Source organism: Bombina bombina, chromosome 3 (assembly GCF_027579735.1).
Source record: "Bombina bombina isolate aBomBom1 chromosome 3, aBomBom1.pri, whole genome shotgun sequence".
Taxonomy (NCBI): domain Eukaryota; kingdom Metazoa; phylum Chordata; class Amphibia; order Anura; family Bombinatoridae; genus Bombina; species Bombina bombina.
The window spans coordinates 426,746,439-426,890,617 of NC_069501.1; the positions used below are offsets into that span (position 1 = coordinate 426,746,439).

General features: G+C 40.2%; 1 protein-coding gene across 2 annotated transcripts; it reads right to left on the reverse strand.

Moving 5' to 3' along the window:
- Positions 1-40,819: 40,819 nt before the first annotated feature.
- On the reverse strand, positions 40,820-101,583 carry LOC128651680 (uncharacterized). 2 transcript variants are annotated; one of them, XR_008401159.1, is made up of 4 exons: positions 101,518-101,583; positions 42,347-42,724; positions 41,567-41,699; positions 40,820-41,023 (listed from the first exon to the last, which is right to left on the reverse strand). XR_008401159.1 is itself a non-coding variant. In XM_053704674.1 (3 exons), the coding sequence occupies exons 1-3, from the start codon at positions 42,744-42,746 to the stop codon at positions 40,900-40,902; spliced, it is 657 nt and encodes a 218-aa protein (XP_053560649.1). In that variant the 5' UTR covers positions 42,747-42,756; the 3' UTR covers positions 40,820-40,899. The 2 variants fall into 2 exon arrangements, 1 of the variants encoding a protein (XP_053560649.1); XM_053704674.1 differs by lacking the exon at positions 101,518-101,583 and having other exon boundaries at positions 42,347-42,756.
- Between the last annotated feature and the right edge of the window lie 42,596 nt (positions 101,584-144,179).

Genomic DNA, 144,179 nt, shown 5'->3' on the forward strand with positions numbered 1-144,179 from the left:
CGTTACTGAAAGAGACTGGAATATTAGAACTGTATAATTTAGGTTATTTTCTGCTAAATTGTATTTAGAGAGTTAATGTGTAAAGTCTGGGTTTTTTCCTTGGATTTTCCCTTTAATAAATTTTAAGTTGTGGCAGTATTGGAGCTATAGGATTGTTGGTTTAGTGTGGGTGACATTAAAAGGGAGTTTCGGGCATTTCTCTTACGTCTAGTACAGACTAGGGAGTGTGGTTAACCCTTGCACCCACTAAACTTAATCACATGCTTGCCTGGTGTAGCTAGATTGTGACCTATTGGTGACAGTAAAAGAGGGCTGATAACCCTTTCTGTGCCAAATAAGTGACTGGCGCAGGCCGTAGTGATGTCACGAACAGTTCGCCGGAGAACAGTTCCCGGCGATCTTAGCTTGTTCGCGTTCGCCGCGGCGGGCAAACATATGCGATGTTCGATCTGCCCCCTATTCGTCATCATTGAGGAAACTTTGACCCTGTATCTCACAGTTTGCAGACACATTTGAGCCAATCAGCAGCAGACACTCCCTCACAGACCCTCCCAGCTCCTGGGCAGCAGCCATTTTAGATTCATTACGATCCTGCATTCTTAATGAGAGGAGGTTTAGTGCTGCTGCTTGTTATTTTATAGGGAAATTGATAGCTAGGCTAGTGTATTCAGTGTCCACTACAGTCCTGAAGGACTCATCTAATCTCTGCTGTAAGGAGAGCACCCGAAAAAGCCCTTTTTAGGGCTAGAACTTAGCCCAAAAAGCCCTTTTTTGGGCTAGAACTTCAGTCATTTTTTTTTTTTTGCATTTGCCAGCCTGTGTGTGAGGCTCACCGCATATACTGTGCCTACTTGCTCACTGCCACCACTCATATCTGGTGTAATATTAGTGTAAATTTAAAAAAAAAAACTTTTACATCATTTTGCTAGTGTAATCTAATTTCATTTTCCATCAGTCCTGTGTGCCAGGCCCACAGCATATACTGTGATTAATTGCTCTGTGCCACCACTCATATCTGGTGTAACATTAGGGTAAATTAAAAAAAAAAAAAAATTACATCAGTTTGCTAGTGTAATCTAATTTCATTTTCCATTAGGCCTGTGTGCCAGACCCACAGCATATACTGTGATTAATTGCTCTGTGCCACCACTCATATCTGGTGTAACATTAGGGTAAATTTAAAAAGAAAAACACTTTTACATCAGTTTGCTACTGTAATCTAATTTCATTTTCCAACAGGCCTGTGTGTCAGGCCCACAGCATATAATGTGATTAATTGCTCTGTGCCACCACTCCTATCTGGTGTAACATTATTGTAAATTAAAAAAAAAAACCTTTTACATCAGTTTGCTATTGTAATCTAATTTAATTTTCCATTAGGCCTGTGTGTCAGGCCCACAGCATATACTGTGATTAATTGCTCTGTGCCACCACTGATATCTGGTGTAACATTAGTGTAAATTTAAAAAAAAAAACTTTTACGTCAGTTTGCTATTGTAATCTAATTTCATTTTCCATCAGTCCTGTGTGCCAGGCCCACAGCATATACTGTGATTAATTGCTCTGTGCCACCACTCATATCTGGTGTAACATTAGGGTAAATTTTTTTAAAAAAAAGCTTTTACATCAGTTTGCTATTGTAATCTAATTTCATTTTCCATTAGGCCTGTGTGTCAGGCCCACAGCATATACTGTGAATAATTGCTCTGTGCCACCACTGATATCTGGTGTAACATTAGTGTAAATTTAAAAAAACAAAACTTTTACATCAGTTTGCTAGTGTAATCTAATTTCATTTTCCATCAGTCCTGTGTGCCAGGCCCACAGCATATACTGTGATTAATTGCTCTGTGCCACCACTCATATCTGGTGTAACATTATTGTAAATTTTTAAAAAAAACTTTTACATCAGTTTGCTATTGTAATCTAATTTCATTTTCCATTAGGCCTGTGTGTCAGGCCCACAGCATATACTGTGATTAATTGCTCTGTGCCACCACTCATATCTGGTGTAACATTAGTGTAAATTTAAAAAAAAAAAAACTTTTACATCAGTTTGCTACTGTAATCTAATTTCATTTTCCATCAGTCCTGTGTGCCAGGCTCACAGCATATACTGTGATTAATTGCTCTGTGCCACCACTCATATCTGGTGTAACATTAGGGTAAATTAAAAAAAAAAACTTTTACATCAGTTTGCTACTGTAATCTAATTCCATTTTCCATCAGGCCTGTGTGTCAGGCTCACAGCATATACTGTGATTAATTGCTCTAGGCCACCACTCCTATTTGGTGTAACATTATTGTAAATTTAAAAAAAAAACTTTTACATCAGTTTGCTATTGTAATCTAATTTCATTTTCCATTAGGCCTGTGTGTCAGGCCCACAGCATATACTGTGATTAATTGCTCTGTGCCACCACTGATATCTGGTGTAACATTAGTGTAAATTTAAAAAAAAAAACTTTTACATCAGTTTGCTACTGTAATCTAATTTCATTTTCCATCAGTCCTGTGTGCCAGGCTCACAGCATATACTGTGATTAATTGCTCTGTGCCACCACTCATATCTGGTGTAACATTAGGGTAAATTAAAAAAAAAAAACTTTTACATCAGTTTGCTACTGTAATCTAATTTTATTTTCCATCAGGCCTGTGTGTCAGGCCCACAGCATATACTGTGATTAATTGATCTGTGCCACCACTCATATCTGGTGTAACATTAGTGTAAATTTAAAAAAAAAAACTTTTACATCAGTTTGCTACTGTAATCTAATTTCATTTTCCATCAGTCCTGTGTGCCAGGCTCACAGCATATACTGTGATTAATTGCTCTGTGCCACCACTCATATCTGGTGTAACATTAGGGTAAATTAAAAAAAAAAACTTTTACATCAGTTTGCTACTGTAATCTAATTTCATTTTCCATCAGGCCTGTGTGTCAGGCCCACAGCATATACTGTGATTAATTGCTCTGTGCCACCACTCATATCTGGTGTAACATTAGTGTAAATTTAAAAAAAAAAACTTTTACATCAGTTTGCTATTGTAATCTAATTTCATTTTCCATTAGGCCTGTGTGTCAGGCCCAAAGCATATACTGTGATTAATTGCTCTGTGCCACCACTGATATCTGGTGTAACATTAGTGTAAATTTAAAAAAAAAAAAAAAATTTTACATCAGTTTGCTACTGTAATCTAATTTCATTTTCCATCAGTCCTGTGTGCCAGGCTCACAGCATATACTGTGATTAATTGCTCTGTGCCACCACTCATATCTGGTGTAATATTAGGGTAAATTTTAAAAAAAAAACTTTTACATCAGTTTGCTATTGTAATCTAATTTTATTTTCTATCAGGCCTGTGTGTCAGGCCCACAGCATATACTGTGATTAATTGCTCTGTGCCACCACTCCTATCTGGTGTAACATTAGTGTAAATGTATAAAAAAAAAATTTACATCAGTCTGCTAGTGTTATTTAATTTTAGTTGCCAGGCCAGCCTGCCACTAGTGCCAGCCTGTGTGTCAGGCTCCCAGCATATACTGTGCCTACTTCCATCCTCAGTGACACCACTTCTATCTGTTGTAACATTAGTGTAAATTTTTTTAAAAAAACTTTTACATCAGTCTGCTAGTATTATTTAATTTTAGTTGCCAGGCCAGCCTGCCACTAGTGCCAGCCTGTGTGTCAGGCTCCCAGCATATACTGTGCCTACTTCCATCCTCAGTGCCACCACTCCTATCTGTTGTAACAATAGTGTAAATTTAAAAAAAAAACATTTTACTTCAGTCTGCTAGTGTTATTTAATTGCAGTTGCCTGCCTGCCAGCGTGTGTGCCAGGCCCACTTTCCAAATAGTGTCACCAATCACATTTGTTAAAACAGTAGTGTAAATATTTAAAAAAAAAAACTTTTTTGACTGTGAAACATCAGTCTGTTAGTGTAATGTAATTGAAGTTGCCTGCCTGCCAGCGTGTGTGCCAGGCCCACTTGCCAAGTTAGTGGCACCACTCATATTTGTTGTAACAGTAGTGTAAATATTTAAAATATAAACTTTTTTGACTGTGAAACATCAGTCTGCTAGTGCAATCGAATTGCAGTTGCCTGCCTGCCAGCCAGCGTGTGTGCCAGGCCCACTTGCCAACTAGTGCCACCAATCATATGTGTTATAACAGTATTGTAAATATTTTAAAAAAAACATTTTTGGACTGTGAAACATCAGTCTGCTAGTGTAATCTAATTGAAGTTACCTGCCTGCCAGCGTGTGTGCCAGGCCCACTTGCCAAGCCAACTACTGCCACCAATCATATTTGTTGTAGCAGTAGTGTAAATATATATATAAAAAAAAATTTGGACTGTGAAACATCAGTCTGCTATTGTAATCTTATTGCATTTGCCTGGCTGCCAGCATGTGTGCCAGGCTCACTTGCCAAGTTAGTGGCACCACTCATATTTGTTGTAACAGTAGTTTAAATATTTAAAAAATAAACATTTTTTACTGTGAAACATCAGTCTGCTTTTTTGTGTCAGGCTCACAGCGTATACTGTGCCCACTTGCCTAGTGCCACCACTCATATCTTGTTTAATAGTAGTGTAAGTGTACATTTAAAAAAAAATAACTTTTTGGATTGTGAAACATCAGTCTGCTTTTTTTGTGTTAGGCTCACAGCGTATACTGTGCCCACTTGCCCAGTGCCACCACTCATATCTTGTTTAATAGTAGTGTAAGTGTACATTTAAAAAAAATAAACTTTTCGGATTGTGAAACATCAGTCTGCTTTTTTGTGTCAGGCTCACAGCGTATACTGTGCCCACTTGCCCAGTGGCACCACTCATATTTTGTTTAATAGTAGTGTAAGTCTACATTTAAAAAAAAAATGACAGGCAGAGGCAGGCCACCCCGCAGGTGCCGTCGTGGTCGTGGTGCTGTGATTCCCTTTGACCCTACAATAATGCACAGTGTTCAGAGGCCACGTGCCATGAATGAAAAAAGTTCTGAGGAGGACCTAGTTGAATGGCTAACACAGGACACCCAATCTTCTACAGCTTCCGCTCCTAACCTTGATGCACCATCCACCTCCAGCTTAGCTGCGGGCACCTCTCAAGTGACCAGTGCCACTCGCCCGCCTGCCGCCACCACCAACACTAGCACCACAGCCGCTTCACTTGATCTGTCAGAGGAGTTATTGACACATCAGTTGGAAGAAATGAGTGATGCGCAACCATCATTGACAGAGGATGTAGATAACAGTGATATGTCTCAGTCAGGCAGCATTACAGACATGGACGTATGGTGTGATGATGATGGTGATATTGTACCCGCTGCTGCTTCCTTTGTTGATTTGTCAGATACAAGTGAAGCGGTTGATGATGAGGCGTCCGTGGATGTCACTTGGGTGCCCGGTAGAAGAGAAGAAGAAGAGGGGGAAGTTCAGATGGGGAGACAGAGAGGAGGAGGAGGAGACGAGTTGGAAGCAGGGGGAGGTCGTCGCAAGGAGCTAGTGGCATAGTCAGACAGCATGCATCTGCACTCGGGGTCAGCCAGACAGCACGCCAATCAACGCATGCTGTTGCCACCACCAGAATGCCGTCATCGCAGAGCTCAGCAGTGTGGCATTTTTTTTGTGTGTCTGCCTCTGACAACAGTGATGCCATTTGCAACCTGTGCCAAAAGAAACTGAGTCGTGGGAAGTCCAACACCCACCTAGGTACAACTGCTTTGCGAAGGCACATGGTCTCACATCACAAACGCCGATGGGATGAACACATGAGTAGAAGCAGCACACAAACTCAAAGCCGCCATCCTCCTCCTGGTCCAGCATCTTCAGCCACATCAACCACTGCTGTCCTCCTTGCCCCCTGTCAACCATCCACCACTCAGTCTCTCTTACGTAGCAGTTCCTGGTCATCTGCCCACAGTCAGGTGTCTGTCAAGGACATGTTTGAGTGTAAGAAGCCAATTTCCCAAAGTCACCCCCCTTGCGCGGCGTCTGACAGCTGGCTTGTCTGAACTCTTAGCCCGCCAGCTTTTACCATACAAGCTGGTGGAGTCTGAGGCGTTCAAAAAATTTGTATCTATTGGGACACCGCAGTGGAAGGTGCGAAAGGAAGTAATGGCATGTCTGGCACACAGCGTTGGGGCAAGGGTCCATCTGACCACTGATAGCTGGTCTGCAAAGCATGGTCAGGGCAGGTATATCACCTACACTGCGCATTGGGTAAACCTGCTGACGGCTGACAAGCATGGAATGCGGTGCTCTGCAGAGGAGTTGGTGACACTGCCACGACTTGCAGGCAGGCCTGCTGCTACCTCCTATACTCCTCCTACTCCATCCTCTTCCATAACCTCTTCCTCGGCTGAGTCCTCTTCTGCTGCTGCGTCTTGCTCCACATCAACGGCACCCCCCCAGCTCCCCAGGTACTATTCAACATCCCGGATACGTCAGTGTCACGCCAGTTTGGGGTTGACTTGCCTGAAAGCCGAGAGTCACACCACACCAGCACTCCTGTCCGCCCTGAACGCACAGGTGGATCAGTGGCTGACTCCGCACCAACTGGAGATTGGCAAAGTTGTTTCTGACAATGGAAGTAATTTGGTGGCGGCATTGAAATTGGGCAAGTTGACACATGTGCCGTGCATGGCACATGTGTGTAATCTGATTGTACAACGCTTTGTACATAAGTACCCAGGCTTACAGGATGTCCTGAAGCAGGCAAGGAAGGTGTGTGGCCATTTCAGGTGTTCCTACACGGCCATGGCACACTTGTCCAATATCCAGCAGCGAAACAACCTGCCAGTGAGGCGCTTGAATTGCAACAGCCCGACACGTTGGAATTCAACACTCCTAATGTTCGACCGCCTGCTACAACAAGAAAAAGCTGTTAACGAGTATTTGTATGACTGGGGTGCTAGGACAGCCTCTGGGGAGCTGGGGATTTTTTTGCCACGTTACTGGACGCTCATGCACAATGCCTGTAGGCTTATGCGTCCTTTTGAGGAGGTGACAAACCTAGTCAGTCGCACCGAAGGCACCATCTGCAACATCATACCATTTGTTTTCTTCCTGGAGCGTGCCCTGCAAAGAGTGCTGGATCAGGCCGTAGATGAGCGTGAAGAGGAAGAGTTGTGGTCTCCATCACCACCAGAAACAGCCTTATCAGCATCGCTTGCTGGACCAGCGGCAACGCAGGAAGAGGATTGTGAGGAAGAGGAGTCAGAGGAGGAACGTGGCTTTGAGGAGGAGGAGGAGGAGGAAGACCAAGCACAACAGGCATCCCAGGGTGCTCGTTGTTGTCACCTATCTGGTACCCGTGGTGTTTTACATGGCTGGGGGGAAGAAGATACCCTCAGTGAGATCAGTGAGGACGAGGAACGGGACATGATTAGCTCGGCATCCAACCTTGTGCAAATGGGGTCTTTCATGCTGTCGTGCCTGTTGAGGGACCCTCATATAAAAAAGCTGAAGGAGAACAACCTGTACTGGGTGTCCACGCTACTAGACCCCCGGTATAAGCATAAAGTTACTGAATTCACGCAAGTCGGAAAGGATGGAGCAGTTCCAAAATAAATTAAAAACTATGCTTTACACAGCGTATAAGGGTGATGTCACAGCACAATGGGAATCTAACAGGGGAAGAGATGAAAGTAATCCTCCTCCCACGACCACACCGGCAAGGACAGGACACTTTTGTGTCAACGTGTTGTTGATGGAGGACTTGCGGACCTTTTTAACTCCTATGCATCGTCACAGCCCTTCTTGATCCAGCCTCAGAGAAAGACTCAACCGACAGGTAGCAGACTACCTAGCATTAACTGCGGATCTCGACACTCTGAGGAGTGATGGACCCCTTGACTACTGGGTGTGCAGGCTTGACCTGTGGCCTGAGCTATCCCAATTTGAAATCGAACTTCTGGCCTGCCCCGCTTCAAGTGTCCTGTCAGAAAGGAAATTCAGTGCAGCAGGAGGTATTGTCACTGAGAAGAGAAGTCGCCTAGGTCAAAAAAGTCTTGATTGTCTCACCTTTATTAAAATGAATGAGGGATGGATCCCGAAGGGACTGACATTGTGCAATACATTAGAGTAAAAAAGGCCTGATGAGATGAGCTGCCTTGGGCTACAAATGGTACACACGCTGCTGTATTTTATCTTTGAATGGCGGATGACTTGCGTGACTTACCCGCCAACAACTAGGGTTCAAGCCGGAATGTTTTAGGGCACTTTCTAACTGTCAAACAAACATCAATTTTTCAGGCCGCTGCTACAGCAGCGGCTGCAACAATACCTAATTTTTCAGGCAGTTTTACATGCCTATTTTTTCTGGCCTCTGGTGCTGCACTGTGGCTACAAAACCCAAACCAAAAAAAAGGCACATAACAGTGATTAAACTGTTAAGAATAGTACTACTTAACACAACCTTACAATGGGTCCCAGACCGCATGTCTTATTGTTATATTTTGTAAGGGTCATTATATATCATGCAGGTCATATAGACCTCCCCCGATAGGGGGAGTAAAAGGGATTAAAGTGCTAAGAATAGTACTACTTAACATAACCTGACCATGGGTCCCAGACCGCATGTCTTATTGTTATATTTTGTAAGGGTCATTATATATCATGCAGGCCATATAGAGCTCCCCCGATAGGGGGAGTAAAAAGGATTAAAGTGCTAAGAATAGTACTACTTAACACAACCTTACCATGGGTCTCAGACCGCATGTCTTATTGTTATATTTTGTAAGGGTAATTATATATCATGCAGGCCATATAGACCACCTCCCCCGATAGGGGGAGTAAAAGGGATTAAAGTGCTAAGAATAGTGCTACTTAACACAACCTTACCATGGGTGCCAGTCCGCATGTCTTATTGTTATACTTTGTCAGGGTAATTATATATCATGCAGGCCATATAGACCTCCCCCGATAGGGGGAGTAAAAGGGATTAAAGTGCTAAGAATAGTACTACTTAACACAACCTGACCATGGGTCCCAGACCGCATGTCTTATTGTTATATTTTGTAAGGGTCATTATATATCATGCAGGCCATATAGACCAACTCCCCCGATAGGGGGAGTAAAAGGGATTAAAGTTCTAAGAATAGTACTACTTAACACAACCTTACCATGGGTCCCAGACCACATGTCTTATTGTTATATTTTGTAAGGGTAATTATATATCATGCAGGCCATATAGACCACCTCCCCTGATAGGGGGAGTAAAAGGGATTAAAGTGCTAAGAATAGTACTACTTAACACAACCTTACCATGGCTCCCAGACCGCATGTCTTATTGTAATATTTTGTAAGGGTAATTCTATATCATGCAGGCCATATAGACCTCCCCCGATAGGGGGAGTAAAAGGGATTAAAGTGCTAAGAATAGTACTACTTAACACAACCTTACCATGGGTCTCAGACCGCATGTCTTATTGTTATATTTTGTAAGGGTAATTATATATCATGCAGGCCATATAGACCATCTCCCCCGATAGGGGGAGTAAAAGGGATTAAAGTGCTAAGAATAGTACTACTTAACACAACCTTACCATGGGTCTCAGACCGCATGTCTTATTGTTATATTTTGTAAGGGTAATTATATATCATGCAGGCCATATAGACCATCTCCCCCGATAGGGGGAGTAAAAGGGATTAAACTGCTAAGAATAGTACTACTTAACACAACCTTACCATGGGTCACAGTCTGCATGTCTTATTGTTATACTTTGTAAGGGTAATTATATATCATGCAGGCCATATAGACCATCTCCCCCGATAGGGGGAGTAAAAGGGATTAAACTGCTAAGAATAGTACTACTTAACAAAACCTTACCATGGCTCCCAGACTGCATGTCTTATTGTAATATTTTGTAAGGGTAATTCTATATCATGCAGGCCATATAGACCTCCCCCGATAGGGGGAGTAAAAGGGATTAAAGTGCTAAGAATAGTACTACTTAACACAACCTTACCATGGGTCTCAGACCGCATGTCTTATTGTTATATTTTGTAAGGGTAATTATATATCATGCAGGCCATATAGACCATCTCCCCCGATAGGGGGAGTAAAAGGGATTAAAGTGCTAAGAATAGTACTACTTAACACAACCTTACCATGGGTCTCAGACCGCATGTCTTATTGTTATATTTTGTAAGGGTAATTATATATCATGCAGGCCATATAGACCATCTCCCCCGATAGGGGGAGTAAAAGGGATTAAACTGCTAAGAATAGTACTACTTAACACAACCTTACCATGGGTCACAGTCTGCATGTCTTATTGTTATACTTTGTCAGGGTAATTATATATCATGCAGGCCATATAGACCTCCCCCAATAGGGGGAGTTACAGGGATTAAAGTGCTAAGAATACTACTACTTAACACAACCTAGTTACCATGGGTCCCAGACTGCATGTCTTGTTGTTATACTTTGTCAGGGTAATCATGCAGGCTATATAGACCTCCCCCCGATAGGGGGAGTAACAGGTATTAAACTGCTAAGAACAGTACTACTTAACACAACCTAGTTACCATGGGTCCCAGACCGCATGTCTTGTTGTTATACTTTGTCAGGGTAATCATGCAGGCCATATAGACCTCCCCCGATAGGGGGAGTAACAGGTATTAAACTGCTAAGAATAGTACTACTTAACACTTAACACAACCTAGTTACCATGGGTCCCAGACCGCATGTTTTGTTGTTATACTTTGTCAGGGTAATCATGCAGGCCATATAGACCTCCCCAGATAGGGGGAGTATCAGGTATTAAACTGCTAAGAACAGTACTACTTAACACAACCTAGTTACCATGGGTCCCAGACCGCATGTCTTGTTGTTATACTTTGTCAGGGTAATCATGCAGGCCATATAGACCTCCCCCGATAGGGGGAGTAACAGGTATTAAACTGCTAAGAATAGTACTACTTAACACTTAACACAACCTAGTTACCATGGGTCCCAGACCGCATGTCTTGTTGTTATACTTTGTCAGGGTAATCATGCAGGCCATATAGACCTCCCCCGATAGGGGGAGTTACAGGGATTAAAGTGCTAAGAATAGTACTACTTAACACAACCTAGTTACCATGGGTCCCATACCGCATGTCTTGTTGTTATACTTTGTCAGGGTAATCATGCAGGCCATATAGACCTCTCCCGATAGGGGGAGTTACAGGGATTAAAGTGCTAAGAATAGTACTACTTAACACAACCTAGTTACCATGGGTCCCAGACCGCATGTTTTGTTGTTATGCTTTGTCAGGGTAATCATGCAGGCCATACAGACCTCCCCCGATAGGGGGAGTAACAGGGATTAAACTGCTAAGAACAGTACTACTTAACACAACCTAGTTACCATGGGTCCCAGACCGCATGTCTTGTTGTTATACTTTGTCAGGGTAATCATGCAGGCCATATAGACCTCCCCCGATAGGGGGAGTAACAGGGATTAAAGTGCTAAGAATAGTACTACTTAACACAACCTAGTTACCATGGGTCCCAGACCGCATGTTTTATTGTTATACTTTTTCAGTGTAATTATATATCTATCAAATGTATCTATTTATCTTCTATCGATTCTATCTAACTATCAATCTATGTATATCTATCTATCAAATCTATCTATCTCATGGCCGGACTGTTTTGTGACAGCCACTGGTGTTTCGGCCAAATTTGAAGTAGGAGGACAGACCAATCATCTTCTTCCATCTCCCTGTTCCGAAAATCAAGGCCATATAGAACTCCCCCGATAGGGGGAGTAACAGGTATTAAAGTTCTAAGAATAGTACTACTTAACACAACCTAGTTACCATGGGTCCCAGACCGCATGTTTTATTATTATACTTTGTCAGGGTAATTATATATCTATCAAATCTATCTATTTATCTTCTATCGATTCTATCTAACTATCAATCTATGTATATCTATCTATCTATCAAATCTATCTATCTCGTGGCCGGACTGTTTTGAGACAGCCACTTGTGTTTAGGCCAAATTTGAAATAGGAGGACAGACCAATCATCTTCTTCCATCTCCCTGTTCCAAAAATGCAGCCCATATAGACCTCCCCCAATAGGGGGAGTAACAGGTAGTAAACTGCTAAGAATAGTACTACTTAACACACCACGGGTCCCAGACCGCATGTCTTATTGTTATACTCTGTCAGGGAAATTATATATCTATCAAATCTATCTATTTATCTATCGAATCTATCTAACTATCAATCGTATCTATCAAATATATATTGCATCTATTGATCTATGTAATTCGTATCTATCAAATGTATATTGCATCTTTTGATCTATGTAATTCGTATCTATCAAATGTATATTGCATCTATTGATCTATGTAATTCGTATCTATCAAATGCATATTGCATCTATTGATCTATGTAATTTGTATCTATCATATGTATATTGCATCTATTGATCTATGTAATCTATGTATCTATCTATCAAATCTATCTATCTCGTGGTTGTGCAAATGGACTGTTTGCGGTTGTTTGCGGTGCGTTACACGGGAGTTTGGTCTGTCACTGTGAAGCGGGCGTAACCCTTACATTACCTGATCGATACAACATCATACCTGATGTTTTAAAGCATGTTATTCCAAACAATTTAGGAATGTTAGGTGATTTAGGCCCTTTATGGGTTAAAACCAGACTCTGCATCAACTATATAATTTTTCGTGGGAGTTTTGCCATGGATCCCCCTCCGGCATGCAACAGTCCAAGTGTTAGTCCCCTTGAAACAACTTTTCCATCACTATTGTGGCCAGAAAGAGTCCTTGTGGGTTTTAAAGTTTGCCTGCCTATTGAAGTCAATGGCGGTTCGCCGTTCGCGAACAGTAGCGGAATTTCGAGTCCGCCGTTCGCGAACCGAAATGTTAAGGTTCGCGACATCACTAGCGCAGGGTTGGATCATCTTGGTTCGTCACAAATTGGTGGGCAGCATGGTAGATCTTTTTTTTTATTAGATTTTAGTGCTTGTGGATTTACTAGTGTGAAAATCCCGGTACTAAAAGAAATTGTTTCTTACAATTTCCAAAGGCTAAAACTCAGTGCATTATATAGTCACACATTGCAAACAGTCCCCTTCCCTATTCTCTGTTTTTCTTTTCTATTTTATTTTTGCTATGGAGGCATACGAGCAACAGAGTAAAGAAATGTTGGCACTCTTATGCCAGGAGCGTGATATTCCAAAACGTGGAAAGAACAAAGAAGTACTAATAAAAGCTCTTGTGGAATATGATAACAGCCAAATCACACCAGTTGAGGTCTCAGGAGAGATGTCTGCACCTGGGGGCAGCGATTCATCAGGATCTGGGGATCCATTGGACTGTTATTTGCAAACTGTTCTTAAACATATGGGCTCAGTGGATGCAAGTTTGCGCATGGAACTGATTACAAAGTTTTATGAAGGACAGGCTGCTGAACGACAGGCTGCTGTGGCTGAGAGACAGGCGTCTCTGGCAGCTGAGAGACAGCCAGCTGAAAGACAGGCTGCTGAACAACAGGCGGAGAGAGAGTATCAGCTACAGCTTGCACGGTTGGAGAAAGGGATGGTCTCCCCTGTTGTTAGTGAACCTAGAGACCCACCTGCTCGCAGAGTGCGTGCAGAGAATTTTCCCACCCTGGAGAAAGATGGAGATGTGGATGTATTCCTGCGTAGCTTTGAGAAAGTTTGCAGACAGTTCCAGTTGCCAAGGGAGCAGTGGGCCAAGTACCTTACCCCTGGCCTGAAAGGTCCTGCACTGGAGGGGTTTGCTGAACTACCCCCAGAGTTTTATCAGGACTATGATTCCATTAAAGCTGCACTGCAGAGGAGGTATAATCTTACTCCTGAGGTGTACAGGAAGAAATTCCGTTCTCTGCAGAAAGGTTTGTCAGAGAGCTTTACTACAGATGTTGGGAACTTGATGACTTTAAACAGTGGGTCAGATGATTAAAAGTTGCCACTATGGAGGAGCTGGAATATTTGATTGTGAAGGAGCAATTTATGCAGCTGTGCCCAGCAGATGTTCAACAATGGGTTTTGGATTGGAAGCCCATAACAGCATTGGAAGCTGGCGAGCTGGCTGATCTTTACACAGCCAACAGGTCACCAGAGAATGGGAGAAAATCCTTTTCTAAGGGGGGAACCAACTGGAAAGGAGCTGCTGTACGACCCCCCTTCACAAAACCTGCTGTGCGTTTGTTTCCTATGTCTATTCCCTCTGGGAAAGGAGGGGCAAGTGCTGCATCTAGGCAGGGGGATACCCGCAGATGTTTTGCTTGCAATAAAGTGGGCCACATCAGCTCCACTTGCCCAGAGAGGATTAACTTGGAGCAATCAGCTGGAGGCAGTAATCCCTCAGAAGTACCAGCATCTGTTTTGTTTGTTACCCGTCCAGAGGAAAACAACCATGAGAACTTGCAACCTGTGACTGTTGGACATAAGGTAACATTGGGGCTTAGAGACACATGTGCAGAAGTGACTATTGTGCATCCAAAGCTAGTGAACTCTGAGAACATTATCCCTGGAAAGACTCTAGCAGTTAAAGGGATTGGGGGAATGAAACTTGCAGTGCCTATGGCACGTGTATATCTTGATTGGGGAGCGGGGAGAGGTTTAAGAAATGTGGGGTTATCTGAAAATATTCCTAATGATGTTTTACTGGGTACTGATTTGGGTAGATTGTTATCTCTTTATGTGCCTGACAATGCTACATGTGACCTAGTGACATTAGTTGCAGACCCTTATGTGGAAAGGGCTGTGTGTAAAAATGCTCAGAGACATTATGACTAGGGGGGAGGACAGAGTACATGTGTGCAAAGTGCTGTGCCTGAACTGGGGGTGTCTGTGCTGAGAGGTGAACCTGTAAGAGAAGAGACCGACTGGGGAGAACGACAGACAGACGGTGTGTGTCTTCCTGTACTTAAACCAGCAGTATCTGCAGAATTACAGTTAGCTGTACAGGGTGAGACTGATGGGGGAGAAAGGCAGATAGACTGTATGGGTCTGTCTGTGCCTGCACCGAGTTTAGCTATACAGGGAGAAACTGTCTGTGAGAGGAGGCAGATGAGTGGTGCATGTCTGTCTGTGATTGAATCAGTGGATTCTATAGAAGGAGGTGAGATTGATGGGGGAGAGAATGACTGGGCGACTGGGCTGCTGGATGATGTGTGCCAGTCTATGCCAGGGCAAATATAGGACAAAATATTTGGGATAAATGGCAGAAAGAAAATGTGTGCTTGTCTGCACCAGTGTCAGAAGGATCCCAGATTCTGTGTGAGGACGCAAAGTGGCAGACTGACTGTGAGAGAGAGCAGGGGGGCAAGCTAGCCCACTCTATGACAGAAGCAGCAGAGCCACAGATTTCAGAGTGTGTGGCGGAGGAGGGTACAGGATACTCTTTGAGGGACCCCCAGAGTGAGTGTGAAAGATTGTGGGTGACATAGACCCCAGTAACCTCAGCAGTGACCTATAACCAGACTGCACAGACTAGGGGACAGAGACTGACACAGACTGCAGGCACAGGGTGGGGAGTACAGAGAGTGCCAGTCAGCAAATACAGTGATAGGCGTGCAGCATCAGAATCCCCAGCAGGCTCAGCAGCTGGGACCCACAGTGAAGAGGAGGGGGGCAGTTAGTCAACCCCCTACCAACTATAACAGAGTGCAGGAGTACAGGAATTCTACTCCAGTGGGAGGGCAAGAGCCCATAGTAGTTAAGCAGCAACTGACAGCACACACTATGTTCAGAGAGCACACCATAGGTAGCAAGACCCTAGGTTTCACAGGCACCTCTGTAAAAGGGGATGATGTGTTATTCAGGGATAAGATGCAAGCCTTATTGGGGGAGGTACCTGCAAAACCCAGAGATGCCATATTCCCACAAAAACAGTTGCAGGATTTTACTGCCAGAGAGGGAGAATATGAGATGGAGCAAAATGTTCTGGTACTAACACCCATGAGGCAGAACCAGCTACAGGCTGTGTGGGAGGGGCCCTGCAATATATTCAATCAGTTGGGTAGAGCAACTAGTGTGTCACTTTTAAAAGGAGGGCATCCTGCTGGCAAAACTGCTATGTGCAATTTGTCTGGCAATGGCGTTATCACCGCAAGGGGAAGCTCCCTTTGATACGCATTGGGAGTGGCTTGTAGCCACCCCCTTTTGCGTCTCTTATTGGGGGAGGTGTCACGAAAACCTCAGGATTTAGCTAAGAAGGGGTTAATTCTGTGTAGCTTGAACTCAAAACAGTTATTTGTTTTTCAAGAAGAATTGTGACTTGTGTTTTCTTTGAAGTGCCAGGAGCCTCCTAAATAGCTCCACCAATTGTTATTGTGTATGCATTGAGTCATAAAGCCACTCAAGCTCTTAGTTTCAGAAATACACAGGATAGAGTTTATGGCTTAGGCTGTCAGTAGAATGCATGATGCAAAACAGGACCTCAGTCACAAAAAACTGACCAGGTCACTGAAAGGACATTGGTATATTATGTACATATGTGTGTGAAACTGTTATGACATTAAATGAAGGGAAATCTGTCATATCTGGTGTCAAATTGATTCTCCCAATGAAACTAGGAGATTCCTGATAGGTATATATGGAAGTGGAGTTACCTAGCAGAAATTATAATGGATTGTATAATTTCAGGCAAGAACTTAGTCTATTGAAGGTCATAAAGACAGGGGGGTTTCTTAGCCCACCCAGGAGGGTGTGGTCAGGCAACCTGATCTATGGAAAAGAGGTATTAGAATCTTTTTCAGCTATGAGATGTCATTCTTACAAGGGGAGCTGTTCTACAAGAGTAAGAATCCATCGCTTCATGCCAGCCCATGGCACAGATCTTGAAAACTAGGAAAGTATTCAATTCTGTTTTTCTCCTTTTTATTTTAAAACACTGTTTGTGTGTGTAATTTTATTTGTAACAACTTTTTATTAATAATGCATTGTGCATAATATTTTTGGCATAATAAATAATTCCTTTATTAAGTTTGGCCTTTGTCTAATAATTGAACCACGTTACTGAAAGAGACTGGAATATTAGAACTGTATAATTTAGGTTATTTTCTGCTAAATTGTATTTAGAGAGTAAATGTGTAAAGTCTGGGTTTTTTCTTAGGATTTTCCCTTTAATAAATTTTAAGTTGTGGCAGTATTGGAGCTATAGGATTGTTGGTTAAGTGTGGGTGGCATTAAAAGGGAATTTTGGCCATTTCTCTTACGTCTAGTACAGACTAGGGAGTGTGGTTAACCCTTGCACCCACTAAACTTAATCACAAGCTTGCCTGGTATGGCTAGATTGTGACCTATTGGTGACAGTAAAAGGGGGCTAACCCTTTCTGTGCCAAATAAGTGACTGGCGCAGGGTTGGATAACCTTGGTTCGTCACACCGCCATTACCCCGAATCATTTTAATGCCCCAATAATACATGTACATAATTTAGTCTAGAAATAATTCAGTACCTACCACGGGAGCAGATTTAATTTATATTTGAAGGAGACAAACTAGAAATGGTTAAATTGGTGTAAAAGCCTTTAAAGGGACATTGTACACTAGATTTTTCTTTACATAAATGTGTTGTAAATGACTGGATTTTTATATCAGTAGCTGCACATAATACTCTACTTTATAGTAGTGTTTATTACATGCAGTTAAATTAAAATTGGTGCATACTGTCCCTTTAAATATAATTTCTAAATCTGGCACAGTCAGCTGTAGTAAGTAGTTGTAAACTACTATTTCGATCAGTACAGCAGCCGTCTTGCTCAGAAAGGAAGTGTCAGGCTCTGTGAGCTAAACTGGGTAGTAGAGAAATAAAGCAGAATATCTTAGCAGACTATTTGCTAAGATATTCTGCTTTATTTCTAGTGCACCGTGCACGTCTTCCAGTAGAAAACACGATTAAAACTCGGCTATAATAATTATTTATATGCTGATGAGAATCCCTCTAAGTCTAATGCTGTGTACATTACATGTGACTCAAAAAGAGTTTTATCTCATGACTCGTAATGAGTCTCTTGCCAAAGAATGCCAAAGGAAGTGCAGTGCCAAAAACCTGGGGGGCCTGACATAAGGATATCACTATTGTAAATTTTTTATGTAAACCTATTTAGCAACCTAGGCTAATGCTGATTTTTAACAATTCCTTTTTCTGTGTCACTCTACTTACTGACCCCATTGCAGAAGGTTTTGATTTGCTGATTGTTTCAGATTAATGCATGTAGACTAATATGTTTTGTTCATGTCACAGTCGGCCTGGTCTGGTGCAAACAGGAGCCACTGCTGTCTAAGCCTTCTTCTCCATAAAATACTACACAGCACACTGATTCTCCAAAAATGTAACTAACAGTGACAATCAGTGTCAGCTCAGCTCAGTAACAGTCAGATTTATATTTGCACTGCCACTTACCTGTAACCTTAGTCGACTCGTCAATGTCATTGTTGCCTCTAGACCCGCCTGCCTGACTCAGTCCTCCGCTCTTTAGCAGCTTGACTCGACGGCTCCTAATCACGTGTGGCCACTGTCTGTCTGCTGCAGCTGCCGCCTAAGTCTCTAGTGCGCAGTTAAAAATTTGTGCCCATGGCGTATGGAGGCGGAGCTGAGCAGCCAGACAGAGCCAGGGTAGCTGATGTGATCATTAATATGTGGACCACCAGATTCCGGATTTATACCGGACGGTCCACATATTGTAGGGCAGGCTGCCGCTTACTACACCGGGCTCCACGCTCCAGTCCAGTCTTTTCATTACCTAGGCTTACCAGCTCCTGCTTGAGCTTTCCTGGCTTGATTGAAGTTGACTTCATTGATTCACACGACGAGTGACGCACGAGTCACGCTCACGTCTCCTCCACCACCACACCGGGGACCCCCCCCCCACCCCCTTCTGCAAAAAAAAAATCAAAAAAATATTCAAGGCAAAAATATATATATATTAATAAAAAAAAATAATGGAAAAAAATGCAGCATCAGTATGATGCATGGGGCCCCTTTAAGAAGCTGGGCCCTTGGGCCAGGGCCGATGTGCCCGACTTGTCAGTCCGCCCCTGACTATTCAACTAACCTGTTCACAAAGCTTGGCTCCTGCATAACGGCGTTCTACTCAGAAACGTATTCAACTCTTGTTAATTCAGCTGCACAATCACAGATGTTTCCTTTCGCATCAGACCGCAAGTATTGTTGCTTTACTTACTAACTTGGGACACTGTGAGATACTGTTGTTCATGCCTTATTTACAAGTTATATCTTAAGAGGTGTTTGGTCTACCTTTATTCTTATGTGCATTACTGAACCGAGCATAAATCTACTACATTCTTGAAGAGGCATTGGAGCTGTCTTGTCCCAACGTAATGAATTAACTTCTAAGAAACACCCTATAGGTTACTATTCCAGGACTCTACTTCTGGCTGAATGTAACTACAGTATTGGAGATAAAGAATTACTTGCCATAAAAAATTCCCTAGAAAATTGGAGACATTTATTGGAAGGATCCACAGTCCAATTTCTGGTATATACAGATCACAAAAATCTAGAATACTTAAAAAGGAGCAAAACCCTGTCTTCTAGACAAGTAAGATGGGCTCTATTTCTTGATAGATTTGATTTTCAAATTACCTACAAACCTGGATTTAACAACATAAAAGCAGATGCTTTATCCAGAGTACAAGATCATATCCCAGATAAAGACCCTCTAAGTATAATAATCCCACCAGAAAAATTATTGGGATCTATAAAAATATTTGAAAAAGAAATACTTGAGGTGTTAACAAGTGGTGATATACAACGTGAAGACTGTGTTAAAGACTCAACTTTTGGCTTATATTATCATTCAAAGAATTTGTATGTACCCCAGAAATTTAGAGATTTTTTGTTAAATCATTACCATGACAACGCATTATCTGGTCATTTAGGTGTACAAAAAAAACACAGATCAAAAGACAATTCTGGTGGCCCCAAATGGACCAGCACATTAAAACTTATATATATTCTTGTAATATTTGTGCAAGGAACAAACTTGTTCACAAAAAAACCTATGGGATTTTTAACATCTATACCAATTCCTGATGTACCATGGTCTATGATTTCAATGGATTTTATAGTTGAACTTCCTTAACACAATCCTTGTAGTAGTAGACCATTTAACCAAGTTATCACATTTCACACCATTAACAGGTTTACCTACTGCCAAAACAGCAGCCAGAGTTTTCCTTAATTCTATAGTAAGATTACATGGGTTACCCAAAATTATAATCACAGATCGGGGAACACAGTTCACCTCAGCTTTCTGGAGATCACTCTGTAAAATATTGAAGATAGATACAAGATATTCAACTTCTTATCATCCACAAACAAATGGTTTAACAGAAAGAATAAACCAAACATTGGAACAATACTTAAGATGTTACGTATCACATCTTCAGGATGATTGGGCTTCATACTTACCAATGGCAGAATTCTCATACAACAATTCCATTTCTTCATCATCAAAAATGTCCCCTTTCTTTGCTACTTATGGATATCATCCATCAACATTAATGATTTCAAATACTACAGTCAACTCTCCTGCTGCTACTGATTTTTCTATGTCTTTACAAAATAGACTAAATATTATCAAAACACATCTCACAAAGGCAAAGGAATGACAAAAGAACTACTATTATTTAAGACACAGACCAAATCCAAATTACAATATTTGTGATTTAGTTTGGCTCTCAACCAAATATCTCAAACTTTGACTACCTAGTAAGAAATTGGCTAACTAATTTATTGGACCATTCTCCATTTAAAAGATTATAAACCCTTCTGCAGTTATCCTGGACCTACCAGATTCTTATAGAATACACCCATCTTTTCATATCTCAATACTGAAACCCTATATACCTAATACAGACTCTCAACAACAGATACCACCCCCTTCAATTCTCGTCTATGGACAAGAAGAATTTGAGGTGGAAAGGATCCTTGATTCTAGAATTAGGCGCCGTAAACTTGAATATTTCATGAAATGGAAGGGTTACGGTCCTGAGGAGAATTCCTGGCAACTCCATTCTGACATTCATGCTCCCCTACTAGTAGAAGCTTTCCATTGCAGATACCTGTCAAACCCTGGATCCCCAGAGGTGATCCCTTGAGGAGGGGGATATGTAATATACCTTTAAATCTTGCATACCTTTTGGAGAACTCTCCAACCACTACCTGATTTACAGGTATTTATTGCCGCCTCCCTCTTACTAGCATTGCCTGATTATTGAAGAAAGTTTATCTCTCTAAGTATTGCTCTGTGTTTTTGGGTTAAACTAACTTTTATTAGTAGGACCTATTTTCAGCTCTAACTTCTTCACATTGTGAATTATACTCGCTACCAGATTGTAACCAAAGTTTCAAGAAACTTAAATACTATCAGGATTGCATTCGCAAACTTTCTGTGTCTTTCTGATCATCACTGCTCACGTGCAGACTCATTGCATAACAGCTCATCAAGACTATTCAACTAACCTTTGTTTCCGGTAACGCTGTTCACAAAGCTTGGCTCCTGCATAACAGCGTTCTACTCAGAAACGTAATCAACCCTTGTTAATTCAGCTGCACAATCACAGATGTTTCTATTCGCATCAGACCGCAAGTATTTACTTACTAACTTGGTACACTGTGAAATACTGTTGTTCATGCCTTATTTACAAGTTATATCTTAAGAGGTGTTTGGTCTACCTTTATTCTTATGTGCATTACTGAACCGAGCATAAATCCTATATGTCAAAAAGTTGCAATCCGTATCTAAATATCCCTTTAACAAACCTTAAGACATTAAGGCATTACTCTGCAACTAATATTGAGCTTAACATATTCCTTTGCTCATATATGTAGCAGATTCATTTCTCTGAGTATATTGCTCTATGATATTTAACCCTCTAATTAATGGAAATGTATTATTTTTGTTAATATATTTCAAAAGCTACAAACACAAATTTACATATATTGGTAAATCGATGACACCAGATCTGTATAGCCTCGGCATGCTGCTTAACGAGATCTAGCAGCCTCTTGTATTCCTCGACTAGTGCCTCTTCTTGGTCAGTAATACAAATCCAGATCGTCTAGTAGCCAGGACTCCTCCAAGAGATCCAGCAGTTCCTCTTGGAGCCCAGAGATATCCTCCAGACCCTGGTCTGTCTCGCTCCCAAAATCTGGGTCCTCTGTCCTTTATGTAAATAGTAATCCAGGGCTGCCGAAACCAAAGCCCTCTGTGGGGGAGCCATCCTCCAGCCATGGCTGCGCTTGCATAGCGAGCCATCAGAGAGCCCGGTAGCCGTCCTCCGCCCACATCTCTTTCTGGACCAGTCTATGTAGGACAGATAGCCATTCCTTCTTTGACTGTTTTCCCAGGAAAGGCACTCGCAAGGTCCGCCAAACCCGGAACCTCGTGTCATTCGTGGGGAAGACCTTTCCATCGTCCCATTCCTGTTGAAGAGTCTCCCACTAGAGGTCCCGGTGGATCAGGTCCCTCTGTTCTAGCTCGTCCTGTAGGTAAATAGGAGCATCCAGCTGTACTCTCCTTAGAAACTCGGCTTCCATAGTTACTGGCTACTGTGGCACTTCTCCTCTGTCAGCAGGAATCGTGTGGAAGAAACAGATCCCACCGCTGCCAACCAATGTGATGGATACCCCGGCTACCCCGACTGGGTAGCTCCGCCAAACGGGTCCTGCTTCCTCCCTGCCGACTGCAGCTATGTAGCTGGCAAGTGACCATCAGCCTCTAGCCACCCCTGATGCCCGACAGCACCAGTATTCAGGGTCCCACCCTGTGGTAGACTCCGGCTACCCAGACTAGGTAGCTCTGCCAGAGGGTCCTTCCTCTGCCTGGAACAAGCTGTTATGTAGCCCAGGAAAGTGATTTTAGCAGGAGCCCACCCAACTAACTATACATACTAGCATTCAGGTGAAACAGGAACAGATTTTATTAGGAAACACACACTCCTCTTATACACACAGCTCATCTTGATAAGACACTGGAAAATCTAACAATTTTCCAGCCATTCCCGCCCCTCCAAACAGACCGGCGCCTCCATAGCAGCCCTAGTCCCACAGAATCCCAGCACTTCCAGGGTGTCATTTGAAAGTTCTTGGTCCCCAGATGCCACAGTCCAAAAAATGGCGTGATTCATTACTGGGGACCGGAGATACAGTCCTTTGAAGTTATGGGGGTAAGGGTGTCCAAAGCCCCCGGTTCCCAAAGGAGATCCCCTCCGGTAATTCCCCCACCTCTTGTCTTCCTTAGGGGCTACCAATCCCCAAATGAGCGGAGCTCTGGAGAAAAGGGCCGCTAAAGCGACCAGGGGTAAATTTAACGTGCGTCCTGCTGTTCTGTGGCCGACCGGGAGTTTCAGGAGCCGGCCAGTCTGAAAGGGGTTAAGCGGGTGTCCATTGTGAGACGGCCGACCTGGATTTCCAGTAGCCCGACTAGCCTAGGAGCATTTTTCCCAGTCATAGATCAGCTTTTCCATGACTATGTGTACACAGCAACACAACATATAGCACGCATCTGGGAGATCCCGTAAGCCATGAAATAGCCAAATTTAATGTAATAGGGAGTGAGCCATGTAGTAGGGGGCGGGGGGTAGCCTTGACTGTCTGGTATCCGTGACATATACTATTCACCTTAGACGTAAAGAGTCTATACACTTCCATTAAACACAAAAGTGGTATAGGGGTAATCCGTCAATTGTTATCTATGGACATACAGAATAAGGCAAAACATATTTTTTTTAAAGAACTGCTTAGAGTAGTGTTGTATTACAATCATTTTCTATTCATGGACACTTGTTACATCCAAAAGAAGGGAACTGCTATGGTGTCTAACTTTGCCCCATCATATGCCATTGCCAACCTATACATGAATCACTTTGAAGAAAAATTTGTTTATAGTAATCACTTATTTTTACAATATGGCGCCACCTGGTGGCATTTTATTGATGATGTATTTGGCATACGGTGGAGCAAGGATGACATCTCCGCTCCCTGAGAAACTGTGCTGCTGCTGTGGAGGGAGACCGGCTGTCTCCGCTCCCTGGAAGGTGTGCTGCTGTTGGGTAAGGAGACCAGCTGTCTCTGCTCCCTGGAAGGGGTGCTGCTGGTAGGGATGGAGACCGTCTGTCTCTACTCCCTGGAAGGGTTGCTGCCACTGGGGAGGGAGACCGGCTGTCTCCGCTCTCTGCAAGGGGTTCTGCCGCTGGGGAGAGATGCCAACATCCGTCTCTCCCTGCAAGGAGTTCTGCCGCTGGGGAGAGAGACCAACTGTCTCCTTTCCCAGAGAGGGATTCTGCCGCTGGGGAGAGAGACAGCCTGTCTCCTCTCCCTGCAAGGGGTTCTGCCGCTGGGGAGAGAGACCAACCGTCTCCTCTCCCAGGAAAGGGTTCTGCCACTGGGGAGAGATTTCGATATCTGTTTCTCCCTGCAAGGGGTTCTGTGTAAGGGGAGGGAGGATGAATACCTCTGCTCCCAGGGGATGGATCTGCAGCTGGGGAGAGAGACAGACTGTCTCCTCTCCCTGCTCCTGGCTCTGCCGCTGGGGAGAAAGACCGACTGTCTCCTCTCCCAGGAAGGAGTTCTGCTTACGGGGCATGGCTCTATTGCTGGGGAGAGAAACCAACTGTCTCCTCTCCCTGGAAGGGGTTATGTGGGTGGGGAGAGAGGTCGGCAACCTCCACTCCCTGGTTTCCTGGAGCTGTTGCTGTTAGGGCTCCTGTCTAACTGTATACTTCTCCTTTAAATCAGCTACAAGCTTCAATTGGTCCTGCCCATTTTACTGTTATAGGTAGCTTCCTCTCTCAGCATAGTGCTTAGTGTTTTGTTAGTTGTGCTCTTTACCAGCTCTTTACCTGGTTTCCTGGAGCTGTTGCTGTTAGGGCTCCTGTCTAACTGTATACTTCTCCTTTAAATCAGCTACAAGCTTCAATTGGTCCTGCCCATTTTACTGTTATAGGTAGCTTCCGCTCTCAGCATAGTGCTTAGTGTTTTGTTAGTTGTGCTCTTTACCAGCTACACCTCCTTGAGCCTCTATCCTGGATTACAAATTGTGATGATATCGAAGCCCTAAGATATCTTATAGCATCTACTTCCTTATATTGAGAGCACTTGTTACTTGTCTCTCTAAACTACAGCCCCTCAGGATCTGATCCGCCTTCTGTTGCGGATCACAAAGCGCTACTTCTACTACGCTCTCAACTGCAGCAAAGAGGACTATACTTATCATCCCACTATGTGATAAACAGGTACAAAGTACTTTGAACTAACCATACTGCTGTGATATCTCTCTCAGTAGAACAGTCCAGTCAGAACTTACAGTCGATTCTTCAGCTGGTGATGTCACACAGCAACCGTAAAACCGGAAGTTGCTGAGTCTGCATGAAAACTCCTCCTACCATTGCTTTTACTTTCTGCAGCTTGTCGCAACCGGACTCAGTAAGTTCTCTTTACATTTTGCTTATCACCTTCATCTGGATAAATACAAGCATTGATTTCTTGTGACTGGGGACTTATGTTTATTGTACCTATTGCTGCAATCTTAAAAGTAGTCTAATACATTCTATGAACTAATTCCATATATTCATAACTTGGCTTCTCTGGGTACTCCCTCTCGCCACTGCTAGACACTTTCTGGCGATTCTGATAAAACTCACTCCTTCTGAATATTACTGAAACACTTTCCTCATCCCCATAGTGTTTTCAATCAGAGGAGTGAAACATACAAACTTTAATATAAATCTACAGTTGTGTTCCACTTATCCCTCCACTGCATATCTTGACAGTTGCAGGTGCTGGGCAGAAGCCTGTGGCTCTCTGCCCTGTTGCCAGCACTTCTGCTGGGGTGGCTCCCTGGTCCAAGACCATAAGCTCTGAGCCAGACTGCTGGGTCCCTGTTTATTTGTTGCCACTTCTCCACGGTCGAGCTCCATGAATCCCAGAGGGCTGCACCCCAGATCTGTATAGCCTCGGCACGCTGCTTAATGAGATCTAGCAGCCTCTTGTATTCTTCGACCAGTGCCTCTTTTTGGTCACTTATAAAATCCAGATCGTCTAGTAGCCAGGATTCCTCCAAGAGATCCAGCAGTTCCTCTTGGAGCCCAGAGATATCCTGCAGACCCTGGTCTGTCTCACTCCCAAAGTGTGGGTCCTCTGTCCTTTTTGTAAATAGTAATCCAGGGCTGCCGAAGTCAAAGCCCTCTATGGGGGAGCCATCCTCCAGCCATGGCTGCGCTTGCATAGTGAGCCATTGGAGGGTCCGGTAGCCGCCCTCCACCCACATCTCTTTCTGGACCAGTCTATGTAGGACAGATAGCCATACCTTCTTTGTCTATTTTCCCAGGAAAGGCACTCGCAAGGTCTGCCGAACCCGGAACCTTGTGTTATTCGTGGGGAGGACCTGTTCATCGTCCTGCTTCTGTTGAAGAGCCTCCCAGCAGATGTCCCGGTGGATCAGGTCCCTCTGTTCCAGCTCATCCTGTAGGTAAATAGGTGCATCCAGCTGGGCCAGCGCCTCCTGTACTCTCTTTAGAAACTTAGCTTCCATAGTTACCAGATACTGTGGCATTTCTCCTCTGTCAGCCTGAATTGTGTGGAAGAAGCAGATCCCACCACTGCCAACCAATGTGATGGATACCCCGGCTACCCCGACTGGGTAGCTCTGCCAAACGGGTCCTGCTTCCTCCCTGCCAACAGCAGCTATGTAGCTGGCAAGTGACCATCAGCCTCTAGCCACCCCTGATGCCCAACAGCACCAGTATTCAGGGCCCCATCCTGTGGCAGACTGGCTACCCAGACTAGGTAGCTCTGGCAGAGAGTCCTTCCTCTGCCTGGAACAGGCTGCTATGTTGCCCAGGAAAGTGATTTTAGCAGGAGTTCACCCAAATAATTAGACATACTAGCATTCAGGTGAAACAGGAACAGATTTTATTGGGAAACACACACTCCTTTTATACACACAGCTCATCTTGATAAGACAATGGACAATCCCACAATTTTCCTGCCATTCCCTCCCCTCCATACAGACCAGCGCCTCCATAGCAGCCCCAGTCCCACAGAATCCCATGACCCAGGGGTGGCGGTTTTGGGGTGATTCCAGGGGAGCGGCAGCACTTCCAGGGTGTCATTTGAAAGTTCTTTGTCCCCAGATACCACAGTCCAAAAAGTTGCATGATTCGTTACTGGGGACTGGAGATACAGTCAGTTGAAGTTATGGGGGTAGGGGTGTTCAAAACCCCCAGTTTCCAAAGAAGCTCCCCTCCGCTAATTCCCCTACCTCTTGTCCTCCTTAGGGGCTACCAATCCCCAAAAGAGCAGAGCTCTGGAGCAAAGGGCGGCTGAAGTGACCAGGGGTAAATTTAGTGTGTCTCCTGCTGTTCTGTGGCCGACCGGGAGTTCCAGGAGAATGGCCAGTCTGAGAGGGGTTAGGCGGGTATCTGTTGTGAGGCAGCGGACCGTGAGTTCCAGGAGCCCGGCCAGCCTAGGAAGGTTTTTCCCGGTCATAGATAAGCTCTTCCATGACCAAGTGTACACAGCAACACAACACATAGCACGCATCTGGGAGATCCCGTAAGCCAGGGGTGGGCAAGAGGTAGATCATGGTCTACCAGTGGACTGCGAGGGAATTGCAAGGTGACCGCCTGGAAGATTTCAAAAGTCTAATAATAATAAGAGAAACATTTCTCACACATCTAGGCTGAGATGCTGTTCAGTATCCCTGGGTTTGGCAGTTCCAGGTCCTGTTCTGTCTGATATTCTGCTGCTACTTTCTAGTTCTGTCCTCCGTTTCTTGTCACCAGGCTCTGCTGGGTGAATGGTCTGGTGTTTTTTTCCCCCATGGTCTGTTACTCCCCCTCAGGTTCTTTTACTTACACTTTACCAGGCTTTGATGCTGCTCTTTGATACTTTCTCTGAATCACTAATATTAGCTATACTTTGTGCTAGTTTCTGCAGCATTCTGTCCCCAGAATTTGTTGTCACCAAATTGTTCAGGTCAGTGCTGTTGCTGCCATACTAGTCTCTGGTTGCTGTGTAAGGCGGTCAGGGCCGCCACTAGAAATTTTGGGGCCCCTGACTCAACCATTGATCAGGGCCCCCCCTCCTTTGACATGTGCAATTTTTGACGAAGTGACTAAAACGTATATGCACTTTATTCTTAATTGTCTATTTAAACTTGGAAATGTTGTAAAGGTAATAACACACACACACACAGACACACTCATACACTGAAACACACAAACACACTCACACATAAGGATTCACATATAGACACTCTAGCAGACACGCAAAGAAACACACACAGACACAGACACCCAAACACTAAGCACTTGTTTACATTGACCTGACAAGTAATGAGGTAAACTACAGTTTTGTAAAAAAAAAAGGAGATTTAGAAAACAAAATATGGAGTTCTGATTATCTTTTTGTAAAGGAAGATGACAACTAAATTATGACAACAGCATGCTGTGGCTAAAAGGAAGGGCCCTGAACTGCCTAAATAATAATATAAAGGTTAAATGGTGGATTGGTTACTTCCAGAAAGGTCTTGTTAGTCTCAAAGTCTGTAGAAAGATGTGAATAATTAGTAGTAAGGTCAAAATGTCCTACAGACAATGGACACACACACACTCACACAAACTCAAACTTGCACATACACCCAAGGAAACACCAACAGAGACAGCCTCAGAAAACACACAAAGACATACACACACAGAGAGACAACCACATAAAAAACACAGAAAGACATACATACACACACTCTCACTGAGACATCCACAGAAAACACACAAAGACATCCACACACCCACACAGAGACACCCACATAAAACACACACCCTCACAGAGACATCCACAGAAAACACAGACATACACAACTACCCTCACAGAGGCATCCAGAGAAAATACACAAAGACAAACATACACACACCCTCACAGAGACACCCACAGAAAAAGCTCAAAGACATATGCACACACCCTCACAGACATCCACAGAAAATGCACAAAGACATACACACCCACCCTCACAGAGAGACCCACAGATAAAAAATACATACACACTCATAGAGACACAAACCAAAGCACAAAGACATAAACACAGACACCACAGAAACACTCACAGGAGGAAACATTTATGCACCTTGCATCCCCTAAATTGCTTCCGACTACTAGGCGACGAATGAAGGTTCCTTTAAGGGACGTCATCCAAGATGGCGTCCCTCGAATTCCGATTGGCTGATAGGATTCTATCAGCCAATCGGAATTAAGGTAGGATGGAAGAACATAGAATATGCCGCCTGGATGAAGATGTTTGCCGGTCCGGATGTCCTCTTCTGCCCGCTTGGATCAAGACTTCAGCCGGAGGATGGATGTCTTCAGCCCCCCGCTTGGGCTTGGATCAAGACATCAGAGCCTGGACCGATCGCTGATACCCGGTGTGGTGAAGATAAGGTAGGAAGATCTTCAGGGGCTTAGTGTTAGGTTTATTTAAGGGGGTTTGGGTTAGATTAGGGGTATGTGGGTGGTGGGTTGTAATGTTGGGGGTTGTATGTTTTTTTTTCCAGGCAAAAGAGCTGAATTCTTTGGGGCATGCCCCGCAAATGGCCCTTTTAAGGGCTGGTAAGATAAAAGAGCTTTTCTATTTTAATTTTAGAATAGGGTAGGGCATTTTTTTATTTTGGGGGGCTTTGTTATTTTATTAGGGGGCTTAGAGTAGGTGTAATTAGTTTAAAATTGTTGTAATATTTTTCTAATGTTTGTAAATATTTTTTTATTATTTGTAACTTAGTTCTTTTTTATTTTTTGTACTTTAGTTAGTTTATTTAATTGTATTTATTTGTAGGTATTGTATTTAATTAATTTATTGATAGTGTAGTGTTAGGTTTAATTGTAGATAATTGCAGGTATTTTATTTAAGTAATTTATTGATAGTGTAGTGTTAGGTTTAATTGTAACTTAGGTTAGGATTTATTTTCCAGGTAATTTTGTAATTATTTTAACTAGGTAGCTATTAAATAGTTATTAACTATTTAATAGCTATTGTACCTGGTTAAAATAATTACAAAGTTGCCTGTAAAATAAATATTAATCCTAAAATAGCTACAATATAATTATTCGTTATATTGTAGCTATATTAGGGTTTATTTTACAGGTAAGTATTTAGCTTTAAATAGGAATAATTTATTTAATAAGAGTTAATTTATTTCGTTAGATTTAAATTATATTTAATTTAGGGGGGTGTTAGAGGTTAGGGTTAGACTTAGCTTTAGGGGTTAATACATTTATTATAGTAGCGGTGAGGTCCGGTCGGCAGATTAGGGGTTAATACTTGAAGTTAGGTGTCGGTGAGGTTAGGGAGGGCAGATTAGGGGTTAATACTATTTATTATAGGGTTATTGAGGCAAGAGTGAGGCGGATTAGGGGTTAATAACTTTATTATAGTAGCGGCTAGGTCCGGTCGGCAGATTAGGGGTTAATAAGTGTAGGTAGGTGTCGACGACGTTGAGGGGGCAGATTAGGGGTTAATAAATATAATATAACAGTCGGCGGTGTTAGGGGCAGCAGATTAGGGGTACATAAGTATAACGTAGGTGGCGGCGGTGTGCGGTCTGCAGATTAGGGATTAAAAAAATTTAATCGAGTGGCGGCGATGTGGGGGGGCCTCGGTTTAGGGGTACATAGGTAGTTTATGGGTGTTAGTATACTTTAGAGCACAGTAGTTAAGAGCTTTATGAACCGGCGTTAGCCCAAAAAGGTCTTAACTCCTGGGTTTTTTCTGCGGCTGGAGTTTTGTCGTTAGAGTTCTAAAGCTCACTTCAGCCAAGACTCTAAATACCGGCGTTAGAAAGATCCCATTGAAAAGATAGGATACGCAATTGGCGTAGGGGGATCTGCGGCATGGAAAAGTCGCGGCTGCAAAGTGAGCGTTAGAACCTTTAATGACTGACTCCAAATACCAGCGGGCGGTAAAAACAAGCGTTAGGAGCCTCTAACGCTGGTTTTGACGGCTACCGCCAAACTCTAAATCTAGGCGTTAATTTTTTTGCCCCTTGAGCCAGCGCTGCAATTTCTACAAATAATTTTCCCAGCTGCTTTTGCTTGTTTGTACTTTGCTCCTCCTCTGCCCAATTTCACTATGAATGTTGTGGGCATGCCGTGGGGCTTGCAAAGTTCCGCTTCTAGCCTAAACCTGCCTGCCTATCTGTGCTCACTGCTCAGTGACGTGTGGAGCAGTGGAGTCACTCACTGCTGTGCTGTCTCTCTAAACGGGAACTGGGAAATCATGAGGGGGATGCCTGGCACCTGACCGCATGACTGTCTGACACTGTCTCTAAAGTGAAGGAGACACGTATGATGCCCACCAGACGGGTACGGTTACGGTACACTAAGTGCACACTGAAGAGGTAGGAGGGGAGGGCAGACGGGGGTCTGGGGGTGGGGACGAGAGCAGAGGTGCTTGGCCATAAGAAGCAGTAGGCACGCGGCCCGGGGCACTGCACTGACAGACTTGGAACAGAGTTAGAGAGCAGAATTTTCATAGTTTGCTCACCTAAACCTTTTCTTTAGTGATTTATTTTTAGAGTACTCTGTTTAGCTTTCATTTGATGCTCTGCTGAGCCAGGGAGCAGCTCTAGGCATGAGATTTATAATTAATGCAGTGCAGTTTACATATTTTGTATGTGTGTGTCTGAGTGTTTTATGTGTGTGTGTGTGTGTCTGAGTGCTTTTGTGTGTGTGTCTGAGTGTTTCTGTGTGTGTGCCTGAGTGTTTTTGTCTGTGTGTGTGTCTAAGTGTTTGCGTGTGTGCCTGAGTGTTTTTGTGTTTGTGTGTGTGTGCCCAAGTGTTTTTGTGTGTGTGTCTGAGAGCTTTTGTGTGTGTGTGTCTAAGTGTTTGTGTGTGTGCCTGAGTGTTTTTGTGTGTGTGTGTGTGTGTGTGTGTGTCTAAGTGTTTGTGTGTGTGCCTGAGCGTTTTTGTGTGTGTGTGTGTCATAGTGTTTTTGTGTGTGTCTGAGTGTGTTTCTAAGTGTGTCGGAGTGTTTGTATGTGTGTGTGCCTGTGTTTTTGTGTTTGTGTGTGTCTGCTTTCTGGGGGTGGGGTTGACACCATAAGTTACCGCACCGGGTGACACCAACCCTAGTGACGCCACTGAGTTAGGTGACCACATCACTTGGAATAAAATTAGAGGTAGCCCTTGCCTTACAAAAGTCTGCCCACCCCTGCAGTAAGCCATGAAATGTCCAAATCTAATTTAACAGGGAGTGAGCCATGTAGTAGGGGGTGGGGGTAGCCTTGACTGTCTGGTATCCGTGACATATACTATTCACCTTAGACGTAAAGAGTCTATACACTTCCATTAAACACGAAAGTGGTATGAGGTAATCCGTCAATTGTTATCTATGGACATACAGAATAAGGCAAAACAGATTTTTTTGAAGAACTGCTTAGAGTAGTGTTGTATTACAATTATTTTCTATTCATGGACACTTGGTACATCCAAAAGAAGGGAACTGCTATGGTGTCTAACTTTGCCCCGTCATATGCCAACCTATACATGAATCACTTTGAAGAAGAATTTGTTTATAGTAATCACTTATTTTTACAATATGGCGCCATCTGGTGTTGTTTTATTGATGATGTGTTTGGCATATGGTGACACCCTTTTACAATTTGTAGAGGAACGGATCATAATACCCTTCTTAGATATGACAGTTTCCATAATCAAAGACTTAAGAACTCCCTCCCAATGAGTCAATTAATGAGGGTGAATATAATTGTTAGTGAAGATACTATGAAAGAGACAAGATTAAATAAAATGGGAAAGAAATTCCTGGAAAGAGGATACCCTAAGGAGCTAATTGAGAGTGAAATCCATAAAATATGCTATGAAGGGGATAAAAATAATATAGTTAAAAAGACAAACAATGAGAGATTAATATTTGTATCCCAATTCAATAACTATAGTGAGAGAATATCTCGCATTATTAGAAAGCATTGGCATATTATTCATGTAATAAGGATGTTGAAATATTTCAGAAAACTCCTATTATGGTACACAGGAGAGTTAAAAAACCTCAATGACCTTTTAGTGCAGTTAGACCTTGGCCCTAAACATATCAGGAAAGAAAGATATATCACTGAAAAGAACAAAGGATGTTATCCATGCCTAGGCTGTAGCAATTGCCATTCTGTCATTAAGGGATGTGAATTTGTCCACCCAAGTGGATATAAATTTAAATTAACCCCTTAAGGACAAGGACATTTTTCAATTTCCTTCCCTTAAGGAAAAGAGCTGTTTTTACATTTCTGCAGTGTTTGTGTTTAGCTGTAATTTTCCTCTTACTCATTTACTGTACTGTACTCACACATATTATATACAGTTTTTCTTGCCATTAAATGGAATTTCTAAAGATACCATTGTTTTCAGCATCTCTTATAATTTACCATAAAAACACCCATGCTAAATAGTTTCTAAATTTTGTCCTGAGTTTAGAAATAACCAATGTTTACATGTTCTTTGCTTTTTTTGCAAGTTATAGGGCAATAAATACAAGTAGCACTTTGCTATTTCCAAACCATTTTTTTAATCAAAATTAGAGATAGTTACATTGGAACACTCGACTAGATTACGAGTTTTGCGTTATGAAGGGTGCGGTGCTAACTTGCACATTATTGTCACCGCTCCCTTCCCTACAGCGCTGGTATTACAGGTTTTTATAAACCCGGCATTAACAGGCAAGAAGTGAGCGTAGAGCAAAACTGTGCTCCATACCGCACTCCAATACCAGCGCTGCTGAAAGCAGCGGTGATCTGTTTTTACGTGCTCGTGCACGATTTCCCCATAAACATCAATGGGGAGGTCCGGCTGAGAAAAAGTCTAACACCTGCAAAAAAGCAGCGTAAAGCTCAGTAACGCAGCCCCATTGATTCCTATGGGAAAACTAAATTTATGTTTACACCTAACATCCTAACATGAACCCCAAGTCAAAGCACTCCTAATCTTACACTTATTAACCCCTAATCTGCCGCCCCCGACATCGTCAACACCTACATTATACTTATTAACCCCTAATCTGCTGCTCCGGACATCGCCGCCACTATAATAAACATATTAACCTCTAAACCGCCGTACTCCCGCATCGCAAACACTAGTTAAATACAATTAACCCCTAATCTGCCATCCCTAACATCGCCGCCACCTACCTACATTTATTAACCCCTAATCTACTGCCCCCAACGTCTCCGCCACTATATTAAATTTATTAACCCCTAAACCTGTCTAACCCTAACACCCACTAACTTAAATATAATTCAAATAAATCTAAAGAAAACCTACTATTAATAACTAAATAATTCCAATTTAAAACTAAATACTTACCTATAAAATAAACCCTAAGCTAGCTACAATGTAACTAATAGTTACATTGTATCTAGCTTAGGCTTTATTTTTATTTCACAGGCAAGTTTGTATTTATTTTAACTAGGTAGAATAGTTAGTAAATAGTTATTAACTATTTATTAACTACCTAGCTAAAATAAATACAAATTTACAAGTAAAATAAAACCTAACCTGCCTTACAATAAAACCTAACCTTACACTACAATTAAATAAATTACCTAAATTAAATACAATTATCTAAATTACAAAAAAACAAAACATTAAATTACACAAAATAAAAAAAGAGATTACAAGATATTTAAACTAATTACACCTAATCTAATAGCCCTATCAAAATAAAAAAAAGGCCCCCCAAAACAAAACAAAAAACCCTAGCCTAAACTAAACTACCAATAGCCCTTAAAAGGGCCTTTTGCGGGGCATTGCCCCAAAGAAATCAGCTCTTTTACCTGTAAAAAAAATACAAACAACCCCCCCAACAGTAAAACCCACCACCCACACAACCAACCCCCCAAATAAAAAATTAACTAAAAAAACCTAAGATCCCCATTACCCTGAAAGGGCATTTGAATGGGCATTGCCCTTAAAATGGCATTTAGCTCTTTTGCAGCCCAAAGTCCCTAACCTAAAAATAAAACCCACCCAATAAACCCTTACAAAGACCTAACACTAACCCCCGAAGATCCACTTACAGTTTTGAAGACCAGACATCCATCCTCAACGAAGCCGGGAGAAGTCTTCATCCAAGCCGGCAGAAGTGGTCCTCCAGACGGGCAGAAGTGTTCATCTAGACGGCATCTTCTATCTTCATCCATCCGGCACGGAGCGGCTCCATCTTCAAGACATCCGGCGCAGGGCATCCTCTTCTTACGACAACTAACGACAAATGAAGGTTCCTTTAAGTGATGTCATCTAAGATGGCGTCCCTTGAATTCCGATTGGTTGATAGAATTCTAGAATTCTATCAGCCAATCGGAATTAAAGGTGAAAAAATCATATTGGCTCATGCAATCAGTCAATAGGATTGAGCTTCAATCCTATTGGCTGATTCCAATTGATTGGAACAGCCAATAGAATGCGAGCTCAATCCTATTGGCTGATTGGATCAGCCAATAGGATTGAAGCTCAATCCTATTGGGTGATTGGATCAGCCAATAGGATTTTTTCACCTTTAATTCCGATTGGCTGATAGAATTCTATCAGCCAATCGGAATTCAAGGGTCACCATCTTGGATGATGTCACTTAAAGGAACCTTCATTCATTGTTAGTCGTCGTAAGAAGAGGATGCTCCGCGCCGGATATCTTGAAGATGGAGCCACTCCGCGCCTGATGGATGAAGATAAAAGATGCCGTCTGAATGAAGACTTATGCCCGTCTGGAGGACCATTTCTGCCGGCTTGGATGAAGACTTCTCCCGGCTTCGTTGAGGATGGATGTCCGGTCTTCAAACCTGTAAGTGGATCTTCAGGGGTTAGTGTTAGGTTTTTTAAGGGGTTATTGGGTGGGTTTTATTTTTAGGTTATGGACTTTGGGCTGCAAAAGAGTTAAATGCCCTTTTAAGGGCAATGCCCATCCAAAAGCCCTTTTCAGGGCAATGGTGAGCTTAAGTTTTTTTAGTTAAGTTTTTATTTGGGGGGTTGGTTGTGTGGGTGGTGGGTTTTACTGTTGGGGGGTTGAATGTATTTTTTTTTTTACAGGTAAAAGAGCTGATTTCCTTTTAAGGGCTATTGGTAGTTTAGTTTAGGCTAGGGTTTTTTTTATTTGGGGGGCTTTTTTATTTTGATAGGGCTATTAGATTAGGTGTAATTAGTTTAAATATCTTGTAATTTATTTTTTATTTTGTGTAATTTAGTGTTTGTTTGTTTTTTAATTTAGGTAATTGTATTTAATTTAGGTAATTTATTTAATTGTAGTGTAAGGTTAGGTTTTATTGTAAGGCAGGTTAGGTTTTATTTTACAGGTAAATTTGTATTTATTTTAGCTATGTAGTTAGTAAATAGTTAATAACTATTTAGTAACTATTCTACCTAGTTAAAATAAATACAAACTCTCCTGTAAAATAAAAATAAAACCTAAGCTAGATACAATGTAACTATTAGTTATATTGTAGCTAGCTTAGGGTTTATTTTACAGGTAAGTATTTAGTTTTAAATAGGAATTAGTTAGTTATTAATAGTAGGTTTTATTTAGATTTATTTGAATTATATTTAGGTTAGGGTTAGACTTAGGTTTAGGGGTTAATACATTTAGTATAGTGGCGGCGACGTTAGGGGTGGCAGATTAGGGGTTAATAAATGTAGGTAGGTGACGGCGATGTTAGGGACAGCAGATTAGGGGTTAATAATATTTAACTAGTGTTTGCGAGGCAGGAGTGCAGCGGTTTAGGGGTTAATATGTTTATTACAGTGACGGCGATGTTCGGAGCGGCAGATTAGGGGTTAATCATTTTATTATAGTGTTTGCGATGCGGAAAGGCCTCGGTTTAGGGGTTAATAGGTAGTTTATGGGTGTTAGTGTACTTTTTAGCACTTTAGTTAAAAAGTCATAACTATTGACTTTAGAATGCGTTAAGGATCTTGGCGGTATAGGGTGTACCGCTCACTTTTTGGCCTCCCAGGAAAAGCTTGTAATATCGGCGCTATGAAAGTCCCATTGAAAAAAGACTACGCAATTTGCGTAAGTTGATTTGCGTTATGGCCAAAAAAGTGTGCGGTACCCCTAAACCTGCAAGACTCGTAATAGCAGCGGTAGTGAAAAAGCAGCGTTATGAGCCTTAACGCTGCTTTTTCACTCATAACGCAAAACGCGTAATCTAGCCGACTGATATCTGTCAGGAATCTCTGAATATCCCCTGCCATGTATATATATTTTTTTTAGTAGACAACCCAAAGTATTGATCTAGGCCCATTTTGGTATATTTCATGCCACTATTTCACTGCCAAATGCGATCAAATAAAAAAAAAAAGTTCACTTTTCACAAACTTTTTCACAAACTTTAGGTTTCTCACTGAAATTATTTACAAACAACGTGTACAATTATGGCACAAATGGTTGTAAATGCTTCTCTGGGATCCCCTTTGTTCAGAAATAGCAGACATTTATGGCTTTGGCATTAATACTTGGTAATAAGAAGGCCGCTAAATGCCGCTGCACACCACACTTGTATTATGCCCAGCAGTGAAGGGGTTAATTAGGTAGCTTGTAGGGTGATTTTAGGGTTAATTTTAGCTTTAGGGTAGTGTAGTAGACAACCCAAAGTATTGATCTAGGCCTATTTTGATATATTTCATGCCACCATTTCACCGCCAAATTCAATCAAATAAAAAAAATCATTAACTTTTTCACTAACTTTGGGTTTCTCACTGAAATTATTTACAAACAGCTTGTGCAATTATGGCACAAATGGTAGTAAATGCTTCTCTGGGATCCCCTTTGTTCAGAAATAGCAGACATATATGGCTTTGGCATTGCTTTTTGGTAATTAGAAGGCCGCTAAATGCCGCTGCGCACCACACTTGTATTATGCCCAGCAGTATCGGGGTTAATTAGGTAGCTTGTAGGGAGCTTGAAGTGTTAATTTTAGCTTTAGTGTAGAGATCAGCCTCCCACCTGACACATCCCACCCCCTGATCCCTCCCAAACAGCTTTCTTCCCTCCCCCACCCCACAATTGTCCTGCCATCTTAAGTACTGGCAGAAAGTCTGCCATTATTAAAATAAAAGGCTTTTTTAATTTATTTATTTTTTATATATATTCTATATATTCCCCAAGAGATCTCTAACCCTCCCCCCCATTAACTATTTGCCACCATTTTGGGTACTGGCAGCTGGCAGCTGTCTGGTTTTTTTAAGGGGGGATTTATTTTACAGGTACTTTTGTACTTATTTTAACTAGGAAGTTATTTAATAGTTAATAACTATTTAATAACTATTGTACCTAGTTAAAATAAATACAAAGTTGCCTGTAAAATAATTATTTTATAGGTAAGTATTTAGTTTTAAACAGGAATAATTTATTTAATTTTAGTAAATTTATTTCGTTTAATTTAAATTATATTTAAGTTAGGGGGGGTGTTAGGGTTAGGGTTAGACGTAGGTTTAGGGGTTATTAAATTTATAATAGTGGCGGCGACGTTGGCGGCGGCAGATTAGGGGTTAATAAATTTAATATAGTTGCAGTGACGTTGGGGGGGCAGATTAGGGGTTAATAAATATAATGTAGGTGTCGGCGATGTTGGGGCCAGTAGATTAGGGGTTCATAAGTATAATGTAGGTGGCGGAGGTGTCCGGAGCGTCAGATTAGGGGTTAATAATATAATGTAGGTGTCAGCGATAGCGGGGGCGGCAGATTAGGGGTTAAACATTTCCCCATAGGAAACAATGGGGCTGCGTTAGGAGCTGAATGCTGCTTTTTTTGCAGGTGTTAGGTTTTTTTCAGCCAGCTTAGCCCCAATGTTTCCTATAGGGAAATCGTGCACGAGCATGTTTTTCCAGCTTACCGCTACCGTAAGCAGCGCTGGTATTGAGGTGAGATATGGAGCTAAATTCTGCTCTACATAAAAAAGAAAGAAAAAGGCGCAACACCTCTAAGTGCAATATGTAAGTTCAATCACACAATTTATTCACAAGTTAACAATTTAAAACTCACGAAGATAACCTCAACGAAAATGAGGTATGAAACAGGCGCTGGAGAACCATCCAGGTCTCACAAACGATATCCCTTAGTTGTTGATGTCTGCCATAGAAAGGATTAATTCAGGCATCCTGAAGTCTCACTTGCAAACCAAATGGGCTTCCTATACTTTTTGGTTTGCAAGTGAGACTTCTGGACGCCTGAATTAATCCTTTCTATGGCAGACATCCACAACTAAGGGATATCGTTTGTGAGACCTGGATGGTTCTCCAGCGCCTGTTTCATACCTCATTTTCGTTGAGGTTATATTTGTGAGTTTTAAATTGTTAACTTGTGAATAAATTGTGTGATTGAACTTACATATTGCACTTAGAGGTGTTGCGCCTTTTTCTTTCTTTTTTATGTAGTTTTTTTACCCGGTTATCAGAGCCGTGACAGATACATGGCAGCAACCTCAATCTGAATTTATCTGTGAAACTCAAGACTATCAGCTAGAACATATCCTTTTTACAGTGGGGCGCTTATATATTTATTTCTCTATAATTACTAAATTCTGCTCTACGCTCACCTTTTTGCAGCTAACGCCAGGTTTAAAAAACCTGTAATACCAGTGTTGTCTTAAGGGAGCGGTGGGGAAAAAGGCTCGTTAGCAACGCAAGCCTTACCTACAAAAACTCGTAATCTAGCCGTAAGTTAGTGAAGTCCTTTTTTGATGGCAATGATTCAAATAGGGCTTTAGGGACAGTGATGGTGTCTCCCATAGTTTCTGCATCAGATTCAGAGGATGAAGAGGCCTCAGCAAAATCCTGTTCCTCTACAACATTTATAGCTACTGATTTAGCTTCTAGTGTTTTAAAGAAATTATTCACAGATGGTGTTTTGTGGCTTTTCTGTTTAGGGCCATTACCCCTTTTAGTCGTTTTTTTTAGGAGACATGCCTGGGCCTAAATTAATAGTGAAGAGTCAAAATCTCCAGTGCGCAGTATTTGTATACTATGTTAGTTTTCTAGGCCGCAGCTCAGCCCTGATTATCAACAAAGTCCTGTGTAATTAAAGCATATTCTATTCTAATATCATGTGGCCAAACGTAAAGTCTGTACCCTCTCCACTCCTCTCTGTATCAGAAGAAATTTTGTGATGGCGTATGTCTATAAAGAGGTTGGGCTGTTATAATGCTGTTACCGGGGTCATGAGATCTAGTTCTCTCAGTCCATGTGGCAAGATGAGGCTTTTCAGAAAAGTATGTTGCTTAACACAAATATAATAACTTGAGACCCTCCAAACATGAGGACTAAATGTGTTTCATCCTGCTTGTTGAATTGCCCTGTTTAGCCACGTGTGTGACGATTATGCAGGTTATGGCCTAAATCTGTATACTGGCCCTTTATGATAATTTGCGTCTGCATAGCAACTCGGCTATTATCCACCTCACCTCATCCTCCGGCTCTGTTTTCGGCACTCTGGATCCCTATGTGGGGTAAATGTGCTGCTATCTGTGATTTAATATATTTAATAATCACTTTTGTATTTTCTTTCTTTTATATATTATGTTTTAAATGTATACTATAAAGAAATGTCTTTGCGTGAGTTTGATGACAATACATTTCTCTTTTTTTTTTTTTACTCTTTTTGTTTTTTCACTTGACCATAGTGAAATTGATCAAGTTCCTTTTGCAAATTTAGTGAGCCTTATATAAGTGTAAGTCTTATATGCTGTAAAAAAGTATATCTGGTGCAAGGATTGTAAGATAAAGAAGGTTGGTTGAACATCATAGACACAAACCAAATAAAATTATGACAAACATATTTTATTAATATAGAGAACAAGGGTGAGCAGAGTTTTCTGATGGAAATGAAATCTCTACTGTAGCATCAGCGGCTGTCAGATTCTGTTTCACTGCTGCTTGAGAACCCTTCCTCCATTCGGACCATAGAGTCCTTTTGCCTTTCATCTTCAGATGGTTGGGATGGTCCAATTAATTTATAATATCGACCCCTGATGAAGAGAAAATGTCAGTTTGTTAGTACATGGTCACTTATGGGTAACTTGCTAAGATAAAAATGCTTATGTATAGGTTATATTTTGCTCAGGGGCCTACGGTTCTAGTTATGCTGCTAATAATATCAGGAAATACTAGTTTTGTTGAATACTGTTTAGAGCAGTGATGGCTAACATTGGCACCCCAGATGTTTTGAAACTACATTTCCCATGATGCTTAGGTACTCTGCCGTTTAGTTGAGCCTCAAAGGAAATGTTCCCAAAACATCAGGGGTGCTAAGGTTTAGCCATCACTGGTTTAGAGCTTCCAGCTTTAGTAAAACCTGTTCTAGCTAATTTCCTCTTCTCTCTGTATTAACAAGTGCATTGTAGAGTAGTAATACAAATCTTATAAATGTATACTGGATGTTGTTAATGATAAGAAACACTGTAATGCAAATACTCTGATAGCAATTATTGGTATCATTAAGTTGAAGATTTCAAATAATACTTTGAGCTGTTTGTTTTCATTGTTTTTTTTTAGTTAATAAAGAAACTTACTGAAAATGTAATCCGGCCAAACATCCGCTTATCAACAAACAAAGTACAACTCCTCCAGCGATCAGTATGATGGTCATCATTCCACTGGCTTTTAAACGCTGGTAAATACGGATCAGTGAAACTACATCTGGATCTGAAATAAAAATGATAGATAAATTAAACGTTAATTATTATTTTGTTCTTCTGTTGTTATTACTATGAAAAAGCACAGTTATATAAACGGAAGCAACAGTTATATAGATGGAAGATGGCTATTGGCTGCCATAAAATATTACTAAATATAAAGGTGACTTGAACCATAAATAGGAAACTGTACACACAAATGAAAAAACAGCATTTAAATATGTAGTATCTGTCTTGTAAAACAGTAAATTAAAAGCTAATTAGATTTAAACTGAAATTAAAACAGCAGTATCAGTAGTGTACATCCTACTAGCACTTGTATGATAGATACTTCCTGTTAATACCCATTGGATGATAGGCACTTCCTACTAAGGCTCATTGGTCAATAGGAGTGAATGCTTATGGCAATTATCAGTAATTAAGCATTAGAAGGAAGAACTCCTTTGTTACTGCTGTGGTAATTTGACAATAATTTTAAATAGCTTTAGTTAACATTTTTCAGGGGAAAAACACAATTTCAAAACTGTTATTTCATATAGTTTAATGTATTATGATTTCCTATAAATGTAGTGTAAATCTATTCCTATGATTTCCTCAGTTTATTTTAGAAAATTGTTATATTTGTATTTTTTTATCACAAATAAAAGTAGATCTTACCTTCGTTAAAGACTTTGAGACTGATTGCTGGTGAGTTGACATACGGTGCGCCATCAACATTCAGGTACACTTTATACGTGCCCGAATCTTTGGTGCTGGTAGGGTTGATAGCCAGTGAGCAGTTTCCACCAGGGAGAAGTGATACAAATGCCCCAGCTCTTGCATTAGAGGTATCCAGCTGCTCAGATATGTTGTCAAATAATTTTAGAATAGGTCTATAGGTGTCATTCCCCTCAGGAGTAAACACCCACTCAACAATCAGATGTCTCAGCTTCTGAAACGGGTTGTCCGTGTAGAAGGTACAAGGGAGGATTACAGGGGACCCAACATAGACCTCAATCTCAGTCACTGGCAGGATAACAGTTTGTATCTTCAGTGCTAGAAGAAGGAAAAATGCCATTACTCCTTATGTTAAAGCTTATAAATATTTCTCAGAAATATCTTCCCCTTGATAATAAGATTAAGAAATGTATAAGAATAAAATATGTGTTTCTCTTTCTTTCATGTATACAGTGTGTGACATGTGAGTGTGTATCTGTATATGCAATATGTGCGTATCATAATAGCTAATGCATAGTTTCATAAAAATGCCTCAGGGTTTCTACTCTCTAAAACATTTACATTATTCATTTACTCAGACATCAATCCTCCTGTTCATTATTTGTCTATTAAAACGATTGTTTGTATGTATGTGTGTGTATATGTGTGTGTGTGTACGTGTGTGTGGGGTGTGTATATGTGTGTGTATATGTGCGTGTACGTGTGTGTATATGTGTGTGTATGTGTGTGTATATGTGTGTGTGTGTGTACGTGTGTGTGGGGTGTGTATATGTGTGTGTGTGTACGTGTGTGTGGGGTGTGTATATGTGTGTGTATGTGTGTGTATATGTTTGTGTGTGTACGTGTGTGTGGGGTGTGTATATGTGTGTGTGTGTACGTGTGTGTGGGGTGTGTATATGTGTGTGTATATGTGCGTGTACGTGTGTGTATATGTGTGTGTATGTGTGTGTATATGTGTGTGTGGGGTGTGTATATGTGTGTGTATATGTGTGTGTACGTGTGTGTATATGTGTGTGTACGTGTGTGTATATGTGTGTGTATGTGTGTGTATATGTATGTGTGTGTACGTGTGTGTGGGGTGTGTATATGTGTGTGTGTGTACGTGTGTGTGGGGTGTGTACGTGTGTGTATATGTGTGTGTATGTGTGTGTATATGTGTGTGTATGTACACATACATATATACAGCATTTTTTTTTAATTTCTCAATTCTCAATGCTAAACTGTAAATAACAGTTTGAAAAACATACAGCCTTACAAAATCTGTTACAGTGATGTGAAATAGATGTAAATACATTTTCATACACAAAAAACAAAGTGTTACATTTACATACATATACTGTATAATGAACATTAGGTAGAAATACATACAGTTCCCAAATATACAATTAAACTTAAAGTTAAAGCTCAACCTCAAAAGCTCAAAACCCATAAATAGTTTGGTTTTCTGTGTTTTCTTGGCGAAATTGCACACAAACCCATATAGACAGCAAGCTTTCTTATGATATCATGTAAATAAAGATAATTAATAAAAATAAAGCTATGTCTAAAATGTCATAAATTTAAATTTCCTACATTGTTTATAAGTGGCTATGCCCTTTTAGTTACCTGATGTGATGTTCATAAACAGGAGACAGAATAGGATAATCTTCATCATTGCGAACCTGGCGCTAATATTATCCAGAAAAAAATGGAAATAAGGGAGGCGCTCAAAGCTAAAGGTATCAACACTAAAACAAATTTAATAAAACATACTAATGATCACAGAATATAAATACAAAGGGACGTCTCCCCAAAATAAATATAGCTAATATCCTAAAAAGTCTATTGACCGCTAATAGCCTAAAAATATATTGGACGCTAAAACTAATACAGGTTAAAAAACAAACAAGATAATCGGCAGTGTCTATGTTATTATTGTGATTATGGCAGAAATAAATATTATTTTAAATCATAACAAATGACAGAGTTCCGTTGAATTGAAATACCACCAAGCTGCCTTGTTAGAGAAAAGCCGTAGCTGCCAAATTTATTATATAGAGAAATGAATCCGTTGTCCAAAGTTCTCTTACTTTGTAAGATATATGTGTGTCAACACCATAAAGCCGTGTACTTTACCAAGTTGTAGACTTGTCAGTTGCTGGTCTTACTCCCTCGCCCGGTCCTCACCTCGAGCGGGGCTGACTGTAGCTTTGGCGTCTGATGTCACAGAAAAGTGTTCCGGCTGAAGGTAGAGGCCGATTCTTGCGCTCCCCTCTATGCGCTGTACTCCCGGTCCTCTTTGGCAATCCCTGCACTTAGTGCTAGTAGCACGCAGGGGGCTGTAAAGCAGATAGGTATAATGGATATCCAAAACAATGTTCCCCAATACAGATGCTCTGCTCTTTAAGAGAAAATGTCCCAATAATGTAACCCGGGTTATTAGGTGAGACTCCAAATGCGATTCCAAAAATATAGTTAGTTGTTACAATGGAAATAACAACAGCACTGCCAACACATACGACGCGTTTCGCCCACCTATGGGCTTTATCAAGACTATCTTGATAAAGCCCATAGGTGGGCGAAACGCGTCGTATGTGTTGGCAGTGCTGTTGTTATTTCCATTGTAACAACTAACTATATTTTTGGAATCGCATTTGGAGTCTCACCTAATAACCCGGGTTACATTATTGGGACATTTTCTCTTAAAGAGCAGAGCATCTGTATTGGGGAACATTGTTTTGGATATCCATTATACCTATCTGCTTTACAGCCCCCTGCGTGCTACTAGCACTAAGTGCAGGGATTGCCAAAGAGGACCGGGAGTACAGCGCATAGAGGGGAGCGCAAGAATCGGCCTCTACCTTCAGCCGGAACACCTTTCTGTGACGTCAGACGCCAAAGCTACAGTCAGCCCCGCTCGAGGTGAGGACCGGGCGAGGGAGTAAGACCAGCAACTGACAAGTCTACAACTTGGTAAAGTACACGGCTTTATGGTGTTGACACACATATATCTTACAAAGTAAGAGAACTTTGGACAACGGATTCATTTCTCTATATAATAAATTTGGCAGCTACGGCTTTTCTCTAACAAGGCAGCTTGGTGGTATTTCAATTCAACGGAACTCTGTCATTTGTTATGATTTAAAATAATATTTATTTCTGCCATAATCACAATAATAACATAGACACTGCCGATTATCTTGTTTGTTTTTTAACCTGTATTAGTTTTAGCGTCCAATATATTTTTAGGCTATTAGCGGTCAATAGACTTTTTAGGATATTAGCTATATTTATTTTGGGGAGACGTCCCTTTGTATTTATATTCTGTGATCATTAGTATGTTTTATTAAATTTGTTTTAGTGTTGATACCTTTAGCTTTGAGCGCCTCCCTTATTTCCATTTTTTTCTGTTCACTATCATCTAGACAATTGCAGGGATTTTTGTCTTTTAAGGGGGTGTGTGGTTATCAGTTTGGCCCAGCGCACCAATCTACCTATTTTTCGTTTGCTAATATTATCCAGCAGAACAATGTTTAAGTTTGACTCACAAACCACAGAGAGACGTCTTCGTTCAAGAGAAGAAGAGTAAAATGATTGTTTATGAAATGTTACTGTATTTATAACAATGCAATACAATGGGATGTCATCATAAAGTGCAGTGGAATGTCATAGTGTGATGTCATAGTGTGTGTGGAACTTATCTTATGTTTTCATTTCTCATTATCATCTGGATGATGCCCAGTCTGATTTTGCCTGAAAGTCCTGTCTTCTGTGTGTTCTTAAATAAACATATATATTCCATCATATTCAAGTCTGTCTTGATTATTTTCTCCAACCCATGTTTTCTACACTGCTTGTAGTTATCTCATTTGTAATTATTGGACAGGCTTCCCCCTACTATTGTCCACCATTCTGGACATAACTGAGAGTAGGAAGACAGATTGGTATGTGGTCATATTTATATCTTTATATATAAGAATGGTCTGTTCTGTTCCTTTTTTATGGGGAGTGGTCTCACTCATGAGCAATGTCCAGTTATAGGAGCCAAGATATAGACATTTTATTTTTAAATTTTTTTTGTTATTCTTTTTTTTTTATGTTTAGGATGATTATCACCTTCCATCGATGGCACTTGTCATTATGAGCCAAATAATACACTCCATGCACCATATTATTATGATTATTATTGCAATTTAAAGAAAAAAGAAAAGAAAGATCTCAAAATGCCCAAAGCAGATACAATTTAAGGCAATAATATCTTCAAAATTTAGAGTTGCCTCCCTCTAAGTCAGCCTTTCTAAATGCCCTAATCAAAAAGGATGATATTTCTGGAGTTATGCTGAAGTAATCAATGACTCCAGGCCATTATATTTATATGAGATTACTTTAGAGGCATCTACTGGCTGTTCATGCTTATGAAGTAATCAGTAAGGTAATGTTGGTAATCACTCTGAAGCCATCACCCAGATTATTTTAAATTTAGCTGATCACTTTACAAGCCTGATGTTGTCCGATTATGTGCAAATTACTTCTAAAGTAGTTTGATGACCATCAAATGACTCCTGGATGGTCTCTAAAATAATCCTGTTTGTCTTGGGTGGTATCAGGAAGTATGAAGTGTAAAAAAGTTAGACAACTAGAGGGATGTATGAAATGCCCATGGTCAAAATGTCCTCAGTAGCCACATCCCATTGTAAAGGGGCTTTAAGCAGCCAATCAGGATGCTAGTCCCAGGACTTGCAAGGGAGTGTGCACCTGTCAAAACAATGTAATTTTTATTAACTTTATGACACTGGCTAGCCTTATTGTCTGAGGACTAAAGCTGACTAAAGCACATACTGGCTCTTCCAAAAAGGCAAATGTTGGGTGGCGTTTGGCTATTTGCAGTAAAAGGGATGTTCATTTGTTTTAAAAACATTAAAACTTGGCTAGTATGTTATTCTATAGCAAGACAACATAAATGTATTTTAATTACAAGGTGTTTACTGTCTCTTTAAGTAGTGTACACATGACATGAGAACTGTAAGGCAGCAGTGTTTCCACCAATGCATAACTTTGGGGTCAACCACCATCTATTGCTTAAATGAACACTCAATGAAATTTTTTTTTAACAATATTTACACTTTTTGAGTCACCAGCTCCTACTGAGCATGTGCAAACATTTACAGAATCTATGTATATGCATTTGTGAATGGCTGATGGCTGTCATTTGATACAGGGGGAGTGGAAATAGACATAACTTTGAAATCTACTACTCATTTGAAGTTCAGACTAAAGCACCGATATTCAAAACATTGAGAGACCTTCAAGATTTTCAAGAAAATTATCGTGGCTGAGCCGTGCCGGTGAGCGGCGATGTCTCTCCCATAGAAGTCAATGGGAGCGTGACGTCACCACCCACATTGCCAACATCGGCATTTTGCTGTGACCAGCGGGGGAGCCTATTTGAAGAGGGCCTACACGGTGCAGACAGTGCGCTCACTGAATCAAAAAATAGTTTCCATGTAGCCACACTCCAAATATTGCCTGTGGGAAACACTGGTGGAGAGAGTAACAAGCGGATGAAGACGAGGGGCAAAGGGAGCCGAAGGAGAGAAACACGCAAACAGTAATCAACATCTCGAGTAGTACTCTAGATAACAGTGAGTACATGTTGGAAAAAGGACTTTCCTTCTGTCCATATAAAGAATTGGACTTTTTTGAATTAAGCAAAGACTTATTTAAAAATTTTCGAAATATCAAATTACGGATGTTTTTTTTTTTTTGCAGTAATAAAAGTGGTATTAGTAAAGGTTGCCAAACTGAGGTATTTAACCCTAAGATGTTTAATCTGCATTAAAAAGTACTTTTACCCCTAACATACACAATAGTAGTCTGGATACATAAGGGCTAAAACCCCTAAACAGTCATTCTTTACCCATAGAAATAAAAGAGACCACACGAGAACTGGAGGTTAAGACCAACATGGTCGTGTTTATTTATAACATTTAAATATGACTAACATCTCATGTAGTCATCTTCAAACGGTGGCGGCCAATGGAGTCCCTATAACATAGAAACCCCAAACGGGGAGAGGGCGGGGCCAAAAGGTTAGATTTTCAGGGGAGAGCCATTGGTGACTCCGCCCCTGTGGAACGGCTACAGACACCCTAGGGGCCCGAAAGGTCAGCAGGCCCGTGGGGTGTGGCACCCCTAGGTCATGACCCAGGGACATCACCACACCCATTAGCTCGACCCCCAGCCCCCTCTGGACTCTGCACCAACAAACAGGCCCCGTCCTCCCACCCGAAAGGGAAACTATCAGCCCCCAAGAATGGGAACCCCCTCCCAGCCAGATGAGCCATACAACACGCCCAACTGGGAGAGCTAAATAACTAAATGCCAGGGGCTTACTAAGAAAAGTTCAACTAATCAAATCCCCGCCCTGGTACCACAGCTACTCTAGAACAACTAACTTCTAATGCCGCCACCACTGTACCTGCAACAAAATTGATTAAACAAGGGAGGGAGGGAGGGAAAAATTCACCACGACAGCCACCAGGAAAAGAGGAAGAGAAAATGGCCACCGCAGCTTAAATAGGTAAGATTATTCCCCACCCCCAACATTGCAACAATGTTGCACCTGCCAAGCCTAGCAAGCATTGCCTGTAGTGGTCAGGCCCTTAATTTGTTTCAGGCTGACAAGCAGCCTTACACTTTTTCAAAATTAGCTACATCTGATATAAATGCATTACAGACTAAGATGGTTCAGACTAAAACAAGAAGGGGAGACATTGGAACCTTACCAGGGACGAGTTCAGAGCCATAAAAACAATTAAGGATAAAAATATTATCATCAAAAAAGCGGATAAGGACGGTGCAACTGTTGTCCTGTACAGAGAATATTATATTAATGAAATTGGCACACAACTCAGTGATCCCACTACATACTAAAAATTAGACACTAACCCTATCTTTAAAACACAAAAAGAAATTAGAAGAATACTCAATAAAGCTACTGCACAGGGGTGTCATAGATAAAAAAAATGAGTGAGTACCTGTATAGTGAATATCCTAGAACACCTGTATTTTATACGGTCCCTAAAGTACATAAAATCCTACAAAATCCACCAGGGCACCCTATCATGTCTAATGTAGAATCAGCATTCACTAACATAGCCAAATTCTTAGATAGAGTATTAAAACGTTATGTTAAAAGAATAACCTCTTTCATTAAAGACACTGGTGATTTTAGCCAAAAGCTTTCTACATTGTGGTGGCACTTCCAGGGTGTCGTGTGGCACCAACTGCATGAGCTTATATCCTCCTTGCCCAATGTAATGCCTGCCCCCGGTGAGAAATCCTCCTGGGCGGAAAAAGGGTAGAGATCATGCCCAACTACTGGGGGGAGTGATGGGCTGTCTCTCCTCCTGGGAAGGGGATCTGCTGCTGGGGAGAGAGGCCGGCTACCTCCGCTCCCTGAGAAACTGTGCTGCCAATGGGGAAGGAGACCGGCTGTCTCCGCTCCCTGGAAGGGGTGCTACTGTTGGGTAAGGAGACCTGCTGTCTCTGCTCCCTGGAAGGGGTGCTGCTGCTGGGGATGGAGACCGACTGTCTCCACTCCCTGGAAGGGGTGGTGTCACTGAGGAGGGAGACCGGCTGTTTCCTCTCTCTGCAAGGGGTTCTGCCACTGGGGAGAGAGACCAACTGTCTTCTCTTTCAGAAAGGGATTCTGCCGCTGGGGAGAGAGACCGCCTGTCTCCTCTCCCTGCAAGGGGTTCTGCAGCTGGGGAGAGAGATCAACCATCTCCTCTCCCAGGAAGAGTTCTGCCACTGGGGAGATATATCGATATCCGTTTCTTCCTGCAAGGGGTTCTGTGTAAAAGGAGGGAGAACGACTACCTCTCCTCCCAGGGGATGGATCTGCCGCTGGAGAGAGAGACTGACTGTCTCCTCTCCCTGCTCCTGGCTCTGCCACTGGGGAGAGAGACCGACTGTCTCCTCTCCCAGGAAGGTGTTCTGTGTAAGGGGAGGGAAGACAACTACCTCTGCTCCCAGCGGATGGCTCTGCCGCTGGGGAGAGAGACCAACTGTCTCCTCTCCCTACTCCTGGCTCTGCCATTGGGGAGAGAGACCGACTGTCTCTTCTCCCAGGAAGGGGTTCTGGTTACGGGGAGGGAGGACGACTACCTCTGCTCCCAGAGGATGGTTCTGTTGCTGGGGAGAGAAACCAACTGTCTCCTCTCCCTGCTCCTGATTCTGCCGCTGGGGAGGGAGACCGACTGTCTCCTCTCCCTGGAAGGGGTTATGTGGGTGGGGAGAGAGGTCGGCGACCTCCGCTCCCTGGTTTCCTGGAGCTGTTGCAGGTGTTGGGCAGAAGCCGATGGCTTTCTGCCCTGTTGCCAGCTCTTCTGCTGGAGTGGCTCCCTGGTCCAAGACCATAAGCTTGGAGCCAGACTGCTGATAGGGATCCAGCAGCCCTGGGTCCCTGTTTCTTTGTTGCCACTCCTCCACGGTCGAGCTTCATGAATCCCAGAGGGCTGCACCCCAGATGCAATATACCTTTAAATCTTGCAAACCTTTTGGAGAACTCTCAACCCATTACCTGATTCACAGGTATTTATTGCCGCCTCCCTCTTACTAGCATTGCCTGATTATTGAAGATTGTTTATCTCTCTAAGTATTGCTCTGTGTTTTTGGGTTAAACTAACTTTTATTAGTAGGACCTATTTTCAGCTCTAACTTCTTCACATTGTGAATTATACTCGCTACCAGAGACTTAAATACCATCAGGATTGCATTTGCAAACTTTCTGTGTCTTTCTGATCATCACTGCTCACCTGCAGACTCATCGCATAACAGCTCATCAAGACAAGGGGCGGACTGAGACCAACCAGGGCCCCCGAGCAAAAGTGTGGCAGGGCCCCCCACCATCCTACCTCATCTGCCCCTCCCCCACCCTAATGCCCCTCCCACCTATTGTGCTCCTCCCATCTCATATGCCTCCACCATAATGCCCCTCCCACCTCCTTTGCTCCTCCCATCTCATATGCCCATCCCCTACCATGTTTTTAATTGCAATATAAAGAGACATTTTGTTACCTTAAATATTTTATGAATTAACAAGTGCTGCATTGTGCTAAAAAAAGTAATATTTTTTTTTAATCATACACAGAATTATAAAGTACAATGTGAGTCATACAAAGAATTGTAAACAAAGTGCTTTGTGAATCATACACACAATTAAAAACAAAGTGCAATGCAAGTCACAAACAAAGTAACAACACTGCTAGTCAAACAGAATTATAACTTATAAAAACAAATAGCACACAACATTTTTAATAGAATATTGTAAATAGAAAAATCAAGTTCAAATGTATAAATAAATATAACAGGTGGCATTTACTTAATTAAGTGTACTTTTAACTTAAGCTAAAATTGCTGAAATGTAAAGACTAATATGTAAAACTTTTCCAATTATGTTATTTTACGGTTGAACCCCAAAAACAAAAAACACAACGTGTCTGAAATTTAAAAGATAAGCAAAGAGCGAAGCTCAGCAGACGTTTTTCCAAAGCGACCTATGATTTTCTCTTTGTCATACTTTACTCTCAGTGCAATATCTTTTTCGATTGCTATCAGCATCAGTGTTTCTAAATTTTGCTGAGTGAGTGATGATCTAAGTCTGGACTTTAAATTTTTTAACTTTGAGAAGCATCTTTCACAGGTGCATTGTGTAGTGCTCAGAGTAATCAAATACTTGTATGCCAAGTAAAGATTCTCATAAGCTGATGAATACAGTCTGTACTGAAAGATCAATTTAAATGCACAAGATGTACAATTTTTGCAAGTAAGCTTCTTGAGAGATGCCTTACAGGTTGTTGATGACTCAATGTCAGGGGTGTCCAACTCTTCTTCTAGGTCTGACTCTGAATAACTCCCTTCATCACTGTCATCTAACAGTCCTCTTCTGATGTTTTTGTAGCTAGATGCAAATGATTTTAATTCTTTGTGAAGAGCAAGGCAGTCTATTTCAGGAACTGCAGCAGAAATCAAGTTCAGTTGTATTTTATCAGGGGTAGCCAGTATTTCCTCAAATCGATTTGGGTCAAAGCATGCAATCTGTTTGTAAAGTTTGCCATGGCTAGCAAACCTGGTCTTCATGCTATCCAAAACCATATCAAGGATAACATTATGGCATGACACTTCAAATTTTTTCTTCAAATTAGGGAGTTCTGCACATCTTGTCAATCTAAGTTCTGAAAATTATTTTTGGATTAAAATGTTCTCGCAAGCAAGTTTTTCATTTATCTGATCAACAATTGTGGTTGTTGAATTGAAAACTAGACTTGTGCATGGCCAAAAAATTAGTTTCGGTTCGGATCGATTCGGATGTTTTCGAATTTCGGTTCGGATCGATTTGAATTCGGAAAAATTCGAATGAATTCATTTCGGATTTGTTTCGGATTCATTCGGATTCGAATAAATTCGGCTGGATTCGGTTTGGAAATTTGGAATTTCGGTATGTGTTATGTGGGATGTGCTGTGTATTAGACTAGTATTATGTACATTATATTACGTGTAACCCATAGCAGAGTGATATAACCTAATATACTGTACAATACTAGTGTAATCCATGGCCATCTGAATGTAACGAATAAATCCGAACTAATTCGGATTTATTCGGTAGATTCGGTACTATTGTAATTCGGAAATCCGAATTGATCCAAATGTCCGAATTTAAGAAATTTGTCCGAATTTCGATTCGTTCCGAATTGAAACGCACATGTCTATTGAAAACATCTGAAAAGCCTCTTGAAATTTTTTGCAAGCGAGTTGTAGCATCATCAACCATTCGCCATGCTTGCATAAGATCAAGGTTTGGTGATTGCAAATAATCCGAAAGAGGTGTTGTAATTGAAAATATTCTAAGAAAAGTAAAAGCGGTAAGGATGGTTTCAAATTTACAGAGATTTTGATTCAACGTCAGTGCTTCATCTCAAACTGAGTATCGAAAATCTGATGACTCACTTACTTCCTGAAGGATAAGTATCAGGTCTGAATACAATTCGTTTGATTGGTCTTCATAGCTTCCAAAAAGCTTACGAAGTACTCTGGCTCGACTTGAACATCTGGTATTACCAATTTTCTCAAGTCTTTTAAGTTTTGCAGTTCCTGTCTTTGTTGTCATTTGGTTATCCCATATTTTAATTATTTTATAGGACTCCCCAAAAAATGTGGATAGGCTACTGAGAAGTACAAACAGACTTATAGCTGGAACACACACATCGCTTACATCTCCTATGACCAGGTTGAGAACATGAGTATAACACCATGTGTGAATATGACTAGGACAAACCTCCTTCATCCGAGCTTGCAGTCCAGTATAGATCCCACTCATGTTAGCAGCTCCATCAAATGTATCTCCAACACACTGTTCAAGACAAAGCCCAATGTTAGACAATGATTCACGTAGCAAGTCATGCAAGCCACACACTAATCATGAGCAGACACATCTTGTGTGGAGTCCATTTGGATTGAAAACATGCCAGCATTGTTAATTCATTTCCCTATTTCTTCTTTTATCATGTCTCCAATAATGGTGAATATCTTAATTAATGTTGTTTTACTAAGGAATGTGACAAATTTTCCTCTTCCTTTTTGTGACCCTTTTTTACGTTTTTTTTGCTATATCTTTGACCTTTTTCAAGTGCTCATTCAGAATTTGGTTGTATCCTGCAAGAAGTTTCAATGCTTCCAAAAAATTGCCCCGATTTTCTAAATGATCATCCTCAAAGACATCATGTATGCTTCACTGGCAAGCTTGTGGCATTGAGAGTTTTCATTTTCTATGAGCCTTGATGTAATATGCCTCCATTCCCTGCAACCCTTTATCCACTGAGTATTACGGTACTTTTCAGAGAAAAACATCAAACAGATGGAACAGAATCTTATTTTTTTTCATTTAAGGTTACCCATTTTCTGCTTATATCCTCTCCTTGTATACTTTTCCTGTAGTAAACTACATGGCTATTAAAAGGGATGTTGTGCTTTGGCTTGTTTGGATGAAATTCACAGAACATTTCAGATGAGACCCCAGCATTATTCAGTTCATGGGAATGAATAAAAAAGTCCTCTGTGGATGGTGATTTTGCTTGTGATAGTGCCCTCTCCTCCTGTGGCATTTGTATTTGAGGTGGTTCCATATCTTCTTCTGTTTTCTAAAGCTTCAATGTTTGAGGGCACTTCTGGGCTTTGAACCGTTACTCCAGAAGCAGAAGCCAAATCCTCTTCTGGAATTTGAACCGTTACTCCAGAAGCAGAAGCCACATCCTCTTCTGGAATTTGAACCGTTACTCCAGAAGCAGAAGCCAAATCCTCTTCTGGAATTTGAACCGTTACTCCAGAAGCAGAAGCCACATCCTCTTCTGGAATTTGAACCGTTACTCCAGAAGCAGAAGCCAAATCCTCTTCTGGAATTTGAACCGTTACTCCAGAAGCAGAAGCCACATCCTCTTCTGGAATTTGAACCGTTACTCCAGAAGCAGAAGCCACATCCTCTTCTGGAATTTGAACCGTTACTCCAGAAGCAGAAGCCACATCCTCTTCTGGAATTTGAACTGTTACTCCAGAAGCAGAAGCCACATCCTCTTCTGGAATTTGAACTGTTACTCCAGAAGCAGAAGCCACATCCTCTTCTGGAATTTGAACCGTTACTCCAGAAGCAGAAGCCACATCCTCTTCTGGAATTTGAACTGTTACTCCAGAAGCAGAAGCCACATCCTCTTCTGGAATTTGAACCGTTACTCCAGAAGCAGAAGCCAATCCTCTTCTGGAATTTGAACCGTTACTCCAGAAGCAGAAGCCACATCCTCTTCAAGAATTTGAACAGCTTCAGCTTGCAATGGTTCAGTTTTCTTTTGAAAAAAAGTGTCAGTTTTGCTTGTAGAAGTTTCAAGTTTTCTCTGTTCTTCTCTTTTTTCTTTTCTTAGCACCACTTTTATGCTTGTAAGAAGACATTGTAGAATCTGGATCTAAAACAGAGTTCTGAATATGAAAATGAATGCTTTTTATAGAAGAAATCCGGATATGCAGCTGCTACAGTAATCTTTTATAGATTCCATGCATTAGCAATAAAGGAGCAGAGAGGAAAGCCTACAAGAAACAAGCCATTACTAAAGCAGGACAGTAGGTGCATCATGCAGCATCAAGTGAGCATAAACACATGCAAAACAAGCCATTACTAAAGCAGGACAGTAGGTGCATCATGCAGCATCAAGTGAATATAAACAATTACAAAACAATTACATAAGCTGTCTGTTTTTCCACAATACAGGTGTAGCTTCTGCAGTACAGTGAACGCCTTGTAATAGAAGACTTTGTTGTCTTGCTGTAGTATAATCTATTAAGAAAAGAGTCTAAATATTTTTAAAAACAAGCAAAAAAAGTGTTTCCTGCATTTGTTTTTCAATAGCCAATGCCCAACCACCATTTGACTTGGAGGAGTGAATCCTGTGTTTAGTCTGCAGACAACAAGGCGAGCCACAGTCATATTGTTTGTTAAAAAAAATGCATTTTTTGCAGTTCTTAAAGCTAATAAGGGAAATATATGTAGCATGGTTAGCCTTGAGTAGCCTGCCGGCTTCTTTTTTTTTAAGTTTGAGAATTAGAAAAGCCCCAATTTTCAGAGCTAAGTTACAGCAAAAGGTGGTAAAGAAAAAAAAAAACTAAAGTACACTGCAAAGTTAGAAAACAATTGTACAGTACAATGTCCCTTTACTTATACAGACAAAAAAGAAAGATAGGCAGCCAAGAATCAAACACCTAATAGTCATGCTACATGCAAGTGCATATTTATATATTATCCTGTGACGAGGCTGTGATTAAAAGAAAGATAGGCAGCTAAGAATCAAACACCTAATAGTCATGCTACATGCAAGTGCATATTTATATATTATCCTGTGAGGCTGTGAATGTAAATAATTTCATCACACAACTTCAACGCAGTTGTTTGAGAGGTTAACATTGATGGCATGGAACTATTGCATGCAGTGGGGGGCTGTGATTCAACTACTTCAACACACAACTGCTAGACACAGAATTGTTCTAAATGGTAAAGCAAACATGGTAATATGGTATGCATGGTGCATGGCAATTATATATAACATAGATCACACTCTTCAGCTGTGTAAAAGGCAATAAATAGCTAGCCAAGGTGGAATAGGTAATTCTCTTTCTTCCTAGCTTATATACATATACACACAAGGTTGTCAGATGTTTAGTATTCTACTGAACAGTTTACTATATTCTGTGTGTTAGATAAATATAATCTGTCTCCCATATCTATATGCACTACAGTATACCTAGAAATACACTACAATATGCCTACATACTCTACAATATTTCCTTTAAATAAGAGATACATGATCCTTCCTATAAGTATACATCTAGCAGATAAAACTGACACCAGGGCAGGTTTAGAGAAATCCGTTTTAAAGGGAGAATAAAGTCAAAATTAAACTTTAATTATTCAGATAGAACATACCATTTTAAACACCATTACAATTTATTTCTATTATCTAATTTGCTTAATTCACTTGCTATCATTTGTTGAAAAGCATTACCTAAGTAGGTTCAGGAGCAACAATGGACTACTGGGATTTAGCTGATGATTGTCCGATTCACATAAATGCCTCTTTTCATTGGCTCACCCAATATGTTCAGCTAATCACAGTTGAACATTGCTGTTTCTTGACAAGGACACAAAAAAATGAAACGTTTGATCATATAAGTAATTTGCAAATATATTTAAAATTGTATGTTATATCTGAATGTCCTAATGAAAGGAAAAAATAATGTTTTCATGTCAATTTAAATAAACAATAAAAAAACAAGCATACATCATATATAATTTAAGGTTGTTATTGTCCTCAAGCATTCTTACATGTTTGGACTTCTGTTGAATATGAATTTGCAATTTAGGTGTTCAATCAAGAGGGGTAAATTAGGAGATACAATTTTAAAGGTTTTCCTTTACATGCTCTGTCCCTTTTAGTTAACACTTCAGGCAGGCATAATGAGAATTCTCGTTCTCGCCTGCTATCAAAATCTTCTTTTCTCTATTACATACAGTTTGACAAAAATATGCTGCTATAGGTGCCAATAATAATGTTCTGGTTTGCAGTTCAGTGACTCCATGTAATAAGGACCATTGATGCTTGCGCCTATTTATCATAGTTATAAAAAGCAGGTGCATTGACTTTGTGTTTGAATTAAATACAGCAAAGTCAAACACAATTAACTGTGTTTGGAATGTAAATTTATAATTGCAAAGATGGAAGAAACACTACTATCATAGCAATAACAACAATCTATTGGATTCATTTTGGGGGGTTAGGTGACTCAAACAAAAGTCTGATCCTGTCCAATCATAGAAATATATCAGAAGATTCATCATTTAAAAGAGTAAGGACCACCATTCAAATACATTTCATGTTCTTATAGATGTCATGTCATAGTTTTAATTATCATCTGTCAGCAGGCTATATTTTTTGCTATGTTAGATGCTGGTTTTAATCATACTGAGTATTGTGTGCAGCGCTGCAGGCCATGTCTCCAGAAGGATATAATAAATTGGAATTTGTTCAAAGGAGGGCTTCTAAAATGGTACATTGTTTAAAAATAAAACTTACAAAGATGAACTTAATGACTTAGAGGAGAGAAGGGGGAAGAGGTTATATGATTGAAACATTGATGTATATTAACAAACTTAAAGGGACAGTCTAAACCAGAATTGCTATTGTTTAAAAAGATAGATAATGCCTTTACTACCCATTCCAATGGCATTTTCAAGTTTATTTTTGTATATTAAATAGCTGATTTTCGGTTAGATTACGAGTTTTTGTCGGTAAGGCTGTGCGGTGCTAATGAGCTGTTTTCAGTCACCGCTCACCTATTGACAACGCTGGTATTACGGGTTTTTACAAACCCGGCATTAGCCGCAGATAAGTGAGCATAGAGCAAAATTTAGCTCCACATCTCACTGTAATACCAGCACTGCTTACGGTATCGGTGAGCTGGCTAAACGTGCTCATGTACGATTTCCCCATAGGAATCAATGGGGCAGACCCGGCTGAAAAAAAACCTAACACCTACAAAAAAGCAGCGTTCAGCTCCTAATGCAGCCCCATTGATTCCTATGGGAAAATACTTTTATGTCTACACCTAACACCCTAACATGAACCCCGAGTCTAAACACCCCTAATCTTACACTTATTAATCCTTAATCTGCCGCCCCTGACATCGCCGACACCTACATTATATTATTAACCCCTAATCTGCTGCTCCGGACACCGCCGCCACCTACATTATACTTATGAACCCCTAACCTGCTGCCCCCAACATCGCTGACACCTACATTATATTTATTAACCCCTACTCTGCCGCCCCCAATGGTGCCACCACCTACCTACATTTATTAATCCCTAATCTGCCGCTACCCCCAATGTCGCCGCCACAATAATAAATATATTAATAATAATTTAAAATAATCTAAATAAAATAACTTTAATTAACTAAATTATTCCTATTTAAAACTAAATACTTACCTATAAAATAAACCCTAAACTAGCTACAATATAACTAATAGTTACATTGTATCTAGCTTAGGGTTTATTTTTATTTTACAGGCAACTTTGTATTTATTTTAACTAGGTAGAATAGTTATTAAATAGTTATTAACTATCTAATAACTTCCTAGTTAAAATAAGTACAAATATACCTGTAAAATAAAACCTAACCTAAGTTACAATTACACCTAACACTACACTATAATTAAATAAATTACCTACATTAAATTAAATTAATTACAATAAAATAAAATAAACTAAAGTTCAAAAAACCCACTAAATTACAGAAAAAAAAATAATTACAAGTTTTTTAAACTAATTACACCTAATCTAATCCCCCTAATAAAATAAAAAGCCACCCAAAATAATAAAAAGCCCAACCCTATACTAAATTACAAATAGTCCTTAAAAGTGCCTTTTGTGGGGCATTGCTCCAAAGTAATCAGCTCTTTTACCTGTAAAAAAAAATACAATACCCCCCCAACATTAAAACCCACCACCCACACACCCAACCCTACTCTAAAACCCACCCAATCCCCCTTAATAAAACCTAACACTAACCCCTTGAAGATCACCCTACCTTGAGACGTCTTCACCCAACCGGGCAGAAGTGGTCCTCCAGACGGGCAGAAGTCTTCATCCTATCCGGGAAGAAGAGGTCCTCCAGATGGGCAGAAGTCTTCATCCAGATGGCATCTTCTATCTTCATCCATCCAGAGCGGAGCGGGTCCATCTTCAAGACATCCGACGCGGAGCATCCTCTTCCTTCCGACGACTAACACTAAATGACGGTAACTTTAAGTGATGTCATCCAAGATGGAGTCCCTTCAATTCCGATTGGCTGATAGAATTCTATCAGCCAATCGGAATTAAGGTAGAAAAAATCCTATTGGCTGATCCAATCAGCCAATAGGATTGAGTTTGCATTCTATTGGCTGTTCCAATCAGCCAATAGAATGCGAGCTCAATTCTATTGTCTGATTGGATCAGCCAATAGGATTGAACTCCAATCCTATTGGCTGATTGCATCAGCCAATAGGATTTTTTCTACCTTAATTCCGATTGACTGATAGAATTCTATCAGCCAATCGGAATTGAAGGGACGCCATCTTGGATCACGTCACTTAAAGGTACCGTCATTTAGTGTTAGTCGTCAGAAGGAAGAGGATGCTCCGCGTTGGATGTCTTGAAGATGGACCCGCTCCGCTCCGGATGGATGAAGATAAGATGCCGCATGGATGAAGACTTCTGGCCATCTGGAGGACCTCTTCTTCCTGGATAGGAAGTAGACTTCTGCCCGTCTGGAGGACCACTTCTGCCCGGTTGGGTGAAGACGTCTCAAGGTAGGGTGATCTTCAAGGGGTTAGTGTTAGGTTTTATTAAGGGGGGATTGGGTGGGTTTTAGAGTAGGGTTGGGTGTGTGGGTGGTGGGTTTTAATGTTGGGTGGGGGTATTGTATTTTTTTTTACAGGTAAAAGATCTGATTACTTTGGGGCAATGCCCCGCAAAAGGCCCTTGTAATTTAGTATAGGGTAGGGCTTTTTATTATTTTGGGGGCTTTTTTATTTTATTAGGGGGATTAGATTAGGTGTAATTAGTTTAAAAAACTAATTATTTTATTTTTTTCTGTAATTTAGTGGGGAGTTTTTGTACTTTAGTTTATTTTATTTAATTGTAATTAATTTAATTTAATGTAGGTAATTTATTTAATTATAGTGTAGTGTTAGGTGTAATTGCAACTTAGGTTAGGTTTTATTTTACAGGTATATTTGTATTTATTTTAACTAGGAAGTTATTAAATAGTTAATAACTATTTAGTAACTATTCTACCTATATAAAATAAATACAAAGTTGCCTGTAAAATAAAAATAAACCCTGAGATAGCTACAATGTAACTATTAGTTATATTGTAGCTAGCTTAGGGTTTATTTTATAGGTAAGTATTTAGTTTTAAATAGGAATTATTTAGGTAATTGTATTAATTTTATATAGATTTATTTAAATTATATTTAAGTTAGGGGGGGTTAGGGTTAGCCTTAGATTTAGGGGTTAATACATTTAATATAGTGGCGGCAACGTTGGGGGTGGCAGATTAGGGGTTAATAAATGTAGGTAGGTGTTGGCGATGTTAGGGATGGCAGATTAGGGGTTAATAATATTTAACTAGTGCTTGCGAGGCAGGAGTGCGGCGGTTTAGGGGTTAATACATTTATTAAAGTGGCGGCGATGTCCGGTTCGGCAGATTAGGTGTTAAAAAATGTATTATAGTGTTTGCGATGTGGGGGGGGGGCTCGGTTTAGGGGTTAATAGGTAGTTTATGGGTGTTAGTGTACTTTTTAGCACTTTAGTTAAGAGTTTTATACTACGGCGTTAGCCCATAAAACTCTTAACTACTGACTTTCAAATGCAGTAGGAGTCTTGACAGGAGAGGGTGTACTGCTCACTTTTATGAAGACTCGTAATACCGGCGTTAGGAAAATCCCATTGAAAAGATAGGATATGCAATTGACGTAAGTGGATTTGCGGTATCTTCGAGTCACGCAAAAAAGTGAGCGGTACACCTGTACCTGCCAGACTCGTAATACCAGCGGGCGTAAAAAGCAGCATTGGGACCTCTCAACGCTGCTTTTTAACCCTAATGCAAGACTCTTAATCTAGGCGTTAGTGTTTTGAATCCAAACCTATTAACTTTGAGTGCACATACATCATCTTCTTTATCTTATATCTATCTGTAAGCCAAAGCACAATATTTGGAAAGGAAAATTAACATTTTATTATTATCTTATTTCTTGTATACCCCACTGGGAGTGTAATTTTTCTGCCGGCATAAAAACCTAGCCCTATGGCCAGAAACTTTCAGTATAGGTGGGGATATCACAGGCTAAATCAGCTATTTTAAATGTCAGTATAAGCATAAAGGAGCTACTTGTAAACAATTTCATACACTCCAGCAAATAAAGTGGATCAATGGGAATAACAATTTTGTTTAAACTATCCCTTTAAATAGAATGTGTTATTCTTTTTTTTTTTTCTTTTTTTTTTTTTTCAAAAGAGCTTTATTAATGAAATTTGCAACTTAACAATGATCATATACATACATACATAAATATCAACACAAAATCATCTGATTGCTGCGAAAGTCTATGTATACAACACTTCAAGGCTCTCAATTTTTTGATAAGGCTATATTATAAGTTTTTACCGTGTGATCAAGGTCGCAACTTCTCCACCTACAAGGGTGGGGTGAATTAACAATGAAAGCCATGGTGAGCGTTAGTCTCAAAACATCTAGTAATCTAATAACCTTTGAGGATCGAGGTATAAGGTTGGCGAGTTAAATAGTGTGGGAAGGGGAAAGGGGATTATTAGTTGAGGGTAGGAAGGAAGAAGGGAAAAAAAAAAAAAAAGGGGGGGGGGGAAATAAGAACAAAAATCTCTTACTGTATGGTGCCATTCCATACAGCCAAAATCATTTCATGTGTGTCTAATCTGCCTATTTTAAGGTAATGGTATCTTTCCAACGCAAGTAGATCTGAAACCTCTCTTCTCCATTCCGTTGCAGTAGGGACTACTTGGGATTTCCATTTTTTTGGGATAAGTTTTTTAGCTCCTGTGATCATAATCAGCAGGAGTGCTAATTTGACCGGATCTTTGACTAAGGGCAGGGAGCAAAACAGGATGCTCTCGAAGGAGCAATTTAATTGTATATTCAGTATACTTGACGCTATCAAGAAAATATCGGCCCAATAGGCGTTAAGTTTTGGGCATGACCACCAAATATGGGAGAGGGAGCCTTCACCGCCACAACCCCTCCAACAAGTACTGCTCAAACTGGGAAACATCTTGTGTAGCCTAGTAGGGGTAAGATACCACCTACTGATGAGCTTGAAGTGTGTCTCCTGTATGGACGAGGACACAGAAGATCTTTTTGCTAATGTGAAAGCTTTCAGCCAAGAATCTATGTCTACCTCCCGGGACAGTTCCCTGTTCCAGGTGGAGACATACAAGGGAAGGGACGTTTTATCCTCAGAGAGGGTGATTTTGTATAGGAGAGATATGAGGTGTCTGGGTATTTTGGATAGAACACATAGCTCCTCAAAGGGCGTGAGGGTATGCCCCAATTCGGACCTGTTTTTATGGTGAGAGACGTAATGGAGAAGCTGATGGAAGTTGAGCCACGGGGAAAAAATCTCCCCATGTATCTCCGCCATCTGGGCCTGTGATTTAAAGGATTTGTTTTCTTTGAGAAAGTGCATGGATCCCACTCTAAGACAGTAAGGTTGGGAAACTCGGAATCCTAATCTCCAGTATGGGAGCCCCGGATTTTCAATTATTGGTGTAAGGGGTGAGTGTTTAGATGAAATATGTGAGCTAGTTGCCAGGATCTTATCCCATTCTGTAAGCATCTCTGAGGTTATAATGTATTTATGTATATGTTTCAGCCTAAGTGAGGGGGAGATCCATGCCATTGTACCCACGTTATTTAGCGAAAATATTTGTCTGTCTAGGTGCAGCCATGCTTTGTCTGGGTTGTTGTGAGACCATTCCGTGATTCTCTGTAAGAGAATCGCTCTTCTATAGGCAGATAAATTTGGTAAACCAAGGCCCCCCCCTGTCCCTTGGCAGGTACATGGTTTTCTTTGGAACCCTAGGTCTGATGTTAGCCCATATATAATTCTCTATTATGGATTGTAGTTGCTTAATATAGCCATCGTTTAGGGGGATAGGTAATGCCTGCAAAACATAAAGAACTCTAGGGAGAATATTCATTTTACATACCCCTATTCTCCCCAGCCAGGAAATGGGTTTATTCTTCCATCTGGATAGATCCTTGGTTATCTCGCTTTTCAGGGGGATGAAGTTGTGCTTATTTACACATGGTGTTAAATAAGTCCCTAGGTATTTAAGTTTTTGCTGCACTAACGGTATATGGTATTGGGCATGTAATGCGGTTAAGTGATGGGAAGGGGTATTTATATTTAGAAGCTCCGATTTATTTAAGTTAAGGCGGAAGTTGGATACCTCTCCATAGGCGTTTAATTCTTTCAGCAATTCCGGGACCGAGGTTTCGGCTTTAGTTAATGTAAAGAGCGCATCGTCTGCGTATAGAGCTTGTTTACATTCCATATCTCCCACCCCTACACCTGTGATTTTATCGTTTGATCTTACTTTTTGTGCCAGGACCTCCATTGAAATGGCGAACAATAAGGTTGAGAGAGGGCAGCCCTGCCTAGTCCCGTTATTAATGAAGAGTGTGTTGGATAAAGTCCCATTAACTCGGACCCTCGCATTCGGAGCAGAGTATAGTGCAGTTGCCATGTTTAGGAAGGCCTGTGGGAGACCCATCGCCCCCATAGCCTTCCGCAAGAAGGACCAGCCTACCCTATCGAAGGCCTTTTCCGCATCTGTTGCGAACAGGACCATAGGGGTGCCCGTCACCTTTGCATGGTTGATTAATTGAATCACCTTGGTTATATTGTCTCTCTCCTCTCTCCCGGGGATGAAACCAACTTGGTCCCTGTCTATTAATTCTGGTAGGAACTTATTCAGTCTATTTGCTAAGATCTTGGCCAGGATCTTCATATTGGTGTTAATTAGAGATATTGGCCTAAAGTTACTTGGATTTGTGGCCTGTCTACCTGTTTTGGGCAGGACAGTTATGTGTGCTTCTAACAGGGATCTTGTTAGTACTGGGTTCTCTTTGAGATTGTTAAATAAGTGCAACATATGAGGGGCTAATACCCCCATACATCTTTTAAAGTAGGCCGAGGTGAGACCGTCTGGTCCGGGGTTTTTTCCCGAAGGGATGTCTTTTATGGCTAATTGGAGCTCCTCTAGTGTTATATCAGCAGATAGGGAGTCAGCTGATTGCTTGTCAAGTGAGGGGAGCTGGACATGTCTAAAGTATTGATCTAGTTTGTCTTCGGTGTCATGTATGTCTCGGGCCTCTTGACTCTCTAGATTATATAATTTGTCGTAGTAGTCACGGAAAGTGTCGGCTATTCCCACACTGTCCTTTATTGTTTTGCCGTCTGGGGTGACTAAGGAGTGGACGTAGGTGTTTATTTGCTTCCTCTTTATGTTTCTGGCTAATATTTTACCTGGTTTATTTCCCCCTTCATAATAGTATTGTTTAAGATATAACGCCTTACGTTGATAAGATTCTGTCAGGTGGTGTTTAAGTGCCAGTCTGTTATCTGTGAGGTCGGAAAAGATAGAGTCGTTGGAAGGGTCCTTTTTGTGAGCTTTCTCTAGTGAACTAATCTTTTGTAGGAGTTTGGAGTGTTTGTCTCTGGATATTCGATTTAATTTAGATTTTTGTTTTATTAGTATACCCCTGAGTACGGATTTATGTGCTTCCCATTCTATTTGTCGGGAGGAGGATGAGTGGGAGTTAGAGGCAAAGTAGTCAGTAATTTCTTTCTGAACTAAGTCCAGGAATGGTGTGTCATTTAAAAGAGAATCCTCCAGTCTCCACACTTTTTGTGAGACCGGGATGTCGGGCCAGAGTACTGTACAGGTCACTGGGGCATGGTCTGACCAGGTTATGGAACCTATAGAGCAGTCCCCGGAGATTGAGAGGCCCTGAGAGTCTGTGAGTATGTGATCTATGCGGGTGTAACAGTTGCGGGGATTGGAGTAAAAGGTGTAGTCCTTGTCTGAGGGGTGCAGGGTCCTCCACACGTCATGGAGTGTAAGATTGTGGAATATGTTCTTAATGACTTTTAGTTTCTTAGCTGTTATACAGGAAGACCCTCTTGAAGAGTCTAGGTGTGGGTCAAAAGCTGTGTTGAAATCTCCGGCTAAAAAGACTATCCCCTGTGAATGATCTAAGATCAAGTTAGCTATTTTTTTGAAAAAGACGGTTTGTGCCTGATTAGGGGCGTAGATATTGACGATTGTGATTGGATGGCCATATAGAAGGCCTCTTAATAAGATGTATCTGCCTGCAGAATCTTTTTCAGTGTGTGAGATTTGGATGGGTAAGGATCTGTGAAACAGGACTCCTACACCAGCTTTTTTATTTGGGCCTGAGGCAAAGTGTGCTGTCGGATAGTGTCTATTGTGCCATTTTGGTTCTTTTCCCTTTTGAAAATGGGTTTCCTGTATCATGAGTATCTGACTGTTCAGTTTATTAAGTTCCCTGTAGGCTATAGACCTTTTCCCGGGATTATTTAATCCCTTAGCGTTAATGGTGGTGATTTGTAGGGTATGATCCTGAAATTTACTGATCCTGGGCTGCATGATTATGGCAATAGTAGGGAAAAAAAAAAAGGGGAGAGAAAGGAGGAAGAAAAAGGAGGGACGAGAGAGGTTAGTAAGGGAGTAGGGTAGAAAAAGGGTAGCGGGGTGGGTGTAGTAAAGCAGAACCTTTTTGGGTCCGGCCAATAAATAGTAGTTTTCTATCTATTGGTTCTAGTAGGCTGTCAACCAATGTGCCAACCTGTAACAATAACAAGAACAAGAACTATAGCAAATAGGGGTAGTACACCAATGCTATGCAAACAATAAACATTAACATTTTTTGTATTACAAGGCAGGAGCCTCCATATTGAAAAGATCTAAGGGGTAGACCGAGGCGGGATGAGGGTAGCGATTGTGACGGAGGGACATTAGACCAGGGTTTGGAAAGAGGCTGGGAGGCAAATGGGTATGAGGAAAAGGGGAGAAGGGAGGGCTGAGAGGGGAGAGGGAAAGCATAGGGCATTTGCATTTCCGAGGAAGTGCTTCGATCACATGAGAGGGAGCGTGGTCGGGGAGATGAAGTGGGTAGGGAGGGTACAGAGCGAGTGTCTAATAGGGGACTGGGGGGAGTGGGGAGAGGAGAGGCCGGGAAGACTGAGGGAGAAAGGAAAGGAGGGAAGGTATAACATAAGTGAAGCAGAAAGGTGAGAGACGTCAGGAAAAGTAAACCCAAGGGGGGGAGGGGAGAGTGGTTGGAGGGTAAGCAGGGACAGGGGGGGGGGATAAGAGCGAGAAAAGTGGAGGTAGGATGGAAGGAGAAAATGGGGGGGGGGGAGAGGGGAGGGAGGGGGAGGAAGGTGAGGGGAGGGAGGGGATGGGGGGGGAAGGGGGAAAAGTAGAGAAGAGTGTATGGAAAGGCGAGGGTAAGGAGACAGAGGGAAGGGGGAGTAAAAAGGGGGGGGGGGAATTTCTGGTGCTGAAGGGTGGTGGAGGAGGGAGGGTCAGAGGGGCAACACCAGGTGTGACATTGTACAGTTTTAAAAATTATACATCATCAGCATTACACATGTACAGGGAGTGCAGAATTATTAGGCAAGTTGTATTTTTGAGGATTCATTTTATTATTGAACAACAACCATGTTCTCAATGAACCCAAAAAACTCATTAATATCAAAGCTGAATAGTTTTGGAAGTAGTTTTTAGTTTGTTTTTAGTTATAGCTATTTTAGGGGGATATCTGTGTGTGCAGGTGACTATTACAGTGCATAATTATTAGGCAACTTAACAAAAAACAAATATATACCCATTTCAATTATTTATTTTTACCAGTGAAACCAATATAACATCTCAACATTCACAAATATACATTTCTGACATTCAAAAACAAAACAAAAACAAATCAGTGACCAATATAGCCACCTTTCTTTGCACGGACACTCAAAAGCCTGCCATCCATGGATTCTGTCAGTGTTTTGATCTGTTCACCATCAACATTGCATGCAGCAGCAACCACAGCCTCCCAGACACTGTTCAGAGAGGTGTACTGTTTTCCCTCCTTGTAAATCTCACATTTGATGATGGACCACAGGTTCTCAATAGGGTTCAGATCAGGTGAACAAGGAGGCCATGTCATTAGATTTTCTTCTTTTATACCCTTTCTTGCCAGCCACGCTGTGGAGTACTTGGACGCGTGTGATGGAGCATTGTCCTGCATGAAAATCATGTTTTTCTTGAAGGATGCAGACTTCTTCCTGTACCACTGCTTGAAGAAGGTGTCTTCCAGAAACTGGCAGTAGGACTGGGAGTTGAGCTTGACTCCATCCTCAACCCGAAAAGGCCCCACAAGCTCATCTTTGATGATACCAGCCCAAACCAGTACTCCACCTCCACCTTGCTGGTGTCTGAGTCGGACTGGAGCTCTCTGCCCTTTACCAATCCAGCCACGGGCCCATCCATCTGGCCCATCAAGACTCACTCTCATTTCATCAGTCCATAAAACCTTAGAAAAATCAGTCTTGAGATATTTCTTGGCCCAGTCTTGACGTTTCAGCTTGTGTGTCTTGTTCAGTGGTGGTCGTCTTTCAGCCTTTCATACCTTGGCCATGTCTCTGAGTATTGCACACCTTGTGCTTTTGGGCACTCCAGTGATGTTGCAGCTCTGAAATATGGCCAAACTGGTGGCAAGTGGCATCTTGGCAGCTGCACGCTTGACTTTTCTCAGTTCATGGGCAGTTATTTTGCACCTTGGTTTTTCCACACGCTTCTTGCGACCCTGTTGACTATTTTGAATGAAACCCTTGATTGTTCGATGATCACGCTTCAGAAGCTTTGCAATTTTAAGAGTGCTGCATCCCTCTGCAAGATATCTCACTATTTTTGACTTTTCTGAGCCTGTCAAGTCCTTCTTTTGACCCATTTTGCCAAAGGAAAGGAAGTTGCCTAATAATTATGCACACCTGATATAGGGTGTTGATGTCATTAGACCACACCCCTTCTCATTACAGAGATGCACATCACCTAATATGCTTAATTGGTAGTAGGCTTTCGAGCCTATACAGCTTGGAGTAAGACAACATGCATAAAGAGGATGATGTGGTCAAAATACTCATTTGCCTAATAATTCTGCACTCCCTGTATAGATAAAGGAGGAATTGCAATTGTAAAGTGGGGTGATTGGTAGAGGAGGATGTTCTCTGACATATAGAGTACAATACATAGTTTTAAACATTCTTACCTATGGGAGACAAGATTATAGACACCATTAGGATTACAAAACATTTCTAATGTCCACTTACATATAAAATGTGTAGATAAAGTCCCCATAAGACCAGTGAGTGGTACATGACAACTTTGTTAACGGCAAACTAATCAGGTTCAGATGAGTTGTTAAGTCCCACAAGGGTCTAATAATAAATGTAATTAAGCACAGGTATTAGGTTAGAAAACACCAAAACAGTACTTATCTAGTCTTCCAAAGCGTGTTAGTCCCCGAGTGTAGTGGACCTGGAGGGCTCTCCTCTTGAAGAAGGTTGTGGGACTATATCGGTGCTCCCTGGTAGATCCAGATCCTTGTAGAATAGTTGAGGGTCAGAGCCTGGTCTGTAAATGAAAGTTTTATTGTTGTGCACCACGATGATGGAAATAGGGAAACCCCAGCGATATTGGATTTTATTCCTGCGGAGATGGGATGTTATTTGTGAGAGATCCCTGCGTTTCTGTAGGGTAACCGGAGACAAATCGGTAAAAATCTGGATCTCCTCGCCAGCGTGAAGTATTGTGCGTTTTGATCTTGCACTTTTGAGGACATCCTCCTTGTCCTTGAAGCTCAGAAACTTCACTATAATGTCTCTGGGTGGGGCTTTAGGAGGAGGTTTGGGCCGAAGAGCCCTGTGGGCCTTTTCAAGTGGGATTTCTTTAGCTGTAGGGTCGTCTTTAATCACCCTAAACAGGGCTTGCAGGTAGCCTTCAATTGCAGGGGGTGGATGGACTCTGAAACACCCCTAAACCTTAAGTTGTTGCGCCTGCAGCGGTTATCTAAGTCCTCCATTTTATCTGTTAGGTAAAAGATTTGTTCTGACTGGCTGCTCAAATCTTCAGAGTTATGTTTGATTTTTTCTGTAATAGAGCTGTGCTGTTTATCTATCTTCAGGACTCTGTGGTCTAATGCGCCTATATCCTTCCTCAAGTCTCCAAATAGTGACCTCATTTCGGAAAGTACACTTTGAATGTCTTCTTTAGAGGAGAGGTGCATTATGTCAGATCTAGTGATATAGGGAGACTGAGGTGTTTCAGTTTGGCTGTCCAGGGCTGATGCAATAACCTGTTTACCAGCCATATTATCCCTGCAGTTGTCTGACCTAGGTTCAATAGGCTTTAGGAATTGGTTAAGGGAGTTCGTGGGCCCAGGTATCCCTGGTTTACTCTGTCTCTTACAAGGCATTACATACACAGGAGTGCTGGGGGAAAAAAGTAAAAAGTAGTGTGCTGCTTTATTCTGAGCTCTGTAATTTTGGCAGGGAGGGAATATAGGGTAAAATGAACTTGATCTTCTATATTAAGTAGTGGAGAATTAGTATTTTGGATGTCAGCGATGGTGTCCTAGTTAAAAAGATATCCCTGCAGGCAGCGGTGAGAATTGGGGGTTTGTTGCATTGTATGGTAAGGGAAGTTACCACATGAGCGCTAGGCCTGAACAGCAGATCTCTTTAATATGTAGAGGCTTGACAGGTACTCCCTTGAGCTGTGCTCGCTGCGATCCCTTGATTTGGGGCTGAAATGGCTGCCCCCACTGTAATTTATGTTTAGTCTCTCTGAGCGCAACCCACCGGACCTCTCTAGGGGTAAGAACCAGGTTGAGCAATGGCCTCTATGGGGAGCGGGTATTTCTTAGCGATCCCCTCTGTGAACAGTGAAGTTACGGGCAATCCTGTTTGCCTCCGCTCACTCCCCTCACTGAGCTGTGTTGTTGGCGGTCTAGGTGGGGAGCAGGCTCAGAGTGTGTGTATTCGCGGAGCGAGCTTACCAGGCCAAGACGGCTCCAAGTGCGCAGCTGGGTCTTTCACTGCTCGATCTCCTTGAGCTGCTGCGGGTGAGAGCGGGTTCTAGTATTGCCGATATCAGGTCCTCCCTTCTGCTCCAGTGGGTCTAGGTGTTTCCCTCAGTCTCCCCTCAGCCTTATAGTGCTAAAGGTTGTAATTTAGTACGGCTCCTGCCATGTTGTAGCGTTTTTTGCTAGCAAAGGAGATAGGAGCCCTTTCAGAATGTGGCCATCTCCCAGTGTGGCCTGGCTCCGCCCCCCGTTATTCTTTTATTTAAACTCTGAAATTAGTTTATTTTGTAAATATAAAAACAGCAATAAGATATTTTTATACCTGGGAGGTATGTTACAATCCAGTGGAGAGTTGTGTTTTTCAGACAGTGAGCAGTGTATGTTTATATATACAGTATTTCAAAAAAGTTAGGATACTCATCACATTTTTTGTAAATATTTTATTATATCTTTTCATGTGACAACACTGAAGAAATGACACTTTGTTACAATGTAAAGTAGTGAGTGTATAGCCTGTATAATAGTGTAAATTTGCTGTCCCCTCAAAATAACTCAACACACAGCTATTAATGTCTAAACCGTTGGCAACAAAAGTGAGTACACCCCTATGTGGAAATATCCAAATTGGGTCCAATTAGCCATTTTCCCTCCCCAGTGTCATGTGACTTGTTAGTGTTACAAGGTCTTAGGTGTGACTGGGGAGCAAGTGTGTTAAATTTAGTGTTATCCCTCTCACACTCTCTCATACTGGTCAATGCCTGGTAGTTCAACATCGCACCTCATGGCAAAGAACTCTCTGAGGATCTGAGAAAAAGAATTGCTGCTCTACATAAAGATGGCCTAAGCTTTAAGAAGATTTCCAAGACCCTGAAGCTGAGCTGCAGCACAGTGGACAAGACCATACAGCGGTTTCACAGGACAGGTTCCACTCAGAACAGGCCTCGCCATGGTCGACCAAAGAAGTTGAGTGCACATGCTCAGCGCCATATCCAGAGGTTGTCTTTGGGAAATATACGTATGAGTGCTGCCAGCATTGTTGCAGAGGTTGAAGGGGTGAAGGGTCAGCCTGTCAGTGCTCAGACCATACGCCGCACACTGCATCAAATTGGTCTGCATGGCTGTCGTCCCAGAAGGAAGCCTCTTCTAAAGATGATGCACAAGAAAGCCCAAATACAGTTTGCTGAAGACAAGCAGACTAAGGACATGGATTACTGGAACCATGTCCTGTGGTATGATGAGACTAAGATAAACATATTTGCTTCAGATGGTGTCAAGCGTGTGTGGCGGCAACCAGGTGCGGAGTACAAAGAGAAGTGTGTCTTGCCTACAGTCAAGCACGGTGGTGGGAGTGTCATGGTCTGTGCCTGCATAAGTGCTGGGGAGCTACAGTTCATTGAGGGAACCATGAATGCCAACATGTACTGTGACATACTTAAGCAGAGCATGATCCACTCCCTTTGGAGTCTGGGCTGCAGGGCATTATTCCAACATGATAACCACCCCAAACACACCTCCAAGACGACCACTGCCTTGCTAAAGAAGCTGAGGGTAAAGGTGATTGACTGGCCAAGCATGTTTTCAGATCTGAACCCTATTGAACATCTGTTGGGTATCCTCAAATGGAAGGTGGGGGAGCGCAAGGTCTCTAACATCCACCAGCTCCGTTATGTTGTCATGGAGGAGTGGAAGAGGACTCCAGTGGCAACCTGTGAAGCTCTGGTGAACTCCATGCCCAAGAGGGTTAAGACAGTGCTGGAAAATAATGGTGGCCACGCAAAATATTGACAATTCGGGCCTAATTTGGACATTTCCACTTAGGGGTGTACTCACTTTTGTTGCCAATGGTTTAGACATTAATGGCTGTGTGTTGAGTTATTTTGAGGGACAGCAAATTTACACTGTTATACAGGCTGTACACTCACTACTTTACATTGTAGCAAAGTGTCATTTGTTCAGTGTTGTCACATGAAAAGATATAATAAAATATTTACAAAAATGGGAGGGGTGTACTCACTTTTGTGAGATACTGTATATATATATACAGTATATATATAAAATTTTAAGAAAAAGGGTTATTGGAACGTTACTTAGATGCGTCCTAAAGCTATCCCAAATAAACTGTTCTTCCTCCCAATAACGGTGATTAAAGAATATCAGGTAGATTACAAGTTATGCGCGCTATAGGGAATTTATTTAACACTCTAAAGCGCAGCCATTACAAGTTTTGAAACAGCCAGCTTGTGCGTGCAATATGGTTGCGTTGAGCGTGCTCGTACACACTATCCCAATAGACATCAATGGGGAGAGCGGGTCAGAAAAAAACACCTGCGATCGCGGAATGAAAAGCTCCGTAATGCAGCCCCATTGATATCTATGGGGGAAAAAAAAGTTACCTTTAAACCTAACACCCTAACATAAACCCTAAGTCTAAACACCCCTAATCTGCTGCCCCTGACATCGCCGACACCTGCATAATGTTATTAACCCCTAATCCGCCGCCAGCCCACCCCCAAACCCACAAAATAAAAATAAAGTAAAACCTAATCTACCCATTGCCCTGAAAAGGGCATTTGTATGGGCATTACCATTAAAAGGGCATTCAGCTCTTTTTCTGCCCATTAAAAATAAAAAATGTCTATTCTAAAAAGAAAAACCAACCCCAAAACGAAAAAAAAAAACATTACACAAAATAACAAACGAAAAATCCAAAATAATAACAATTATTCCTATTCTAATACCCGTTTAAAAAAACACTCACCCCAAAATAAAAAACCTAATCTATAATAAACTACCAATAGCCCTTAAAAAAACAGCTCTTTTACCTGAAAATAAAATACAAAGCTCTTTTGCATTACCCTGAAAAGGGCATTTAGCTCTTTTAAGAAAAGCCCAAACCCTAAACTAAAAAAACACACCCCAAAAAAGTTTAAAAAATCCTAACACTAACCCCCGAAGATCTACTTACAGTTGCTGAAGTCCCGCTTGAAGGATCTTCATCCTGGCGGCTCCATCTTCATCCAGACGGCATCTTCTATCTTCATCCCGGGGTATCGGAGCAGGACCATCCTGAAGACATCCAGCTGGGAGCATCCTCTTCATACGGTCGCCGTCGTACACTGAATTTTCAATGCAAGGGAGCCGTTTCAAAATGGCGTCCTTGCATTCCTATTGGCTGATTTGATTTTGGAAATTCAAATCAGCCAATAGGATGAGATCTACTGAAATCCTATTGGCTGTTCAAAACAGCCAAAAGGATGAGAGCTTCTTAAATTCTATTGGCTGTTCAAATCAGCTAATAGAAATTCAGTAGCTCTCATCCTATTGGCTGATTTGAACAGCCAATATATTTCAGTAGCTCTCATCCTATTGGCTGATTTGAATTTCCAAAATTAAATCAGCCAATAGGAATGCAAGGGACGCCATTTTAAATTGCGTACCTTGCATTGAAGATTCAGTATACGGCGGCGGCCATATGAAGAGGATGCTCCGCGCCGGATGTCTTCAGGATGGACCTGCTCCACGCCGCCGGGATGAAAATAGAAGATGCCGCCTGGATGAAGATCCTTCAAGCGGGACTTCAGCAACTTTAAGTGGATCTTCGTGGGTTAGTGTTAGGATTTTAAAAACTTTTTTGGGTGGTTTTTTTTTTAGTTTAGGGTTTGGGCTTTTCTTAAAAGAGCTAAATGCCCTTTTCAAGGAAATGCAAAAGAGCTAAATGCCCTTTTAAGGGCAATGCCCATACAAATGCCCTTTTCAGGGCAATAGGTAGCTTAGGATTTTGTTAGAGTTAGTTTTTTTTATTTTGGGCGGTTGGATGGGTGGTGGGTTTTACTATTTTGGGGATCTTTGTATTTGTTTTACAGGTAAAAGAGCTGTTTAACTTAGGGCAATGCCCTACAAAAGGCCCTTTTAAGGACTATTGGTAGTTTATTGTAGGCTAGGGGTTTTTTTTATTTTGGGTGGGCATTTTTATTTTTATAGGGCTATTAGATTAGGTGTAATTCTTTTTATTTTTGATCATTTTGTTTGTTATTTTTTGAAATTTAGTGTTTATTTTTTGTAATATAGTATTTTTTTTTTTTTTAATTAGATACTTTGTAATATTTATATTAGTGTTAGGAGTTTTTTAATGTGTATTTTAGTTTTCTTTAATTGGTAGTTAGTTTAATTTTAGTTTAATAGTTATATTAGTTTAATTGTTAGTTTAAACTTAGTTTTTTTGATTTGACAGGTAACTTTTAATTTAATTTAAAATAGGGAAATTGTAATTTTTATATAAAGTTAGGGGGGCATTAGGTTTAGGGGTTACTAGTTTAAATTAGTTTATTGCGATGTGGGGGGCTTTTGGTTTAGTGGTTAATAGTTTAACTTAGTATATTTCATTGTGGGGGGCTTGTGGTTTAGGGGTTAATAGGTTTATTATGGGCGGCGGTGTAGGGGTTAATAACTTAAGTATAGTGGGGGCGATGTGGACGGATGGCAGATTAGGGGTTAATAATATTTAAAAAGTGTTTTTGATGCGGGAGGGCAGTGGTTTAGGGGTTAATAATTTTATTATAGTGGTGACGATGTCGGGGAGTGGCAGAATAGGGGTTAACACATTTTATTAGTGGCGGTGATGTCGGGTGTGGCAGATTAGGGGTTAATAAATTTAATATAGTGTTTGCGATGTGGGGGGCCTCGGTTTAGGGGTTAATAGTTAGTTTATGGGTGTTAGTGTACTTTGTGACATTTTAGTTATGAGTTTTATGTAATAGTTTTGTTGCGTAAAACTCATAACTACTGCTCTCAGATTGCGAAACGGATCTTGTCGGTATAGGCTGGAACACAAGTTTTTTAGCCTCACCACAAAACTCGTAATGACTGCGCTATGGAAGTCCCATGAATTTTTTTTTTTTTTACGAGTGCGGGACTGACGTTGCATTACAGGCTAAAATGCTTGCGGTACAGCTATACCGACAAGACTCGTAATGGCTGCGTTGCTGTTTTAACTCTGAAATTACCATTTTTTCAGCATTAAAATCCAAACGCAAAACTTGTAATCTAGGTGAAAATTTGTAAAATCTAGGGATGGGAAGCGTTAAACAAGCTAGGGTATGGATATATTGTATTTTAAATCTGCACAGTTAAGCTATGTGATATATATTGCAACCTTGTTAAAAAAAATAATTAATAGGACTTTAAATAAATATTGCAACCTTGTATAAAAATATTTTTACATGTCAATATTAAAAATACATTGTGACATTCATCTGTCGTATTAAAATACACTGTGCATATGGCTGAAGGATTAAACACTTAAACATTTTAAACACTTTTGAACAATATGTATAAAAAAAGTATAAATGCTCTATGGCACAAGGTAAATATGTCAAACGGTAAGTGCTCTGTATATGGCAAACAGTTATACTTTGTTTTGCAAATGGTGAATACTTCAAACGATCTATTTTGCTATAAATCTGCTAGCAATCTGAAGTGCCAATCGGGCTGTCTGTCCAGAGGCGGCTTTTTCAAATGCCATAAACAAGGTTCCAATGTTGTATTTTTCAGTAGATTTGAACGTTCAATCTTTTGCAGTAGAAAGCCAGAGTTTCCTTGTAGATTATCTACGTGTTTCGGCGCTGCAATGCGCCTTTATCAAGATGTATATCCTACTGGTTATCTGGCTGATCTGTTATGTGAATCTGTAACTCCTCCCTTTCATTCATTGGTTCTTTTCAATAGACATGTGCGTTTCTTTCGGCATATCCCGAAAAATTTTGAAAAATTCCGAAAATGAATAAATTAGTTTCTGAATTTTCGGATTCCATTATTCCTATTCGGAATTTTTTTTTTTTTCTACACTAAAACCTAACATTACAAAAAATAAAAAACACTAAAATTACAAAAAAAAAAAAAAATAGCATTACAAAAAATAAAAAATGAAATTATCCAAAACAATAAAAATTATTCCTATTCTAATACCCTTTGAAAAAAAAAAAACACCCCAAAATAAAAAACCCTAATCTATACTAAACTACCAAGGGTCCTTTAAAGGGCCTTTTGTGGGGAATTGCCCTAAAATTAACAGCTCTTTTGCTAAAAAAGAAAATCAAACACCCCCTAACAGTATACAAACCCCCAGCCCCCAAACCCACAAAGTAAAAATAAAGTAAAACCTAATCTACCCATTGCCCTGAAAAGGGCATTTGTATGGGCATTGCCCTTAGAAGGGTATTCAGCTCTTTTGCTGCCCATTAAAAATAAAAAAATTATATTCTAAAAAGAAAAACCCACCCCAAAATGAAAAAAAACCAGCAGTTCCCCGACATTAAATTAACCTCTAAACCATCGATCCCCAACATCGCAGACACTAACTAAAGCTATTAACCCCCTAAACCGCTGTCCTGAAACATCGCCGACACAAACTAAACATATTAACCCCTAAACCTCACCCCCCACATCGTCAACACGAACTAAACCTATTAACCCCTAAACTGCATCCCTCCCACATCGCTGACATGAACTAAACCTATTAACCCCTAAACCGTCATTCCGAAACATTGCCAACATGAACTAAACCTATTAAACTAAACCTAAAAAAGACTTTCTGTCAGTACTTAAGATAGTGGGGACAATTGTGGGGTGGGGGAGGGAAGAGAGCTGTTTGGGAGGGATCAGGGGGTGTGATGTGTCAGGTGGGCGGCTGATCTCTACACTAAAGCTAAAATTAACCCTGCAAGCTCCTTATAAGCTACCTAATTAACCCCTTCACTGCTAGACATAATACATTTGTGATGCGGGGGGCATTTAGCGGCTTTCTAATTACCAAAAAGTAACGCCAAAGCCATATACATGTATGTCTGCTATTTCTGCAATTTTTTGCCATAATTGCACAAGTTGTTTGTAAATAATTTCAGTGAGAAACCTAAAGTTTGTGAAAAAATTTGTGAAAAAGTGAATAATTTTTTTATTTGATCGCATTTGGCGGTGAAATGATGGCATGAAATATACCAAAATGGGCCTAGATCAATACTTTGGGTTGTCTTCTAAATATATATATATATATATATATATATATATATATATACATGTCAAGGGATATTTAGGGATTCCTGACAGATATCAGTGTCCCAATGTAACTAGCGCTAATTTGGAAAAAAAGTGGTTTGGAAATAGCAAAGTGCTACTTGTATTGATTGCCCTATAACTTGCAAAAAAAAGCAAAGAACATGTAAACATTGGGTAACTATTTAGCATGGGTGTTTTATGGAGGTTGTAGATGTGTAACAGATTTTGGGGGTCAAAGTTAGAAAAAGTGTGTTTTTTCCATTTTTTCCTCATATTTTTTTTTTCTTTATAGTAAATTATAAGATATGATGAAAATAATGGTATCTTTAGAAAGTCCATTTAATGGTGAGAAAAACTGTATATAATATCTGTGGGTACAGTAAATGAGTACGAGGAAAATTACTGCTAAACACAAACACCGCAAAAATGTAAAAATAGCCTTGGTCCGAAACGGACAGAAAATGGAAAAGTGCTGTGGTCATTAAGGGGTTAAAGTAGGTTTCTGTGGCTATCTTATTGTTAATAATATTGGTCCTCACATCTAAGAAGTGAATACTCTCTCTACTATGTTCATGAGTGAGGGTGATACCCCAATTATTGGAGTTAAGATCTTCAAAAAAACTGATACAAAAGTTCATGGTCTCCTATCCAAATTAAAAAGATGTTGTAAATGAACCTTTTAAAGAGCATTATATATATGTGTGTGTGTATATATGTATATGCATAAATATATAAAATACCTTTTTTATTCATGAAATATGGAAAAAATATTTTTTTTCAAAATTTTGCAATCTTAACAGAGCTGCAGTTTGCAAACTTGGATTGTGTTGCCAGGAACAAACTGTTAAGTCAGGTTCAGTGATAGATCATTGGGAAAAGAAGGCACATACGTTGGCAGTACAGTGGTCTTGCTGGTCAGAGGTGCTGCAATTGGTGAGTAAAAATCTGAACAGATGCAAAATGTCCAGTAAATTTCAGGGCATAAAAATGCTTGAATTAACAAATCCCTTTATTTTTATTTTAGTTTTTTTTTTTCAAATAGAAGTTGGCACCCTAAAGCAAATACAAACTTGGATTGGATTGGCAGAGACAAGTTCGGTCGTGGTCCAGTGACAGATCATTGGCAAAGGAGACACATCCGTTGGCAATGCAGTTGGTGAGTTAGAAGTTTCATATATATACATATATATATATATATATATATATATATATATATATATATATATATATATATATATATATATATATATATATATATATATATATATTTTATTATTCTTAAAATGCGCCCTGCTGATTGTGGTCTGTTCAAGACAAAATCTGCTACATGTCGGAGTCTGACTACTCAGAAGCTTTTTCCCAACACCACAAAACATAAAATTATATACAAATGTAATGGCAGTTTGGAGTTGAATATTAAATTGTTGTAGTAAAAAGGATAGTAATTGTTTTTTCAAAAATTTAGTACTTTACTGATATGGTCTACAGCAATGCAGCACTAAAAAATGGCTTGTAATGACAAATGTTCAGCTTCCCTTTAAATGCTAACAATTTACTTGAAAAAGAGGCAGGCACTACTCGGGGTCTAAAATGCAAAAAAATATTTTATTGTATTAACTTCCAGTGAAATAAAGGAAGCTAAAAAGACTTAAAAAAGGTAGAAACACACAGACAGACGGGCAAATGACCTGACGCGTTTCGCACCCCCTAGTGGCGCTTAATCATAGGCCTATTTTTTTGCATTTTATACCCCGAGTAGTGCCTGCCTCTTTTTCATGCACTTTCCGTTTCTGGGGTTGATCTCCCTGGCTACGGCACTCCAGTATAGCTTACTTTCCATCAAGTAGATGAAGCAGTACAGATAGTCTAGTTCTTCATCAAGTAGATGAAGAACAGATTACAGATCCCAACACACGTCCTCCAGATAACATTTCAGATGATCCAGCATGCTGGCCAGAATACTTAACGTGAAGGTAAAGTTTTTGCAATTCGAAGACCTCATTAGATTTGCTAATATTACCTTATTAAGTTAATCACTAAGTTATTTTCTCAATTGATTTTATATTTCTCCAAATATATATATATAAAAATCTGTACCGTTACGATGATGACTCCTCCCAAACCCTATTTCCTGGGTTTTTTTTGTCTCTGACATATAGAGCGGTCCCACCCGCTCTATACGTCTCTCAAAAGCGTGTTTGCGATGCTCAGTTGAACTGCGCATCCGCTAATAGGCAATCTCACACTATTATGCACATGCATTAAGTGGCAAACTGATGCTCAAATGCTGATAATTCTGATCTTTGATTTTAATGTGAAAGTTTTAGAAGTCAAGTGCTGTACTTGTCCGTATCAGAGCGTTCTATAAGCAGCTGATAAGGTAGTGTTGGAATTCATAGACTCCAACCAATGTGCATGTGCAAAACGGGAGCGAGCATGGATTCCTAGCTTCTGAAACAAGCAATACCGCATGAGCATAAGAGCAAGGGGGTGGATGACGTTGAGTGATGGCCGTCTAACGGCCAGATTTTCAATTGGTTTGAAAAAAAAATACGTGACCAACATAGAAAAAAAAAAAAAAAAAACGGGGTTGATTTACTCAAGCTTCAGAAAATGTTTTACAATGGCAATAACTTTACTTATAAGCCAAATTAGACAAATCGATAAATTAAAGTCATATTTATTTGGGAGATATTACTATATAAGAGATTGAAAACAAGGTAAATTTACCTTCACTTTAAGTCAAAATATAAGAGATTATCTAGTACAAAATGGTCTACCAAAAATTACACAGGAGGACTTTCCGTAAATCTATTACAATCTAGATAATGTATCAGCAGTTGTTTAAAGGACCAGTCAATACAGTAGATTTGTATAATCAATAGTGATGTCGCGAACATAAAAATTTGGGTTCGCGAACGGCGAATGCGAACTTCCACAACTGTTCGCGAACCGGCGAACCGGGCGAACCGCCATAGACTTCAATAGGCAGGTGAATTTTAAAACCCACAGGGACTCTTTCTGGCCACAATAGTGATGGAAAAGTTGTTTCAAGGGGACTAACACCTGGACTGTGGCATGCCGGAGGGGGATCCATGGCAAAACTCCCATGGAAAATTACATAGTTGATGCAGAGTCTGGTTTTAATCCATAAAGGGCATAAATCACCTAAAATTCCTAAATTGTTTGGAATAACATGCTTTAAAACATCAGGTATGATGTTGTATCGATCAGGTAGTGTAAGGGTTACGCCCGCTTTACAGTGCGCAGTGTAGGTGATATACCTGCCCTGACCATGCTTTGCAGACCAGGTATCAGTGTCAGAAGGACCCTTGCCCCAACACTGTGTTGCCAGACATGCCATTATAGCAGACTTATATGGCTTTTGGCGTTGCTTTTTGGTAATTAGAAGGCTGCTAATATGCCACTGCGCACCACACGTGTTTTATGGCCCGAGCAGTGAAGGGGTTAATTAGGGAGCATGTAGGCAGCTTGTAGAGTTAATTTAGCTTAAGTGTAGTGTAGTAGACAACCCAAAGTATTGATCTAGGCCCATTTTGGTATATTTAATGCCACCATTTCACCGCCAAATGCGATCAAATAAAAAAAAAATGTTCACTTTTTTCACAAACTTTAGGTTTCTCACAGAAATTATTTACAAACAACTTATGCAATTATGGCATAAATGGTTGTAAATGCTTCTCTGGGATCCCCTTTGTTCAGAAATAGCAGACTTATATGGCTTTGGCGTTGCTTTTTGGTAATTAGAAGGCTGCTAAATGCCACTGCGCACCACACGTGTTTTATGCCCAGCAGTGAAGGGGTTAATTAGGGAGCATGTAGGGAGCTTGTAGAGTTAATTTTAGCTTAAGTGTAGTGTAGTAGACAACCCAAAGTATTGATCTAGGCCCATTTTGGTATATTTCATGCCACCATTTCACCGCCAAATGCGATCAAATTTAAAAAAAACTTATTTTTTTTTCACAATTTTAGGTTTCTCACTGAAATTATTTACAAACAGCTTGTGCAATTATGGCACAAATGGTTGTAAATGCTTCTCTGGTATCCCCTTTGTTCAGAAATAGCAGACTTATAAGACTTTGGCATTGCTTTCTGGTAATTAGAAGACCACTAAATGCTGCTGTGCATCACACGTGTATTATGGCTAGCAGTGAAGGGGTTAATTAGGTAGTTTGTAGGGAGCTTGCAGGGTTAATTTTAGCTTTAGTGTAGAGATCAGCCTCCCACCTGACACATCAGACCCCCTGATCCCTCCCAAACTGCTCCCTTCCCTCCCCCACCCCACAATTGTCCTCGCCATCTTAAGTACTGGCAGAAAGTCTGCCAGTACTAAAATAAAAGGTTTTTAAAATTGTTTTTATTTTTTTTTAGCATATTTACATATGCAGTGGTGTAGCATCCCCCCTTAGCCCTCAACCTCCCTGATCCCCCCAAAACAGCTCTCTAACCCTCCCCATCTGCCTTATTGGCGGCCATCTTGGGTACTGGCAGCTGTCTGCTATTATTTCACAGTCAAAAAAGTGTTTGTTTTTTTTAAATGTACACTACTGTTACACCAGATATGAGTGGTGGCACTGGGCAAGTGGGCACAGTATACGCTGTGAGGCTGACACACACGCTGGCAGGCAGGCAACTGCAATTAGATTACACAGGAAAAAAAAAAGCAGACTGATGTTCTAGCCCTAAAAAGGGCTTTTTGGGGTGCTGTCCTTACAGCAGAGATCAGATGAGTCCTTCAGGACTGTAGTGGACACTGAATACACTAGCCTAGCTATCGATTTCCCTATTAAATCAGCAGCAGCTACACTGTCCCTCCTCTCACTAAGAATGCAGCTTCCAAATTAATCTAAAATGGATGCTGTCCAGGAGGTGGGAGGGTCTGGGAGGGAGGGTCTGCTGCTGATTGGCTGTAATGTGTCTTCTGACTGTGAGGTACAGGGTCAAAGTTTACTCAATGATAAAGAATAGGGGGCGGACCGAACATCGCATATGTTCGCTGTCCGCAGCGAACGCGAACATGCTATGTTCGCCGGCGAACTATTTGCGACATCACTAATAATCAACAAATGCATGATAAGAAGACAGTGCAATAGCACTTAGTCTGAACTTCAAATGAGTAGTATATTTTTTAAAAATAAATTGGAAAGTTATGTCTATTTCCACTCCCCCTGTATCATGTGACAGCAATCAGCCAATCACAAATGCATAAACGTATATGCTGTGAATTCTTGCACATGCTCAGTAGGAACAGGTGACTCAAAAAGTGTAAATATTAAAAGACTGTGCACATTTTGTTAATGGAAGTTAATTGGAAAGTTGTTTAACATTACATGCTGTATCTGAATCATGAAGTTTAATTTTGACTTGAGTGTCCCTTTAAGAGCATTTCAAAAAAATTCTAAAAGTAAAATCCACAACAAATAATCTCTTTAATGTAGTCTAAACGCTTTTTGTTCACACTTTGTGCTTGTCATAGTTATATTTTAGTATTGTAGGAATAGTAATTCCACTATCAAAGGCTCTTTGTGGTTTAATATATAAATTGAGGTCTCTTTTAAGGGAATTTGCTAAAAAAAAAACTGCTCAGGTAGTCTTCAAACCATGATCCATTTGTAAACTGTAAAGTACATGTGCTTGCCTATCTTTATCTTATCTAGTTTATCATCATCCAACAATTTAACAGCTCAACTCTCAGTGATGACTGAGGGTACATTTCTTGTACTCTTTAAATTGTAGGAATAGTTATTTCACTATTAAAAGCTCTGTCTTTGGGGTTTAATATATATTGAGGTCCCTTTTATGTTGGGCCAGCCCTAACTGAATCAAATGGTGAATATTTGTTAGAAATGTTTTGTGAGGCGTCCTCACTCAAAGAGACTTCATCGTCAGAGTAATGACCGAGACTTATTTTTGATTTTGCAGATTTTTCTCCCATTAGTGACCTCTTGGGAGTAGAGGGGTTAATGCTTGTTTTCTTCCCAATGTTAGAAAGTACATAATCAGAAACATGCTGACTAGATTTAGATTTTTTAATTGCATGCTTAGATGCTGGAGTAAAAGAAACCTTTCTTTTAATAGGCTTTTTATCAGACCTTTAACTTACTTATACTAAGTATTAATTTAATGAATAATTTGAGACATAAAAGAATTTAATTTAGTGTCATTTATATTTTCTACTGCTCTATCAGATAAATAATTTTTAGAATTAATTATTGTAAAATTAAATCAAATTTACAAAAATATTTGTCTAAGTGTAAATAATAATGAAGTGAAAATGTTATACCACTGGAGGCAGAACACATTTAGGAAATTAACGGCTAGATCACGAGTTCTGCGTTAGCCTTAAAAAGCAGCGTTGAGAGGTCCCAACGCTGCTTTTTAACGTCCGCTGGTATTACGAGTCCTGCAGGTACAGGTGTACCGCTCACTTTTCTTCCGCGACTCGAGGCTACCGCAAATCCCCTTACGTCAATTGCGTATCCTATCTTTTTAATGGGATTTGCCTAACGCTGGTATTATGAGTCTTGGAAGAAGTGAGCGGTAGACCCTCTCCTGTCAAGACTCCTACCGCATTTGAAAGTCAGTAGTTAAGAGTTTTATGGGCTAACGCCGGAACATAAAGCTCTTAACTAAAGTGCTAAAAAGTACACTAACACCCATAAACTACCTATTGACCCCTAAACCGAGGCCCCCCCACATCGCAAACACTAAAAAAAAAATTTTAACCCCTAATCTGCCGACCGGACATCGCCGCCACTTTAATAAATGTATTAACCCCTAAACTGCCGCACTCCCACCTCACAAACACTAGTTAAATTGTATTAACCCCTAATCTGCCATACCTAACATCATCGACACCTACCTACATTTATTAACCCCTAATCTGCCGCACCCAATGTCGCCGTTACTATATTAAATGTATTAACCCCTAAACCTAAGTTTAACCCTAACCCCCCCTAACTTAAATATAATTTGAATAAATATAAATAAAATTACTGTCATTAACTACATTATTCCTATTTAAAACTAAATACTTACCTATAAAATAAACCCTAATATAGCTACAATATAACTAATAGTTACATTATAGCTATTTTAGAATTTATTTTTATTTTACAGACAACTTTGTATTTATTTTAACTAGGTAGAATAGTTATTAAATAGTTATTAACTGTTTATTAACTACCTAGCTAAAATAAATACAAATTGACCTGTAAAATAAACCCTAACCTAAGTTACAATTACACCTAACACTACTCTATAATTAAATTAATTACCTAAACTACCTACGATTAATTACAATTAAATTAAATAAACTAAATTAAGGAACCCCCCCCCCCACACTAAATTACAGAAATTGTGGTCCTCCATACGGCAGAAGTCTTCATCCGATCGGGGCAGAAGAAGTCCTCCAGACAGCAGAAGGCTTCATCCAGGTGGCATCTTCTATCTTCATCCTTCCGGAGCAGATCGGGTCCATCTTCAATCCAGCCGACGTGGAGCATCCTCTTCAAACGAAGTCCTAACGAAGAATGAAGGTTCCTTTAAATGACGTCATCCAAGATGGCATCCCTTGAATTCCGATTGGCTGATAGAATCCTATCAGCCAATGATTGGAACAGCCAATAGAATGCAAGGTCAATCCTATTGGCTGATTGGATTAGCCAATCGGATTGAACTTTAATCTGATTGGCTGATTACATCAGCCAATAGGATTTTTCTGACCTTAATTCCGATTGGCTGACAGGATTCTATCAGCCAATCGGAATTCAAGGGACGCCATATTGGATGATGTCATTTAAAGGAACCTTCATTCTTTGTTAGGACTTCATTTGAAGAGGATGCTCCGCGTCGGCTGGATTGAAGATGGACCCGCTCCGCTCCAGAAGGATGAAGATAGAAGATGCCATCTGGATGAAGCCTTCTGCCGTCTGGAGGACCACTTGTGCCCGGCTGGGTGAAGATGACTCAAGGTAGGGTGATCTTCAGGGGGTTAGAGTTAGGTTGGCACTCGGCAATAGCAACAGTAGGAAGTGGACATTCGGATAAAGGATAGCAGGTAAAATAGCAAAGGGGATAAATGGAGAGACAAGGAACAAATCAAAGGAGAACATTGAAATGGAAGAGAGAAACAAGTAAACTTAGAGACTATAATAAAATGGGATCTGCTAAAAATAATAATAATAAAAAATCAATAAAATAAATACAAAACAATAAGAAATATAATAATAGTGATAATAAACACAATAAATAATATTAAACAAATAGTTTATTAGAAAATACTTTTGCTCTTATCTTGAATGAGCAGCAAAATAAAGAGGAAGCTGCATTTCTCATTGGTCCTTTTATGGTTGTGACTGGCTCTCTGATTGGTCAATTTGTTCCTCATTAAGAAGTTTTTTCAATGTGTTGATTTCTGTCTTTTCATTCATTTATTAGTTGTATTGTTTCTATGAACAGCTGCATTGAGTAGTAAAAGAAAGTCATTGCAAAATATGAGTCTCTGCTCTTAAAATCATCTAATCCAAAGACAATATTGTCAGTGTGTTTTTTCCAGTGATCACAATCATAGGGGGACTAAATGCTAACTGTAATAATTTGGGCAGTCCATTATTTGTTTGGCTGCTTGAATTATGATTGAAGTTTAATCCCAAAGTATAGTAGAGGGAACAAATATGACAGGCTTTTTTTCTAATGATAATTTTCCACCCATTCATCCTTCAATCCTTTTTCTTTTTTTTCATTTTTTTATAGATTTTCTAAGAGCTTCTTGGCAGCTAGAAATCTCTTATGAGGGTCTTTCTAAGGTTTTCACTGAATGGGTTAGGGGATTATTCCATTGGCATTTCTATTTAGGAGAGTACTTTTCTCTAGCCTTTCTGGTTTGTTACTGTTTCTAGGTTTATTATTATTATTATTATTATTATTATTATTATTATAATATTTATACTTTATTTATGATGCGCCAACATATTCCGCAGCGCTGTCCATGGATACAATTCATTTAAATAAAACAATAATGTAAAACTTGTAAGAAACAGGACAAAATTTACAAACACATACAGGAGGAATTGAGGGCCCTATTCCCGTGGGAATTTACAATCTGAGAAACAGGAGGTGAGGACTGCAAGATTGAGAAAGATGTTAATGCAGAGTTAGATGAGGGAAATGTTAGGTAAGTAAAATTAATTTATTATTGAGTTGGGTGGTAGGCTTCTCTGAACAAAAAAATCTTCAGGGAGCATTTAAAGTAAAAAAAGATTAGGGCAAAGCCTGACAGCACAAGGGAGAGTGTTACAGAGGGTAGGTGCTGCACGACAGAAGTCCTGCAGTCTAGCATGGGAGGAGGTGATAGTCAAAGATGCAAGGAAAAGGTCATTGTTGGATCTTAGTGGGTGGGCTGGAGCATACTTGTTGATTAGAGATGAGTGAGATTAATAGGTAGTGGGGAGCGGCATTGGTGAGAGCTTTGTATGTAAGGGTGAGAATTTTTAATTTAATTCTGCTTTGAATGGGGAGCCAATGAAGGGACTCGCAGAGAGGTGCAGCAGATACAGAGCGACAGGAAAGGTGGATTAGTCTGGCAGAGGCATTTAGGATGGATTGAAGGGGGAGAGGAGGGAAAGAGGAAGACCAGATAGTAGGTTATTGCAGTTGCCAAGTCGGGAAATAACAAGGTAGTGGATTATTTGCTTTGTGGTGTTAGCGCTCAGAAAAGGGCGAATCATGGAAATATTGCATAGGTGGTTGCGGCAGGATGAAGACAGCGACTAGATGTGGGGGACGAAGGATAGATTTGAGTCAAGTGTAACTCCGAGGCAGCGGACTTGGGGCGATGGGGAAATGGTGATGCCGATAACAGGAATAGAAAAGTCAGAAGTCGGCGTAGAACTTGAGGGGGGATTAGAAGGAGTTCAGTCTTGGACATGTTAATGTTTAAGTGGTGAGAGGCCATCCAGGAAGAAATACCAGATAAGCAGTCACTGACATGAGAAAGGACAGAGGGAGAGAGAGCAGGGGTGGAGAGGTAGATCTGCGTGTCATCAGCATAGAGGTGATATTTGAAGCCATAACTGTTGATAAGTTTACCCAGTGAAGAAGTATAAATGGAGAAGAGTAGAGGATCCAGAACAGATCCTTGAGGTACTCCAATAGACAGAGGCATCGGGGAGGAGGATTTGCCAGAAAATGGCACAGAAAAAGACCTGTGAGAAAGATAGGAGTGAATCCAAGAAAGAGCAGTGTCACAGAGGCCAAAAGAGCTAACGGTCTGTAGGATTAGGAGGTGGTCAACTGTGTTGAACCTTGGTAAGGGCAGTCTCAGTTGAGTCTTTGGGGCGGAATCCAGATTGCAGGTGGTCAAGCAAGGAGTTGGTGGACAGGAAGTGGGTTAGGCAGGGTTTTGTTTAAAAAGTGGTCTGCCAGGTCTTGAGCACTAAAGACAGACAGGTGGGGTGGAGCAGGTGGGTAGAGGAGAGAATTAAAGGTGGAGAAGAGTCATTTAGGGTTTGAGGAAAGAGTAGATATGAGAGCAGAGAAGTAGATTTGCATGGCTAAGTGAAGGGCAGAAGTGTATGAACGAAGAATAAACTTATAGTGTATGAAATCAGGTTCTGAGTGAGATTTCTTCCAGACACGCTCAGCAGTACAGGAGCATTTTTGCAAATAGCGTGTTTGCTGAGAGTGCCAAGGCTGTAACTGACAGTGTGATGTTTTACGCAGTCAGGGAGGGGCAAGTGTGTCTAGTGCAGAGGAGAGAGTTTTGTTATAGAGGGCTGTAGCAAGATCAGGGCAGGTTATAGTGGAAGTGTGAGGAAGGAGATCTTGTATGAATTTTGAAAAATGGAGGGGATCCACAGCGTGTAGATTTCTACAGGTGCGGGGGCAGGATGGAGAAATGGGTTTAGCTGTTGCATTAATATTATAGGTAACCAGGTGATGGTCTGAAATGGGAAAAGGGAGACAGGTGAGGTCAGATATAGAGCAGAGGTAGGAAAATACCAGGTCGATGGAGTGTCCATCATGGTGAGTAGAGAATAAGATGGATTGTGAGAGACCAAAGGAGGATGTGAGTGAAAGAAGTTTAGGGGCAGCAGGGGCAGATGGGTTGCCAATGGGAATGTTGAAGTCACCAAGAATTATGGTTGATATATTTGTAGAGAGAAAGTAAGGAAGCCAGGCAGCAAAGTTGTCAAGCAATTGGGAGGTCGGTCCAGTAGGGCAAAAGATGACTGCCACTCTGAGAGAGAGGGGGGGAGAACAGACGAATACAGTTGACGTCAAAGGAGGAGAAGGAGAGAGATGGGAATGAAGGTAGGTACTGATAAGTGCAGGAGGGTGAGAACAGGGTCCCAACACTGCCACCATGTTTCTCACCTGGCCTTGGGGTATGGCTAAAGTGGAGACCACCATGTGTGAGAGCAGCAGTTGAAACGGTTTAAAGAAGAGTATAGCCAGGTTTCGGTTATTGCTAAAAGGGTGAAAGCATTTGATATAAACTGTCTGTTGCAGACAGAATGAGAGTTCCAGAGTGCACAAGTGAAAGAGTGTGTGCGTATGGGATGCATTGGATGGAAATGAGGTTATATGTGTTACTTTTATTAAAGTTTCTATAAGGAGTGCGTGATTGGTTAATGGTGGGAATGTGGGTGGGCCCAGGATTTGGTGAGATGTTGCTTGATGCTAATAGCAGCAAGATGGAAAGTAAGAGTAGGTGAGAATGAGATTTATAGCAGTGGGGGTATTTCTGTGAGGTGGTGCAGTTTAGTGACATTGATTTTAAAATAGAAAGTAGTTTATGAGAGCTAAGGTATATAGAATAAAGGATAGAGGGGCCTATATAAACTGCATGTGGAGAAGGATAAGGTATAAGCATGTGAGCATGTCTGTGGAGTAGGCATGAGACTGTTAAAAGGAAAAGCAGTCCTGAAAACATACCAGAACATAAAGTGCAAAAGACTGTTTTTGAAATGAAAAAAATTTGCTTGACTCAAATCTTATTTAAATCTTGTTCAATTCTTGTATAATTCTTAGTGCTGCCACTTAAAGATGGGAGCTTGGAAAGATGGGAGCTTAGAAAGATGGAATGCTCTGCAAATGCTCACCCTGCAAATGCTCACTCTGCAAATCCTCCCCACTATTTTAATAAAACAGTTTAAATTGCCAAAAAAACCTGTCTGCCTTGAAAGGTATTAATTCACCAGGCTTATCAGATAATGTAATGTATATAATACTTTAAATAATTCTCTTATCTTTTATCTAAATGTAACAATCGTTATTATTATTTTCCCAAATATTCCACAATACCAATCAATTTTAATTTCATGATAAATCCTTTCTCTTGCACATTTAAGCAATAATAATAATCTCAAAACATTTTGTGCATTAAAATTAAAACATATGTGTCAGATATAGTAGAAAACATTTATTTAGAATGCCAGTACACAATTTAACCTTCTAGATAGGACTCAGGAAACCACTCTTGGGCATACAGCACTGAGAGGTTGGTTATATACTCCCCATTCACAGCAGAATTAAATTCAAAATTCTCACCCTTACATACAAAACTCTCACCAACGCCGCTCCCCTCTACCTATCCTCTCTAATACACAAGTATACTCCAGCCCGCCCACTAAGATCCAACAATGACCTGCTCCTTGCATCCGCAACTATCACCTCCTCTCATGCTAGACTGCAGGACTTCTGTCGGGCAGCACCTACCCTCTGGAACACTCTCCCTCGTGCTGTCAGGCTTTGCCCTAATCTTTCTTCCTTTAAATGTTCCCTGAAGACTTTTTTGTTCAGAGAAACCTACCACCCAACTCAATAATAAATTAATTTCACTTACCTAATATTTCCCTCATCTAACTCTGCATTAACATCTTTCTCAATCTTGCAGTCCTCACCTCCTGTTTCCCAACCTCCTACCCTTCTAGATTGTAAATTCCCACAGGAATAGGGCCCTCAATGTATGTGTTTGTAAATTTTGTCCTGTCTCACACAAGTCTATAATACTAGAAGGCATCATGTCATAAAATGACCACTTTTGGGCCTCGTAGTATAAACCCCAGTTTTAAATATTTAATAGAGCTCTTAAAAGAGTTCTATTAAATATTTCAAACTGAGGTTTATACTCTGAATATCATGGGCTCCATTTATTAAGCAGTGGAAGCTGCTTCAGAGCCCCATAAGACCGCTGCTCCTTTACTTGTCCACCACCTTTTAGGTTTAGAATAGGTGTACCGCACACATTTTTGGCCGTCACGCAACGTCAGTACCGCACTTTTAAAGTCCTTTTTCAATGGAACTCCCATAGCGCTGGTATTACGAGTTTGCCTGGGAGGCCAAAAAGTGAGCGGTACACTCTATAACCACAAGATCTGTACCTCCATCTAAAGTCAGTAGTTATGAGTTTTACGTTACAAAGCTGTAACATAAAACTCATAACTAAACTGCTACAAAGTACACTAAACACCCATAAACTACCTATTAACCCCTAGACCGAGGCCCTCCCGCATCGCAAACACTAAAAACAATTATTAACCCCTATTCCGCCGCTCCCCGACATCGTCGCCACTATAATAAGCCTATTAACCCCTAAACAGCCGCCCTCCCGCATCGCAAGTACTAAAATTATTAACCCCTAATCTGCTGTCTGCCCACAAAGTCGCTATAATAAACCTATTAACCACTAAACCGCAAGCCCCCACAATTAAATATACTAAAATAAATTATTAACCCCTAAACCTCTGACCTCCCACATCACTAACTCTACATAAATATATTAACCCCTAATCCTAACCCTAACGTAACCCTAACCCTAAGTCTAAGCCTAACATAACCCTAAGCCTAACACCCCATAACTTAAATGTAATTAAAATAAATCTAAATAAACCTTACAATTATTAACTAAATAATTCCTATTTAAAACTAAATACAAACTTACCTGTAAAAAAAAACCTAAGCTAGTTACAAAATAACTAATAGTTATATTATAGCTATCTTAGGTTTTATTTTTATTTCACAGGTAAGTTTGTATTTATTTTAACTAGGTAGACTAGTTAGTATATACTAACTACCTAGTTAAAATAAATACAAACTTACCTGTAAAATGAAACCTAACCTGCCTTACACTACAAACTAACATTACAATAAAATGAAATACATTAAATTAATAAAATACAATTTACTAAATTAAAAAAAATAAACACTAAATAACAAAAAATAAAAAAACAAAATGATCAAAAATAAAAATGAATTACTCCTAATCTAATAGCCCTATCGAAATAACCCCCCCCCCCCACCCGCAAAATTAAAAAAAAACCTAGCCTACACTAAACTGCCAATGGCCCTTAAAAGGGCCTGCCCCAAAGAAATCAGCTATTTTAACTGTAAGAAAAATACAAACACCCCCCAACAGTAAAAACCAACACCCACCCAACCAAACCTCCCAAATAAAAACCTATCTAAATAAACCTAAGCTAAACATTGCCCTGAAAAGGGCATTTGGATGGGCATTGCCCTTAAAAGGGCATTTAGCTCTTTTACATTGCCCAAAACCCTAACTTTAAAAAAAAAACACCCAAAAAACTCTTAAAAAAACCTAACACTAACCCACGACGATCCACTTACAGTTATCTAAGTCCGCACATCCATCCTCATCCAGCCAGCAATGTCCTCATCCAAGCGGAAAGAAGTCTTCGTCCAGACGGCATCTTCTATCTTCATCCATCCGGCGTGGAGCGGGTCCATCTTCAAGACATCTGGCGTGGAGCATCCTCTTCTTATGGTCGTCGCTGGAAAATGAAGTTTCACTCTAAGTGACGTCATCCAAGATGGTGTCCCTTACATTCCTATTGGCTGAAAAATTTCTATCAGCCAATAGGAATTAAAGGGGGGAAAATCCTATTGGCTGTTGCAATCAGCCAATAGGATTGAGCTTTCATCCTATTGGCTGATTGGAACAGCTAATAGAATGAGAGCTCAATCATATTGGCTGATTGGATCAGCCAATAGGATGAAAGCTCAATCCTATTGGCTGATTGCAAAAGCCAATAGGATTTTTTTTCCCTTTAATTCCTATTGGCTGATAGAAATATTTCAGCCAATAGGAATGTAAGGGACGCCATCTTTGATGACCTCATTTAAAGGGAAACTTAATATTCCAGCAACAACCATAAGAAGAGGACGTTCCATGCCGGATGTCTTAAAGATGGACCCACTCCGCGCCGGATGAATGAAGAATGAAGATGCCGTTTGGATGAAGACTTCTTTCTGCTTGGATGAGGACTTTGCCAGGTGGATGAAGATCGAAGAGGCCACATGGATGAAGACTTCTTGCCGCTTGGATGAGGACTTCACCGGCTGGATGAGGATAGTGCTCAAAACTTGTAATCTAGCTGTATGGGTCAGATTACGAGTGGTGCGCTAACTGTTGTGCCCAAGCAATATCGGGTTTATCGCGTGATTCCACGTGTCGGATGTATCGCTCGTATTACAAGTTGAAGGTAAACGCGATTGTTTGAGTGCAATTAAAATGAACGTGCAACTTTGGAGCTCTAATTAACTGCTACGCTCAAATAAAAAGTTGCACAAAACATTAAAAATAAATTTAAAAGTACAGTTACAATCATAATAACACCATTTAATATTTTTTATTTTTTTAAATTGCAATCAAAAGTTAGAAGGGCTCATATATATATATATATATATATATATATATATATATATATATATATATATATATATATATATATATGCAAAACATTAGGGAAAAGCACTCTCACCTCCTCTGCAGCTTAACAGGGTGACAAAAGTCAACCACGTTATAAAATACTCAAAACAAGTCCGTACTCACTGGATTAATGATTGTAGTATATTTATTCAAATGTGACGTTTTTGGGAAAACATTTCCCTTCCTCAGACAAAGTGCAAGTGCAAATGTACAAGCTTATATTGTGTGTTAAGAACCCCCACTGGAAATTGACATTCAGGAAGTGACCTCATCTTGGTTGTCATGGTTAAGTAAACAAACATGGTGAAAACGAATATGTATTGTGAAAGACATTTCTGCCACTTGATCATATGTGAACAAAGAGTCTATGTGAGGCATTTTATTATATAAGGCCTAATCTTGTAAAATGTATATCATGAACACATCTCTGTGCATTTCATGTTTAAGAAAAAATAAAAAATTCAAAATTTGATGAGGTGTTGTTTTAAGATAGTTGTACCTCCGCATACATTGTTTTACCATATGACAAGCTAGACATATGACTTTTACAGATGAAAGAAAATACACCATATGTGTATGCTCTAGCGCCTATGTGCTCTGTAACAAATAGTAATGGCCCACTGACTGTTCTGTGTCACGCTGTATGTGGATCATCCGCATTAAATGTATTATACATTCCATAATGCGGAAGTGATTGTATTTGAGCCGTATATGTGAACCAGAAACCGCCCTATGCTTGGGAGTGTCTGTTGTGTTGTGGCTCATTGGTTGTTATGACTGAAGCCTATCTATTTACTTGTAGGCTTTACGTCAAGTGGGATGCATGTTGTCAAGCTACTAAATACACTGGTATCAAGCAGCCCACATAAAACATGCCACACAAGCAATGTAATAAGTAAACTACAAATTTTGTGGTACATGTTAGATGATGTTTAATTTGATATTTTTGATTGCTGTGGGGGTGTCTGAACGTGGCCTATGGGATCATTGCATTGCATGTTGTGCACGATATACATCTGAAAGAGCCCAACTCGCTCGGTTGTAACCATGTGTTTTTTCTAAAGCTTAGAACAGGATCAGTGTTGGGCAGCAGGTCTCTTAAGTTGCGTCCTCTCCTGTAAGTAACCCTTGGAACATCTGTCAGTGGTAAGGTGCAATCTGTAGACAGTATTTCCCAGTGGTTCTGTACCAAATGTGGGAGCGTTTTAATCCGTGGTGTATAGGGGATAATAAAGGTAGTACATCCTTCTCTGTCTTCAGGAGCAGTTTTTTTAGATAATGGCCGCGCTCGTTTGATTTGTTGTATGTAAGTCCTGAGTTCCTTTAGGAGTTTTGGTGAATAACCCTTCTGTATAAACCTGTCTCTAATTTATCCAACAGTTGCTGGCATAAATCAGGATTGGAGTAATTTCTAAGGACTTTTAGCACTATATAAGTTTGTACATTTGCACTTTGTTTGAGGAAGGGGAATGTTTTCAAACATCACATTGGAATAAATATACTGCAGTAAAAAATCCAGTAAGTGCAGACTTGTTTTGTTTTATATATTTATATATATAGATAGATGTGTGTGTGTGGTGTATTTATATGTGTGTACAAATGTATTTATATATGTACTGTATATACGTATTTACAGACATGTATACAGGTAGCCCTCAGTTTACGCCGGGGTTAGGTTCCAGAAGGAATGGTTGTATATCGAAACCGTTGTAAATTGAAACCCAGTTTATAATGTAAGTCAATGGGAAGTGAGGGAGTTAGGTTCCAGGCCCCTCTCAAAATTGACATAAGTAACACCTAATACATTATTTTTAAAGCTTTGAAATGAAAACTTTAAATGCTAAACAACATTATAAACCTAATAAAAACAGAATTTATGCTTACCTGATAAATTACTTTCTCCAACGGTGTGTCCGGTCCACGGCGTCATCCTTACTTGTGGGATATTCTCTTCCCCAACAGGAAATGGCAAAGAGTCCCAGCAAAGCTGGTCACATGATCCCTCCTAGGCTCCGCCCACCCCAGTCATTCGACCGACGGACAGGAGGAAATATATATAGGAGAAACCATATGATACCGTGGTGACTGTAGTTAGAGAAAATAATTCATCAGACCTGATTAAAAAACCAGGGCGGGCCGTGGACCGGACACACCGTTGGAGAAATTAATTTATCAGGTAAGCATAAATTCTGTTTTCTCCAACATTGGTGTGTCCGGTCCACGGCGTCATCCTTACTTGTGGGAACCAATACCAAAGCTTTAGGACACGGATGAAGGGAGGGAGCAAATCAGGTCACCTAAATGGAAGGCACCACGGCTTGCAAAACCTTTCTCCCAAAAATAGCCTCCGAAGAAGCAAAAGTATCAAATTTGTAAAATTTGGCAAAAGTGTGCAGTGAAGACCAAGTCGCTGCCTTACATATCTGGTCAACAGAAGCCTCGTTCTTGAAGGCCCATGTGGAAGCCACAGCCCTAGTGGAGTGAGCTGTGATTCTTTCAGGAGGCTGCCGTCCGGCAGTCTCATAAGCCAATCGGATAATGCTTTTAAGCCAAAAGGAAAGAGAGGTAGAAGTCGCTTTTTGACCTCTCCTTTTACCAGAATAAACAACAAACAAGGAAGATGTTTGTCTGAAATCTTTAGTAGCCTCTAAATAGAATTTTAGAGCACAGACTACGTCCAAATTGTGTAACAAACGTTCCTTCTTTGAAACTGGATTCGGACACAAAGAAGGTACAACTATCTCCTGGTTAATATTTTTGTTGGAAACAACTTTCGGAAGAAAACCAGGCTTAGTACGCAAAACCACCTTATCTGCATGGAACACCAGATAGGGCGGAGAACACTGCAGAGCAGATAACTCTGAAACTCTTCTAGCAGAAGAAATTGCAACCAAAAACAAAACTTTCCAAGATAATAACTTAATATCTACGGAATGTAAGGGTTAAAACGGAACCCCTTGAAGAACTGAAAGAACTAGATTTAGACTCCAGGGAGGAGTCAAAGGTCTGTAAACAGGCTTGATCCTAACCAGAGCCTGAACAAATGCTTGAACATCTGGCACAGCTGCCAGTCTTTTGTGAAGTAAAACAGATAAAGCAGAGATCTGTCCCTTCAGAGAACTTGCAGATAATCCTTTCTCCAAACCTTCTTGTAGAAAGGATAGAATCTTAGGAATTTTTATCTTGTTCCATGGGAATCCTTTAGATTCACACCAACAGATATATTTTTTCCATATTTTATGGTAAATTTTTCTAGTTACAGGCTTTCTAGCCTGAATCAGAGTATCTATTACAGAATCTGAAAACCCACGCTTTGATAAAATCAAGCGTTCAATCTCCAAGCCGTCAGTTGGAGGGAAACCAGATTCGGATGTTCGAATGGACCCTGAACAAGAAGGTCCTGTCTCAAAGGTAGCTTCCATGGTGGAGCCGATGACATATTCACCAGGTCTGCATACCAAGTCCTGCGTGGCCACGCAGGAGCTATCAAGATCACCGAGGCCCTCTCCTGATTGATCCTGGCTACCAGCCTGGGGATGAGAGGAAACGGTGGGAATACATAAGCTAGGTTGAAGGTCCAAGGTGCTACTAGTGCATCTACTAGGGTCGCCTTGGGATCCCTGGATCTGGACCCGTAGCAAGGAACCTTGAAGTTCTGATGAGACGCCATCAGATCCATGTCTGGAATGCCCCATAATTGAGTTATTTGGGCAAAGATTTCCGGATGGAGTTCCCACTCCCCCGGATGGAATGTCTGACGACTCAGAAAATCCGCTTCCCAATTTTCCACTCCTGGGATGTGGATCGCAGACAAGTGGCAGGAGTGATCCTCCGCCCATTGAATTATCTTGGTCACTTCTTTCATCGCCAGGGAAGTCCTTGTTCCCCCCTGATGATTAATATATGCAACGGTCGTCATGTTGTCTGACTGAAACCTTATGAATTTGGCCTTTGCTAGTTGAGGCCAAGCTCTGAGAGCATTGAATATCGCTCTCAGTTCCAGAATGTTTATCGGGAGAAGAGACTCTTCCCGAGACCATAGACCCTGAGCTTTCGGGGATTCCCAGACCGCGCCCCAGCCCACTAGGCTGGCGTCGGTCATGACAATGACCCACTCTGGTCTGCGGAAGCTCATTCCCTGTGACAGATTGTCCAGGGTCAGCCACCAACGGAGTGAATCTCTGGTCTTTTGATCTACTTGAATCGTCGGAGACAAGTCTGTATAATCCCCATTCCACTGTCTGAGCATGCACAGTTGTAATGGTCTTAGATGAATTTGTGCAAAAGGAACTATGTCCATTGTTGCAACCATCAATCCTATTACTTCCATGCACTGCGCTATGGAAGGACGAGGAACAGAATGAAGTACTTGACAAGAGCTTAGAAGTTTTGATTTTCTGACCTCTGTCAGAAAAATCCTAATTTCTAAGGAATCTATTATTGTTCCCAAGAAGGGAACTCTTGTTGACGGGGACAGAGAACTTTTTTCTTTGTTCACCTTCCATCCGTGAGATCTGAGAAAGGCTAGGACGATGTCCGTATGAGCCTTTGCTTTTGACAGGGACGACGCTTGAATCAGGATGTCGTCCAAGTAAGGTACTACTGCAATGCCCCTTGGTCTTAGAACCGCTAGAAGGGACCCTAGTACCTTTGTGAAAATCCTTGGAGCAGTGGCTAATCCAAATGGAAGTGCCATAAACTGGTAATGCTTGTCCAGAAAAGCGAACCTTAGGAACTGATGATGTTCCTTGTGGATAGGAATATGTAGGTACGCATCCTTTAAATCCACGGTAGTCATAAATTGATTTTCCTGGATAGTAGGTAGGATCGTTCGAATAGTTTCCATTTTGAACGATGGTACCCTGAGAAATTTGTTTAGGATCTTTAGATCCAAAATTGGTCTGAATGTTCCCTCTTTTTTGGGAACTATGAACAGATTGGAATAAAATCCCATTCCTTGTTCTCTTATTGGAACTGGATGTATCACTCCCATCTTTAACAGGTCTTCTACACAATGTAAGAATGCCTGTCTATTTGGTTTGAAGATAATTGAGACCTGTGGAACCTTCCCCTTGGGGGTAGTTCCTTGAATTCCAGGAGATAACCTTGAGAAACTATTTCTAGCGCCCAAGGATCCTGAACATCTCTTGCCCAAGCCTGAGCAAAGAGAGAAAGTCTGCCCCCCACTAGATCCGGTCCCGGATCGGGGGCTATCCCTTCATGCTGTTTTGGTAGCAGTGGTAGGCTTCTTGGCCTGCTTACCCTTGTTCCAGCCTTGCATTGGTTTCCAGGCTGGTTTGGGTTGTGAAATATTACCCTCTTGCTTAGAGGATACAGAATTAGAGACTGGTCCGTTTCTGCGAAAGGGACGAAAATTAGGCTTATTATTAGCCTTAAAAGACCTATCCTGTGGGAGGGCGTGGCCCTTTCCCCCAGTGATGTCTGAAATAATCTCTTTCAAATCAGGTCCAAATAATGTTTTACCTTTGAAAGGAATGTTAAGCAATTTTGTCTTGGAAGACACATCCGCTGACCAAGACTTTAGCCAAAGCACTCTGCGCGCCACGACAGCAAACCCTGAATTTTTCGCCGCTAATCTAGTTAATTGCAAAGCGGCATCTAAAACAAAAGAGTTAGCCAATTTAAGTGCTTGAATTCTGTCCATAACCTCCTCATACGAAGATTCTTTACTGAGCGATTTTTCTAGTTCCTCGAACCAGAAACACGCTGCCGTAGTGACAGGAACAATGCATGAAATTGGTTGTAGAAGGTAACCTTGCTGTACAAAAATCTTTTTAAGCAAAGCCTCTAATTTCTTATCCATAGGATCTTTGAAAGCACAACTATCTTCGATAGGAATAGTAGTGCGTTTGTTTAGAGTAGAAACCGCCCCCTCGACCTTGGGGACTGTCTGCCATAAGTCCTTTCTGGGGTCGACTATAGGAAATAATTTCTTAAATATAGGGGGGGGAACAAAAGGTATGCCGGGCCTTTCCCACTCTTTATTTACTATGTCCGCCACCCGCTTGGGTATAGGAAAAGCGTCGGGGGGCACCGGAACCTCTAGGAACTTGTCCATCTTACATAATTTCTCTGGAATGACCAAATTGTCACAATCATCCAGAGTAGATAACACCTCCTTAAGCAGTGCGCGGAGATGTTCTAATTTAAATTTAAATGTCACAACATCAAGTTCAGCTTGATGAGAAATTTTTCCTGAATCTGAAATTTCTCCATCAGACAAAACCTCCCTCATGGCCCCTTGAGATTGGTGTGAGGGTATGTCAGAACAGTTATCATCAGCGTCCTTTTGCTCTTCAGTGTTTAAAACAGAGCAATCGCGCTTTCTCTGATAAGTAGGCATTTTGGATAAAAGATTTGCTATGGAGTTATCCATTACAGCCGTTAATTGTTGCATGGTAATAAGTATTGGCGCACTAGATGTACTAGGGGCCTCCTGTGTGGGCATAACTGGTGTAGACACAGTAGGGGATGATGTAGTATCATGTTTACTCCCCTCATTTGAGGAATCATCTTGGGCAATATCATCATCTGTGGCATTACTGTCCTTACTTTGTTTAGACACTATGGCACAATTATCACATAAATTTAAATGGGGAGACACATTGGCTTTCATACATATAGAACATAGCTTATCTGATGGTACAGACATGTTAAACAGGCTTAAACTTGTCAACAAAGCACAAAAAAACGTTTTAAAATAAAACCGTTACTGTCACTTTAAATTTCAAACTGAAAACACTTTATTACTGAATATGTGAAAAAGTATGAAGGAATTGTTCAAAATTCACCAAAATTTCACCACAGTGTCTTAAAGCATTAAAAGTATTGCACACCAAATTTCAGAGCTTTAACCCTTAAATTAACGGAACCTGAGCCGTTTTTACATTTAACCCCTATACAGTCCCAGAATGAGGCTCTGTCTATAACTAGAAAGGCCCCCATCTGAAAAAGGTGTCCAACACAGTGCCTGCCGTTTTTCTAAACGTTCCCCAAGATTATAATACCAATAATTAGTTAGAATCTGCATAATATGCCTAGTAAAGCAATTGTTTTAGCCCAGAAAAATGTCTACCAGTTTTTAAGCCCTTTTTGAAGCCCTTTATTCTTTTATGTTTAACTAAGAAAATGGCTTACCGGTCCCCATGAGGGGAAATGACAGCCTTCCAGCATTACATGGTCTTGTTAGAAATATGGCTAGTCATACCTTAAGCAGAAAAGACTGCTAACTGTTTCCCCCAACTGAAGTTACTTCATCTCAACAGTCCTGTGTGGAAACAGCAATCGATTTTAGTTACTGTCTGCTAAAAAATCATCTTCCTCTTACAAACAGAAATCTTCATCCTTTTCTGTTTCAGAGTAAATAGTACATACCAGCACTATTTTAAAATAACAAACACTTGATAGAAGAATAAAACTACAAAAAACTCTTAACCATCTCCGTGGAGATGTTGCCTGTGCAACGGCAAAGAGAATGACTGGGGTGGGCGGAGCCTAGGAGGGATCATGTGACCAGCTTTGCTGGGACTCTTTGCCATTTCCTGTTGGGGAAGAGAATATCCCACAAGTAAGGATGACGCCGTGGACCGGACACACCAATGTTGGAGAAATAGATTGTATCATCATCAAACTAAGTTTAATAAACAAAAACGTTTGCTAAACCGCACCTAATAAAATAATCACACAAACACAGACTGTATCATCATCAATCTAAGTTTAATGAACAAAAACAAAATAATCACACAACAGTCTGTATCATTATAAAACTAAGTTTAATGAAGAAAAACGTTTTTTTACTTGCATTTTTCTGCAGCTAAGGGAAGTGGCTGCTAGATCTTGTTCCTTTAAAAAACGGCTCCATTGCTCAGGTCTGGTTATACACTGATTAGCCTGCCTGTGTTTAATCACACAACAGACTGTATCATCATCAAACTAAGTTTAATGAACAAAAACGTTTTTTACTTACCTTTTTCTACAAACAGTTCTCTGCATTGAGTCTGCGGCTAAGGGAAGTGGCTGCTAGATCTTGTTCCTTTGAAAGCTGATCCATTGATCATGTCTGGCTTGCTTTTCTTTGCATGTGTTTGCTGAAACACAAGTGGACAGCTCCACCTACTGGCTATTTTAATGTATGCATGTGCTAATGCTTTCAATAGCACTCAATGCTTTTCAATAGCAAAAAAAAAAGGGCTTTATTCTGAAACGGCGCAAATTGAACCGTTGTAAACCGAGGGCCACCTATATATATAATCATATGTAGACATATTTTACATTTGTATGTTCTTCACATAAATAGATAGTAAAACACATATAAACACAAAGATGCATATTTATACATAAATAGACATGTAAAATCATATTTATGCAATATGTATATTTAATAAAGTGTGTATTTACTGTAAATGTTTCACATTCCAATGTTCTTCACATAATGGAATATGTTCTTTGTATCTTTATATAGCTATACCTATATATAATCACATATATATAAATATATATATATCCATATCCAAAAAAACATCATATATATGTAGAAATATGTATTTATGAATAAACAGAACATATTCTGGTATGTTAAGAACAATGGGATGTAAAATATTAATATTTCATGTCGGGTTAGTGCACTTGAGAAAATGCGATTAGGTTTGCTCTTGAGTATTGTGTTCGATTGTTTTTTCACACTCCATTGACTTCTGTGGGGGAATAGGTTAATGAGATTGCGATATTGTAACTTTGGCTCTTTGCGTGCATCAGGTTAGTCCACAAGCGAAATTTTTTTTACTTTCAACTTGTAATCCATGCGGTATCCAACGCACACTAAAATCTGAATTGTAGCAATGTTAACGCGCGAAAGGGAGTGCTAAATAGTGCTCCACTCGTAATCTAGCCCAAAGTATATCCGATAAACTATATAAGGTGCTAATTTTAATTATATATCAGCTATAAGTTATTTAAATATGGGCAGAACTACTCTTGAATACATATCAGCTAAATGCAAGCTTGTATGTATAAAGCGTAGGTTTATATATATATATATATATATATATATATATATATATATATAAGTCCCAATGGATCAGACATTCAAATATAGGGTTAATCCGCAAATTGTAGTATCCACGGAAAATGAAGAGGTATATCATATACAGATGTACGCTGAACAATAATGGTTACACGGGACTACCAATAAGGATAAAAAATTACTCTGAAATATACAGCTGAAGCGCTATGCGGTCAGATCCACTCACCGGTCCCAGTGCCTCTTTCGAACGCTGCCTGTGTAGATGGCAACCCCAGAGTTATTCAGCGTTCTTTTGCAAGCGTGTCCCTCCTTGATGTTGATCCGCCAAAGCTCAGCGTCTCCCTGCTTCCATTCGTGTAACACAAACACGTGATCTGCTTATCCAATGAGATGCAGGATAGTGCTGTCAGCTGTAGCCTGAGACGAAATCCGCTGTTCCACTGCTGGTCTAAGCTGCAAAGTGCTTTGGCATTCTGTGATGGGGCAAGTAGCGATATCCAAGAATGTACAGAGAACATAATTGGAAACTTGTTCACATTGTATATTCTTATATTCAAAATATGAAAGTAAATGAATGTATAGCATAAATAAACAAATGTGTATATATAACCATAATTGTAAAAAATTTAAATCTTTTAAGAAAGTATGAAAAATCTGAAAGATTAGAGAGTTTTAAATAAAGGGTACAATGGATATCAAAATATGTGTACATATATGTCAAGTAATTAACGGGCCATAGGTACCCCATTCCCCTTATTATACGAATCCAATGTGTAATATAGAAGGATACTAGACTTGTGCAGCTTCAAAAAATTTGTTTTTGGTTCGGTTCGGATCGATTCGGATCGATTCAAATTTCGGTTCGGATCTATTCGAATTCGGAAAAATTTGAATGAATTTGTTTCGGATTCATTCGGATTTGGAAAAAAATTGGTTTGATTTGGTTTGATTCGATTAGGCTGGATTCGGTTTGATTCGATTTGGAAATTTGGAATTTCGATAAGTGTTAGGTGGGATGTGCTGTGTATTACACTAGTATTAACTACTGTATATTAGGTTTAACCCATAGCAGAGTGATAGAACCTAATATACTGTACAATACTAGTGTAATACACGGCCAGCCGAATCTACAGAATACATCCGAATCGATTCGGATGTATTTGAATAGATTTGGATGTATTCGATTCGATTCAGATTTATTCGGTGGATTCGACAGTATTTTAATTCAGAAATTCGAATCGATCCGAATCTTCCGAATTTTCCGAAATTTCTGAATCGATCCGAAACAAATCCCACATGTCTAAAGGATACAGTGACAATAAACACATAGTTAAAAGAACCCAAAAAGCTCAAAAAACATATACATATATATATATATATATATATATATATATATATATATCTCCTATACCTAAATTGTATACCTGTCTGTGTGAAAGAATAGTCCCCTTAGGGTTGGAAATGGAGATTGCATTAATAATTATCTCCAATAATTTATCAAATCGAATTCTGAGTTCATTCCTTGGGGAATTCTAGTGCCTAAGGTAAAGATCCAAAACATTTCCCTCTTGCCCAGCAACCTGTCCCTGTCACCTCCCCTAGGTGGTGTATACACCTTTTCAATTGCTTGCCATTGAAAGGTAGCCAAAGACTTGTTATGTTTTTGTGCAAAATGCTGGACAAGAAGGGTTATGGCTTTTCCTGCACTAATGGTGGAAAGATGATTCCTCATGCGTACATTAACCTCATTCATCATTAGACCTGCATATAAATGACATAAGAAGCAGTGCAATTAAGACATGATTCTATCTTAAAGCTTTCCCCTGTAGTCATAAAGCTAAAAGTGTCGGAAAACAAGGCATATTCACAAGGCCTGCAGTGCCTTTTGCCACATTTAAACATACCCTTGTGCTCTAACCATGAGCTCGTAGTTTGCCTTATAGGTCTGCTAATACAAGATGGAGAAAGAATATTTCCCAGTGTTTTACTCTTCCAATATGAACATTGAAGTCCATTCTCCATGCTGGTAATAATTAAACCATCATCTGCAGATAAGAGTTGGAAATTCTTCCTAACAATTCCTAACAATTCTGCATATCTCCTTGTATTGCTCCATTGCTCTTTTTTGTTACAATTATCATTTTGTGCCTTGTCTCTTAGGAGCAACTCTCTGTCCATTCTGGCTACCTGATTATGTGCTTTATCCAAAATAGGTTCAGAGTACCCCCTTTCCTTGAATCTGTTCCTTAGAACTTCACTCTGTTTAATGAAATCTGCCACTCGTGTACAGTTCCTTTTCATTCTCATAAATTGGCCTTTGGCCACTGCAAAAGGAACATGTACAGGGTGGCAGCACCTTGCATGTAGAAGTGTATTTCTAGTTATTGGCTTGCGATATGTATCACTCACAATTCTGCCATCACTAGCGTCTGTCAATAGTAAATCCAAAAAATTAATACTTCTTACATGATGTTCATATGTGAATCTGAGACCAATCTCGTTGTCATTAATTTGACACACAAAGTCATCCAATTCCCCTTCCGATCCTTGTCAAATTAGCAACAGACCGTCAATGTATCGTCGATAAAATACGATACATCCCTTGTGTCTGTTTTCATCTCCAAAAATGTGAGACAGCTCCCACCAACCCATAAAAAGGTTGGCATAAGAGGGGGAAAACTTAGCCCCCATAGCTGTCCCACACTTCTGGAGATAAAACCGATCTTCAAATGAGAAATAGTTATGGGTTAAGAGATACATAGCAACCCTAATCACAAACGTCTTGAGTTCTTTGGAAAAAATCAGTACAAGTGTCCAGAAAATACTCCAAAGCTCTAAGCCCTTCCGCATGCGGTATGGATGAATAAAGGACCGCAACATCTATGGTCTACCATTCATAGCGGCCCTCCATCCATCTCTGTTTTTCCATTAGATTCAATACATGCTTCGTGTCTCTCAAATAGCTAAAAAACCTTGTGGCTATAGGGTTAAGTATGGCATCCAGCCATTCAGAGAGGCGTTCTGAAAGAGAGCCAATGCCGCTCACTATGGTGCGACCCTGTACATTGGAAAGTGTTTTTATGCACCTTTGGAAGATGGTGGAAGATGGGCACCACAGGGTATTCAACAAACAAGTAATCCCGTGTGGACTGATTTATGTGCCCATCCTCCAAACCATCATCCAAAAGTGTCCTAAGTACTGTCTGATACATTCTAGTTGGATCTGCTGGGAGAGGTACATAATTGTTAGTATCCTGCAGTTGGCGTAAGGCCTCTTTGATGTAGTCTGCCTTGTTAAGTACTACGACCACACTGCCCTTATCAGCATTACGTACTACTATCCCATCTATTTTCTTTAAATCAGACAAAGAGGCCTACTTATCAAGCCGTCAACTGTGCTGCATTCAACGACACCAATACACTCGCCTGACATCGCCTAACATCGCTGCCGCGGACCTGAATATGTTCTCCATAGTTAAAAAAAAAGCTGTCAAAAAGCCGCACACCAAGTATGGGGCGATGAGCAGCGGACTGTTGTTAACTTACAGTCATCGATCTTGCTGCTATTCGGCTTTTTCCCAGCTTTATTTGTATACTGTCACTAAACACCCACACTATACTAAACTGTTTAACCCCTATATCGCCGCTTCTTGACCCCACCGCAACTAAATAAAGTTATTAACCCCTATCCCTCCGCTCCCGGAGCCCACCGCCAATCTAATAAAAGTTATTAACCCCTATTCCTCCACTCCCGGAGCCCACCACCACCTACATTATGTTATTAGCCCCTAATATGCTGCCCCCTACACCGCCGCCACCTACATTATGCTATTAACCCCTAAACAGCCAGACCCCCACATCGCCATAAACTAAATTAACCTATTAACCCCTAAACCTAACAACCCGCTAACTTTATATTAAATATTAACTCATCCCTATCTTATAATCAATGTAAACTTACATTTAAAATTACATTAAACTATATTAAACTATTAATTAATCTAACCTAACTTTTATAATAAAATTACATCAAACTACAAATTAAATTAACTATATTATATATTTAAAAACCTAAACCTACTCAAATAATTTAAATCTACACTAAGGAATTACTAAGTTACAAAAAACTAACAACTAAGTTACAAAAAATAACAAACACTAAGTTACACAAAAAAATAAGCACTAAGTTACAAAAAATAAAAAAAAATGTTCAAAGATTTAAACTAAATACACCTAATCTAAGGGCCCTATGAAAATAAAAAAGCCCCCCCCCCCTAAAAAAAACCCCCTAACCTACAATAAACTACAAATAGCCTTTAAAAGGGCCTTTTGCGGGGCATTGCCCCAAAGAAATCAGCTCTTTAACCTGTAAATATAAAATATAAAAAAAAAAAACCCAAACCCACCACCCACACAACCAACCCCCCAAATAAAAGCCTAACTAAAAAAACTAAGCTCCCCATTGCCCTGAAAATGGCATTTGGATGGGCATTGCCCTTAAAAGGGCATTTAGCTCTATTGCACCCAAACCCTAATCTAAAACTAAAACCCACCCAATAAACCCTTAAAAAATCCTAACACTAACCCCTGAAGATCGACTTACAGTTTTGAAGATCCAACATCCATCCTCAATGAAACCGGCAGAAGTCCTCATCCAAGCGGCCGAAGTCTTCATCCAAGCCCGCAGAAGTCTTCACCCAGGTGGCATCTTCTATCTTCATCCATCCGGCGCGGAGCGGCTCCATCTTCCAGACATCCGACAAGGAGCATCCTCTTCCATCGACGTCTTCTTTGGAATGAATGTTCCTTTAAATGACGTCATCCAAGATGGCGTCCCTTAGATTCCGATTGGCTGATAGAATTCTATCAGCCAATCAGAATTAAGGTTGAAAAAATCCTATTGACTGTTGCAATCAGCCAATAGGATTGAGCTTTCATCCTATTGGCTGATCCAATCAGCCAATAGGATTGAGTTAGCATTCTATTGGCTGATTGGATCAGCCAATAAGATGAAAGCTCAATCCTATTGGCTGATTGCAACAGCCAAAAGGATTTTTTCAACCATAATTCCGATTGGGGGGTTGGTTGTGTGGGTGGTGAGTTTTACTGTTGGGGGGGTTGTTTGTATTTTTTTTACAGGTAAAAGAGCTGATTTCTTTGGGGCAATGCCCCTCAAAAGGCCCTTTCAAGGGCCATTGGTAGTTTATTGTAGGTTAGGGTTTTTTTTTATTTTGGGGGGCTTTTTTATTTTCAAAGGGCTATTAGATTAGGTGTAATTAGTTTAAATCTTTGATAATTTCTTTTTTATTTTTTGTAACAGTGTTTATTTTTTTTTTGTAACTTAGTGTTTGTTATTTTTTGTAACTTAGTTGTTAGTTTTTTGTAACAGTCATTTTTTAGTGTAGATTTAAATTATTTGAGTAGGGTTAGGTTTCTAAATATATAATATAGTTAATTTAATTTGTAGTTTGATGTAATTTTATTATAAAAGTTAGGTTAGATTAATTATTAATTTAATATAGTTTAATGTAATTTTATTATAATAGTTAGGTTAGATTAATTATTAATTTAATATAGTTTAATGTAATTTTAGTATAACAGTTAGGGTAGGTTAATTATTAATTTAATATAGTTTAATATAATTTTAGTATAACAGTTAGGGTAGGTTAATTATTAGTTTAATATGGTTTAATTTAATTCTAAAGGTAAGTTTAAATTAATTATAAGATAGGGATGAGTTAATATTTAATATAAAGTTAGCGGGTTGTTAGGTTTAGGGGTTAATAACTTTATTTAGTTGTGGTGGGCTCCGGGAGCGGCGGGATAGGGGTTAATAACTTTATGTAGGTGGCGGCGGTGTCTGGAGCGGCAGATTAGGGGTTAATAAGTATAATGTAGGTTGCGGCGGTGGCGGGGCGGCAGATTAGGGGTTAATAAGTATAATTTAGGTGGCAGTGGTGTAGGGGGCGGCAGATTAGGGGTGTTTAGACTCGGGGTACATGTTAGGGTGTTTGGTGTAAACGTTACTTTTATTTTACCATAGAAATCAATGGGATATCGGGCAGCAGCGAACATGAGCTTTCGCTGCTTTCAGACTCCCATTGATTCCTATGGCATCCGCAGCCAGGGCGGCGGATTGAAAACCAGGTATGCTGGGCCAGAATAGTGTCGAGCGTACCTGGTAGATTTTTGTTAACTTCCAAAAGTAGTCAGATAGTGTCGAATTTGCATTCGGAACATCTGTAGTGACGTAAGCATCGATCTATGTCGGACTGAGACCAGCGGATCGTATGTTACGTCACAAAATTCTACTTTTGCCGGTCTGTAGACTTTGATAAATAAGGCGAATCAAGCTCGCCACAATTATGCTGCGGAATTCCAGCATATTTGCAGTTGACGGCTTGATAAATAGGCCTCTAAGCCTGTCTTTAGGTATAGGATGTATATATATATATATATATATATATATATGTTTTTTGAGCTTTTTATGTTCTTTTAACTATATGTTTATTGTCACTGTATCCTTCTATATTACCCATTGGATTCGTATAATAAGGAGAATGGGGTACCTATGGCCCGTTAATTACTTGACATATATGTACACATATTTTGATATCCATTGTACCCTTTGTTTAAAACTCTCTAATCTTTCAGATTTTTCATACTTTCTTAAAAGATTTCTTAAAAGATTTCAATTTTTTACAATTATGGTTATATATACACATTTGTTTATTTATGCTATATAATTATATAAATTCATTTACTTTCATAGTTTGAATATAAGAATATACAATGTGAACAAGTTTCCAATTATGTTCTCTGTACATCCCCCGCATGACCTATTTAGGATTTTGCTGGAATATAGCAAGTATAACAGGTTAATAAGATTGATCTGTAAACAGAGAAGGTTAAATGTTTTTTTAAGCTAAATTAACATTGTGTTCATTGGCAGTGATTAGCTCTATTTGTTGCTTTTAGACCAATAGAAAAACAACAGGCGGTACTTAAAGTCAGGTTACAGGTGTACCCATTAGCTATGACTACGGCCCTGTGCCGAAACATGTTAGCTTGCTAGTTGCTACACTGCTTATTTACTATCTATGGTACCTTTTCATGTTGGATATATTTGTTATCCTTTTTAATATATCAATAAATTTTGGATTTTTTACCCTGCAAGTATACCTCTGCTGTCCGTTCTTCTACATATATATATATACACACTGGCAAGGGCTTCATGAGAATTAAAAATCAAATGAGGCCCAGACAGTACATACGAAACATGGGCCAAACTTATAAGTTGAAGCCCTCATTTTAAACACGGCTACAACAGCTTCTAAGGACTAACAAGCAGAAATAGCTAATGTAATTAGAAAAAATAATTTAGCTTTGTTTTAGAGTAAGTCTAGGTTTAAAACTGTTTACTCAAAAGTACAAAAATTACTTATATAGGACTAGGGCAGCTATAAAAGCTAACTAAGCTGCAATTGGTGGCACTCTATACAGTTTATGATATAATATATACATACATGATTAAGGGCATTTGAGCCCGAAACATCATGCTGTTTTTCCTCCTGGTACAAGAAAAGGTTTGGAAATTGTTAACCCTTGGTGTACTGCTGGAGTTATTCGTTTGTGGATTGTGTTGGAGCCTTTAAGCAGGGGCTCTTCCAGCTTGCACTCATATTACCACTGGTGCTGGAGTATTACTGACTGTATAATATATACTGTATATATCTGTATATATATATATATATATATATATATATATATTAACCTATATAAAATATTAAAGGGAAACTCGCTATAGATATTAAATTAATAGATAGACACAAACAGTCTACAGGCCCACGTATCAGAAACAAAATATATTGTAATTATATACTTTGTCTACAACTTATATGGAAAACAATAGGAAATGATGTATTGCTGACAAATGAAGCTATTATATTTAGAGGAAGTTGCATAACAGCACCATCTGTAATTTCTTAGGATATCAGCTTATTCGATTGCTAAACTGTAAATCTGTCTCAGCAGTTACACTAGACATATGAAAAAGTTAAAAGCAGAATAATGAGAAATAAAATATAATCATGCCAGCAAAAATAATAGCTATAAAGCGCAATATATGTTAGAAGCACAGTTTGATTGAGCTGCTGACTAATTAATATCATTGATGAAGGATCCTGCATTACATAATCTAATTGAAGTCAGTTATAATCCTGGAAAACTCTAAGGGCTAGATTACGAGTGGCGTGCCAACTGTTGCACGCAAGTGAAAAGGGGTTTATTGTGGCTTTTTGCACACAATTGAAAGAGCGCGTGTATTACAAGTTGAAAGTAAACACGTTCGCTCGAGCAAAATTTAATTTAACACGCATCAGGATGGCGCAACTTCAAAGCTCTGGTTAACGGCTATTGGTACTATTAAACTCATAGTAACACCATGTAATATAACTTTTTTATTGCAATTTGTTAAATAATTTATAAGGGCTTAAATATATGAGGTCTTAAGTGTTAGAGAAAAGGTTGCAAAGGACTTTAACATAGATATACATACAAACACATCTCTAAATATGTATATGTATGTGTATGTATATATATATATATATATATATACACACACGCACACACACATATATATATATATATACAAAACACGGAAGAGGACTGCGCTCTCATACCGGACCGGGTACACATCCCATGACCCTGTAACATGCTCAGCCCTGGGTGCTCACGGCACTCACAGGAAGCTGTGCTGTCCCCAGAGTCACAGGCAGTTAACCCCAGACAGGTCTGGGTGCAAGAACCATAGGGAAATTACAAAACAAGACCTGTCTGGGGTTAACTGCCTGTGACTCTGGGGACAGCACAGCTTCCTGTGAGTGCCGGTGAGCACCCAGGGATGAGCATGTTACAGGGTCATGGGATGTGTACCCGGTCCTGTATGAGAGTGCAGTCCTCTTCCGTGTTTTGTATATGTCTAGGGTGATTACATAAGCCTGTGCACCCTTCCCTTGTTCCCAGTTTGTTTGGATTTGAGAGCTTGCGTTGTTTGGCTGTTTTAGGGTCCCAGGTATTGGAAAGGACCTTGATGTGGTACCTGGGCTTGTCCCATTTGGCCAGATGCGGTGACTAACCTTTCCATTTTTGCTTTTAAATCTTAGCTGAGAGCTTGTAAGTGAGTGCTGGACTTTCTCTGTGTGTTGTATATATATATATATATATATATATGTGTGTGTTTATATGTTTGTACATATGTATTTACTGTTTATATACAGTATTTATACCTATATAAACACATAAATACATATGTACACATATATAGACATAAATAAGTGCATTTGAGCCCTTTGCAGTTAAGTAGCTGAAAACATGTAAAATCATCTTTATGCAATATTCATATTTAATAAAGGGCCAGATTACAAGTGGAGTGCTAAATATTGCTTAGCAATATTTGCTCTTCACTGTTTAATACCAGCACATGCTACTGTGTTGTTAGCAATGTAAACACAATCTCGCATTCGCATTGTTGGGAAGCATTGCGCTCACAGAGCGAGCTTCCATAGGATCCAATGGGAGTGCAACGAAGGGGGTAAGTAACGCAACAATGGCAGCAAATTAAAATATATATGTATATGCTTATATTGTGGGTAGAATGTTATCTGATGGACATTTGTCCGGCTAACATTTTCAATAGATAATAATATGACAGACAAACTTATGTTGGAAAACAGTCCGGCCACGGCCAAATGTGTCCGATTCTGCTCACGCATTCTGTTCGCGAACCGGGGGGTGGGACCCATGGTTAGGTTCTCAGAGGTGGTTGCGGCACCCAAGGCACTGATTAGAAAAAAAACTCTGTGAAGCATATCTGCCCTCAGTCGAATGTACTTCCACTCGGAATATAGTCTCTCGGACATATGTCTGACGGACAAATGAGCTTCAGCATTCTGTCCATCTGCATTCTTTCCGAGAACCTGCATATATATATATGTATTTAAGTGTTACTATTTGCATATACACATATTAACACATATCTATATACTTTATGTATATAAAATATACATATATATTTACTGGCAGGGCCGGCCCTAGCCATTGCGGGGCCCAAGGCAGAATGACAAAATGGGGCCCCCCCTTTATCCCCGTTTCCAACCCCACCCAATCTCCGCCCCAACTCCGCCCAATCTCCGCCCCCAACCCCACCCCCACATTTTTTACAAATAAAAAAATGGGAGAAAAATCATTTAAGGTAATGCACAACATTTTAAATAAAAAAAACAACATATAAATCCACTAAAGTGGAGCACTATAACATTGTATATATTGCAATATACCATTTGTACTATTGGAACAACAGTTTATGTATATAATGAAGAATTATGCTGACAATTAGGAACAATTGAGTTGAACTGGGCCTTATTTTTATGTGTTTTCTTATGATAACAAGAACATTACAGAGATGCCAGGGCTGCCTCAACAAGTGCAGGTCCCTAGGCAGAATGACAGCGCAGGTCTCTACCCAGAACAAAAAATACTTAAAAGAAATGGGGCAATGCACTTTACCACACAAACACAGTGCACAGAAATAATACACGCACAGAGATACTTATATACACATACATCCACACATTCAGACACATACACAGTTAGCCCCCACACACACAGATAGCCCCCACACACACAGATAGCCCACACACACACACAGATAGCCCACACACACAGTTAGCCCCCCACACACACAGTTAGCCCCCACACACACAGCCCACACACAAACAGATAGCCCCCCACACACACAGCCCACACAAAACAGATAGCCCCCCCACACACACAGTTAGCTCCCACACACACAGATAGCCCCCACACAAACAGATAGCCCCCCCACACACACAGTTAGCCCCCCCACACACACAGTTAGCCCCCCCACACACAGATAGCCCACACACACACAGATAGCCCACACACACACAGATAGCCCACACACACAGATAGCCCACACACACACACACAGATAGCCCCCACACACACACACACAGATAGCCCACACACACACAGATAGCCCCCCCCCCACACACACACACACACAGATAGCCCACACACACACACACACACAGATAGCCCACACACACACACACACAGATAGCCCACACACACACAGATAGCCCACACACACACAGATAGCACACACACACACAGATAGCACACACACACACAGATAGCACACACACACACAGATAGCCCACACACACACAGATAGCCCCCCCCCCACACACACACAGATAGCCCCCACACACACACACACACAGATAGCCCCCCCACACACACAAACAGATAGCCCCCCCACACACACACACAGATAGCCCCCTCACACACACAATCAGATAGCCCACACACACACAGATAGCCCACACACACACAGATAGCCCACACACACACACACAGATAGTCCCCCCACACACACACAGATAGCCCCCACACACACACACACACACACACACAGATAGCCCACACACACACACAGATAGCCCCTCACACACATATAGCCCAAACACACACACAGCCCACACACAAACAGATAGCCCCCCCACACACACACACAGATAGCCCCCCCACACACACAATCAGATAGCCCACACACACACAGATAGCCCCCACACACACACACACACACACACATAGCCCCCCCCACACACACAGATAGCCCACACACACACACACACACACACAGATAGCCCACACACACACACAGATAGCCCCTCACACACATATAGCCCAAACACACACACAGCCCACACACACACAGATAGCCCCCCCAACACACACACACACACACACAAACAGATAGCCCACACACACACACACACACACACACAAACAGATAGCCCCCCCACACACACAGATAGCCCCCACACACACAGATAGCCCAAACACACACAGATAACCCACACATACACACACAGATAGCCTACACACACACAGATAGCCCACACACACACAGATAGCCCACACACACACAGATAGCCCACACACACACACACAGATAGCCCCCACACACACACACAGATAGCCCCCACACACACACACACAGATAGCCCACACACACACACACACACACACGCACACACACGGATAGCCCCCCCCACACACACAAACAGATAGCCCCCCCACACACACACACAGATAGCCCCCCCACACACACAATCAGATAGCCCCCCCACACACACACACAGATAGCCCCCCCACACACACACAGATAGCCCCCCCACACACACACACAGATAGCCCCCCCACACACACACAGATAGCCCCTCACACACATATAGCCCAAACACACACACAGCCCACACACACACAGATAGCCCCCCCAACACACACACACAAACAGATAGCCCACACACACACACACACACACACACACAAACAGATAGCCCCCACACACACACAGATAGCCCACACACACACAGATAGCCAAAACACACACAGATAACCCACACACACACACATAGCATACACACACACAGATATCCCCCCACACACAGATACCCCCCCACACACACACAGATATCGCCCCCCCACACACACACAGTTAGCCCACACACACACAGATAGCCCACACACACACAGATAGCCCACACACACACACACAGATAGCCCCCCCACACACACACAGATAGCCCACACACAGATAGCCCCCCCACACACACACACAGATAGACCCCCACACACACACACAGATAGCCCACACACAGATAGCCCCCCCACACACACACACAGATAGACCCCCCCACACACACACACACAGATAGCCCACACACAGATAGCCCACACACACTGGTTAACTTTTTGTGCGGGTCGGGTTTCGAACGTGCACACATTTTTAACTTTCAACTTGTAATATCAGCACTTCTCAATGTGCAAAAAGTTAACTTCTAGCAGCTAATGCTCGAGAAGGAGCGCTAAACAGTGCTCCACTCTTAATCTAGCCCTAAGCTGGGAAACCATCAAGGAGCGTTCATAGTTTTTAACTAAATGTGCTGGCTGTCTCACTGGAACCAAAGATAAAAGTGTATTCATATGTTGCAAGTGATTAGCACAGCTTTTTGATATGGAGCGCATGTTAGCATTTCTTCACAGATTTCCAATAGAGGTGGTAGGGAAAAACACCATAAGGGAATTAAATAGAACCTGGGATTTGCATAAGGCTACTCTTGTGATCAATTAAACCTACAATTCAGACAGAAATATGAATAGTGTAATAGGCCTACTGGTTATTTTCTGCTGTCACAATTTATGTCTTATTGTGTCTATAAGCCTGCTGTATACAACGGTCTATAATTTGACATACTGTATATTAATTTAATTTCTATCCACTCCAGACAGATGCATTGCAATAGATGAAGGGCTTAAGCCCACTGAAAATTTAGCAGTAATTACTGTTCCCGTCAATGCATATACAGGCACAAGAGCATCTATATATTTATACACCACTTGCACACACCCATAGCTTCTTATTTGATAGAGTAAATTAAACAAAACATAGCCTTAATTGTCCATTGTAAATTATGGTGAAACTGTACTATGTGAAAATGTTGTGCTCTCACTTCTCAGTTATCAGAAGTTTATATAAAACCACATTTTATGATTAATTTGTCATCGCACTGAAACTGTTTTCCATGTACAAATCTACTATCCATCTGTGACATCAATCATGTATATTGTAAGCTACAGTCATTCTGTCTGGTAAGCAAACAAAAAGCAAATTATATATGTAAAGAGTTATATGACTAATAGAGGATGGGGCCTTTTCAAGTCCATTAAAAGGGCTAAATGTTTCAAATATTTTTTATTTTGTTTGTAGGTTTTCAAATTTAAGGCCATTCTAAGACAATGGGGTTGGGCCAAGAAGTCTCCCTCACTTCCCTGGAAAGTCTCTGGGAGACGTTTAAAGGTATGGTTAAAGTTACATAACAGTCAAAATTGACTGTTTTGAATAGCAACATTTTTACAGTATACTAATATTAGCAAAAATACTTTTTGTCAAAGTTTAAGTAACATACATATGCGGCACCTACTAGGAGGTACAGCTAATATTACTCTGGAACTCTCTTTCTCATAATGCTAATAGGGAACAAAAAATAATTTCCCTTTTTTAAAATGTAAAAAAAAAATATTTAAGGAAATCCTTTTTGAATGTTGATTAACTTTTAACCTTAAATTGAATATGCCAAAAACCACGAAAAAGTATCCCCCATATGCTATGGCGAAGTCAAAGTAACAAACAATACCAGAATTCATGTTTACAAATCTACATTGGGTAGCACTGGGAGTAGACCTCTGTAATAAATGAATTCTAGTGTATTATGGGCTCCAGAAATGTATTTTCGCATACACATATGAACACATATCTACATGCACACACACACATGCAGCTACACATGCACACACACACGTCACACACACATACAAGTGCATGCACGCACCCTTACTCTCAAACACACACATACACATACACACAGATACACCCACGCACATACAGACATACACATATACTCTCACACACATACACACAAGCACATACACACACATGCACATACACACACGCATATACATACATGCACACATACACACACACATACATACACTGACACACATACACACACATGCACACACATGCACACATGCACAAACACACATACATGCACACACACACACATACATACACTCACACACACATACACAGACATACAGACACACATATATACACAGATGCATATAAACTCTCACATGCACGTAACATGTACACACGCACACATATGTACACATATTTTTTTTTGCAGTTATACATTAATGAGGAGAAAATACCTAGAGGCCTCCGTATGAAAAAATATCCAGCAGCAGAGAAAGCAGATGCAGACTTCATGAAAGAATGGAACCAGAGTCTGACAGACTGTTCTATAGTTCTAATGAAACAGCTGCTGAAAAGAAGAACCCGAGAGAGGGAGAATATACTCTGTGAGCTAGCTGAGATACAAATACAAATAGAGGCTCTAAAATATGATGAAAGATACAAGGACTACAGTAAACAGTTGAAAGAAACAACGGAAAGGGTGGATAATGAATTAGTCTCAAGAAAACTTGGGATATATCATAGAGATTGCAAGGACTATGATTTAGATATAGTCTATAATTGGAATACTACAGCACAGCAGTATAAAATGAAAAATTACAGTAAGAAGAACAAGAATAAAGATAAGAAAGTAGATTTAGAAGGAGATAAATCTAAAAGGGAGGATCTGAGGAAAGTAACATTCTCTACTGCTGATGGAAGCTCGTATGCTCACAGCCCAAGGTCATCAACACCGAATGGTGAGAGGAGTGAAATTTTGGGAGCAAAAAGATAATGCAAGCAATAGATCCCTAGTTGATTTGGTGACTACAGCCAATACCTGTAGCAATGAAGAACAGGCAAAAGATGGGGACCCAATAAGAACAAGGAAAAAAGAAGATCTAAAGGCAAAGTACCCGAGCAGATTGACAAAAGCAGCGAAAGAGCAAAAGAAAAAGAACTATTAAGTATTATCAACTTGTCCTCAGAGGAGTTAACGGAAACTCAGGAGAGAGCACTGTCAAAGGGAATAGGGTTTTCACCCCTAAAAGATATGGACCTGTTCAATACTATAGTTGATGTTAATAAATTCGTAAGAAATGAGGACACACAATCCATTAATATTATTGATGACCTTGTAAATATAAATAGTCAGGCTACTGATATTGACAGAAGTGTTAAAATTTGATGAATTATGTGATGCAACTAGTCTAAGTGTGCTGGCAAGTGAGAGTCTAAGATATGACCAGTCAAGTTTATGTGTCCTAGCTCCACAAAAAGAATAGGACACATGAGTACATTCTACACTATACATGCTAGGGGTGACCTTATTGAAGTGTTTCACACAGTAGTAGATGAGGAATTAACTCAACTGTATGATAATAAAGTAAAAGGGGAAAGAAAAAATAAAAAATGGCATAATCTATCAGTAGATGAGAGAGTTGCGTTAAAAGAAATAAAGGACAACAAGAGCCTGGTACTATCTAAATCTGTTAAAGGGGGCGCTATTGTAGTTCAAGATAGGATAGATTATGTGACAGAAGCTGTTAAACAACTATAAGATAGAGATACATACCGAAGATTAACTTTTAACCCTACGGAAAAGTTTAAAAGTAAACTTAAAGTATTACTTGATGAAGGCGTTTATTATGGCTTTCTCACACAGACCCGAGCTGAATGTTTGATTAATGAGAGTCCATTGATATCAGTATTTAAGCATCTACCGAAGATACATAAATGTGCATGTAAACCACCTGGGAGAGCCATTATATCCACTATAGGCACCATAGGAGAGAATTTGGGTAGATGGGTTGACAATTTTCTACAGCCAATAGTGAAGAACATACCTGGGTACCTTAGAGACACGAAACATTTATTGTGAAAATTGGAAGGATGTGTGTGGGATAAAGAATACTGCTTCTTGACAGTAGATGTAGTGCCCTTATACTCTTGTATACCTCATAAGGAAGGCCTTACTGCTTTAAGAGAAATGCTCCATATTTATACTAATTTTGAGTCAGCTTTTATCAACTATATAGTGGAGATTGTTAAACATCTTTTGACCCACAACTACTTTATATTTGAAGGGATTTACTATGTCCAGAATCAAGGTACAGCAATGGGGGCAAAATTTGCACCCTCATATGCTAATCTGTACCTTACTTATTTTGAAATAAATAAAATATTTACAAAAAAATAATCCATTTGAAAAAAACATACAGTTTTATACAAGATTTATAGACGATCTTCTAATTATTTGGGAAAATGATGTCTATAGTACAGATCAATTCATAAGATATCTTAATGACAATGATAAAAACTTGAAATTTACGTACCATAGTTCACAGACTAAGATTGATTATTTGGATTTGACTATAAAAGGGGATAGTGAGAAAGGGCTAATAAATACAGAGATATATAGGAAAGAAGTATCAGGAAATACTATACTAAGGGCTGACTCTGGTCATCCAAAGTGTGTAAAGAAAGGGATCCCTAAAGGCCAGTTTATGCGCCTGAGGAGAAACTGTAATATGGATGAAAATTATCAGGCTCAGGCAAATAACCTTAAAGAGAGATTGATGGATAGGTGCTACAAAGAGAAAGATTTACTAAAAACCATGGCAGAGGTCCAATCGATGGATAGAATGACACTTCTAAGAGATAAGAAAAAGGTGGAAAGATTAAAAGAGCTTGATACTCTTACTTTTTCGACTAAATATAGTAGACAATATCCTGAGATATAAAATATTATCCAGAAATTTAGTCCACTATTGAGGAATGATCCCAAATTAAAGGATGGTATAGATAGAGGCATTAGATGTGTCTCTAGAAAGTCAGAGACTATAGAAAACAATTTAAAAAGGGATTTCTCTGTAAAACCAGTGCATAATGAGAATATGTGGCTAAAAAGGAAGAATGGTAATTACAGATGTGGAGGCATACCATGCAAATCATGTGGTTATATAAAAAGGAGTGTTAAATTTATTTCTACTGTCACTCAAAAAGAATTTGCAGTTAACCACCACATAAACTGTAATTCAAGGTTTGTAGTTTATCTTAATACCTGTAAGCTATGTTTCAGCCAGTATACAGGTAAAACTACACGTATGTTAAAAGATAGAATAAGAGAGCATCTCTTGAGAGTGACATACCAAGAACACCAGTGTCTAAACATTTTGTGACAAGAAAGAATTAGACTATATTAATACACTATTTTCTTTTCAAGGCATAGACCATATAGCCAAACTAAATACCGGTGGTAACAGAGAACGAGAATTAAATAAAAGTGAGGTTTATTGGATATATACATTAAAGACAGGTAGTCCTTATGGCATAAATGAAATGTCAGATTTAAAGTTATATATTGGTAACTGATTTAAACTTGGGATCTTGTTTTAAACATAACGTTTGGGGAGATGATAAATAAATAGATTAGAACCTAATGTACGACACAGTAAGGTGTTATACTAAATATATTATATGAACCATATAGTAAGAATTGTTTTAGCTATAGGGGGTTTATATATTAAATATTAATTATTAACTAGAAATAGGAGCTAATCTATTAGAAATGTATCATTGGAATCTTAGGTTAATGTATATATTGGATATAGTGTTCAATGTGAATGAGATATTACAAGTCTTGCTGTAGTATTTGTTCTGAGATAATCTTTGTCTTACCTATTTCATTTTTACTGGAGAACCTGTAGTCCCGCAATGCTAAACAAAAATTATTGATATTAAGCAGAGTAAGTTTAAAAGTTTAATCAATAATAGCGTTGTACTGACTTATACATCGTATACATCTAGTTGTCTCCCTCCATAACATGTAAGTAATCCTATGTAAAATTAAAAAAACTAAAATTATTCCTATGTAATATAACATCATAATTTTGGGAACTTTTAGTTTGGACAGAACATAGTTATAATAACGATATGTAACCTAATGTTGTCTGTAATACTGAGTATTTTGTTGTATAATAATATCATACTGTATGATCATGTATGATTATAACACTCAATCTTTTAGTATTCAAATCTAAACTGTTTAACATTCCTTTAAGTATATCTTTTATTTTTTGTATAGTGTACTGTTTCTTTAAGCAGTGTGAAAGTGGTGAGCTTATTAAAGGAAGGTGTGTAACAGCTGTGATTATCCCTGACGAAGTTCCGTTTAGCATCAGGAAACGCATTGGATTTCAGCTGCAGTGTGTGGAGTGGTGTGTACCTGTGTTTTTTTCATATTAATACATTTTTGGAATGATTTACCACGCTATGGACTGTTTGTTATCCTCATTTGTTTGGAAATGTTCGTCAATGTTACGGTAATGGAGTTAACCGTGGAGGCCTACAGTCACCTGTTCCTGAGATAAACAGCATTGTCCGGTGGAGCGGAGTTCGTTGAGACTAACTGCTATCCCGCGTTGGTGGGGCCGGTACAGTGAGTAATTTGGAAGTACTTCTTGTTATACCTAGTTTGGATACACTCGACTCCTTGTTTGTTGTCTTTATAATGATAATATACCCAGGCTGTGATACATGATATTATACCTCACGATACAAAAAGACTAAGGAGGACTGGCAGTGTAATAGATCAACTAGTTTTATACCTGACACCATGAGGCCTAGTTATCAAGCCCTCAACCTCAAATACGCTGGAATTCCGCAGCGTATTTGTGGCGAGGCTGATTCGCCTTAGTTATCAAAGGCTAGAGACCGGCAAAAGTAGAATTTAGTGACGTAAGCTTCGATCCGCCGGACTCAGTCTGACACAGATCGATTCTTACGTCACTCTAGATGTTCCATTCTGACTACTTTTGCTAGTTATCAAAAAACAAGCAGGTACGCTCGGCACTTTTCCGGCCCAGCGTACCTGGTTTTCAAACCGCCGCCCTGGAGGTGGCGGATCCAATAGGAATCGATGGGAGTCTGACCATAGCGAAAGTTCATGTTCGCTGCTGCCAGACATCCCATTGATTCCTATGGTAGTTTCTACACCTAACACCCTAACATGTACCCCGAGTCTAAACACCACTATTCTGTCCCCCCCTACACCGCCGCATCTAAATAAAGTGTTTTCCCCCTAAACCGCCGCTCCCGGAGCCCACCGCCACTATAATAAACTGATTAACCCCTAAACCGCCGCTCCCGGACCCGCCGCCACTATAATAAATATGTTAACCCCCTATACCTGCGCCCCCAGAGCCCTCGCAACTAAATAAAGTTAGTAACCCCTAAACCGCCGCTCCTAGACCCCACAGCAACTCTTATAAATGTATTAACCCCTAAACCGCTGCTCCCGGACACCGCCGCCACCTACATTATACCTACTAACCCCTATCCTGCCCCCCTACACCGTCGCCACCTATAATAAATTTATTAACCCCTATCCTGCCCCCCCCTACACCGCCGCCACTGTAATAAATTTATTAACCCCTAAACCTAAGTCTAACACTAAACCTAACACCCCCTAACTTAAATATTAATTAAATAAATCTAAATAATATTTCTATTATTAACTAAATGAATCCTATTTAAAACTAAATACATACCTATAAAATAAACCCTAATATAGCTACAATATAAATAAGAATTATATTGTAGCTATCTTAGGATTTATTTTTATTTTACAGGCATCTTTCAATTTATTTTAACTAGGTACAATAGCTATTAAATAGTTATTAACTATTTAATAGCTTACCTAGCTAAAATAAAGAGAAATTTACCTGTAAAATAAATCCTAACCTAAGTTACAATTACACCTAACACTACACTATACTTTAATAAATTATTCCTATTTAAACTAAATACTTACCTGTAAAATAAACCCTAAGATAGCTACAATATAATTAATAATTACATTGCAGCTATTTTAGGATTTATGTTTATTTTACAGGTAACTTTGTATTTATTTTAGCTAGTTAGAATAGTTATTAAATAGTTATTAACTATTTAATAACTACCTAGCTAAAAGAAATACAAAATTACCTGTAAAATAAATCCTAACCTAAGTTACAATTAAACCTAACACTACACTATAATTAAATTAATTAAATAAATTAGCTACAAATAACTACAATTAAATACAATTACATAAACTAACTAAAGTACAAAAAAATAAAAAAAATAAGTTACAAACATTTAAAAAATATTACAACAATTTTAAGCTAATTACACCTAATCTAAGCCCCCTAATAAAATAACAAAGCGCCCCAAAATAAAAAAATGCCCTAACCTATTATAAATTAAAAAAGTTCAAAGCTCTTTAACCTTACCAGCCCTTAAAAGGGCCTTTTGCGGGGCATGCCCCAAAGAAAACAGCTCTTTTGCCTGTAAAAGAAAAATACAACCCCCCCCCAACGTTAAAACCCACCACCCACATATCCCTAATCTAACCCAAACCCCCCTTAAATAAACCTAACACTACCCCCCTGAAGATCATCCTACCTTGAGTCGTCTTTACTCAGCCGAGCCACCGATGGAACCGAAGAGGAGATCCGGAGCGGCAGAAGTGATCCTCCAAGGGGCGCTGAAGAAGTCTTCCATCCGATGAAGTGATCTTCCAAGCGGCGCTGAAGAAGTCTTTCATCCGGGCGATGTCATCTTCCAAGCGGCGCTGAAGAAGTCTTCCATCCGGGCGATGTCATCTTCCAAGCGGGGTCTTCAATCTTCTTTCTTCAGGATCCATCTTCATCCCGCCGACGCGGAACATCCTTCTTCCCCGACGGACTAACAACGAATGAAGGCTCCTTTAAGGGACGTCATCCAAGATGGCGTCCCTTCAATTCCGATTGGCTGATAGGATTCTATCAGCCAATCGGAATTAAGGTAGGAAAAATCTTATTTGCTGATTGAATCAGCCAATCAGATTGATCTCGCATTCTATTGGCTGATCGGAACAGCCAATAGAATGCGAGCTCAATCTGATTGGCTGATTCTTGGAAGATCACTTCATCGGATGGAAGACTTCTTCAGCGCCCCTTGGAGGATCACTTCTGCCGCTCCGGATCTCCTCTTCGGTTCCATCGGTGGCTCGGCTGAGTGAAGACGACTCAAGGTAGGATGATCTTCAGGGGGGTAGTGTTAGGTTTTATTAAGGGGGTTTGGGTTAGATTAGGGGTATGTAGGTGGTGGGTTTTAACGTTGGGGGGGGTTGTATTTTTCTTTTACAGGCAAAAGAGCTGTTTTCTTTGGGGCATGCCCCGCAAAAGGCCCTTTTAAGGGCTGGTAAGGTAAAAGAGCTTTGAACTTTTTTAATTTAGAATAGGGTAGGGCATTTTTTTATTTTGGGGGGCTTTGTTATTTTATTAGGGGCTTAGATTAGGTGTAAGTAGCTTAAAATTGTTGTAATATTTTTGAAATGTTTGTAACTTATTTTATTTTTTTTGTAACTTAGCTTTTTTATTTTTTGTACTTTAGTAAGTTTATGTAATTGTATGTAATTGTAGTTATTTGTAGCTAATTTATTTAATTAATTTAATGATAGTGTAGTGTTAGGTTTAATTGTAACTTAGGTTAGGATTTATTTTACAGGTAATTTTGTATTTCTTTTAGCTAGGTAGTTATTAAATAGTTAATAACTATTTAATAACTATTCTAACTAGCTAAAATAAATACAAAGTTACCTGTAAAATAAATATAAATCCTAAAATATCTACAATGTAATTATTAATTACATTGTAGCTATCTTAGGGTTTATTTTACAGGTAAGTATTTAGTTTTAAATAGGAATAATTTATTAAAGTATAGTGTAGTGTTAGGTGTAATTGTAACTTAGGTTAGTTTTTATTTTACAGGTAAATTTCTCTTTATTTTAGCTAGGTAAGCTATTAAATAGTTAATAACTATTTAATAGCTATTGTACCCAGTTAAAATAAATTGAAAGATGCCTGTAAAATAAAAATAAATCCTGTCTGCTAGATTTGGAGTTTTGTCGGTAACGACCCGAAAAACTAACGCCGGCTTTTTTCTGGCCGCACCATAAAAATAACTCTGGTTTTGAGAGTCCACATAAAGGCTGCGTTAGGATCCAAAAAAGGAGCGTAGAGCATTTTTAACGCAGCTTCAACTCTCGATACCAGAGTTGCTTACGGACGCGGCCAGCCTCAAAAACGTGCTCGTGCACGATTCCCCCATAGGAAACAATGGGGCTGTTTGAGCTGAAAAAAACCCAAACACCTGCAAAAAAGCCGCGTTCAGCTCCTAACGCAGCCCCATTGTTTGCTATGCGGTAACCCTTCCTACGTCTGCACTTAACACTCTAACATGTACCCCGAGTCTAAACACCCCTAACCTTACACTTATTAACCCCTAATCTGCCGCCCCCGATATCGCTGACCCCTGCATATTATTATTAACCCCTAATCTGCCGCTCCGTAAACCGCCGCTACTTACATTATCCCTATGTACCCCTAATCTGCTTCCCTAACATCGCCGACCCCTATATTATATTTATTAACCCCTAATCTGCACCCCACAACGTCGCCTCCACCTGCCTACACTTATTAACCCCTAATCTGCCGACCGGACCTGAGCGCTACTATAATAAAGTTATTAACCCCTAATCCGCCTCACTAACCCTATCATAAATAGTATTAACCCCTAATCTGCCCTCCCTAACATCGCCGACACCTAACTTCAATTATTAACCCCTAATCTGCCGACCGAATCTCGCCGCTATTCTAATAAATGTATTAACCCCTAAAGCTAAGTCTAACCCTAATACTAACACCCCCCTAAATTAAATATAATTTAAATCTAACGAAATTAATTAACTCTTATTAAATAAATTATTCCTATTTAAAGCTAAATACTTACCTGTAAAATAAATCCTAATATAGCTACAATATAAATTATAATTATATTGTAGCTATTTTAGGATTAATATTTATTTTACAGGTAACTTTGTATTTATTTTAACCAGGTACAATAGCTATTAAATAGTTAAGAACTATTTAATAGCTAAAATAGTTAGCCTGTAAAAGAAATCCTAACCTAAGTTACAAATAAACCTAACACTACACTATCAATAAATTAATTAAATACAATTGCTACAAATAAATACAATTAAATAAACTAGCTAAAGTACAAAAAATAAAAAAGAACTAAGTTACAAAAAATAAAAAAATATTTACAAACATAAGAAAAATATTACAACATTTTTAAACTAATTACACCTACTCTAAGCCCCCTAATAAAATAACAAAGCCCCCCAAAATAAAAAAATGCCCTACCCTATTCTAAATTACTAAAGTTCAAAGCTCTTTTACCTTACCAGCCCTGAACAGGGCCCTTTGCGGGGCATGCCCCAAGAAATACAGCTCTTTTGCCTGTAAAAAAAAACATACAATACCCAAGCCCCCCAACATTACAACCCACCACCCACATACCCCTAATCTAACCCAAACCCCCCTTAAATAAACCTAACACTAAGCCCCTGAAGATCATCCTACCTTGTCTTCACCTCACCGGGTATCACACCGATCCGTCCAGAAGAGCTCCTCCGATGTCCTGATCCAAGCCCAAGCGGGGGGCTGAAGAGGTCCATGATCCGGCTGAAGTCTTCATCCAAGCGGGGCAGAAGAGGTCTTCCATCCGATTGAAGTCTTCATCCAAGCGGCATCCATCCGGAGCGAAGCGGCAGCATCCTGAAGACCTCCACCGCGGAACATCCATCCTGGCCGACGACTGAACGACGAATGACGGTTCCTTTAAATGACGTCATCCAAGATGGCGTCCCTCGAATTCCGATTGGCTGATAGGATTCTATCAGCCAATCGGAATTAAGGTAGGAATATTCTGATTGGCTGATGGAATCAGCCAATCAGAATCAAGTTCAATCCGATTGGCTGATCCAATCAGCCAATCAGATTGAGCTTGCATTCTATTGGCTGATCGTAACAGCCAATAGAATGCAAGCTCAATCTGATTGGCTGATCGGATCAGCCAATCGGATTGAACTTGATTCTGATTGGCTGATTCCATCAGCCAATCAGAATATTCCTACCTTAATTCCGATTGGCTGATAGAATCCGTCATTCGTCGTTCAGTCGTCGGCCAGGATGGATGTTCCGCGGTGGAGGTCTTCAGGATGCTGCCGCTTTGCTCCGGATGGATGCCGCTTGGATGAAGACTTCAATCGGATGGAAGACCTCTTCTGCCCCGCTTGGATGAAGACTTCAGCCGGATCATGGACCTCTTCAGCCCCCCGCTTGGGCTTGGATCAGGACATCGGAGGAGCTCTTCTGGACGGATCGGTGTGATACCCGGTGAGGTGAAGACAAGGTAGGAAGATCTTCAGGGGCTTAGTGTTAGGTTTATTTAAGGGGGGTTTGGGTTAGATTAGGGGTATGTGGGTGGTGGGTTGCAATGTTGGGGGGCTTGGGTATTGTATGTTTTTTTTTTTACAGGCAAAAGAGCTGTATTTCTTGGGGCATGCCCCGCAAAGGGCCCTGTTCAGGGCTGGTAAGGTAAAAGAGCTTTGAACTTTAGTAATTTAGAATAGGGTAGGGCATTTTTTTATTTTGGGGGGCTTTGTTATTTTATTAGGGGGCTTAGAGTAGGTGTAATTAGTTTAAAATTGTTGTAATATTTTTCTTATGTTTGTAAATATTTTTTTATTTTTTGTAACTTAGTTCTTTTTTATTTTTTGTACTTTAGCTAGTTTATTTAATTGTATTTATTTGTAGCAATTGTATATAATTAATTTATTGATTAATTTATTGGTTAATTGTAGGTAATTGTAGGTAGTTTATTTAATTAATTTATTGATAGTCTAGTGTTAGATTTATTTGTAACTTAGGTTAGGATTTCTTTTACAGGTAAATTTGTAAATATTTTAACTATTTTAGCTATTAAATAGTTCTTAACTATTTAATAGCTATTGTACCTGGTTAAAATAAATACAAAGTTACCTGTAAAATAAATATTAATCCTAAAATAGCTACAATATAATTATAATTTATATTGTAGCTATATTAGGATTTATTTTACAGGTAAGTATTTAGCTTTAAATAGGAATAATTTATTTAATAAGAGTTAATTAATTTCGTTAGATTTAAATTATATTTAACTTAGGGGGGTGTTAGTATTAGGGTTAGACTTAGCTTTAGGGGTTAAAACATTTATTAGAATAGCGGCGAGATTCGGTCGGCAGATTAGGGGTTAATAATTGAAGTTAGGTGTCGGCGATGTTAGGGAGGGCAGATTAGGGGTTAATACTATTTATTATAGGGTTAGTGAGGCGGATTAGGGGTTAATAACTTTATTATAGTAGCGCTCAGGTCCGGTCGGCAGATTAGGGGTTAATAAGTGTAGGCAGGTGGAGGCGACGTTGAGGGGGGCAGATTAGGGGTTAATAAATATAATATAGGGGTCGGCGGTGTTAGGGGCAGCAGATTAGGGGTACCTAAGGATAACGTAGGTGGCGGCGCTTTGCGGTCGGCAGATTAGGGGTTAATAAGTGTAGGCAGGTGGAGGCGACGTTGTGGGGGGCAGGTTAGGGGTTAATAAATATAATAGAGAAAGGGTAGGGAAAAGGGAGGCTAGTAAAGCCAAATTAATAAATCTTTACCTAGGACTGTGTGGCAAAGCCCCGGTGTAAATAAAACCTTATATGAAGGTAAAAATAGCCAATGTGTAGACCCTTTAAATATTTAGATAATCAATTAGAAAAAGGGAGATACTACAACAACCGCAATTAGATTGCTGTAATGTATAGACAGGGATTGCAGCACATATTTTTTATTTTAATTTTAATTTTGCTTCGTAAATTCTAAAGCTCCGCTAAAATAGCGGTGTGTGTAGATATATACTCACTCCCCACATTCACAAGTGCCACCCAGCGCCGAAGTTGAATAGAAAGTTACCACTAAATTAAGGAACACATGAATCGATGAGTCAAGAAGCGTAATTGGATCAATGCACATGCACAGATTGGCTGTGCTGTTTTATTTTAGTACACACAGATTAAACCAGGAAAGCAAACAAAATTTAACTAATTAAGATTGACAACACCTCCACTAGAGGGTGGTTACGATCAAACGTAAAAACCGCCACCATAGTGATCATTGAGGATCTATGTCAACACAACACATGTATACAGATGAACAAAAAGGAATTCACACGAACAATATTGTAAGATGAAGCATGTAATGCTTAAGTCATGTGCACTATACCTGAATTTGGCCAAATTGTGCAAAGAAACATCCTCAAAATAATTTCTAGTGGATGACAGTATAGTCTGTAGGGGGCTAGAAGAAACAACACCTGTAACAGCGGGCACCACCAATTATATGAGAGGTATCAGGTGTCATGTTATCACATTTCAGGATCTATGTTTCTTGAACCCAGTATATACAGACTAACCGTTTGAAACTTAATAGCATTAAGCAATATACAATATACATGTATTAGTTAAACAGTATATATTCAGACCAGTAGAAGTTATGGGGATAGTATATAGCAACTCCAGTATTCAGCGGGCACCACCAAAAGTAAAGGTATCCGGTGTCATGAATAGTATCAATTCTGGATCTATGTTAAAACTACCCCGTTATAACTATTTTCCGTCTGTTACAATTGTATAGAAAATGCAAAAGATTTATAGAGCATTACAACTCATTATAACTGATATACACCAGTATCTGAATATCAAGAGCAAACATGTACACAGATTGTGATAAGAATAATGTAAATGGAACACCCTTTTCAGGGCTTAAGCATGTCCCATAAAAAGGAACTGTGTATACAGATGGTACATTGTTACACCTTCGGATATCCAGGTGATTTGAGCTGAAAAGTCAGATGGTAAATGCTCAGTTAGTTATACAACCGTATCTTTGCTTTCTGAAGGAGAATTCCAAAAAGTTTCCGTGTGTAGATAGATTCCAATTCAAAACAAACGTGCTACATTCTAGCACAGCGTGGACGCCACAGCGATCTGTCCTTCGTGCATGTCCGTCTCCACTTCTTACGTCACTGCCGACGTACGTTTCACCCCCCACGTGACATCCAGAGAGCACAGGGGTTTCCTCAGGGCAAAAGCGGATGCTGGATTCTTTTGCAGCCGCAATATATACCTCCTTCAAAAGGCTTATTGGAGGATGTCTGAAGACAGTAGTAGCCAATGAAAAGCATTTACTGAGCCGCAGCCCATTCATATAGATCAAAGAGGATTCGGTGAATATATATACACAGTGAAAAGTATTAGGTTATATGGAGCAACTCTAAAGAACAAACATTAAAAGAAAAGAAAGAATTATATACGAATATATACGTAAAGGAAAAGAAGGGATAAATATAAAAATAAAAAGAGCAAGAAAAGGCCCACTTATCCATAGTTCTTTTGGGAATTATTGCAGTGTATGCTAAAATAAAACCTTATTTGTCCTTGTTATTAGGCTACATGAATAAAGGCTTCATGATTTTGTTAATCATTCTAAGGTGAAGAGGCAGATTGAAAAGGAACCCTAATCTATATATGTTACATACTTGGTTTATAGGGATTTAAAGATCAATTTTGTCCTTTTTATTTCACCTTAGAATGATTAACAAAATCTGTTATTAAAGCAAGTGTAAGATTTCGTCAATTTAATCATTCGTAAAATATATATTCTTTGTGGCATAATTCAATACAATATTTTATCACCTTCCTTATAAGAATCAACTAATATATCTAGTTTTTACTTCCATACCATATAGGAACCTTTTAAACACATGAATCGACGGACTAACAGTATGCGTATAAAGCCTTTATTCATGTAGCCTAATAACAAGGACAAATAAGGTTTTATTTTAGCATACACTGCAATAATTCCCAAAAGAACTATGGATAAGTGGGCCTTTTCTTGCTCTTTTTATTTTTATATTTATCCCTTCTTTTCCTTTACGTATATATTCGTATATAATTCTTTCTTTTCTTTTAATGTTTGTTCTTTAGAGTTGCTCCATATAACCTAATACTTTTCACTGTGTATATATATTCACCGAATCCTCTTTGATCTATATGAATGGGCTGCGGCTCAGTAAATGCTTTTCATTGGCTACTACTGTCTTCAGACATCCTCCAATAAGCCTTTTGAAGGAGGTATATATTGCGGCTGCAAAAGAATCCAGCATCCGCTTTTGCCCTGAGGAAACCCCTGTGCTCTCTGAATGTCACGTGGGGGGTGAAACGTACGTCGGCAGTGACGTAAGAAGTGGAGACGGACATGCACGAAGGACAGATCGCTGTGGCGTCCACGCTGTGCTAGAATGTAGCACGTTTGTTTTGAATTGGAATCTATCTACACACGGAAACTTTTTGGAATTCTCCTTCAGAAAGCAAAGATACGGTTGTATAACTAACTGAGCATTTACCATCTGACTTTTCAGCTCAAATCACCTGGATATCCGAAGGTGTAACAATGTACCATCTGTATACACAGTTCCTTTTTATGGGACATGCTTAAGCCCTGAAAAGGGTGTTCCATTTACATTATTCTTATCACAATCTGTGTACATGTTTGCTCTTGATATTCAGATACTGGTGTATATCAGTTATAATGAGTTGTAATGCTCTATAAATCTTTTGCATTTTCTATACAATTGTAACAGACCGAAAATAGTTATAACGGGGTAGTTTTAACATAGATCCAGAATTGATACTATTCATGACACCGGATACCTTTACTTTTGGTGGTGCCCGCTGAATACTGGAGTTGCTATATACTATCCCCATAACTTCTACTGGTCTGAATAAATACTGTTTAACTAATACATGTATATTGTATATTGCTTAATGCTATTAAGTTTCAAACGGTTAGTCTGTATATACTGGGTTCAAGAAACATAGATCCTGAAATGTGATAACATGACACCTGATACCTCTCATATAGTTGGTGGTGCCCGCTGTTACAGGTGTTGTTTCTTCTAGCCCCCTACAGACTATACTGTCATCCACTAGAAATTATTTTGAGGATGTTTCTTTGCACAATTTGGCCAAATTCAGGTATAGTGCACATGACCTAAGCATTACATGCTTCATCTTACAATATTGTTCGTGTGAATTCCTTTTTGTTCATCTGTATACATGTGTTGTGTTGACATAGATCCTCAATGATCACTATGGTGGCGGATTTTACGTTTGATCGTAACCACCCTCTAGTGGAGGTGTTGTCAATCTTAATTAGTTAAATCTTGTTTGCTTTCCTGGTTTAATCTGTGTGTACTAAAATAAAACAGCACAGCCAATCTGTGCATGTGCATTGATCCAATTACGCTTCTTGACTCATCGATTCATGTGTTCCTTAATTTAGTGGTAACTTTCTATTCAACTTCGGCGCTGGGTGGCACTTGTGAATGTGGGGAGTGAGTATATATCTACACACACCGCTATTTTAGCGGAGCTTTAGAATTTACGAAGCAAAATTAAAATTAAAATAAAAAATATGTGCTGCAATCCCTGTCTATACATTACAGCAATCTAATTGCGGTTGTTGTAGTATCTTCCTTTTTCTAATTGATTATCTTAATAAATATAATACAGGGGTCTGCGGTGTTAGGGGCAGCAGATTAGGGGTACATAAGTATAACGTAGGTGGCGGTCGGCAGATTAGGGGTTAAAAAATTTTTTCCGAGTGTCGGCGATGTGGGGGGACCTCGGTTTAGGGGTACATAGGTAGTTTATGGGTGTTAGTGTACTTTAGAGCACAGTAGTTAAGAGCTTTATAAACCAGCGTTAGCCCAGAAAGCTCATAACTACTGACTTTTTTCCTGCGGCTGCAGTTTTGTCGTTAGATGTCTAACGCTCACTTCAGAAACGACTCTAAATACCGGAGTTATAAAAATCCCATTGAAAAGATAGGATACGCAATTTAGGTAAGGGGATCTGCGGTATGGAAAAGTCGCGGCTGGAAAGTGAGCGTTAGACCCTATTTTGAGTGACTCCAAATACCGGCGGTAGCCTAAAACCAGCGTTAGGAGCCTCTAACGCTGGTTTTCACGGCTACCGCCAAACTCCAAATCTAGGTCTAAGATAGCTACAATATAATTATTATTTATATTGTAGCTATATTAGGGTTTATTTTATAGGTAAGTATTTAGTTTTAAATAGGATTCATTTAGTTAATAATAGAAATATTATTTAGATTTATTTAATTAATATTTAAGTTGGGGGGTGTTAGGGTTAGGGTTAGACTAGAGGTTTAGGGGTTAATAATTTTATTACAGTGGCAGCGGTGTAAGTGGGGGAAGGATAGGGGTTAATAAATTTATTATAGGTGGCGACGGTGTAAGGGGGGCAGATTAGGGGTTAATAAGTTTAATATAGGTTGCGGCGGGGTCCGGGAGCGGCGGTTTAGGGGTTAAACTATTTATTTAGTTACGGGGAGGTCCGGGATCAGCAGGATAGGGGTTAATAACTTTATTATAGGCGGCGGTATAGGGGGGGCAGGATAGGGGTTAATAGGTATAATGTAGGTGGCGGCGGTGTCCGGGAGCGGCGGTTTAGGGGTTAATACATTTATAAGAGTTGCGGTGGGGTCTAGGAGCGGTGGTTTAGGGGTTAGTAACTTTATTGAGTTGTGGGGGGCTCCGGGGGCGCCGGTATAGGGGGTAGAACAGTGTAGTTTAGTGTGGGTGCTTAGTGACAGGCTAGCAATAAAGCTGTCAAAAAGCCGAAGAGCAGCGAGATCGGATGAGTGATAACTCTCACAGTCCGCTGCTCATCGCCCCGTACTTGGTGCGCGGCTTTTTGACATATTTATTGATAACTTAGGCAAAATTTTGCAGGTCCGCGGCGGCGATGGTAGGCGAGCTTAGGCAGGCGTATTGGGCCGGCGAAAGCAGGAAAGTTGACACGTTGATAACTAGGCCTCACTGTGTATACTTGTACACTCCAGCTTAACTTGTTTACTGAAACACTGCATGTTATATAAGCTTACCAGATACATGGGTGTTATTATCTCAGGTACAAAGCTTATGATTCTCTTCTGCAAATTTAATACCCGCCATTAGGCTGATTCTCACGAGTATTTTTCATATGTCTTTGAAGCCAAAGAAACATTGGTATGTGCTTCTTAGTTCAGATAAATTTAAGGATATCTGCATATGCTTTATAAATTAATGGAACATTGTTTCAAAGATCAGTCTCCTGATATGGCAATTGAGGGGTATATTTACAAAGGACTATAATAGACTACTAGTGGTCACTAAGTATTATATAGTTATACACACACGCACATACAGACATACACATATACTCTCACACACATACACACAAGCACATACACACACATGCACATACACACATGCATATACATACATGCACACATACACACACACATACATACACTGACACACATACAAACACACAAAGACATACACACACATGCACACACATGCACACATGCACAAGCACACATACTCGCATACACACACACATACATACACCCACACACACAGACATACAGACACACATATATACACAGATGCATATAAACTCACACATGTACGTAACGTACACACGCACACAGATGTACACATAAATCTACAAAAATGTAAAAGCATTTGTCTTTATTATTGAACTGCAGTGGGATACAACATTTACCTCTAGGTTTTATCTATGAGGTATAGGCATAAGGCATTCTTTGGAATAAAAAGGAACCTTGGTTATCATTTTTTGGCGGGTTATATTGTAAAGGGCAACGAAATGTGAGTAGCGAACAAATGGAGAAATCTTGTGTCTTTGCCTGATTTTTGCTGCTCTCTCTGCTCCCTTTGTTAAACCACTTAATATTTTTTTACTAAGAGAACAAGGAGATGGTCACTTAGTAAATTTTGATTTTAATTCAATAACAATATGGATCACGACACATTGTGTTCCTTTAAAACACATTATAATGATATGGCCATGCATTGCTATTGTAAAGCTCACCCAGACTGGTAAATGAAAGAAATGCACAGTATACTATAAGTAATACACAGACTCTGACAGACTGGGACTGACTCACCACGTCTCGCTGTCTGCGATTCCCCCGGGCCGGCAGGCCCCACTCTGCTGCTGCTGACTTCTTGACTGACTGCCTTGGTGCTCCGCCTCCTCCCCTCTTAGCACCACATCAGTCACTCTGTGCCTGCCCTCCTCACTCCCGCGCCCAAACTTTTAAAAAAATGGCGCCAAAAAAAATATTTACATTTAAAAAAAAAATAGTGCAGCGGGGCCCCCTTACCCGAGGCGGCCGCCTTGATCATCTTGCCCAAAGGCCAGCCCTATTTTCTGGGAACACACAGTCCCCATAGACTGCAATGTAAAGGCACTTTTTTAGTGCCGTTTTTCTCTAACACCCCACTTCTGCCAACCTCCTCAGCCCCAAAATACTGCCTAGTGCAGTTATTTTATTAAAAAATAAAGATGCTGCTATCTTTATTTTTAATAAAATACACTAGACTGTATTTTGGGGACATGTGGGGCAGATGTATGAAATTAACCAGAAATCTGATTTCTGGTTAATTTTATAAACACTAATTGTTACTGCGAGTTTGTGGTAGCAATAACCTGCCACTTGTAATGGCTGATTAACTATCGCGTTCCACTTGTAATCTAGACCAAAGTGTTTAACTGTGTATGTACTGTAAATATTTCACATTCCAGTGTTCTTCACATAGAGGAATATATTCTAAGTATTTATAAATGGATATTCCAATATATATTTGTATGTATCTATACCTATATATAATTTTATGTATAGGTATAGATATATTTTTACAAAAGAAATCAGATATGTATAGAAGTATTTATTTATGAAATAGAACATACAGTATTCTTTTAAGTGAAGAACCTTGGAATGTAATATATTCATATAAGCAATCGGGTTTGTGTGTGAGTAAGAGTGTTAGTTTTTTTCCACTTTCCACGCTCCATTGAAGTCTATGGGGGAATACATTCGCAATATTCCAAGTTCGTCTTTTTGCATGCATCGGGTTAGCAATCATGTGAAAACGTTTTACTTTCAACTTGTAATACACGCTACCAGACGCAGCTTTTTAATGACAATACTTGGTTTTCCGTGGTAACAGATAGACATAGTAAGATTATGCCCATATGTTGTGAAGAGCAAACCTGTTTTGGAATAGGGAAAAAAAGTGGGGCCATTATCTAGCCCAATGCGTTGGGCTCTCTCAATGACCAGCTGGGAATGGTCTGGATTCATTCCTAGATGCTTGGGAAGTGTTAGTGCTGTGAACTCCAACAAGTCCTTGTTCTTGATTGTTTCTGGGACTCCTACAATACAAAGATTGTTGCATCTGCTACGGTTCTCAAAGTCATCCACCTTGTCCTGCAGATATTAATTTTGTCTAAATATTTGTCTTATTGTGGTTGACTCTGTGGTTTGTATATCTTCCATATGAGATATTCTTTGTTCTATTTGGTTAAGCCTGTTGGAGAATTGACGCACTTCACTGGTAAGAGTAACCATGACCGCTCAAAGTGATTCCATTTTTGGCAAGAAAAAGGTTTTCTTGCAATAAAGTGGAGGAATTACACATTACCGAGTCTGCAGTTCCTGGAGAGGGAGGGTTTTCTGGATTTATCTCTACTGTATGTCACTGCTTTTTTTTCTGATTTCTTAGTTTAGGAGGTCATCTTTCCCTCTGATGTGAAAGGCAGTGTTTTGAAATATTTATCCACCTTTATTTGAGATAATGTTATGTTAAAGAAATATAGTAGTGTGATTTAACTGCAATTCTGATATTGGACCACAAGATGGTGCTACAAAGCTATGAATTAGAGTTCGTAGACTCAGGTAAAGTTGAAAGTTAGTTAGAAACTTTATACAGTGAGTTAAAGGGACAGTTTACTCCCAAAAAAATAAGTGCTATTTTAATAAAGCTTGTTATGTAGATAAAGTTTGCAATTAATATGTACGTATTAGCTATTTTGCTGCTTAATGTGGTAAAAATTAGAAAAAACCTTGCTGTATTTTTAGACGTACATCACAGTGACTTGTTACAGGGCTAAAGCTTTCCCCACGCTCCCTAACTAGTGGGCTTAAAGCAGGAAGTCACCGGCTTTCTCGTGCTGGAGATGTAACTAGCCTGACTATGCACTGTGTACAAATGTGAAGCGTCGCAAATTCTCCCCAAAGCAGGCTAAAAAAATCTGTTGTTTTTACTTTCTCTGCTTCAAAAAAATGTAGTATAATCTGACCCCCTCCCTACCTCTCCGTTTACTTGGCCACTACTGAAAAACTGACATGAATCTCACACTCAAAGCTCTGTCAATTTGAAATATGATCCTAACATCGTTTTACAGAGCTGTGTGTGCTTCTTCCTGTCCGGTGCCCTAAACGGTGATGAGGGGAGGGGGGTAGAATTCCACCACATTTTAACCAACCAGTAGAACTGCAGCGTGGATTAGTTATATCCCCATTGCATAGTTGCCAACATTTAAAAAAAAATTCCAGGGACACTTTGCAGCAGAGCAAGTAAGCGGGTTACTGGAGTATTGACGACCTACTGTTCAACTGCTCCGCCCACTCAGCTCTGCAATCAAAACACACCCATTTGAAAGTAGTAGTATAATTTAGACTTATCCATAGTTTATTATATAGATTACAGCACCAAGCTCTTACACCTACCCAGTCTCTGGAACACATTCTGGGCATATGGTTATTTTTACAACACAGCATCAAAATTAGAAACACAAATAATATGTGAGCCCATTCAATAATAATAACAATATTCCATTAGGAATGAATTATATTTAAATAATACACTATATCTATTTATCATCTATCTATCTGTATATATGTATGTGTGTGTGTGTATATACATATGTATACACACATCTATCTATCTGTATAAATGTTGTGCAAAAGAGATTTTCAGGTACATTTCCAGGGACAAAAAAAATCCAGGGACATACAACAAAATCCAGGGACTGTCCCTGGAAATCAGGGACTGTTGGCAACTATGCCATTGTCTGACCTAAAACCATTTTACACTCTAGCAGTCACGCTTGAGTTCTCCTGGTCGGTAAAAATGTGGTGGAATTCTACCCCCCTCCCCTCATCACTGTTTAAGGCACCAGACTGGAAGAAGCACACACAGCTCTGTAAAACGATGGAAGACTGAGGATCATATCTCAAACTGACAGAACTGTGAGTGTGAGATTCATGTCCGTTTTTCAGCAGTGGCCAAATAAAACGGAGAGGAAGGGAGGGGGTGAGATTATACTACATTTTTGTGAAACTTCACATTTGTACACAGTGCATAGTCAGGCTAGTTACATCTCCAGCACGAGAAAGCCAGTGACTTTTTTTGGGTAAACTGTCCTCAGATCAGTGTTTCCCAACTCAAGTCCCCAGGACCCTAACAGGCCAGATATTTATTATATCTTAACTAGAGCACAGGTGAAATAATCAGTTGATAGATGAGCTGATTATTTCACCTGAGCTCTAGATAAAATATAATCAATATCTGGGCTGTTAAAGGGATATGAAACCCATTTGTTTTCTTTCATGATTCAGAAAGAGCATGCATTTTTAAGAAACATTCTAATTTAATACTATTATCAAATTTTCTTCATTCTCTGGGGCCTATTTATCAAGTCTTCAGACTCGCCAGAAATACAAGTTATGGAGCAGTGGTCTAAATACCGCTGCTCCATAACCCTGTCTGCCTGCTCTGAGCAGGCGGACAGGAATCGCCGCAATTCAACCCGATCGAATACGATCGGGTTGATTGACACCCCCCTGCTGGCGGCCGATTGGCTGCGAATCTGCAGGGGGCGGCGTTGCACCAGCAGCTCTTGTGAGCTGCTGGTGCAATGCTGAATACGGAGAGCGTATTGCTCTCCGCATTCAGCGAGGTCTTGCGGACCTGATCCGCACTGTCGGATCAGGTCCGCAAGACCTTTCTTAAGTAGGCCTCTCTGTATCTTTTTTTAAAAAGCAGGAATGCAAGCTTAGGAGCCGGCCCATTTTTGGTTCAGCACACAGGGTAGCGCTTGCTGATTGGTGGATAGATTTACACACCAATCAGCAAGCACTACCCAGGTGCAGAACCAAAAATGGGCCTGTTCCTAAGCTTACATTCCTGCTTTTAGAAATAAAGATACCAAGATAACTAGAAAAAAATTATAATAGGAGTAAATTAGAAAGATGCTTAAAATTGCACGATCTTTCTGAATCATGAAAGAAGACAAAAATTGGGTTTCATATCCCTTTAAGGGTCCTGAGGACTGGGTTTGGGAAACACTGTCTTAAATGGTAAAACATTGAAGGAATTTATTAGCGTAAAAATTAGGGGTGCCAAAAATAATCACCATTGCGATGCATCGCAATACAGCCGTTAACAATGCTGCATCGATGCAGTGCAGATCTGAATCGACTCAGGGGTCAGTGACGTAATCGCACAATGTTACGTGACCCCGCCTCTCCCACTGAATTATGTGAGGGTTTAAAGTGATGGCACACAGAGTAAATAACTTTATCATGTAAAAGATATTGATTCTATGTTTTTGAACTTCAGCACGCTCAGTGTAGTTGTCTGACAAGCCGACAGCAGCCATGTAAACAGTGAAAATGTTCTTATATTGTATTATGTATTATCGCTTCACTATTTACTGTTGCGATCTCTGCTGCATGTTTCCTCTTTGTCAGACCACTAGCCCAGCCCCAAACGAGCATTTGAGTGTTGATATTAGATACTCTTGTAAAACTTGACTTTCTATATCTAATAGCAACACTCAAATGCTCGTTTGGGGCTGGGCTAGGGGTCTGACAAAGAGGAAACATGCAGCAGAGACCGCAACAGTAAACAGTGAAGCGATAATACAAGAGAATATTCACTGTTTACATGAGGCTGCTGTCGGCTTGTCAGACCGCTCCTGTCAGATCTCTCCCAGTCTTGAAGCAGGCGGCACAGCATTAGGGCTTAATTAATCATGCAGCTGCACTTCACATTCACCCGGCCAGCACCTTTACCTCTAGGACACCTTATTGAAGCCGTTCAGTATCAGTAACTGGTTGGTGCAGCTGTTGATAAAGGTTCCGGTAAGAGGAAATGACATCTCATTCCTTCCCAGCTGCAGATCATCATAGAGCTGTAATAAACATGTTTAGAGTGCCTACATGATTGATTCGGTGACCCTTTGTTCATGTCAGTTAAGAGCCCTGATCATTTACTGTGACACTGCACTGCTCACACATACCATGCATTCCTTTCAAAGCTCTCCACTCTCCAATACACAGAATACTACTAGTCTCATATGAGCTTAGGGAGCAAAATAACAGCCCATCTATGATCTAAGGGCTAGATTTATTAAAGCTGAGGCGTACAGGGGCGCGTATACGCACCCCTGTACGCCTCAGCTCGCCTGTGGCGGGGCGGAAATACCCGCAGGCATTCGGCATTGCACACGAGCAATCACGCGCGGGCAGGAGCTGTCAATCTCCTCGGTCGGACTCTACCGAGGAGATTGAATTTCGCCAGTTTAGAGGTGGCGAAGAGCGTTATCAAGCAGCGGTCTAGTGACCGCTGCTTGATAAATCACGGCGAGCAAGTTCTTGTGCGAATTTGCTGCCGTAGGGGCTTCATAAATCTAGCCCTTAGTGTAATGTGTGACAGGGTATTGTATTATAGTTGTGCTTTGTATGTGTATATAAATAAATGTATATGTTACATATAAACCTATAGCCTGTTAAAAGCATATCTATTACCTTAAATCTGAATCCATTATTATTATTATTATTATTAAAAATCTATATCACACATATCCTATGTTATGTATTTGGGACCTGCTCTGCTAAAAGCCAATCATTTATACACCATTATACATGTGCATTATTCCCTGACAAAAGAGGCAAGTACAGAATTATTATTTAACATGCCAGGACCATAATACCTTATATCCTAGGAACATCCCCTTAGAATATAAGTACCTCTATATAATTAATATGGGACAGAGATTGTAAAAATATAGATGGGTGTTGTTGAGCAGCATATATAGTAAAAACATAAAGAGAGTTGTTCTTAAAGTACTGCTACCTTTGCCCTCATAGTATAAATACTGCACAGAGGAGGAATACTATACACAGAGGAGGAATAAAAATGGAGTCCTATGCTACTCCTGTATTTGTATGTATCACTTAACATAAGATACAATTGATTGCTCAATTTTAGGAGTTAACAATTATAGCTATTCCCTTCATCCTTACCTGTTGCTATGGGGTGAATCTCCTATTAGGTGGACAGACAGTGGACACTGTTCATTATATAGTATCTCCCCTTTGACCCCTCTAATAGGTACTTCCATCAATAATGACACAACACATAGTATGGGTTACAAAGGCCGCAGCTTTTATTTAAACTTTTAAACATATAACCATAAATATCTATAACCATAAATAATTGAACATTAAATACCCCCAGCCAGTGCTTGCCCCCACAGCATATCCATTTTTCCCGCTACCATTTTCCTACTCCTCTCCTTAAAACCGGAGGTACCCATATAACTGCTATTCCATACAGCAAGCACTCCGCCAAGCTGCGACAAAGATATCCATTTTACAGGGAGGGAGGGCGGGAGCTTTCTTCCACACTTACCCTCTGTTCACAATTTTTGGCGCTCTTTCTAGGACCTCCCCCTCCTTTTATCTCTAACTCCAATCCCCACCTCACTACCCTTAGCCACCCCCACCTACCTCACATCGCTCTGTCACACCTATACAGGGGTCAAATGCCCTTCCCCTGCATAGGTGCCGTCCAGGGCTTCCTTGACCCCTCTAATAGGTACTTCCATCAATAATGACACAACACATAGTATGGGTTACAAAGGCCGCAGCTTTTATTTAAACTTTTAAACATATAACCATAAATATCTATAACCATAAATAATTGAACATTAAATACCCCCAGCCAGTGCTTGCCCCCACAGCATATCCATTTTTCCCGCTACCATTTTCCTACTCCTCTCCTTAAAACCGGAGGTACCCATATAACTGCTATTCCATACAGCAAGCACTCCGCCACAGGCAAGGCCTACCGCCGCGCCCCGCCAACCACATCCAAGGCCTTTGCAACCAATTCCTTCACATTAAAATTGAACAAGTGTAAACCGACTTCGTTCAAGTGAACTCCATCCTTCAGGAAAAAACATCTTCCTGACTCCCCTTCGAACTCCACATGTCGTAAGGACAGCCCCCCTACCCCTTTTATAAAGCCACTCATCATCCTATTCACTTTTCTCCTTGATGCCTCCAATCTTTTGCCATCCCAAGCTGCCCTCCAGTACACCCTTGGCTCAATCTCAGACCACAAAACCAACAAATGTGGAAATAATGTGATTAACCTCCTTACATCCCTTTTCATCGCATCCACTAAATCCTTTTGGGACCTGGAGCCCAAATCATTACCCCCCAAGTGTATCAACAGAATATCTGGAGGGCAGAACAACCTAGCATATTGTACAACATTTATAACTAACTGGTCCCACCTCATTCCTCTGACTCCAAACCACCTGATGCTGACTGCAGCCGCCGGGAACCCCATTTGGACCCCTTCCTCTCTAACCAGCGCCGCCTTCCTAGCCCAGTAGATATAGGAATGACCTATCAGCCAGCATTGAAGTGGACCTGAAATGAAACAACAAACATTACTAGACTAAGGCAGGTCTAACATAGGAAATATACCTATTAGATGCCCACCGCCCGATCCTCTTAATCCCTTCCGCTCCCACACCCAATGTATATGCCTCAGTGGCCGCCCCAATACGGAAAGAATGAGTACCGAAATCCTTTGGGTTCAGGCCGCTCCTCCCCAACCCCTGCTTGAAGATAGCCTGAAATTGGAACAGTGACAGAGATGACCCATCGCTATGCACAAACAAGGGGCCCATCCCCGTAGGTCTTACCACAAGCAAGTCCCGAATGGCCTCTACTGGGCAACAAGGTCCCCCCATAGCCTTCAATACAATCTGTACCCCTTTTCCCACCTGGTCCGTCTTGGACTTCCTCAGCCAAATCAACAGCCTATCCCCTTCCACTACCACGTCAGACCTCTGCATCCCCTTTTTATCCTTCCTATTCCTACCCACCAGCTCCGAAACCCTGAAGGCCCCGAAAAAAGCCACCACAAACACCGCTCGAAACAACACCTTTTCATACTCGGATCTGCAAATTCCAGGTAGGGCCTCCACCACCCCTTGCAGTATGGCAAACATCACCGGCCTCCTCCCGTCCGCCCTCAGCCGCCCTCTACACAAACTACGGGCCGCTAGTCGCACTAAGAAATGTTTGGACACATCCTCCCACCCCAACAACTGGAATAAAAATGCCATAGCCGCCAAACGCCTTCTCACCATGGACCTAGATATTCTTTCCTCCCTCCATTCCTGCATCCAGTCCAACAGAGCCCGTCTTCTCCCTGCTGTAGATTCCGCGGCTCTCACTCCCCGCGGCCTTGAGGCCCATAGCTCCCATACCTGCGTATATGCCCTCCATGTCCTCGGCACCAAAGCTCCCTTTATCATCTCCATCAGGCCGGCAACGCTATGCCCCACAGATCGTCCGGACACTGCTCCCCATTGAGCTCCGCCTCCGGGGCCAGCCGGTAGAACCGATCCCACTGCAAACGGGAAAGAGCGTCAGCAATCTCATTTTTCTTCCCCGGCACATGCACAGCTCTAAACAAGACATTGCATTGCATACATTTAAGTACAAATACCCTCAACACCCGCACCACCGGGGGGGAAGCTGCAGACAACCTATTTAACGCCATCACCACCCCCATATTGTCCGAATGAAAAGTTACCCTTCTATTGGCCAGCTGCGCCGGCCACACCTGCAATGCTACTACTAAAGGAAACAATTCCAGAAGAACCAAGTTCTTAGTCAAATTCAGGTCCCTCCATTCCTTAGGCCACTGCCCCACACACCATTTCCCATTTAAGTATGCCCCAAACCCAATTGCTCCTGAAGCATCCGTAAACAGATCCAAATCCGCACAATTGCCTAACTCC

Coding starts and splice junctions, on each gene's coding strand:
- LOC128651680 (XM_053704674.1), bottom strand. CDS start 42,746: ATGGCATTTTTCCTTCTTCTAGCACTGAAGATACAAACTGTTATCCTG. Junction 41,700..42,346: donor TCTCAAAGTCTTTAACGAAG/GTAAGATCTACT, acceptor TTTTTATTTCAG/ATCCAGATGTAGTTTCACTG. Junction 41,024..41,566: donor TTGGCCGGATTACATTTTCA/GTAAGTTTCTTT, acceptor TCTCTTCATCAG/GGGTCGATATTATAAATTAA.